General features: G+C 48.5%; 4 protein-coding genes across 17 annotated transcripts; 2 read left to right on the plus strand and 2 right to left on the minus strand.

The window, feature by feature from the left end:
- The first annotated feature begins 301 nt into the window (after positions 1-301).
- TFIP11 (tuftelin interacting protein 11) lies at positions 302-23472 on the plus strand. 2 transcript variants are annotated; one of them, XM_068562295.1, is made up of 13 exons: positions 302-392; positions 2069-2289; positions 14239-14392; positions 14697-14853; positions 16017-16144; positions 16556-16708; positions 18236-18763; positions 18884-18990; positions 19638-19806; positions 20220-20463; positions 20906-21048; positions 21496-21661; positions 23117-23472. In XM_068562295.1, the coding sequence occupies exons 2-13, from the start codon at positions 2078-2080 to the stop codon at positions 23470-23472; spliced, it is 2517 nt and encodes an 838-aa protein (XP_068418396.1). In that variant the 5' UTR covers positions 302-392; positions 2069-2077. The 2 variants fall into 2 exon arrangements, with proteins under 2 accessions (XP_068418396.1, XP_068418397.1); XM_068562296.1 differs by lacking the exon at positions 302-392 and adding an exon at positions 1121-1662.
- SRRD (SRR1 domain containing) lies at positions 15508-45886 on the minus strand. Of its 6 annotated transcripts, none has more exons than XM_068562309.1 (10): positions 45851-45885; positions 45343-45549; positions 28626-28666; positions 26797-27056; positions 26612-26710; positions 24787-24941; positions 24245-24290; positions 23158-23825; positions 17545-17649; positions 15508-16281 (listed from the first exon to the last, which is right to left on the minus strand). In XM_068562309.1, the coding sequence occupies exons 2-8, from the start codon at positions 45507-45509 to the stop codon at positions 23604-23606; spliced, it is 990 nt and encodes a 329-aa protein (XP_068418410.1). In that variant the 5' UTR covers positions 45510-45549; positions 45851-45885; the 3' UTR covers positions 15508-16281; positions 17545-17649; positions 23158-23603. The 6 variants fall into 6 exon arrangements, with proteins under 6 accessions (XP_068418410.1, XP_068418408.1, XP_068418411.1 ...); XM_068562307.1 differs by having other exon boundaries at positions 15508-16350; XM_068562310.1 differs by lacking the exon at positions 17545-17649.
- Positions 45521-72876, plus strand: HPS4 (HPS4 biogenesis of lysosomal organelles complex 3 subunit 2). 8 transcript variants are annotated; one of them, XM_068562300.1, is made up of 16 exons: positions 45574-45606; positions 46297-46357; positions 47085-47220; positions 47344-47605; positions 49718-49808; positions 51644-51787; positions 56361-56468; positions 56925-57041; positions 58552-58646; positions 60093-60165; positions 62077-62113; positions 62787-62883; positions 63487-64399; positions 68863-68995; positions 69450-69558; positions 71570-72876. In XM_068562300.1, the coding sequence occupies exons 4-16, from the start codon at positions 47565-47567 to the stop codon at positions 71739-71741; spliced, it is 2130 nt and encodes a 709-aa protein (XP_068418401.1). In that variant the 5' UTR covers positions 45574-45606; positions 46297-46357; positions 47085-47220; positions 47344-47564; the 3' UTR covers positions 71742-72876. The 8 variants fall into 8 exon arrangements, with proteins under 8 accessions (XP_068418400.1, XP_068418402.1, XP_068418401.1 ...); XM_068562299.1 differs by lacking the exon at positions 46297-46357 and having other exon boundaries at positions 45521-45606; XM_068562301.1 differs by lacking the exons at positions 45574-45606; positions 46297-46357 and adding an exon at positions 45526-45561.
- A 6556-nt stretch (positions 72877-79432) lies between these two features.
- On the minus strand, positions 79433-91955 carry ASPHD2 (aspartate beta-hydroxylase domain containing 2). Its single transcript, XM_068562965.1, has 4 exons — positions 91895-91955; positions 87335-88432; positions 81946-82059; positions 79433-81314 (listed from the first exon to the last, which is right to left on the minus strand). Exons 2-4 carry the CDS (start codon positions 88215-88217, stop codon positions 81205-81207), a joined length of 1107 nt encoding a protein of 368 aa, XP_068419066.1. The 5' UTR covers positions 88218-88432; positions 91895-91955; the 3' UTR covers positions 79433-81204.
- Between the last annotated feature and the right edge of the window lie 10914 nt (positions 91956-102869).

The raw sequence follows: 102869 nt of genomic DNA on the forward strand, positions 1-102869 counted from the left end.
TCTCACACACAGCTATCCCATGAGCTAGTCCTATATCCCCATTTTTCAGATTTAGAATCTCAGGCTGGCAAAGGAGTCTCCCTAGGCTAGGGTGGCTCGACGACGTCCACACCCGTCGTCACAGGCTGGGCGTCGCCACGAACCGGGCGCGACAGGGAAATCAGCCCTCCGCCATTCCGGGCCCTGAAAACCCTCCCTAGTAGCTCAGCCACTCTAGAGCCAAAGCCGCCCTAGCGTTCCCTTGCTGCCATGGCAACCGGCGCGACATTTCCGCTGTCGAGAAATGTCATTTCCGGCGCGCCTGTCCCGGCACATCCGGGTTCCGTCCCCGACTCGGCGCGCTTCTATCCCGGAGCGGGCAGTTGTGTTTGATAACGCTGAGCAGGAGAGAGGTGAGCGGGCCTCGGGTTGGGCGGGGGACTCGGAGGATTCCGTGCCAGTGGGAGTGGGGGCTGCGGTTCGGGGGAGGTGGGCCTCGGCCTCGCCAGTTGCGCTCCCCTTTCGCAGACGGCTCTGCCGAGGCGGGGAGAGGGGCGGGCCGCTCGGGGTCACTGGGCAGTCGGGGCCTGGGCCGAGTTAGGCACCGAGTCTCCGCCGCGGGGCCTGGACAGCATGGCAGGGAGACACCCGAGCCCTGGCTTCAGGCCCACCTGGTTTCGAGCCCCGCCAGCCGTGGAACTTAGGGCAAATTATTTAACTTAGCCTCGTTTTACTTTATCTGAAGCTTGAGGACGCTAGTAGTACCTTTCTCGTAGAAGTGTCTTGATGCCTACATGAGATTATCGGCCTGAAGCGTCCAGCAAGTGCTTAGCACCCCCCGGGGGCTCTATAACTCGTGACAACTATGTGGTTATCCCCATGCTCTGTGCCCAAGGAGGCAGCGGTGTTAGTGACTCCCATGTATCTGGGACTCCCCGCCTCCTCTGAGAATGTTTCCCTGTTTTGCGCTCCTGGATGAGGCTGGGACCGGCAGCACCCAACCAGTGCACCAGTGAGTAGAGTAAGCAGCGAAAAGTTTCAAACAGAGCTGACCAGAGTTTAACACCGCCTGGGGAGGTAGCCAGCCCCCGTCCCTGAAGGCTGTTTGCAGCAACTGCTAGAGGCGAATCACAGTGCTGTCATATATTGAATGTATTGCTGTGTGGTGGCCCATGCGTGGCACTTCATCTGCATTTAATACTCATACACGGAGTACCTGGTAGAGTGGGGATTTGAACTCGGGCTGTGATTTTAGCAGCTGGTTTCACAGTCACTTTGCTTGGCTCATTCCCGAATCCAATAATAGGAAGGGCTCTGAACCTAATCATGGGATTACCGTAACAAGCTCTTCCTTGAGCACTTATTGGGAGCTAAGTGATTTTAAAGCACCATCTCGTTGAATCTGCCTTACAAGCATGCTCTAAGGTTGGTACTGCCGTTAATCCGCTTAAGAGACAGCTGAATCTCATCACCCAGCTACCCTGAGATGATGTCTGTATTCCACTTCACAGCTGTGTACTGTTAAGGCCGTGTTCATAATTACTACTGCCTCCTGGCGCCTCAGAAGAGGTTCATGGTTTGTGAGGAAAACTAAGGCTCATTTGATGAGGTTCTCATCAAATAATGTGTTTCAGAAAGCGTCTTCGAAGAAAACTCACTGTGCTGCGACTGTCAGAGGTCCAGGTGAAACTCTTTACTCGACAATAGAAAAAACTAATAAAATCTGGGGTCCAGGAAGATGTCTGCCTCATTTCTGAGGCAATAATACATAGAACAGCATACTTCCTTAGCTGTTTTTATGTGGTTTGTGTGTATGTGAGTGTGTGTGATGTCTTACGACATTGACAAGGAAATACGTGCTTAAGAATCACATGGACTGTTGGGACTGGTCTTTTGTTCCACCTGTTTTAGTACCTGTTGTTTTCTACAATATGTGTTTAGTGTCTGCTTTATTGAATTGTAACAATGATGTTAGTGAATTTTAGTTTGGAGGACGTTTTGAAGGCAGCAAGGAGTAGGAACTCACAGGGAAGCCTTCTGCTGCTCCCAGGACTTGTCACAGACTACCTTTTTTTATCCCTTCCTTTAGTGACAGGGCATGTCACTGTCCCACTTGTACCGGGACGGGGAAGGCCAAGGCCACATGGATGACGAGGACGAGCGGGAGAACTTTGAGATCACCGACTGGGATCTCCAGAATGAATTCAACCCCAACCGGCAGCGCCACTGGCAGACCAAGGAAGAGGCCACCTACGGAGTGTGGGCAGAGCGAGACTCGGATGAAGAGAGGCCCAGCTTTGGAGGCAAACGGTATGGCTGGCACGGGCTGCTTCCCTAGGAGTTGGGCAGCTACCCCGCTAAGTAAATTTCTCTCCCGGCCTCACTGAGTCCCTTAGCTGCGACAGCAGCTCAGGAGCCCAGTTCCGCTTTAGGTTAGAGCGCTGCTCTCTGACTGGTGGATATTCAGTTGGTGTTAAGTGAGCAGTTATGTGTATTAAGCCTTGTGCTGTAGACCCAGTCCTTGCCTTCCAGGAGCCCAGACTCTAGTGGATGGAGACAGGCTCACACAATGGAAGGGTGTAACTGATGTAGGACCTGAGGGGGAACACATTTTAGGGAGTATGACCTATTCTGGGAGGTCAGGGAAGATTGGCCGGTAGGGCAGGCACAAGTAAGCAAAGGCCCTTGATGGGAGGCAGCAGGGCACCCATGAGGATACGAGAGGTTTTGTGGGCTGAAGCGGGGAGAGAGTGGGGAGTATAGTTTGAGAAGAGGCCGTGGGTTTGTGTAGAGAGGGTATGACCTGGGAAGAAGGGTAGAAGACCCTTTTGCTCATGTGCAAAGTTGGCGGGGAGCCACAGTGGAAGAGGGGGCTCTGTGAGGAGGCCCAGGCAGTGGTCCTGGCAGAGGTGCTGGAGACCTGGGCTAAGATGGCAGCACAGGGATGAGGATTCAGGCTGAAAGCCTCCTCCTTGGTGTGAAGTCGTGTGTGTGTTGGCTGCAACTCACTTGACCAGAGTGTGTAGTAGATTTGGGTTTGTCTCCCTGTCCCCACCTGAGGCTTGGAGGCTCCAGCCCATTGATATTGTACATTTTTCACAAAGGAAACTGGGGAGAAAGAGCAGAGATCAGTTCAACCTTTTTTCATCTGGCAAGAAATCTAACAGCGGACAATGCATAGATCAGGGGTCAAGAATTGCAAGATCATAAGATAATAATAGCAGCCAAAATCTATGGGTTCTTCACAGGCCTCGTCTCATTGACCTTATGAGAATGGTACCATTATTTTATTTTTATTTTTTTAAAATAAATAAATTTATTTAATTAATTAATTTATTTAATTTTTGGCTGCGTTGGGTCTTTGTTGCTGTGTGCGGGCTTTCTCTAGTTGCGGCAAGCAGGGGCTACTCTTCGTTGCGGTGCACGGGCTTCTCATTGTGGTTGCTTCTCGTTGCAGAGCATGGGCTCTAGGTGCGTGGGCTTCAGTAGTTGTGGCACACGGGCTAAGTAGTTGTGGTTCGCGAGGTCCAGAGCGCAGGCTCAGTAGTTGTGGTGCACAGACTTAGTTGCTCCGCAGCATGTGGGATCTTCCCGGACCAGGGCTTGAACCCGTGTCCCCTGCATTTGGCAGGCAGATTCTTAACCACTGCACCACCGGGGAAGTCCGAGAAAGGTACCATTATTATCATCCCATTTTACAGATTAAGAAACAGCAGCCAAAAGTCACGCAGCTAAGCTGTGAGAATCTGGGCCTATCTGACTCTAGAGTTGGGCTCTATATTGCATCTCTTAGGAAAAAATTCTCTGAATTTTATTGCTGCCATGGGGATGTTTATTTACTAGGTTAGTCATTTTGTAAAGCATCGCCTTATTTTGCAATATTCCCGGGGCTTTTCTTTGGAATCTTTTCTCTCCCTTTAACTACACAATAGAAAGCTATCAGCTCCAGTTCATACAAAAGGGAACTGTTGCTAATGACTTATTGTAACTACTGTTCTTGAGGCATTCAGGGTTAAAATCAATACTTTCCATCTCACGGAGTTGATTTCCTAGGTATTTTATTTATTGATTTAATATTTTATTTTTATTTATTTATTTATTTGGCTGCGCCGGGTCTTAGTTGCGGCACGCAGGATCTTTTTAGTTGCGGCATGCGGGGTATTTTAGTTGTGGCATGTGGGATCTTTATTGTGGTGTGTGAACTCTTAGTTGCAGCATGTGGGATCTAGTTCCCTGACCAGGGATCCAACCTGGGCCCCATGCACTGGGAGCACGGAGTCTTAGCCACTGGACCACCAGGGAAGTCCCTCTTAGGTATTTTAGTTTTCATAAACAAATTTAATGGAGATGAGATTTTCTAAGAATCTGATTGATATAATTGCTAATATACTTTACATTCATATAATCTCTCTTAATATATTTTACTTATTTATGATTTTGATTTATGAGAGTGTCTTTCTTGTTTGATTTTTCTACTTGAAATAGTGTCTGAAACAAATGCTTTTTTTTTTCCCAGATTCTTTTCCCATATAGGTCATTACAGAATATTGAGTAGAGTTCTCTGTGCTACACAGTAGGTCCTTATTACTTATCTATTTTATATACAGTAGTGTGTATATGTTAATCCCAATTCCCTAATTTATCCCTTCCCCCCACGTTTCCCCTTTGGTAACCATAAGTTTGATTTCCAGATCTGTGTGTCTGTTTCTATTTTGGAAATAAGTTCATTTGTGTCATTTTTTTAATTAGATTCCACATATAAGTGATATCATATTATATTTGTCTTTCTCTGGTCTGTCTGACTTAGTTCACTTAGTATGATAATCTCTAGGTCCATCCATGTTGCTGCAAATGGCATTATTTCATTATTTTTTACGGCTGAGTAAAAAAATTCCATTGTATATATGTACCACATCTTTTTTTTTTAATCATCTTTATTGGAGTATAATTGCTTTACAATGGTGTGTTAGTTTCTGCTGTATAACAAAGTGAATCAGCTATACATATACATACATACCCATATCTCCTCCCTCTTGCGTCTCCCTCCCACCCCTCTAGGTGGTCACAAAGCATGGAGCTGATCTCCCTGTGCGATGCCACTGCTTCCCACGAGCTATCTGTTTTACGTTTGGTAGTGTATATGTGTCAGTGCTACTCTCTCACTTCGTCCCAGCTCACCCTTCCCCTCCCCACATCCTCAAGTCCATTCTCTACGTCTGCATCTTTATCCTGCCCCTAGGTTCTTCAGAACCTTTTTTTTTTAAGATTCCATATATATGTGTTAGCATGTGGTATTTGTTTTTCTCTTTTTTAGTTTTTTTTTTTTTTTAATTTAATTTTATCTTTGGCTGCGTTGGGTCTCTGTTGCTGCGCGCGGGCTTTCTCTAGTTGTGGCGAGCGGGGGCTACTCTTGGTTGCGGTGCACGGGCTTCTCATTGCAGTGGCTTCTCTTGTTGCGGAGCACGGGCTCTAGGGCGTGCGGGCTCAGTAGTTGTGGCACGCGGGCTCTAGAGCACAGGCTCAGTAGTTGTGGCACGCGGGCTCAGTAGTTATGGCTCGCGGGCTCTAGAGCACAGGCTCAGTAGTTGTGGCGCACAGGCTTAGTTGCTCCACGGCATGTGGGATCTTCCCGGACCAGGACTCGAACCCGTGTCCTCTGCATTGGCAGGCGGGTTCTCAACCACTGCACCACCAGGGAAGTCCTTCATTTCTTTTTATGGCTGAGTAATATTCCATTGTATATATGTGCCACATCTTCTTTATCCATTCATCTGTTGATGGACACTTAGGTTGCTTCCATGTCCTGGCTATTGTAAATAGAGCTGCAGTGAACATTGTGTGTACCACATCTTTATGCATTCATCTGTCAATGGACATTTAGGTTGCTTCCATGTCTTGGCTACTGTAAATAGTGCTGCAGTGAACATTGGGGTACATGTATCTTTTTGAGTTATGGTTTTCCCCAGATACATGCCCAGGAAAGGGATTGCTGGATCTTATGATGGCTCTATTTTTAGTTTTTTAAGGAACCTCCATACTGTGCTCCAAAGTGGCTGTACCAATTTACATTCCCACCAACAGTGTAGGAGGATTCCCTTTTCTCCACACCCTCTCCAGCATTTACTGTTTGTAGATTTTTTGATAAGGGCCATTCTGATTGGTGTGAGGTGATATCTCATTGTAGTTTTGATTTGCATTTCTCTAATAATTAGCGATTGTGGGCACCTTTTCAATTGCCTCTTGGCCATATATATGTCTTCCTTGGAAAAGTGTCTGTTTAGGTCGTCTGCCCATTTTTTGATTTTTTTTTTGTTTGTTTTTTATATTAAGCTGCATGAGCTGTTTGTAGATTTTGGAGATTAATCTCTTGTCGGTCACATCGTTTGCAAATATTTTCTGCCATTCTGTGGGTTGTCTTTTTGTTTTGTTTATGGTTTCCTTTGCTGTGCAAAAGTTTTTGAGTTTAATTGGGTCCCATTTGTTTATTTTATTTTTATTTCCATTACTCAAGGAGACAGATCGAAAAAGATATTGCTGCAATTTATGTCAGAGAGCGTTCTGCCTATGTTTTTCTCTAAGAGTTTTATAGTATCACGTCTTACATTTAGGTCTTTAATCCATTTTGAGTTTATTTTTGTGTATGATGTTAAAGAATGTTCTAATTTCATTCTTTTACATGTAGCTGTCCAGTTTTCTGAGCACCATTTATTGAAGAGACTGTCTTTTTTCCATTGTAGAGTCTTGCCTCCTTTGTTGTAGATTAATTGACCATAGGTGTGTGGGTTTATTTCTGGACTTTCTATCCTGTTCCATTGATATGTATTTCTGGTTTTGTGACAGTACCATACTCTTGATGGCTGTAGCTTTGTAGTATAGTCTGAAGTCAGGGAGCCTGATTCCTCCAGCTCCATTTTTCTTTCTCAAGATTGCTTTGGCTATTTGGGGTCTTTTGTGTCTCCATACAAATTTTAAAATGTTTTGTTCTAGTTCTTTGAAAAATGCCATTGGTAATTTGATAGGGATTGCATTGAATCTGTAGATTGCCTTGGGCAGAATATTCATTTTGACAATACTGATTCTTCCAATGCAGGATCATGGTATATCTTTCCATCTGTTTGTGTCATCTTCAGTTTCTTTCATCAGCATCTTAAAGTTTTCGGAGTACAGGTCTTTTGGTAGGTTTATTCTATTCCTAGGTATTTTATTCTTTTTGATGATGGTAAACGGGGTTGTTTCTTTCTCTTTCTGATCTTCTGTTATTGTATAGGAATGCAACAGATTTCTGTGTATTAATTTTTGTATCCTGTAACTTTACCAGATTCATTGATGAGCTCTAGTAGTTTTCTGGTAGCATCTTTAGGATTTTCTATGTATGGTATCATGTCATCTGCAAACAGTGACAGCTTTACTTCTTTTCCAATTTGTATTCCTTTTATTTCTTTTTCTTCTCTGATTGCCATGGCTAGGACTTCCAAAACTATGTTGAATGAAAGTGGCAAGAGTGGACATCCTTGTTCTTGTTCCTGATCTTAGAGGAAATGCTTTCAGCTTTTCACCGTTGAGTATGATGTTAGCTGTAGGTTTGTCATATATGGCCTTTATTATGTTGAGGTATGTTCCCTCTATGCCCACTTTCTGGAGAGTTCTTTTTTTTTTTTTTTATCATAAATGGGTGTTGAATTTTGTCAAAATCTTTTTCTGCATCTATTGAGATGGTCATATGGTTTTTATTCTTCAACTTGTTGATGTGTTTCACACTGATTGATTTGCGGATATTAAAGAATCCTTGCATCCCTGGGATGAATCCCCCTTGATCATAGTGTTTGATCCTTTTAATGTATTGTTCGATTTGATTTCCTAGTATTTTGTTGAGGATTTTGCGTCTATGTTCATCAGTGAAACTAGTCTGTAATTTTCTTTCTTTTTCTTTTTCTTTTTTTTTTTTTTGGGTGATATCTTTGTCTGGTTTTGATATCAGAGTGATGGTGGCCTCATAGAGTGAGTTTGGGAATGTTACTTCCTCTGCAAGTTTGTGGAATAGTTTCAGAAGGATAGATGTTAACTCTTCTCTAAATGTTTGATAGAGTTTGCCTGTGAAGCCATCTGGTCCTGGATGGCTTTTGTTTGTTGGGAATTTTTTATTCAGTTTCAATTTCAGTACTTGTGATTGGTCTGTTCATATTTTCTATTTCTTCCTGGTTCAGTGTTGGGAGATTGTACCTTTTTAAGAATTTGTCCATTTCTTCTAGGTCGTCCATTTTATTGACATAGTTGCTTGTAGTAGTCTCTTATCCTTTGTATTTATGTGGAGTCCATTGTAACTTCTTCTTTTTCATTTCTAATTTTATTGATTTGAGCCCTCTCCCTTTTTTTCTTGATAGTCTGGCTAAAGGTTTTTCAGTTTTATTTATCTTTTCAAAGAACCAGCTTTTAGTTTCATGGATCTTTTCTGTTGTTTTCTTTGTCTCTATTTAATTTAGTTCTGCTCTGATCTTTATGATTTCTTTCCTTCGGCTAACTTTGGGTTTTGTTTGTTCTTCTTTCTCTAGTTGCTTTAGGTGTAAGGTTAGGTTGTTTATTTGAGATTTTTGTTGTTTCCTGAGGTAAGATTGTATTGCTATAAACTTTCCTCTTAGGACTGCTTTTGCTGTGTCCCATAGGTTTTGGATTGTCGTGTTTTTGTTGTCATTTGTCTCTAGGTATTGTGTGATTTCCTCTATGATTTCTTCAGTGATCCGTTGGTTGTTGAGTAGCATATTGTTCAGCCTCTATGTGTTTGTGTTTTTTACAGTTTGTTTCTTGTAGTTGATTTCTAATCTCATAGCGTTGTGGTCAGAAAAGTTGCTTAATATGATCTCAGTTTTCTTAAATTTACTGAGGCTCGCTTTGTGGCCCAGCATGTGATCAATCCTGGAGAATGTTCCATGTGTACTTGAGAAGAATGTGTATTCTGCTCCTTTTGGATGGGATGCTCTATAAATATCAATTAAGTCCATCTTGTTTAATGTGTCATTTAAGGCCTGTGTTTCCGTATTGATTTTCTGTCTGGAAGATCTGTCCATTGATAAAAGTGGGCTGTAAAGTCGATTTCTCCTTTTATGGCTGTTAGCATTTGCCTTATCTATTGAGGTGCTCCTATGTTGGGTGCATAAATATTTATAATTGTTATATCTTCTTCTTGGATTGATCCCTTGATCGTTATGTAGTGTCCTTCCTTGTCTCTTGTAACAGTGTTTAAAGTCTCTTTTGTCTTACATGAGTATTGCTACCCCAGCTTTCTTTTGATTTCCATTTACATGGAATACCTTTTTCCATCCCCTCACTTTCAGTCTCTATGTGTCCTTAGATTTGAAGTGGGTCTCTTGTAGACAGCCTATTTATGGGTCTTGTTTTTGTATCCATTCAGCCAGTGTTTATCTTTTGGTTGGAGTATTTAATCCATTTACAGTTAAGGTAATTATCAATATGTATGTTCTTACTGCCATTTTCTGAATTGTTTTAGGTTTGTTTTTGTAGGTCTTTTTTCTTTCCTTTTGTTTTCTTTTGTGCTTTGATGACTATTTTTAGTGTTGTGTTTGGATTGCTTTTCCTTTTTTGTGTGTGTATCTATTGTAGTTTTTTGGTTTGCAGTTCCCATGAGGTTTTGATGTGGCAGCCTACACACACACACAAGGTTATTTTAAGCTTCTGGTCTCAATTTCAGATGCATTTCCCATTTCCTGCATTTGTACTATCCTCTTTTCATGGTTGCTGGTTTTGATATCATATTTGTGTGTGGATGATTGCTTTCCTTTACTGTATGTTTTCCTTTACCAGTGAGCTTTCCCATTCATAATTTTCTTGTTTCTGTTTGTGACCTTTTCTGCCTCGAGAAGTTCCTTTAGCATTTGTTGTAAAGCTGGTTTGGTGGTACTGAATTCTCTTAGTTTTTGCTTATCTGTAAAACTTTTGATTTCTCCATCAAATCTGAATGGGAGCCTTGCTGGGTAAAGTATTCTTTTTTTTTCTTAATTAATTAATTTGTTTGTTTATTTGGTGGCGCTGGGTCTTAGTTGTGGCAGGCAGGCTCCTTAGTTGCAGCTTGAGGGCTCCCTAGTTGAGGCTTGCTGGCTCCTTAGTTGTGGCATGCGAAGTCTTAGTTCTGCCTGCATGTGGGATCTAGTTCCCTGACCAGGGATCAAACCCAGGCCCCCTGCATTGGGAGCGCAGAGTCTTAACCACTGCACTACCAGGGAAGTCCTGGGTAGAGTATTCTTGGTTGTAGATTTTTTTCCCTTTTGTCACTTTAAATATATCGTGCCACTCCCTTCTGGCCTGCAGAGTTTCTGCTGAAAAATCAGCTGATAACCTTATGGGGATTCCCTTGTTATTTGTTGCTTTTCCCTTGTTGCTTTTCATATTTTTTCTTTGTATTTAATTTTTGTCAGTTTGATTGATAGGTGTCTCAGTGGGTTCCTCCTTGGATTTATCCTGTATGGGACTCTCTACACTTCCTGGAGTTGACTGTTTCCTTTCTTATGTTAGGGAAGTTTTTGGCTATAATCTCTTCAAATATTTTCTCAGGCCCTTTCTCTCTCGTCTCCTTCTGGGACCCCTATAATGCAAGTGTTTGTGTGTTTAGTGTTATCCCAGAGGTCTCTGAGACTGTCCTCATTTCCTTTCATTCTTTTTCTTTACTCTGTTCTGTGGCAGTGATTTCCACCACTCTGTCTTCCAGCTCACTTATTTGTTCTTCTGCCTCAGTTATTCTGCTATTGATCCCTTCTAGTGTATCTTTTTTATATTTATTTATTTATTTATTTATTTTGGCTGCATTGGGCCTTAGTTGCACGTGGGCTGTTCATTGTGACGTGTGGGCTTCTCTCTGCGCGGGCTTCTCTCTAGTTGTAGTGTGCAGGTTTTCTCTCTCTAGTTGTGGTGTACGGGCTCCAGAGCGCGTGGGCTCCGTAGTTTGCAGCACATGGGCTCTCTTGTTGAGGCACGCAGGTTTAGTTGCCCCATGGCATGAGGGATCTTAGTTCCCTGACCAGGGATCAAACCCGTGTACCCTGCATTGGAAGGCGGATTCTTGACCACTGGACCATCAGGGAAGTCCCCCTTCTAGTGTATTTTTCATTTTAGTTGTTGTATCCTTCATCTGTTTGTTCTTTAAATCTTCTAGCTCTTTGTTAAACATTTCTTGTGTCTTCTCGGTCTGTGCCTCTGTTCTTTTCCTGAGATTTTGGATCATCTTTACTATCATTACTCTGAAGTCTCTTTCAGGTAGATTGCCTATCTCTTCACTTAGTTGTTCTTGTGGGTTTTATCTTGTTCCTTCATCTGAAGCATATTTCTCTGTCATCTCATTTTGTCTTTCTGTGTTTCTGGTCATCTTTCCACAGGCTGCAGGATTGTAGTTCCTCTTTATTCTGGTGTCTGCCCCCTGGTGGGTGAGGTTGGTCCAGGGGCTTGTGCAGGCTTCCTGGTGGGAGGGACTGGTGCCTGCCCTGTGGTGGGTGGAGCTGGGTGTTTTCCCTCTGGTGGGGAGGGCTGTGTCAAGAGGTGGCTTTAAGCTCAGTACGACTTCGGGCAGCCTCTCTGCTGACAGGTGAGGCTGTGTTCCTATCTGGCTGGTTGTTTGGACTGAGGCGTTCCAGCACTGGAGCCTGCAGGTTGTTGAGTGGGGGCAGGTCTTGGTGCCAAAATGGGGACCTCCAGGAGAGCTCACACTGACCAGTGTTCCCTGGGGCCTCTGCAACCAGTGTCCTTGCCCCCCCAGTGAGCCACAGCTGACCCCTGCCTCCCCAGGAGACCCTCCAAGACCTGTAAGTAGGTCTAGCCCAGGTTCCTATGGAGGTACTGCTTTGTGCTGGGTCCCAGTGCACGTGAGACCTTGTGTGCGCCCTTCAAGAGTAGAGTCTCTGTTTCCCCAGCCCTGTGGAACTCCTGCACTCCAGCCCCACTAGCCTTCAAAGCTAAATGCCCTGGGGGTTCCTCCTCCTGGCGCCAGACCCTCAGACTGTCTTGGAAGGCAATTTTTTTTTCCTCAAGATTTATTTATTTATTTCATTTACTATTTATTTTTGGCTGCGTCGGGTCTTAGTTGTGGCACATGTGGGATCTTCGTTGAGGCATGCGGGATCTTTCGTTGTGGTGCATGGGCTCTTTGTTGTGGTGTGTGGGCTTCTCTCTAGTTGTGGCATGTGGGTTTTGTCTCTCTCGTTGTGGTGCACGGGCTCTAGAGTGCTGGGCTCTGTAGTTTGCAGCATGCGGGCCCTGGTTGAGGTGTGTGAGCTCAGTAGTTGTGGTGTGCGGGCTTAGTTGCCCCACGGCATGTGGGATCTTAGTTCCCTGACCAGGGGTCAAACCCACATCCCTGGATTGTGAGGTGGATTCTTTATTACTGGACCACCAGGGAAGTCCCTGGAAGGCTGTTTTTAAGTGGGAATGTCCCTGTGTAGCCTGCGTGGGTTTAATATTTTTTTAGTGCAAGTGCTGCCTTTAGTATGGATGTCTGCCACCTCTTTCCTCAGTGTATGCTGGCCGTTATCCCTTTGATAGGTGGTGTGACTGATGTTGTGGTGACCAGAGCCTACACTGGCTATCAAGTGAGGCCTCCTCTTTGCTCTGTGGTTGTCACTGCCATGTCAGGGGCAGGGTCTGCTCCCTAGCTGTTGGAGTAGAAGCCCCCAGATCTGTTTCTGAGCTGTGTTTCTGATCTGCGGTGCAAGGTAGGTGGGATTGGAGCCCTCCCACTGGGAGAGAAGCCACTGAGTATTCCTCCATTGGAGCTTTCACCTGTGAATGTGCTCTGCTGTGTCACTCTTCCCCCGTTGCGTGGGCTCACAAAGTACGCTGTTGTTGGCACTGGTCCCACCTTAACTGTGGGTGTGCTGGCAGTTGGCCCCGGTGACTCTCAGGCATTGTTTTCACTGGGCCACCCGCGCACATGCACTGAATCCCAGGACCGCAGCGGTGCTGCACCTGGACCTGCTTTGGGGGCAGCTCGGACTCCGGCCTGGCCCAGCCCCGCGTGTACGTGCCCACAGAGCCCTTGCCTGCTGAAGCCAGGCCTTTCAGCTGAGGGGGCGCTCGTCCACTCGGATGTTCAGCAGGAGCTGAATTTATAAAGCCGTCAGTGGAGGTGTAAATCCAGTTCACGCAGCCGCAACGAGAGACTTCAGCTCTTCTTCCGTAGTTTCAGGGCCCCTGGGGCTCAGCTGTGGCTTCAGGCCCTCCTCTGCGTGCGGGCCACCCACGGGCATCTGCTCCCGAGGCTGCTGGAGCACATGAGCCAGGAGCCCCTCCCAGAGCCCGGGGAGGCAGGGGCTGCGCGTCGGCGAAGAGGCCACGGTGGTGGCCCTGCGCTTGGTGTGCCTCTTAAAAAAGGCACTTCACTTCTGTGGCGGCCTGGGCTGCTTCCACCAGCATTCCTGGTTGCAGAGCTCCGCACTCCCACCCCTACGGCCTGTCTCTGCACAGCCATAAGCAGTCCTCTCCCCAGGTCTGTTCTTTAAACCCCACTTTCGGGCACCCAGCCCCTGCCCGTCCCAGCGGACACAGGCCTCAGGCTGGGGTGCGTAGGGCTGTGGCACAGACCGTCCGCCTAGTTCTCACTCTGTCCTGCCTGTCACGGACCGGTTGCTGCGTTCTCCTCTGAGCCTCCGAAGCTCCTTTTCTGTCCCAGCCGATCTCTCTGCCGGTGGCGGGACCTCCCCGGGTGCAGGGACCTCTCCTCTCCTTCAGCTCCCTCCCAGGGGCGCAGGGCCTGTCTTTTTTTTTTTTTTTTTTTGTCTTTCTTTTGTCCTACCTGGTTACGCAGAGCTCTTTCTTGTCCTTTTTGGTGTCCGAGGTCCTCTGCTGGCGTTCAGCAGGTGTTCTCTGAGAACTGTTCCATTTGTACATGTAGTCCTAATGTATTATGGGGAGAGCTGAGCTCCACATCCTCCTACTCTGCCATCTTGACTCAGTGTCACAAATGCTTTTTAAAGTAAGTTAATTTTTCAAAAACGTAAAAGGAAGGTGGACAGTCACATCATGTTTACAATTTTTAGTCAACTCTGTTATTGGTAACTCTTAAGCCACGGAGTTGACTTGAACACTTCAGGCAAAAACGTCAAACGTGATTATTGGGGCCCTTTTGATACGAGTCAATGGGTTGGTCTTTAAAATGGAACCCACGAGGTCCACTCTAAGGAGTTCTCTGGCCAGCAAAGCTGCTACAAGGGATGCCTGCAGAGAGTTCTCATGGACCCCGTGGGGCCTTGTGTTTGCCCGCAGGGCCCGCGACTACTCGGCGCCAGTCAACTTCATCAGCGCGGGGCTCAAGAAAGGGGCGGCAGAAGAGCCGGAGCTGGAAGGCTCCGACGATGAGGAGAAACCTGTGAAGCAGGATGAATTTCCTAAGGATTTCGGACCAAAGAAGTTAAAAACGGTAGCATTTTTATTGAAGGATTGTGACCTTAGTAATATCCCTGGAAGATCTCTTTGGCCCAAGCATCTGCTGGGGGAGGGGTTCAGCTGGAGGCCGGTCTTGTGGGTCTCTCCCTGTGGGGCAGGTTTCCCTGAGGGGTGGTATGTGCAGTGCAGTCTTGTCTCTCTCCTGAGACACATCACAGATATGTTTCGTTTGTACAATAGGATACTTTTCATAATGCTCTGTGACTGCCAGGCCACATTCCCATCAGCCAAGCTTTCTTTCTTAGGTTTTTCCTTCTTTTGATTTTTCTTCTTTTCAGGGTGGCAATTTTAAACCCAGCCAGAAAGGTTTTGCAGGAGGCACCAAGTCTTTCATGGATTTTGGCAGCTGGGAAAGACACACAAAAGGAATTGGACAGAAGCTTCTTCAGAAGATGGGCTATGTCCCCGGAAGAGGCCTCGGGAAGAATGCGCAAGGTGCGGTACCCCCGCTCCACGGTCTCACACGAGGGCGCCCAGGCAGAGGCCGGAGGAGCAGCTGGGGCGTGCTTTGCCTTTTCTCGGCTTTTTCGCTTTTCTGGCAGCACGTGACAGTTGTGCTCCAAGCCGCCGCACTTCATCAGAACTCAAGTTACATAAAATACACTTAACTTCAGCAGGAGGGAGAGGTCAGGGTTCAAATAGGCTGCAGGCTGATAGGCTGAAAACAGGCTTCTTTCTGGCCCGCCCAGTGTTTCTAAAAAATCAAACTGGTTGCCAGTATTTTAAAATCTGAATTCTAGATTTGCTTGGCAGTGATTGGCTTAGCTGAATCTTCCTGCCCCAGGTAGCAGCCACGGCCTTATTCTGGAAGCCTTCTCCACACCCCAGCACACTTTCCTTGTTCCTGTTAATGTTTCTGGGCCCTCAAGGCATATGAGTCTGCGGTCCCTGCTCACAAAGGGGCAGGACAGGTAACTATTAGCTGTATGAAAAATCCATGGACTTGAGTGAAGATGGAAAAGGTGACCTGGAATGAGAGTGAGGGACGTTCTAATGTGGCATTTCCACAGTACTAGCTGGGAGGGGTGTGGTGGGAAGTTTGGGGTGAGGGCAGTTCTTCACTGAAATGTTGTAGTCCTGTTTGTAAACTTTTTTACAGGAAAGACACATTTATTTCCAAGGCTTAAACATGTTATAGAACAAGTTAAGCATGGGAGACATGAAGTACTAAGTAAAATAGGTGGAGTTTCATATTAAATGGCAGCTTCACCTCAGTTTAATCAGAATTAATATATTATCTGAATTACTGCCCTTTCCATATTAATAGGCTTCCAAATTAACAAAGTGTAGACTCTATGCCAGAGTTTCCAGTTATAAATGAATATTCCCATCCACTAAAAAAATGAATCCAAGTGGAAATGGAAATCTGTATTTAGGACATACATAGGGTGAAATCAGCACACTGCTCTGTGGCAGCATAAATGCACAGACACTTGCGGTCACCGGGAGCGGAACAGTGTTGTGAGGGTGGAAGTGCACTCTCCTTCCTGGGTGGTGCGTCGTCGTGAGTAAGGACCCAGGAGTGCGGTCCCCCTGGGTGGCTCACACACATGGCAACTGCCGAGACCTGAAGTCTCTGTCTTGCTGAAATTTGTCAGGTATCATCAACCCAATCGAAGCCAAGCAGAGAAAGGGGAAGGGCGCTGTGGGGGCATACGGCTCGGAGCGCACCACTCAGCCCCTACAAGACTTCCCCATGGCTGACTCCGAAGAAGAAGCTGAGGAGGTGAGTCAGGAGACGGGCCGGGTGCTGTCTGTGCCCCTCTCAGCTGGTGTTTGTTCATCTGCTCGCTCACTCGCTCAGCTACCGTGCGCCATTCACCGTGCTGGAGGCTGGTGTCCCACGCTGAACGGGTGTGGAGCCTGGTGGACAGGGACGCAGTAGACAAGTGACCACAGTGTGGCTGGAAAGAGCAGTAGTGCCAGGAAGTCCTGGGGAGAACATAAGGGTGGGTGTGTGGGGAAGGGGTCTCAGCATTGGTAAGGGCGGGGAGCGGGTGTCAAGCAGCGTCCTTGGCTGGGTTCAGTGTTACACAGCACGGTCCTTGGCACAGAACCTTGTGAAAGTCTCAGTGACCCCACCTGTGGTAAAAAGTGGCCCTTCCTTCTTGTGATGGACTGTATCCCTCTGATTCAGGAATTTCAGAAGGAGCTGAGCCAGTGGAGGAAAGACCCCAGCGGAAGCAAGAAGAAGCCCAAATACTCTTACAAGACAGTGGAAGAGTTGAAAGCCAAGGGCAGGATTAGCAAGAAGCTCACTGCTCCCCAGAAGGAGCTTTCTCAGGTCAAGGTACGGGGCCCGTGGATGCCTGGTCCAGGATGGGGGCTTGGAAGACACGAAGTTACCCACACACCAGAGCAGTCACCGAACATTTGCGCGTAAGGTTCCCGCTGGCCTTGCATCCTGGGTCTGCGCGTGCTGCGTCTGTGGCGTGGCGCAGCCTGTGCCCGCTCCCTGCACGCACGCCCAGGCTCATCGCCGTCCCAGCCCTGTGCCAGGCGCTCCTTGTGGCATGAGAGTGCTAAATCGAACCATGTCCCCAGCTTTCTCGAGCCTGCTGTCAGTGAATTTAATGATGTTCCTGTCATTCTGTTGCTAGACCGTTAACATTTCTGGTTTGGTTTGGGGCAGGTTAGTTTGTGTATAAAGGCTTGTCTTTGTTTTACAGCTGTTAAGGATAGATTCCTAGAAGTGCAGTCACCAGGTTAAAGTCTTTAAGGCTCTTAAATCGTGGGAAGGTTGCACTAACTCACTTCTGGAGCAGGAGTGGGCCCTCAGGGCATCCCAGCATTGCATTTAAGATGATTACCACTGTTCTGTACAGATAGTCTCTGAGGCTTTTCCATTACTGTTCCTAGTGGCCAGAGAACATTGGTGACAGATGTCTGTTGTAGGGGACATAGCATAGGAGATACAGTGTGTGTGTATTACGGAAAGTCGAGTGGGGTTCTCAAAGGTCAGGGTGTTGTGTATCAGGTTACTTGGGGACCTGGTGAGAAGCGCAGATGCCCAGGTCACAGCTGGAGATGTTGAGGCTGTAGATCTAGACGGGGCCTGAGGGCTCATGCTCAGTTATTTTCCCCCAGGTATTTCTAATACGGGTGGTTCAGAGATTACACTCTCACCTCAGGTGATGGCGAAGCTTCTGTGTCAGCACAGCCACGTTCTCGTTTCCTCAGTCGCCTTCAGATGTTGAAGTTAGCTCATTTCCTCGGTTGCCTTTGTGGCTTCTGTATGTTTCATGTTGTTTTTAAATTAAAAAAACAACTATTATTACAGAGCAGTATGCAGTACGTTTTAGACAATTAGGAAATAGAGGCAAAAATATTAGAATTACTTTCCTTTCCCATAAATGACTGGTTCTCACACCTGTGATGTCCATCCTTCCAGGTGTTTTTGTCTAAATATGCATTTTTTTACCAAAATACGATATTTTGATTGTGTATGTTGTCCCATTGCCTGCTTTGATCAGTACAGCCTCTACTTTTCCATGAAAATAGACTTTCATCTCAACTAAATAGTCCACATTCATATTTCATCAGTTTTGCTAAAAAGTCTTCTCCATCCGGTTGGTCCAGAGGGACCGAGTCAAGAACCGGTTGGTTGGTTGTACCTGGTTGTTTTGTCCCTGGAGTCTCTTCCAATCTGGCGCATCCCAGGCCCCACTTTGAGAAACACCGCCCTTCTCCAGCTCTGCTGAACGGTGGGGTTTTGACACGTTCCCACTAGCGTCGTGCCTTCCCCGGGCTCAGGTGTGTGTCTAACAGGGCAGCAGTGGTGAGCATTAACCCGCGCGCCCCCTGCCGCTTCTCCAAGGTCATAGACATGACGGGCCGGGAGCAGAAGGTCTACTACAGCTACAGCCAGATGAGCCACAAGCACAGCGTCCCCGACGACGGGCTCCCGCTGCAGGCACAGCAGCCGCCCCAGCCCGGCAAGGAGGCCAGGGCCCCCGGCTTCGCGCTGCCCGAGCTGGAGCACAACCTGCAGCTGCTCATCGACCTCACGGAGCAGGAGATCATCCAGAACGACCGGCAGCTGCAGTACGAGCGAGACATGGTGGTCAACCTGTCCCACGAGCTGGAGAAGATGTCAGAGGTCCTGGAGCACGAGGAGCGGGTCATCTCCAACCTGAGCAAGGTCCTGGAGCTCGTGGAGGAGTGCGAGCGGCGCCTGCAGCCCGGCTGCGGTGACCCCCTCACCCTGGACGAGTGCGCCCGCATCTTCGAGACGCTGCAGGACAAGTACTACGAGGAGTACAGGATGTCCGACCGCGTGGACCTGGCCGTGGCCATCGTCTACCCGCTCATGAAGGACTACTTCAAGGAGTGGGACCCCCTCAAGGTGAGTGGGCGGGGAGCCCGCCGCGCTGCCTCTCCTCCGGGGCAGGCCTGGGTGCGAGACGGTTCAGGGGGCAAGGGGGCCGTCAGCCGGCTGCCTCTCAGCTGCTGTGTTTCTCCTCAGGACTGTACGTACGGCACCGAGATCATCTCCAAGTGGAAAAGCCTCCTGGAGAACGACCAGCTGTTGTCCCACGGCGGGCAGGACCTCTCGGCAGATGCCTTCCACAGGTGCTCCTCGGGGGGGACGGGGGTACTGCCTGTGTGAGCCCTCGGCCATGTGCCGGTGCTGCTCGGTTCACCCCACACCTGTCAAGTGGCCGTTGAGGATCTGCCTGTGTTGCGTGCTGCCGTACCCTGGGAGTGAAGAGACGGCCTGTCTCCAGTGAGGGGAAAAGGCAGGTGGTAACCAAGGAAGTGGACAGATAAACCCAGGCTGCCACCTGGGTCCAGCAGTAGAGAATGACAAGGGTGCCCACCTGTGTATGCGTACCTGTGGTGGGGGGCACAGGCCTCTCAGGGGAGGTGACGTTGAAGCTGTGATCCAAAGCATGAGGGGCGTCGGCTGTGCAGACAGAGCTTCAGCTGGGGAAGCACACGGCGCTTGGGGGTGGGGGCGGGACCCGGCAGCAGCCCTGCCAGGGAGGCGGGTGCTACTGAGGAGACAGGCCCCGAGGCCGAGTGGGGCGGTCGGGAGAGCAGGGTCGAGGCAGGCGCACGTCTGGCCGACACATGGGCTGGTCCGATGGTTTTCTGTGACTGGATTGCCCCGCTGTTGCCATTTTCATTCTTACCCTAGAGGTGGGTGGTGGTGTACCTTGCACACGTGGAAACCGGTCAGTGCTTTGGGCCAGCCGCCCTCTGCCTTTCTCGCATAGGCTGATATGGGAAGTCTGGATGCCATTTGTTCGAAATATCGTCACTCACTGGCAGCCGAGGAACTGTGACCCGATGGTGGACTTCCTGGATAGCTGGGTGCACATCATTCCCGTGTGGATCTTGGATAACATCCTGGACCAGCTCATCTTCCCCAGGCTGCAGAAGGAGGTGGGGCCGGGCGTGGGAAACGGTTGTCATCAGGAAGCACGGGGATTCGTTTCGCATTTCTCTCCATCCTCTCACTGCTGTTACAATGCCCAGAATTCACCAACACGGCCACTGTTCTGTAATGTTAACTCCAGCCCTTTGCTCAGCACTTTCCCCCAAAACCCCCCCGGTAATAGGGAATCCATTTACTTGGCTTCTTTAATAAAATCAGAACTGTGCCATTTCTGAGATTTAATACAAATTGCATGGGTCTATTGGTGGGTCGGTGTCCCTGTTTGGGGAAAACGTAATGGAGGCTGTGTCGCCCATACACGCGCCAAGGATGGGGACCTCGGCCAGGAGAGCACGGGGGTCATTGTGTGACTGCCCCGCAGGCCGCGTGAACTGCTGCCTTTCCCCCACTCCTCCTGCAGGTGGAAAACTGGAACCCGCTGACAGACACCGTCCCCATCCACTCGTGGATCCACCCGTGGCTGCCTCTCATGCAGGCGCGCCTGGAGCCGCTCTACTCCCCCATCCGCAGCAAGCTGGCCAGCGCCCTGCAGAAGTGGCACCCCAGCGACTCCTCGGCCAAGCTCATCCTCCAGCCCTGGAAAGATGTCTTCACCCCCGGCTCCTGGGAAGCATTCATGGTCAAGAACATAGTGCCCAAACTGGGTAAGGAACCGGGGAGATGCATCCAAGTCGAGCAGCTTCGGTGCCTGGTTTCTGTGTCTGGCGGTCATGATGGTGCTGCTTAAAAACATGGCCTTCAAGCTCTGAGTGCATGATATTTCTCAGTATAAGAGGTGGCATTTTGTGCACTGAGGCCGAATATAAACGTTAACCAGGCCCCTTTCTGCACTAACTGCATCAGACCCTGCCTGCCTCCTGATTGGTCCGGTTCGGGCCTTTGCTGACAGTATAGCCACAGGTATTCTGAAATTTTTGTCATAGTGGATTCTAAAAATAGAGCTATTTCTGGATTAGAGAAGAAAACAATTTTTAAGAATTGCCAAGAGAGCTTCAACTTGACCTTTAAAAGCAGATCGAAGGCCGACATTGTCTGGTGACGCCACTGCTGTGTGGCTTTGCCTTAGAGGCTGGGTTTCTCTTCCAGGGATGTGCCTCGGGGAGTTGGTCATCAACCCCCACCAGCAGCACATGGATGCTTTTTATTGGGTCATCGACTGGGAAGGGATGATCTCTGTCTCCAGCCTGGTGGGGCTTCTTGAAAAGCACTTCTTCCCCAAGTGGCTTCAGGTACGCTTTGTTTCGCTTTGTTGGGGGTGCGTTGGGGACAGGGAGGGAGTCACTGGAGTCACTTGGGTGGCAGTGCTGTGGCCACACAGTGAAGATAAACTACACGGCGAGGTAAGAATGAGGCGGGCAGGAACAGCGAGCGAGCACTTTACCACTTTACTGGATATTTGCCACGCGCCCGATGCTGTTCTAAGCACTTGGTCTGATCGCCCCCCACTCCTCACAACAGCCCTGTAAGGTGGGGGCTGGTATCGCTTGTGTGGGTGGGAGGCCGAGGTGCAGTTTACACGCAGGGCACTTAGCTACCGAGCTGAGCCCCTAAAACCCCTGCAGGTATCATCAGCTTGTAGGAGCAGGACCCAAACAAAACAAGTGGCCCCTTTGGAAGTTTTGCTCCCATTTGTTGCCACTGTGGATGCAGGTTTCTTATTTGTTCCCTTCTGGCAGGTGCTGTGCTCCTGGCTCAGTAACAGCCCAAATTACGAGGAGATCACCAAGTGGTACCTGGGTTGGAAGTCCATGTTCTCAGACCAAGTGCTGGCGCACCCATCCGTCAAGGACAAATTTAACGAGGCACTTGATATCATGAACAGGGCGGTGTCCTCCAATGTCGGTGAGTGAGGGTTCCATTTTGTGGAGGTCCTGGGCCTGAGCTCCACGTTTCGGAGCGTGGAAATGACACAGAGTTTTCAGGTAGCGGTGGGCTCGCCGTCGCCTCCAGGGCACACAGACTCTTGCCCACAAGACCCATCACATAGTTGTTTAGCTAGCAGCCACTCCCCCACCCCCTGGGGCTGGGAGGGGGCGTTCTTCCTGAATGGACGCTCACCCAAGCTGGGTCTGGGCTCTTCGGCACGTCTGCCTGGCCGGCGCTCTGTGGCCACTCCGGTGTAACAGCTCATGGTGTGGAGCAGGGTGACAGTCTAACTAACACTTAGTAGCTGCTTAACCTCTTTAGCCCGTTTTCTTTACCTGTAAAGCAGTAGGAAGGAAGGACCCACTTCCAGGTTTTTGTCAAGAACCGAGGGGGACCAAGTTACTGTTCGTGGATGGTACTCAGTAGGCGGTGTCTTTGGTGTGTCAGAAGTAGGCAGCTGACTGGTCCATTTACTATCTGTTCCCAAACTACTCAGTTCTAGGGAAGTCCCTCTGCCTATATCAGTTTTGGGAGCCTACTCAGCCAGTCCTGTGTTAAGAGTGTGCTCACATCTCAAAGCAAAGGCCAATGGAGCACCTAGTCTAGCCGTGTTGCACAGAGAAGCTCAACAAGGTCAAGAGCTCATTCAAGGTCACAGAACTACAGAGTGGCAGCTGGGATTGTAATTTCCCGAGGCTTTCATTCTACTTAGCCTATTACATGAAAACGGAGTTAGAATTCATAGACACATCCTGCATTTAATGAGGCAAACATGTGTCTATGGTCTCTACTTACCCAGGTCCTTCCAGGGCCATCAGTGGGCCATCTCTGTTCTCATACTCTAGCCATCCTTCCTCAGCCACCCTGACCCCAAGCTCCCGGAACAGTTCCCCATTTGTACCCCCCTGTTACCACTGGGCATTTGTGGTCCTGTATTATCCCTTCATCTGTGAAGCTGAAACATCTGTGTTTCAGCTCCCCAGATATAGTAAAGTTCTTCCAGGGCTGGGGGCCTGTATGGGTAAGTTAAATATGTAACTAGTATAGGCCATATGTCTTCAGGGTTCTAAAAGCTGCTCTGGGGCAAGTGTGGAGTGAAGACTCTAGCAAGAAGGGAACAGAACAGTGGCTAATGACTGTCAAGGTTTCCGGCCCATAAGAACAAATCCCTTGCTGATGCTTTTTTATTATGTGGAATATTTAATAATCTCTGGTTGTTAGGTGTTAACCAGAAATTTTTATGCGACTGCAGTCAGCTGGCCACACTTCCCCCAAGGTGCCTGATCAGCTGGTTTATTTTAAACCAGCGCTCTGAGGCACCAGGAGGCCTTAGGAGACGGCGCCTGTGGCATACCCAGCCCTAGGCCGAGTCGGCGTCTCCATCTCTGTCACGCTGGGACCTGTCCCTCACCCCCTCTCTGTATCTGCCAGGCGCCTACATGCAGCCCGGAGCACGGGAGAACATCGCCTACCTCACCCACACGGAGCGCAGGAAGGATTTCCAGTACGAGGCCATGCAGGAGCGACGGGAGGCTGAGAACATGGCCCAGAGAGGCATCGGCGTGGCTGCCAGCTCCGTGCCCATGAACTTCAAAGACCTCATTGAGACCAAGGCTGAGGAGCACAACATCGTCTTCATGCCCGTCATCGGGAAGCGACACGAAGGAAAGCAGCTGTACACCTTCGGCCGCATCGTCATCTACATCGATCGGGGCGTGGTGTTCGTGCAGGGAGAGAAGACCTGGGTGCCCACCTCCCTGCAGAGCCTGATTGACATGGCCAAGTAGACCGCGGCACCTGCCACGGACGGACTTGGGAATAAACAAACAGTATTTTAAGTCATAGCCGACGTACTTCCTGCTCACTCTGAAAGGGGACTCACTGCAGTCCCTCCATGGCGACCGCCTCTGCCGACACATCACAGCGGGTTCAGGTCAGGGGCTGAAGGATCCTCCGTCTTGTTCCTGATGATCTCGAGATCCTCACAGTCCTGGTAATCTGGTTCTTCCCGAAAGGCCCAAGTGTCCGTGGAGAGTTGTGTTAGCTTTTGTACAGGAAACCAGTGGACGGAGGTGTCATTAAATACGTCTGTGTACTGTGAGGTCTGAGGGAATGCCAGCTCCTCCACTCCTTTCACAATCTGAGCGGGAAAATTCAGAAGTAAAACAAAACCTTGAGAGTCCCAGTAAGGCCCACCCTCCTGGGTTAGATTCCCGTTTTACTGTTCACCGCCACCTCCCACGTTAATTCTTCTTTTTAAAAAAATGAGTAAGGTATTTTAAGTGCTTTGTGCAATGAGTTGGAAGCCCCAAGGGCAGTGCCTACAGCAGACTAGATACTAAGAATAGAGGAAATAATTAAAAAATGAAGCGATGCACTAAAACGTCCTAGCTTTCTGGAACACAGGCCCCTCGCGAGAGCTGACAGTGCTGTAACCTCGCTGTGCCTCGGTTAGCCCCTCGGGAGCTCCCGCCGCTACAGGTGAAGGCAGAATTCTCCGGGGTAATGGAGATGTATGTGTATGATGTCCCACCCCAGCCCCTTCACTCAGGCAGATACCTTTGCAACATACGGATAATGTTTCTGCAGAATCCTTGTCAACAACCTAGAACAAAAATTTTAATTCTGATTAGGCGGTTTGAAAGTGGTTTCATTCAACTTAAGACACAGAAGGGCAAGGGGACTGAAATAGATCAAAAAATCTTTTAAAAATGTGGGATACAGAGTAGGTTAAATATTTAGGAGAAGGTGTGAATGCCCCAGTCACAGTCACTGCCCGTTTCATCAGGGAAAAATGACAGACACCGAGGCATCGTGAAGCAGGAGGATGTTATGTAGCTGTAAGAAGAGAACTCAGATGTTTTCTCCCCATTTTAAAAAGCTGTTTCTGCCTGTCCTAAGGGAAGGGAGGAATTATTGGCAGAAAGACTCCTTAACTTGCTTCCCAGCTTGACTCAGGGCTGACGTCTCCCAGCTCCAACCCTCTGTGCAGGTTCCCACGGAAAAGGCTTTCCATGTGTGAAATGTTTCCTGCTTGCAGGTCAGTCTGAGGAATGGGTTCACCTCAGGGCCTGGTGGCACCTCGGCGTTCCCAGGCTTACCTTTCCTCGAGTCCTCTGAAACTGTTCCCAACGATGACCATCTTGGAAAGGGCATCTATGGACCAGTTCCTCCATAGAAGGTTGTTGTAGAGCGCCGTCCCACAGTGGAGCATGTAAAAGACGGTGGGCTCGCCGTACACACTCCGTTTTCCTTCCTGGGGTACAACGTGCAGAGGTGTAAACACACTTCTTACAACAAGGTGAGGGAGAGGGAAGGGCAGAGTGATAATGAGCTGTGAGTTCTCACCACCAAAAAATGAATGTAATTCTGTGTGGTGCTGAAGGATGTGTTAGCTCGCTTGCAGTCATCTTACAAAAGAAAAATGCATCAAATCAACTAGTGCACCTTCAACTCACACATTACATGTCACCACAGGTCAATGTAGCTGGACAAATAATGAGCTGAGGAGAAGGCAAATTGAAGCATCAAATGGGAAAAAACTCCTACTACGTTCTCTTGCGGAATAGTTACATTAGTAGTGCACGTGAAATCTATAGGATTATAACGGAACTAAAAGTCAAGAAATCATGAAGTCCAGAAAGAACTCGCGTTTACTTAACAAACGCGTGTCCCATGAACGCAGAAGGCTCTGGACTAATGAAGGGGCAGCTTGGGTCCGCGACAGCAGGGCAGGAGGGACAGCAGAGGTCACTGTCTCTCAGGTACTGTGTTTTCCTGAGTCACTTTCTGCAGATCCCTGTCGTAACTCAGTCCTTTTCAAACGTGCCCTGGGGGTCCAGTCACCGCCTCTTGAGAACCTCTGCTCTGCGTACGCCATCTCTGCCACCTCTCCGGCAGGAACAAGCCCCCTGGCCCTTGCTGTCTGGCGCCGGCGACCCTAGGCCTCTCTTCTCTCCCTGCAGCTTCCCTGGCCCATGGCACACTCGCCATGGTTCCTGAGCAGCGGCTCTGCCCAGGCTGCCTGCAGTCCTGGCTCTCAGCAAACTCCCGGGAGACCTTCAAATCCCAGCTCAGACCCAGGAAGCCTTCCTGGACCCCCGGAACAGCACAGGTGTCCTCCGTCTCAGTTCCTAGACGTGGCTCTGCTCGTGTCCACTCATCATGCACCTGTCCACAGCCACATGCCCTCGGGCTCCCCAGAGCTCCCTGCCTCGCACAGAGTGGGCACTCAGAGCTCAGGATGACCTGAGCTGAACGGCAGTGTTTTAGGACCCCGCCAACATCAGAGACTGACTCTCCTCTCAGCTGGGCCTAACTTTCATGTTTCATAATAAGCAATGAGATGGCGGTTCAGAACAGAGAGGAATAAAATGATTCTATGATCCACAAGACAATGCCTGACTAAATGTAGCGGTATCAGCCTAGAGTCGCTCCAGCCCTTGGCTTGTGCAATGACGTTTTTTCCAGAGGTCTCAGAAATCTTGAATCCCAGCCTTTTTAGGGGGCGCAGGGTAGGCCAAGCACTTAGCCATACCTCTCAGCCAGGCGCTATGCGTGTGACTGGGCTACGGCTTCCCTCCCCCAGGGCAGGGCGCGCTCCAACCGGAAGGACCTCATTTGAGGTGTGGAGACTGTGCCCTCTTTATTCTCCTGCAGCAACAGTAAATACCAACTAAGCATAAAATTGGGACACAATTCTTAACGAGAATTTTGCCAACCTAACGTGTTTGTGCCATTGTGTGATTTTTTTTCTTCTGACAGGCACAACGTAGGTCCAAACAGGGTAACAGACCAGCCACATACGGACGCCCTGGGGAGGAGGCACCGCTAGTACACAGAGCCTGGCGCCCAGGGACAGGGCCCGGGGTCAGCTTGGTGAGCAGCTGCCTGGCGCTCCCTGCTCCCCTCTCTTAAGCCACGTACCTCGTTCTCACTGAGAACAACCACACCAAGGGTGCTAAGAACCGCAATTTCCAGCTGGCTAAACAGAGGGTCATACACCCAGCAGTGACTTCTGGGTATCTGCAGAGGGCAAATGAGTGGCTTAGTCAACATCTGTGTGCACAAGGCCAAGGAAGGAGACAATAAGGAAGGATACCAAAATTTACCTGGCACTTTTCCAGAAAGAGGAGCAAAAACGCGAGCTGGTTTCTAGCTATGACGCAGGTGGCGAAGTTCCCAACGCCGTAACACACACACTTCAAACGGCAGGATCCTGTGACTGGGGTCTCTTCTGGGACGGAGCCAGGGGCCACATCTGACTCACCTGGTGATGAGTCGAGATGCAGGCTTCCAATGGCTTCTGAAAGAGGCCCCACAGGGGCCTTCAGCTGTTCCAGATGTTTCCTAAGACACCTGTTGACGGTTTCTGAAAGAGCAGGCCCAGTACAGTCAGAGGGCACGCTCTGACCCTGAGAATGAAATCATCCACAGACCCAGGGAGAAGAGGCGCAGGCTTGAAAAGGCTTCAGCTCCTCAGAGAAAAGGGCTGCTGGCCTCGCTCCCGAACATGCCTGGGACAAGCCGCCACGTCCACCCAGAACTGATGGCTGTCCGGTCCCTGGCTACCCACAGCCTACAGCCGAAGGGAACGTTTCAAGCAAAAATCAGGTTTCATTCATGGGCACAGTGTCCATCTAATGCTCATGTCAACTCATTCTAATTTAATAAGAGGCAACCTGGTAAATGCAAGTTATGGTCTGAAATACCTACTTTTTCTAATAATAAAAAAGGATAGAGGAGCAGAGCTCTCAAAATGACACTATAAATAACGGAATAAGAATATTTAATGTGTAAAAAACTAAAAGAAAAATAGGTAGGCTGGGGCTTCTAGACAGTAATGAAAAATACTCTGTCTAAATCGTTTCACAGAGTGGTGAGTTCTCTTGTCTCTCCTTCTCTCATACTGGTACTGAATTTAGCAGAACAAATCTGTACGTAGAACAAAACAAAAAGCAAACAGCCCTATATTCCCATAATAAGATACCAGTTTTGACTTATCAGCAAAGATACCTTTAAATAAGACCCAGGCTAGGAAAGGTTGCACGAAAAGCTGGCTCTTTTCCATCCATGCTGGTCAAAGAATCAGTAAAAGCTTTTTTTGGAAAACAACTTGACAGTGGATATCAAGTTGATCACTTCCACCTCTGGGAATGTATGCTAAGAAGATTACCCTAAATTTGGTAAAAGCTTTATGCATAAGGGTACTCATTGAAAAATTACGTATATTGGGACTTCCCTGGTGGCCCAGTGGTTGACTCTGCGCTTCCACCGCAGGGGGCAGGGGTTGGATCCCTGGTTGGGGAACTGAGATCCCACATGCTGCATGGTGCAGCTAAAAAAATTTTTTTAATTAAAAAAAATTTTTTAAGTTTTGATTACTGTTTAAAAAAAAAAAAATTATGTACAATAAATTTAAAAAAAAAACAACAACAAAAAAGGAAACAAACTAAGTGTCCCTCAATAAAAATTACAACTATGGTATATTCACGTTGTGTATTAATATTTATGTTGCCACACATTATGCTTAGGAAGAGATTATAACAGCTTGGGGTGGGGTCTACAATGTAACGTCAAGGGGAAGAGCAGGATAAATATAAATTTCAACGACACTGATAATGACAGCTAACATTTACTGCCTCCTGTGCAGCAGGCAAGCACTGTTGTAAGCACTTTACTGAATGCCTCATTTGATATTCAAAATTACACTACAGGATATGCACATTTTCATGTCCATTCCACAGATAAAGAAACCGAGGACCAGAGTTAAGTGCCAAAAGACACACAGTTTTAAGGGGGAAGTCAGAATTAGAACCCAGCATGCACACCACTCTGTGAAGCAAAACATCATCCAGTGAGAGGTGGATTCCGTGCTTTGCCCACATCCAGGCCCTCCTCCCACCGTGACTGCCTCCAGCCTGAGCCAGATGGTACCCACCTAGTGCTGAACTCCAGAAATCAGAGATAAGCAGGTCCTCCCTGTTGAGAAGAAATGGCGTGGTCATCTCTCATCCCTTTCAGGGCTGCCCTAACAGGGACCTTCCTCCTGGCCGGGATGTGGGGATGGTGGAGCACCCTCAGACGCAGAGTCCACCTGTGAGACTGGAGGAGGGTACCAGGTGAATATGGCCAGAGCCAGAGCCGAGCTGCTGGGGCTCAGAGAGGGCAGGAGAGGGGGCTTCCTGGAGGAGGCACCCGACCCCTGGGGACAGGTCTGGGTCTTGGCACACAGGTGCAGCTCCACAATTGGTGGTTAGATGCAGAGATTTAGCCTCTCTGAACTTTAGTTTCCTCATCTCTAAAATAGGGATAAGAACCGCACCCATCACAGAGGGTTACGGGAGGAGTGAAATGGGTTAACACTCAACACAGTGCCTCATACAGAGCAGGTACTCAATAAATGGCCTTTGTTATTACAAATAATTCCAAGGTGAAAGTAAAAGAAGGGACAAAACCAAGTGTCTAGGCTTTCTTTAAGGTCAACTGTTTTCCACAAACCAGAGCAAAACACAGTCAACAGTTAATTTAAATGAAATGAATGAATTCTCCAATCAAAAGACATAGAGTTGCTAAATGGATTAAAAAACAGGACCCATCTATATGCTACCTACAAGAGAATCATTTCTGATGTATGGACACACAGACTGAAAATGAAGGGCTAGGAAAAAATATTCCATGCAAATATAAACCAAAAGAAAGCAGAAGAGCTATACTTCTATTAGACAAGATAGACTTTAAAACAGACTTTAAATTTATGGGATGCAGCAAAAGCTATTCTAAGAGGGATGTTCATAGTGATAAGTGGCTTCCTCAAGAAACAAGAAAAGTCTTGGGACTTCCCTGGTGGCGCAGCGGTTAAGAATCCGCTTGCCAATGCAGGGGACACGGGTTCAAGCCCTGGTCCGGGAAGATCCCACATGCCGCGGAGCAACTAAGCCTGTGTGCCACAACTACTGAGCCTGTGCCCTAGAGCCCAAGAGCCACAACTACTGAGCCCATGCGCCACAACTACAATAGAGAAGATCAATAAAACTAAGAGCTGGTTCTTTGAAAAGATAAAAATTGACAAACCGTTAGCTAGACTCACCGAGAAAAAAAAACAGGGCTGGTCCGGGAAGATCATGAAAGAGGAGACATAACAACTGATACCATAGAAATGAAAGAGGAGACATATAACGACTGATACCATAGAAATATAAAGGATCATAAAGACCACTCGGAACAATTACATGCCAACAAACTGGACGACCCAGAAGAAATGGATAAATTCCTAGAAATATATAACCTTCCAAGACTGAATCATGAAGAAATACAAAACCTGAACAGACTGATTACTAGTAAGGAGGTTGAATCAGTAATCAAAAAACTCCCAACAAACAAAAGTCCAGGACCAAATAGCTTCACTGGTGAATTCTACCAAATATTCAAAGAAAAATTAATACTGATCTTTCTCAAACTCTTCCAAAAATAGAGGAGGAGGGAACACTTCCAAACTCATTTTATGAGGCCAGCATAACCCTAGCAAAACCAGACAAGGATGCCATAAGGAAAGGAAATTACAGGCCAATACCCCTGATGAACACAGATACAAAAATGCTCATCAAAAATATTAGCAAACCGGGGACTTCCCTGGTGGTCCAGTGGTAGAGAATCCACCTTACAATGCAGGGGACACATTCCCTGGTCAGGGAACTAAGATCCCACATGCCGCGGTGCAACTGGGCCCATGCGCCACAACTACTGAACTGGCGCACCTCAACTAGAGCCTGCGTGTTGCAAACTACAGAGCCCATGCGCTTTGGAGCCCGTGAGTCACAACTAGAGAGACAAAACCCACACACAACGAAGGGCCTGCACGCCACAACGAAAGGTCCTGCGTGCCTCAGCGAAGATCCTGTGTGCCGCAACTAAGACCCGACGCAGGCAAAAATAAATTAAATAAATAAATCTTTTAAAAAAATTAGCAAACCGAATTCAAAAATACATTAAAAGGATCATACACCACGATTAAGTGGGATTTAATATTCCAGGGATGCAAGGTTGGCTCAACATCTGCATATCAGTCAACGTAATACATCACATTAACAAAATGAAGGATAAAAATCACATGATCATCTCAATAGATGCAGAAAAAGCATTTGACAAAATTCATTCTCCATTTATGATAAAAACTCTGAACAGAGCAGGTATAGAGGGAACATAACATAATAAAGGCTATATACATACGGCTTTTTCACTGGAGAGTAAGCCTTTATTATGAAGAATGCTCTGGATGTATTTTAAATTGTTAGTTTTCCCCTCCCTCTGCCAGAGGCACCAGGTGATTTTTCTTGGCTCTTTACCGTAAGGCCCTGGTTGGGTTCCTGGAGGTAAAGCCCAGGAAAGTTTGGGGGTGCCCCTAGGACTGCAGCCCCCAGAAGTCTCTCAGAGACTCTCACACTAGTCCTCGCTCAGCTTCCAGGAATTCATCAAAATGATCATTTAAGTGTTCTCACCAGTTTATGGCTCTAGTGGCTTCTGCTTCAGAAGTATGACACAGTGGGATAGCTTTCCCATCAACAGGAGAACACTGAGAGCTGTTCAGAATGTGTGAAGTCTGATGCTTGCTCAATGGCAGCTTTGCTGCCTCTGAATCCTAAAAATGGCCTTGCCCTTCAAGACAAACTAAGTCTTTCAAAGCTGCATTGATTGCCCTTTATCTCCTTATGTTTGCAGTTCTTGTACCTATCATCAGAATAGTGGCAGGAGATGAGTAAATTAAAGGAGCATGTGTACAATGCATCAGCAGAAATTATGTCTCTGGGGGAAAAAAAACGTGCATTTGGAATAGGAAATAAAAGGAGAAGTGAAACTACTGAATAACATCACTAATGATTTCAGGCTAAAAGATTGGGAACATTCTCAGACATTGAAAAATATCACTTTAATTCAAGGTCCGCCTGGACCCTCAGGTGAAAAAGGAGAGAGAGGTCCCACTAGAGGCGTGGTCCACGAGGCATTCCAGGTCCAATAGGTCCACCAGGTCCTAAAGGTGACTGGAGACCAACTGGCTTTCCTGGAAGTTGAGGATTCCCAGGACCAATGGGGAAGACAGGGAAGCCAGGGCCCTTTTAAGATCAGGTGGGTTGGCAACTATTGAAGCCTGCGTGCCTAGAGCCCGTGCTCCGCAACCAGAGAAGCCACTGCAATGAGAAGCCCGCGCACCATAACGAAGAGTAGCCCCCGCTCGCCTTAACTACAGAAAGCCCACGTACAGCAACAAAGACCAAACACAGCCAAAAAAAAAAAAAAGATCAGGTGGGTTGGGCGGGACACCCTGTGCTACCATCTCGTTAAAAGGCCCTTCACCTCTGCACAACTCATCAGCACAACTGACTCCAAGATCCCTTTGTGTCTCCTCCAAACAACCCTTGGTTCCCGTTTGGTACCCAGCTTCCACATGGCTTCCTCTCCTGGGTGTTGGTGCTGTTTGGGCCTCTGCTCCCACACTCACATCTCTCCCCACTCCAATACCCCACCATCACCACCACCCCCAGCACCCTGAGCTGGGATGCTGCCCATGCCCTGCCTGGTGGACCGCTCCTCCCAGTCCCCAGGAGTCCTCTGCCACCCACGCACCTGCTGTCTTACTGAACCTGATGAAACCCATTGGGTTCTAGGAGAAATCCCATGGGTACTGACTATATGTGGATTCTTTACATCGAAAACACTAGTCTCAACCAGAGACAGGGAGGCCAGAAAAGAAAATCCATTCATTTGTTCACTCATTCATTTGTTCATTCAGCATATGTTCATTGGTGTCCCTTCTGGGGCTGGACTTAACAGCTAATAAGATAGTTATTGTCTCTGGCCTTACAGAGCTAACTGTCTCTGAAAGACACAGACATGTAAACAGGCAATTATACAACACAGCAGAGCTATATGGGGGGAAGAACAGGGCTCTATAGGTGTTCAGAGGCAATCAAGATTTTTAAATTCCTTAGAATTTTAACAAAGTAATATTTGGTTAATATACCTTCTTGTCTTATTCTCCAAATTACAGCTTATCTTTTTCAAGTTTTATAGTGAAATAAAGTAAAGCTGGGGCAGTTCATTCAACACATTTGAACCAAACACCAAAACTTGTTTCCTTAAATTAACTGTCCATTTCAAGCAATAATATTTTGATCATAAAAAACAAAAATGCTGACGTTTATTATTCTAAAAAGCTCTTTGCATTTTATGCCTTAAATATCCAGTATAGATCGTGGAGAAAAAGAAATATTTCAGTAGAGCTGGAGACATTTTGTGTAGATGAAGAAAGGGCTAAAAATGACAAACGAGAAAAAGAAAAGGCAAACCAAAAAAAAAAAAAAAAGGAAAAATGTGGGATTCCATATTATTTTTGAATCTCTCTCTATTAATTAACAGATCACATTTTCACAACCATCCTTTTCTTCAAGGATAACACTCAGTCCCAGGATTCACAGCATTAAGGTTCTAGTAGAATTCTAAGTAGCGTGCCTGTGTGTATCTCACCACTTCCATTCCATCCCCTGTAAAATTGGCATTGTAACCCCTACCTCCAGGGTTATTGTTAGGATCACATAAGATACTGCGTGTATGAAGATGCTCTGTAAAATCATAAAGTACTTTAAACACAAACACAAAAAAATAAAGTCCATATATGACAACCCCACAGCTAACATTATTCTCAACTATGTAAAGCTGAAAGCCTTTCCTCTACAATCAGAAACAAGACAAGAATGCCCACTATCAACACTTTTATTCAACAAGGTACTGGAAGTCTTAGCCAAAGCAGTTAGGCAAGAAAAAGAAATAAAAAGAATCCAATTTGGAAAGGAAAAAGTAAAATTGTCACTATTTGCAGATGACATGATACTACAGATAGAAAACCCTAAAGACTCTACCAAAAAACTGTCAGAATGAATAAACAAATTCAGTAATGTTGCAGCAGACAATCAGTACACAAAAATCTGTTGCATTTCTAAAGACTAATAATGAACTATCAAAAAAAGAAATTAGGAAAACAATCTCAGGGAGGATCAAGATGGTGGAGTAGTAGGATGTGAAGCTCACCTTCTCCCACAAGTACATCAAAAATACATCTACATGAGGAATGATTCTCACAGAATATCTACTGAACGCTGGCAGAAGACCTCAGACTGCTAAAAGAGCAAGAAAATCTCCATGTAACCAGGTAGGACGAAAGGAAAAAAAAAAAAAAAAAAAAAAGAAAGTGAGAAAGGAATCGGGACAGAAGCTGTGCCCCTGGGAGGGAGCTGTGAATGAGGAAAGGTTTCTACACCCTGGGAAGCCCCGTCACCGGTTGGGAGATTGGCCGGGACAGACAGAGAGCTTCAGAGCTTTGGGGAGAACACAGCAGCCGGTTTGCGGCAGACAGCGGACTTCACAGACGGTCAGTGCTGCTGCCCTGCACTCCCCAGCCTGAGACGTGCGTCTGCCGGCACAGGCAGGGGCTGGGTGCTGGAACTTGGGCTTCAGAGATCAGACCCTGAGAGAGGGCTGGGGGCAGCTGTGTGGAAAAAAGCTCAGGGCGGGGGGTGAGGGGCTGGAATCTGTGTGACCACAACTGAGGGTGTATGCAGAGGAAGCCCAGACCACCTTAGAGGCCAGGTGACATTGTTTGGGGGGTGTGACAGGGGAGGGGCAGGACCCACCACTGTAGCCTTTTTCCCTGTGTGCGTGCTCGCAGAGGGCAGGACACTGCATGGGTTCCAGGGGCAGTTGTGACCTGCCGCTGCCACCCACCCAGATGCCAGGAGCAGTTGAGGGCCGCCTCCGCTCCCACTGTGTGCTCGGGGGGTGCACCTAAGCCAACACTGCCACCAAGAACCCCAGGACTGGGCATCAGCCACCACATCTGCACACCCCTATCAAGGGGACAATGCCTAGCACACGCTGAAGAAAGAGACGACAGGCATCCATACTAAAAACAACCCTGGCACCAAATATATTAACCCTCCACATATAAATAGCCCTCCGGAACCACAGTAAACAACTGTTTCTCCTAAACTCACAGAGTAAGAGAAATGTAAGTAAAATGAAGAAGCAGAGGAACAACTCCCAGTTAAAAGACCAAGAGAATTCCCCTGAAAGAACAATGAAACAGACCTCTTCAGTCTAATAGATACCGAATTCAAAAATGAGATAACGAAAATACTGAAGGAATTAAGAAAGGCTATCGACAGGAATGCAGAGTACTGTAAAACTATAAAGAGGAACCAAGAAAAATTATAAAACTCATTTACAGATACGAAAGCTGACCGAAAGGCAATGAATAGCAGAATGAATAATGCAGAAGAACGAATAAGTGACCTTGAAGATAGAATAATGGAAATCACCCAATCAGGACAACAGACAGAAAGCCAAATGAAAAAAAAAATGAAAGCAACATAAGAGACCTACAGGATAATATAAAGCATGCATAATAGGGATTCCAGAAGGGGAAGAAAGAGACAAGGGGATCGAAAATGAATTTGAAGAAATTATGGCTGAAAACTTCCCAAACCTAAAGAAGGAAACAGGGGCTTCCCTGGTGGCGCAGTGGTTAAGAATCCGCCTGCCAATGCAGGGGACACAGGTTTGAGCCCTGGTCCAGGAAGATCCCACATGCTGCGGAGCAGCTAAGCCCATGCACCACAACTACCGAGCCTGCACTCTAGAGCCTGCAAGCCACAGCTGCTGAGCCCACGTGCCACAACTACTGAAGCCTGTGCCTAGAGCCCGTGCTCTGCAACAAGAGAAGCCACGACAATGAGAAGCCCGCGCACCGCAACTAGAGAAAGCCCACACGCAGCAACGAAGACCCAACACAGCCAAAAATAAATAAATTAAATAAATAAATTAAAAAAAACAAAGAAGGAAACAGATATCCAGGTACAGGAAGCACAGAGGGTCCCAAACAAGATAAATCCAAACAGACCTACGCCAAGACATATAATAAAAATGGCAAAAAGTTAAAGAGAAAGAGAGGATTCTAAAGGCAGCAAGAGAAAAACAAGGAGTTAATTACAAGGGAACACCACCATAAGGCTATCAGTCAATTTCTCTACATAAATGTTGCAGGCCAGAAGGAAGTGGCAAGATATATTCAAGGTCCTGAAAGGGAAAAATCTGCAACCTAGGATACTCCACCCAGCAAGATTATCATTTAGAACAGAAGGAGAGATACAGAATTTCTCAGACAAGCAAAAACTAAAAGAATACAGCAATACTAAACCTATCCTAAAGGAAATATTGAAAGGTCTTCCCTAAATAGAAAAGAAGTAAGAATATATAGGAAAGAAAAAATCACAATGGTAAAGTAAATCACTTAAATAAGCCAGTACACAGATTAAAAAAAATATCAAAAAATTTCTGTGACAGCGATGATAACCACAGTGAAGAGCAAAAGGGTGAACGTGAAGATGTAACAGAGGACGTCAAGATCATAAACTGTGGGGAGGGGCTTCCCTGGTGGCGCAGTGGTTGAGAATCTGCCTGCTAATGCAGGGGACACGGGTTCGAGCCCTGGTCTGGGAAGATCCCACATGCCACGGAGCAACTGGGCCCGTGAGCCACAACTACTGAGCCTGCGCATCTGGAGCCTGTGCTCTGCAACAAGAGAGGCCGTGATAGTGAAGAGGCCTGCGCACTGCGATGAAGAGTGGCCCCCGCTTGCCGCAACTAGAGGAAGCCCTCGCACAGAAACGAAGACCCAACAGAGCCAAAAATAAATATAAAAATAAATAAATAAATAAAAGAGCCTTCCCTAAATTAAAAAAAAAGAAAGAAAGAAAAGCAGCTTCATTATTAAAAAAAAAAAAAAGTAAAACACATTCTTTAAATAAACAAACAAACAAACAAACAAACAAACTGTGGGGAGGAGAGTAAGGAAATGCAGATTGTTTTTCCTTAGAAAGTGTTTGAGCCTATATGAGTACCGGTCTAAGACAAGTAGATATAGGAAGGGGGTAACATACATGAAAAACAGGGTAACCACAAATCAAAAACATACAATAGATTCACAAAAACCAAAACGAGAACATAAACATAATACAAAAGAAAATCATCAAGCCACAAAAGGAAAAATGAAAAGGACAAAGAAGAAACATAAAATCAATGGGAAAACAAGGTTTAAAATGGCAATAAATACATATCTATCAATAATTACCTTAAATGTCAATGGACTAAATGCTCCAATCAAAAGACAGAGTGGCAGACTGGATTTTTTTAAAAAAAAAGAGCCTACAATATGCTGCCTACAAGAGAGACCCACTTCAGGGCAAAGGACACACACAGATTGAAAAGCAGAGGTTGCAATACTCATATCAGACAAAATAGACTTTAAAACAAAGGCCATAAAGAAAGATAAAGAAAGACACTATATAATGATAAAAGGATCAATACAAGAAGAGGATTGTAAACCCATCAACATATATGCACCTAATATAGGAGCACCCAAATACACAAAACAAATACTAACAGACAGAAAGGGAGAAACTGACAGTAATACAATAATAGTAGGAGACTTTAACACCTCACTCATATCAATGGACAGATCTTCTATACAGAAAATCAATAAGGCAACAGAGATCCTAAACGATTCAATAGAAAATGTTAGACTTAATTGATATTTTTAGGACATTACATCCAAAAAAAACTCAGAATACACATTCTTTTCAATTGCACATGGAACATTCTCTAGGATTGACCACATACTAGGGCACAAAACAAGCCTCAACAAATTTAAGAGTACAGAAATTATGTCAAGCATCTTTTCTGACCGCAAAAGCATGAAACTGGAAATTAACCACAGAAAAAGAAATGAGAAAAAAATGATTACATGGAGACTAAACAACGTGCTACTAAAAAACCAATGGGTCAACAATGAAATCAAAGAAGAAATTTTAAAATACCTTGAGACAAATGAAAATGAAAACACAACCATACAAAATCTATGTGATGCAGCAAAAGCAGTTCTTAGAGGGAAGTTCATAGAGATACAGGCCTTCCTCAAAAAACAAGAAAAATCTCAAATAAACAACCTAACCTACCACCTAAAAGAATTATAAAAAGAACAAACCCTAAAATCAGCAGAAGGAAGGAAATAATAAAGATCAGAGAGGAAATAAATAAAATAGAGATTAGAAAAACTCAGTAAAACCAAGAGCTGGTTCTTTGAAAGGATAAACAAGACTGACAAACCTCTGGCCAGGCTCAACAAGAAGAAAAGAAAGAGAACCCAAATCAACAAAATAAGAAATGAAAAACAAGACATAACAACCGATATGGCAGAAATACAAAAAACCATAAGGGGATACTATGAACAATTATATGCCGACAAATTCGACAACCTAGAAGAAATGGATAAGTTTCTAGAAACATAGAGCCCACCAGAACTGAATCAAGAAGAAATAGATAATTTGAACAGACTGATGACTAGATGTGAAATAGAATCTGTAATTTTAAAACTCTCTACAAACAAAATCCAGGACCACATGGCTTCACAGGTGAATTCTACCAAACATACAAAGAAGAACTTATACCAATCCTTCTCAAACTCTTCCAAAAAAATGAAGAGGAGGGAAAACTCCCAAAGACATTTGATGAAGCCACCATCACTCTGATACCAAAACCAGACAAAGACACCACCAAAAAAAGAAAATGACAGGCCAATATCTTTGATGAATATAGATGCAAAAATTCTCAACAAAATATTAGCAAACTGAATCCAACAACACATAAAAAAGATGGGCTTCACTGGTGGCACAGTGGTTAAGAATCCGCCTGCCAAGGCAGGGGACACGGGTTCAAGCTCTGGTCCGGGAAGATCTCACATGCCGCAGAGCAACTAAGCCCGTGCGCCACAACTACTGAGCCTGTGCTTTAGAGCCCACAAGCCACAACTACTGAGCCCACGAGCCACAATTACTGAAGCCCGTGCGCCGAGAGCCCGTGCTCCACAACAAGAGAAGCCACCGCAATGAGAAGCCCACACACTGCAACGAAGAGTAGCTCCTGCTCACCTCAACTAGAGAAAGCCCGCGCACAGCAACGAAGACCCAATGCAGCCAATAAATAAATAATAAATAAATAAAATTAATTAATTAAAAAAAAAGATCATACACCACAACCAAGTGAGATTCATCCCAAGTTCACGAGGATGGTTCAACATATGCAAATCAATCAATGTGATACACCACATAAAGATAAAAACCACATGATCATCTCAATAGATACAGAAAAAGCATTTGACAAAATTCAATATCCATTCATGAAAAAAACTCTTACTAAAGTGGGTATAGAGGGAACACATCTCAATATAATAAAAGCTATTTATGACAAACCCACAGCCAATATAGTACTAAATGGAGAAAAGCTGAAAGCCTTCCAGCTAAAATCTGGAAGAAGACAAGGATGCCCACTCTCACCTTTTCTATTTAACACAGTATTGGAAGTCCTGGCCACAGGAATCAGACATGAAAAAGAAATAAAAGGTATCCAAATTGGAAAGGAAGAGGTAAAATTGTCATTATATGCAGATGATATGACACTATATATAGAAAACCCTAAAGACTCCACAGAAAAACTACGAGACCTGATAAATGAATTCAGCAAGTTAGCAGGATACGCGATCAACATACAAAAATGGGCTGCATCTCTTTACACCAACAAAGAAATTCAGAAAGGGAATGAAAAAAACAATACCTTTTAAAGTCGCACCCCCAAAAATAAAATACTTAGGGATAAACCTGACCAAGGAGGTAAAAGACTTATATGCTAAGAACAATAAAACATTAATAAAGGAAACTGAAGATGACTCAAAGAAATGGAAAGATATCCCATGCTCTTGGATTGGAAGAATACTGCTAAAATGGCCATACTACCCAAAGCAATCTACAGATTTAATGCATCCCTATCAAATTACCCATGACATTTTTTCACAGAACTAGAACAAATAATCCTGAAATTCATATGGAACCATAAAAGACCCAGAATTGCCACAGCAATCCTGAAGAAAAAGAACGAAGCAGAAGGCATAACCTTCCCAGACTTCAGACAATACTGCAAAGTTACAGTAATCAAAACAGACCTATGGATCAATGAACCAGAATAGAGCACCCAGAAATAAACCCACATACCTACGGGCAACTAATATTTGACAAAGGAGGCAACAATATACAATGGGAAAAGGCAGTCTCTTCAGCAAGTGGTGTTGGGAAAGTTGGACAGCCACATGTAAATCAATGTAGTTAGAACACACCCTCTCACCATAAACAAAAATAAACTCAAAATGGCTTAAAGACTTAAATATAAGACATGACACCATAAAACTCCTAGAAAAGATCACAGGCAAAACATTCTCTGACATAAATTGTACCAATGTTTTCTTAGGTCAGTCTGCCAAGACAACAGAAACAAAAGCAAAAATAAACAAATGAGACCTAATCAAACTTATAAGCTTTTGCACAGCAAAGGAAACGATTAACAAAATGAAAAGACAACCTACAGAATGGGAGAAAATATTTGCAAATGATGAAACCAATAAGGTCTTAATTTCCAAAATATATAAGCAGCTCATACAACTCAACAACAAAAAAAAACAAACAACCCAATCAAAAAATGGGCAGAAGACCTAAATAGACATTTCTCCAAAGAAGAAATACAGATGGCCAATAGGCACATGAAAAGATGCTCATCATTGTTAATTATTAGAGAAATGCAAATCAAAACTACAATGAGGTACCACCTCACAGCGGTCAGAATGGCCATCATTAAAAAGTCTACAAATAATAAATGTTGGAGAGGATGTGGAGAAAAGGCAACCCTCCTACACTGTGGGTGTGTTGGTGGTAAGTTAGTTGGTGCAGCCACTGTGGAAAACAGTATGGAGGTTCCTCAGAAAACTTAAAATATAATTACCATATGATCCAGCAATCCCGCTCCTGGGCATATATCCAGACAAAACTCTAATTCAAAAAGATACATGTGGGGGCTTCCCTGGTGGCACAGTGGTTAAGAATCTGCCTGCCAATGCAGGGGACACGGGTTTGAGCCCTGGTCCGGGAAGATCCCACATGCTGTGGAGCAACTAAGCCCATGCGCCACAACTACTGAGCCTGTGCTCTAGAGCCTGCGAGCCACAACTACTGAAGCCTGCGTGCCTAGAGCCTGTGCTCCGCAACAAGAGAAGCCACCACAATGAGAAGCCCGTGAACCACAACGAAGAGTGGCCCCTGCTCTCCACAACCAGAGAAAAGCCCATGTGCAGCAACAAAGACCCAACACAGCCAAAAATAAAATAAATAAATTTATAAAAAGCAAAACCAAAAAGATACATGCACCCCTATGTTCATAGCAGCACTATGTACAATAGCCAAGACATGGAAACAACCTAAATGTCCATCGACAGATGAATGGATAAAGAAGATGTGGTGTGTATATACAATAGAATACTCCTCAGCCATAAAAAAGAATGAAATAATGCCATTTGCAGCAACGTGGATGGAACTAGAGATTATCATACTAAGTGAAGCAAGTCAGAAAGAGAAAGACAAATACCATATGATATCACTTATATGTGGAATCTAAAATATGACACAAATGAACCTACCTATAAAACAGAAACAGACTCATGGACATAGAGAACAGACTGGTGGTTGCCAAGGGGAAGAGGGTTGGGAGAGGGCTGGAGTGGGAGGTTGGGGTTAGCAGATGTAAGCTTTTATATATAGAATGGATAAACACCAAGGTCCTGCTGTACAGCACAGAGAACTATATTCAATATCTTATGATAAACCATAATGGAAAAGAATATTAAAAAAAAGAATGTATATACATGTATAACTGAATCACTTTGCTGTACAGCAGAAACTAATAATACAACATTGTAAATCAACTATACTTCAATAAAAAATATTGATCAGAAAAAAAAAGAAAACAATCTCATGTACAATTGCATCAAAAAGAATAAAATACCTAAGAATAAATTTAGCTAAGGAGGTGAAAGACCTGTATACTGAAAATTGCAAGACATTAAGAAACTGAAGAAGACACGAATAAATGGAAAGCTATCCCTGCTCAGGGATTGGAATTAATATTGTTAAAATGTCCATACTACCCAAAGCAATTTACAGATTCAATGCAATCCCTATCAAAATTCCAATGGCATTTTTAATGAAATAGGACAAACAATCCTAAAACTTGTATGGAACCACAAAAAACCTCAAATAGCCAAAGTAATCCTGAGAAAGAAGAACAAACCTAGAGGCATCATATTCTCTGATTTCAAACTCTATTACAAAGCTATATTAATTAAAACAGTATGGTTCTGGCTTAAAAACAGACACACAGATCAATGGAACAGAATGGAGAGCAGAGATAAACCCATGCATCTATGGTCAATTAATTTATGACAAAGGAGCCAAGAATATACAATGGAAAAGACAGTCTCTTTAATAAATAGCGTTTGGAAAAATCAACGGCCACATACAAAAAATGAGTAAAATTAGACCACTATCTTACACCATACACAAAACCTAACTCAAAATGGACTTAAGACTTAAATATAAGACCTGAAACCATAAAACTCTTAGAAGAAAACACAGGCAGTAAACTCCTTGACATAAGTATTGGCGATGATTTTTTGTTTTTAATTTTAATTTAATTTTATTTTTTTGGCGATGATTTTTAAAAATCTGACACCAAAAGTAAAAGCAACAAAAGCAAAAATAAACAAGTGGAACCACATCAAACTAAAAAGCTTCTGCACGGCAAATGTAATCATTGACAAAATGAAAAGGCAACGTACTGAATGGGAGAAAATATTTGCAAATCATATATCTGATAAGGGGTTAATATCCAAAACATAAAGAATTCACACAACTCAATACCAAAAAACCCCAAACAATCCAATTAAAATATGGGCGGAAGATATGAATACACATTTTTCTAAAGAAGACATATAGATTGCCAACAGGTTCATGAAAAGATGCTCAACATAATTAATCAGTAGGGAAGTGCAAATCAAAACCACCATGAGTTACCACCTAATACCTGTTAGAATGGCTATATCAAAAAGACAAGAAATAGTAAGTGTTGGTGAGGATGTGGAGAAAGGGGAACCCTGGTGTACCACTGGTGGAAATGTCAATTGGTGCAGCTACTATGGAAAACAGTATGAAGTTCCTCACAAAGTTAAAAACAGAACTACCATTTGAGCCAGCAATTCCACTTCTGGGTATTTATCCAAAGAAAATGAAAACACTGACTTGAAAATATACATGCACCCCCATGTTCATTGCAGCACTATTTATAATACCCAAGATGTGGAAACGACCTTTGTGTTCATCATGGATGAATGGATAAAGAAACCGTGATATATATATATATATATATGTATCACACACATACTATATGTGTATATATGTAGTGGAATATTATTCATCCATAAAAGAATGAAATCTTACCATTTGTGACAACATGGATGGACCTTGAGGGCATTATGCTAAGTGAAATAAGTCAGAGAAAGGCAAATACTGTATCCCACTTATATGAGGAATATAACAAACACACATGAAGCTCACAAATACAGAGAATAGATTGGTGGTTGCGAAGGGTGGGGGTGGGGAGGGGGGTGGCGCTGTGAAACAGGTGAAGGGGGTCCCAAAGGTACGAACTTCTAGTTATAAAATAAATCAGTCATGGGGATGTAATGTACAGCACGGTGACTACAGTTAAAAATACTGTATGGTGTACTTGAAAGTTGCTAAGACAGATCTTAAGCTCTCATCACAAAAAAAAAAAAAAAAAAAAAAAATTGAAAGAAAAAAACAACTGAACTTGTTGGATTTGAACTGACAAGCCAGAAGCCAGTGTTCACGGGACTCAGAGAGGAGACAGAATTGAAGAGGCTGCCCTCAGGTTCTGCCCAGAGGGTAAAGGAGGGCTGTAATGTACAGGGAGTGCTTTGTAAACTGGTGAGTGTGTGCACAGGAGAACAGCGTGTAAAGTGCTGGGCTCTTCTCTACTCAGGGCAATGGGGACTGCACCACACCTGGGGCTACAGGGAGAAGCAGGGAACTCCAGGGGATACTGAAGAAGCTGAGGAGGAATAACAGTGTCAGGACACCTCTTAAGAGATCTCCAAGCCCCGAGGCACACTCATTCTCACTGGCATCACCTGAGATCCTAGAAAAAGTCACTGATGCTTTTTTTTTTTCAGGCTCAGTCACCATTGACTCTAGGCCCTAATTCTGGGGGAGGGGAATACATAAAATTAGTCTCATTTCTCTCAGTTGTGAAGGTCCTTCAGCTGTTGATCCGAAGAAGCACTAACAAAAGCTGTTATTTATTGAGCCCTTAAAGGACTGAAAATAAAGGCACAATGCTGAATAACAAAAGTAGGTAACATTTATTGAGTGCTTCCTGGGTGTCAGGCACTGTTCTAAGTGCTATTGATGGGGTTCAGGGCAGGCTGCCCCTCAATATGCCACTGTGGCGTATTGATTATTTGGAATTATAGTTACTTGAGAAACATTCACTGCAAGAACACTTTGACCCTCCTTTGTTCCCCTGAAGGCAGGAAACAAATCTCCCATATGAAAGGATCCTCGTATACCAGGAGAAGAGAAGGCATCTTTATCGCCAGAGATAGATGAGTCAAGGCTAAGAAAGGTTTATAAACACACTTTGTTACTTCATGAACTTGCTACCCTAAGTCCAAGCCCCTTTGTCTTCTAACAAATAATTGTTTCCTTGTCTGAAAGATATAAAAGCTGCCTGATTTGGCCACTTTTTTGGGTGCCATGTTATTATGGGACTCCTGCACATTCCTGATTAAATTTGTTTTTCCCTCCTGTTAACCTGTCTTGTGTCAATTTTCTTATTAGACCAGCCAAAAGAACCTAGAAGGGTAGAGGAAAAACTTTTCCTCCCCAACACTATGTAAGGTACACAGCAAGGCACGGAGCGATGATGGGGGGAGGGGTGGGATAAACCAGAATAACGGAGAGCTTTTAAGCACAGGTTTTGAAGTTACCGAAGACATGGGTTTGAAACCTGGTTCCACACATTACCTATGTTTCTTTGAGACTGGGCGCCCTGCCAGGATCCTAGCGTGGCTGAGATGTTCATTCTGACAAAGTGTGTTGAGAGCTCAAGCCAGCGCCAGGCACGTAGCAGCTCCTCAATTAACGCGTGATGACAATCACGTGTGCAGGCTGCGGCCATGGTGTGAGCAAAACCGCTAATAACCAACATTAACATAATATTAATACCAAACACTGGTACTGCGCTTACCACACGCCAGACACTATTGGGGATGGTAAACCATTGACTAATTCACTGAATCCTCAAAACAAGCCTATATAGGTACTAGTTCCACGTCCATCTCACAGATGAGAAAACTGAGGCACAAAGATTACATACCTTGCCCAAGGTCACGCAGCTACAACTGCAATAAGAGGAATGACAAACTTTATTGAGCGCTTACTATGCTCCAGTCTGTAATGAGCTCTTTTCCTCCGTTAAATCCTACCATAACCCTTAAAGGGTTTGCAGTTATTCCCACTTTACAGATGGCGAGACTGGGGCTTGGGGAGGTTCCTACGGGCGTGACGATTCGGACCCAGGACCGAGCCCGTACTCACCTGGCTTCCTGGATGCGACGAAGCACGACTCCGCCGTCCACCTCGGGCTGGGCTCCCGGGGCCCGGGCCGCCGCCGCCGCCTCCCTACGCCGCGGACGCATCGCCGCCGAGGGCCTTCTCCGACGAGACGCCGCCTGCCAGGCTTCCAGCGCCGCCGCCGCCGCCATTAGTCTCTGACGTCATCGGCGCGCGCCAGCTCTGCGGGAACTTTAGGGGGCGGTAAGCGCAGGTGGCGCGTGACCCTGGGGCCTCTCCGCCGCGCGCGTAGGTATCGGGCGGGAGTCGCTGGGACCTCCGGGTCCCGAGTCCCGAACCTTGATCCCGGATCCCCGGGCTGCCTGGCTACTCCGGCGGGTGGGCGGCGCCCGGCGGCGCGGGGACACCAAAGGGCGGGACCCCGGCCGAGAGCCCCTTTTGGCGGCCCCTCCGCGCTGTGACCCGGCTCCGATTGATCCCCGCACCTTTGCCCACCAGTCCCAGCCCCCTGGAGCTGAGGCCAGACACTTACCACTGCTGCCGGCGGTTACCGATCGCTTCCTGGCCCATCGCAATCATTAGCGCCCCTTTTCCTGCTCTGCTGACACACTGAGGCCACTTCCTACACCATCACCACCACCACCAGGCCTTTGCCGGCCACGTCTCGACTCCCCCGATCGTTACTGCCACTTCCCAGGCCACAGCCTTCTCTGGCCACATCCCAACACCTGCCCTGTCCCCGCCGGACCTTCTGGACCTTTCAGAGATAAGGGAGTGGTCCTTGGCAGTGTAGGGCCCAGTCCTATGGGAACAAGGAATGGGGGTTTCAGATTGCAGTCCTTGGTTCCACGGGATAGATGCCGCCTCCACAGGCATCCGAATATGAGTATGACCCTAGGGAGGCCCACCCCAAGATACCCAGAGCTGAGAAAAGACAGGTTTTACAGGCCATCAAAGATTCGGTGGTGTCCTCTCTAGGGACTTCCCTCTACCAGAGGAGCTTAAAAAAACTCTCGTGTTCCCAGGAGGACGGCAGATGGTGAGCAAGCTTTTGAAACCATGTCGCTGGGACATTAAGCTTGGAGAAAGTGACAGTGGGGATACAGTTTTGAAGTGACCAAAGGGTTGACTTGTGGAAGGATGAGACCTTGTTTTGTTTTCCTGGAGAGTGTGTGGAGGTTACTGCGAGGCCAGTTTCAGCTTGGTGGAAGGATAAACTGAACACTGAGAACTGCCTATCTCTGGAGGGAGTAAGCAAGAGCCAGTCAAGGTAGTTTTTGAAGGAGAGTAAGGATTAGAGTGTGTGATGCCAGCGTCCCTTCTGAGCCTGAAATTTCTTGATACTCTGAGTTCTCTTTCCTCTTGTGGGAGTTTGAAAGCCACTTGTTAAATAAATTCTTTTTGTCTCTTGGAAACTTGCCCAGCTCTGGGATTCTACATGTTAAGATTAATTTTGGGCTGTCAAGGTGACAGTTCCTTAATTTGAGTTCCATTATTACTACACCAACCGCCTTATTTGTATAGCTGTCCTTGACACCCAGAGCTTTTTCACACCGATTATTTAATTCTATCTTCTGTGTGACATATCTCTTCACGTTAACTATGGGACTTACTCTGAAGTTTTGCTCCCCTCTCTTTTGGATTTTGAAACACACTTTTCAGCTTTCTGGAAAACTCTTTTGAAGCATACTATTTGCTTAACCCCTGCTGGGTCACATGCTCACTCATGGGATTCTGAAATAATCTATTCCTTGTGTTTATTTTAGGGTCAAGGGACTGATGTTTGAACGGAAAGCTTTAAAACTTTTTAAAGAAACCTTCAGAATGGCTTTGAACCAGACAAGCTAGACATCACTTCAGAGCACCACCTTCAGCATGCATCTGCCCTGTCAGGCTTCCCTGGTAAAGGGGTCGTTCTTTGAAGGGGTCGTTCTGCAGAGGGCCAGGGAGCCGATGCTTACGGAACCAGATTGGTGGATTTGACTTTCTGGTAGAATTCTCTTGCTTTATTGATTTTTTTCCCAGAGCTCTGAGAGGCTGGAGGTATTGATGGGACCGAAGGGCCTGGAAGGAAGGGAAGCAGCACTTTCATGCTGAATGAAAACTAGACAAGTGACTGTTGGAGACTGAAAACACCTAAACGTCCCACATCCGGATTCAGCGGAGGAACTGTCACTGCTGGGGAGAAAGAAGCCAGACTGGAAAAGAAAACCCAAATAAAGAGAATGAGGGCCACCGAAGAGTAAATGGCCACCTCCACCTCGACAGAGACCAAGTCAGCCTCCTGGTGAGTAGCAGGGCCTGCAGGGGTTTAGTTCCTGCCAGGCTGCTGCACGGATGTTTTGGGTGAACTGAGAATCCCCAGCCAGATTGTCTTGATTTTATTAAGAAAAAAAAAAATACCATTTTCCTCAGAGCAGCGAATCAAGGGCCATTTCTCTCCAAAGCTGATGTGCTGTAACCACACGAGCCTCTTGCAGGGTTTGACGAGTCCAGCATGGCTGGTAGAAGGTAGAAAAGAGAGCCGTGGCTGGATCCCGCAGCCGGCCTTGATAATACCATGGGCACCGAAGTCTTCACTTGTGAGAGACAAGAAGCTGTGGCGGTGCAGAATTACACCACGAGAAGAGGTCTGGCCAGACTGGCTCTTCAAGGGTATTACACAATGTCTGCCTGAAACTCAGTTCCCTTCTCAACCGCAAATGGGTTAAGCCTGTCTTAATTTGGTTCAGCAAACATTAATCGAGGAGAGGAAAGTGAGAGGCATGGTTTCAATAGAATGAGCAGGATTTATGACTGATTATATGTGTGCACTTCAAAACGACACTCAGGGTTTCTTCTGTGTGCCCGTAAGAGTGGGGTCGCTTTCACCCAGGGAACATAAGGAAACGGTAGAATGGGGCCCCGCAGTGGGGTTTCATTCATTCATTCAACTATTCATCTATCTATCTAGCTTCCAGTTTTAGTGACATATAGTTGACATACGGCACTGTTACACATAATCATGAAAAGATCACCACAAGTTTAGTGAACATCTATCATCTCATATAGATAAAAAATAAAAGGAGAAAAATTTTTTCCTTGTAATGAGAACTCAGGATTTACTCTTAAAAACTTTCATATATAACATACAGCGGTGTTAATTACATTTATCACGTTGTACATTACATCCCTAGTACTTATTTATTTTATAACTGGAAGATTGTACCTTCTGACTACCTTTATCCAACCCCCCTTCCCCCACCTCCTGCCTCTGATGACTGCAAATCTGAACTCTTTTTCTATGAGTTTGTTTCAAGTATAATTGACCTATAACACTGTGCCCAACATAGTGATTCGCTATTTCTATACATTACAATATGCTCACCACCTGGCAGTGGGGTTTCCGAGCTGGGCTTGAAACATTTTTGAGGCTCTTTGATCTGTCCGTGCCCTGCAGCCAGCTGCACGTCGGGACCTAGAACTCGGGAAAGCGGATTGTGCTAGAAACAGAGTTAGTGCTTGTCATCAGGAAGATAAGGTGGGAGCCAGGGAGGGCGTAGATCAGGGGAGAAGAGTGCAGGTGACAGAGGAGTCACTGCTCTGGCCTGATGGGTGGTGTGCTTTCGGAGACTGAGAGATTAAAACCCAGGTCCAGCCTGGGTAGTTTGCTTTGTGGTCTTAAAGAAGTAATTGTAGTTACACCAGAGAGGAGACCCCGAGTCTTTAGGGAGGAGCGGAGGGTTACGGGTATTGAGGAGAGAGCTTCCTCTGCAGGGAGGGAATCAGAACTTTGATGAGGGATCGTGTTAAAGGAGGGGTGTGGTGCCTCTCTGAGCTCTCAGATGCCCCCGCTTTTCCCGTTATAGACTCGCTGCCCTGTGGGCAAACTGCATGTTTCCTGTTTCCCTTTCCTCGCGATGGCCCCCGGGGCTGGCAAACGCAGCGCACACCACAGGCCCTCAGCAAATGTGTGTTAAATGAATTCCTGGTAGAAGGGCGATTTCCAGAGACCTCGTGCCCAGCAGTTATGAGGGCAACTAAGACATCCCTAACTTACTTCATTATCAGAGCCTTAAAAGACACTTGATCAAACCACATGGTTATAGAGTTAAGGTTCAGTGTCTCAAGTAAGAGGCATCATTGCGGGTGCCCCGTCTTGCCTTAGCTGCTCTTCTGTCTTTTGGGGCAGATGGTCTGACGGCTGGACAGAGGCGTATTTTTAGTTTGACTTGGCTGCACTTATGAGATGGTTTTATCTCTTTGTAGCTCTTGGCTTCCTTCTCCTCTGGGGCCACCAGAAGGCTTTTCAAATGCCGAATCATGAGCCCCTCTCCGGCTGGGCAAAAGGAAGCTGTGTTTTACAAGGCCCTGCTCACCGGATGGAAGGAAACACGGCTCCCTTCTGTTCTCTTGACAGGTGGAATTATTTTTTCCTTTATGATGGTTCCAAGGTGAAGGGAGAAGGAGATCCAACCAGAGCTGGCATCTGTTACTTTTTTCCCCCTCAGGTAAGCCACGCAGCATTTTCTTGTTTGGTGGGGATCCCACTGCCTCAAAGTGGTGACTTTTCAAAGGTCTAGGGAGGGTTACATATGGACAGTTTTCTTTGCGTAGTCCAGGCATTCGCCACTTCTACTCTCTTATTCTTAGTTGTATTATTTGTTGTTGTTCTGGTGTTGAAGTGCCCAGGCAGCCCAGTACTTCCGCCTTCTCTAGCTCTCTGTTACCGTCATGATTTTCTGTCTGCACCGCTGGATTAAAAACTTTTCTCCAAACATATACCAAAGTAAAGAGGAGAGAATCATCGGCCCTCACGTGCCCATCACCAGCTTCAACAATAATCAACACTTGACTAATGTGGTATGAGCTATCCTAACTCCTCCCCACTCTTTTTTTCCCGGAGTATTTTTTTTTAAATAAATGTATTTATTTATTTTTGGCTGCGTTGGGTCTTCGTTGCTACGCGTGGGCTTTCTCTAGTTGCGGCGAGTGGGTGCTACTCATCTTTGCAGTGCACGGGCTGCTCATTGCAGTGGCTTCTCTTGTTGCGGAGCACGGGCTCTAGGCGCGGGGGCTTCAGTAGCTGTGGCACGCTGGCTCAGTGGTTGTGGCTCACAGGCTTTAGAGCACAGGCTCAGTAGTTGTGGCACACGGGCTTAGTTGCTCCGCGGCGTGTGAGATCTTCCTAGACCAGGGCTCAAACCCGTGTCCCCTGCACTGGCAGGCGGATTCTTTACCACTGCGCCACCAGGGAAGCCTGTTCCTGAAGTATTTTGAAGCAAATCCTAGACATGGTGTCATCTCACCAGTATCAGGTAACATCTCTAACTGAAAAGGGTGTATTTTGTTAACATCCCACTCAGCAAAAGTTACAATAATTAGTAACAATAATATCATCTGATACAGTCTATATTCAAATTTTGCCTTTATTATCTTAGATGTTACTTAGTCCTTCCTTCCTTCCCCCTCCTCTCTCTCCCTCCCTCCCTCCCTCTCCTAATCAGCATCCAAGCAAGGTCCACATACCCCATTTGGTTATTTTGTGTTTCAAGTCCCTTTTATCATATAACACTCCTCACCCCTCCTCCCATCCTTATTTCCCCCTGTGCCACTGAATTATTGAAGAAACCAGGTCTCTTATGCAGTAGAATGTCAGCACGTCCCCCACTCTGGATTGGGCTGATTACTTCCTCACGGTGGTATCATTTAATGCTTTCTACCCAGTGCATTTCCTTTAAACTAGTAGTAAGATCTAGAGCCTTGATTAGGTTCAAGGTCAGCTCTTTTAGTCAAGAGTTCTCCGTTTTCTGTTGCATCACATGACGTCTGTCTGCCCCATGGTTTAGTTAACGCGAAGATCGATTAGGAGGCCTGTGTATTCACTCATGTGATCACACTTGACTTGGAGAGTGGGGATTAGTCTAGGCTGCTCTGGCCATTCTGCAGGGGATTTGAATGGGGATAAAGGCTCACTCTTCTACCCATGCACAGGCCTATAATCCTAGGAACAAAAACGTAGTTCTGGGCAATCATCCTATGCATTCACTGTAGGTGTTTTGTGACAATTCAGGCAGGGTTCGGCAAACTTTGTCTCAAAAGGGCCAATGCGGGAATGTTTTGGTCTCTGCAAGCCGTGTAAGGTCTCTATCACGTATTCTTCTTTGTTGTTATTTTGACAACCCTTAAAAAAATGTAAAAACCATCATTAGCTCCCGGACTATATAAAAACAGGCAGCAGAGTCCATCTGGCCTCCAGGCTATAGTTTGCCAACCCCTGCTCTAAGGAATGACACGGGAGTTGGGGAACTTGAACTTCATGTCTGGAATTGGCTCTTTTCCCTAGACCCTACTTGACCAACAGGAGCTGCTCTGTGGACAGATCGCCGGGGTTGTCCACTGCATTTCTGACATTTCCGGCTCTCCTCCCACCGTCGTCCGTCTGCGGAAACTTAAGTTCGCCATAAAGGTTGACGGCGATTACCTTTGGGTAAGTTTACCAGGCTGAACCAGTGCCTGTAGGACAGCCTCTACCAGGAGTCTTCTGTGTTGGTGAGAAGTACTGCGATGCTAGGGTTTAGAAATAATGCTTGCCGCGGCTCTCGAGCCTAGAACCTCCTTCTACCCCGCGTGTGCTGCGCCCCGTCATCCGCGCTTCCAGCGTCACTCTCTGCAGGTGCCCATCAGAACGGAGTGCTCTCTCCAAAACACTGCTGACACATCATGCAAGGCACACGCCTGCTCTCTCCTCTCTTTTGAAAGACTTAGGTCATCCTCTGGAAATTCTCTTTGCTCTGTGATGCAAATTGAGTTTTTAATCTCCATCTTTTCTTGTTTCTACTCCCTATACTTCCCTATACTCTCCACGCTTACTGGGGAAGGGAGCCAGAAACTCGAAGACACTGGTGCATATATGTTAGGTTTCAAAGAACCATTAAGGAAAAAAAGAACAATTTACAGCTAGTAGTACCATAGGCTCTGAAGTACTGTTGTCTCATGCCTCCTCTCATTTTAAATTTATTCCTGAGGGGATGGGATGCTTAAGTGTGAGGAAGTATCTTCACCTTCGTAGGTATTATTTCCAACATTTTGTTATGAAAATTTTCTAACATACTGAACAGTTGAGAGAATTTTACAGTGAATACTCACATACCTCCTAGATTCTACAGAACACTTCATTATAGTTGCTTTATCACACATTTATATATTCATCCCTTTATCCTCTATTTTAACATTTGTGGGATTCATCCACATTGTTGCACGTACCGGCGGTTCATTCCTATTTATTGCTGGGCAGTATTCCATAGTCTGAATGTATCACAGTCTACTTATTCATTCTCCTTTTTGTGGACACATGAACTGTGTCCAGTTTGGGGCACTTAAGAATAAGGCTCTAGAGGGACTTCCCTTTTTGTCCAGCAGTTAAGACTCCGTGCTCCCAATGCAGGGGGTCCGGGTTCAATCCCTGGTCAGGGAACTAGATCCCGCACACCGCAACTAAGACCTGGTGCAGCCAAATAAATAAATAAATATATATATATTAAAAAAAAAAAAAAAAGAATAAGGCTCTAGAGAAATACAAATCAAAACTACAATGAGGTACCACCTCACACCAGTGAGAATGGCCATCATCAAAAAGTCTACCAATAATGGGACTTTCTTGGTGGCACAGTGGTTAAGAATCCGCCTGCCAATGCAGGGGACACAGGTCCGAGCCCTGGTTGGGGAAGATCCCACATGCCGCGGAGCAACTAAGCCTGTGCATCACAACTACTGAGCCTGTGCTCTAGAGCCCTTGAGCCACAGCTACTGAGCCCGTGTGCCACAACTACTGAAGCCTGTGCGCCTAGAGCCCAAGCTCTGCAACAAGAGAAGCCACCGCAATGAGAAGCCCGCGCACCGCAACGAAGAGTAACCCCCGCTCGCCACAACTAGTGAAAGCCCACGCACAGCAACGAAGACCCAACGCAGCCAAAAAATAAATTAATTAATTAAATTTTAAAAAAACGTCTACCAATAATAAGTGCTGGAGAGGGTGTGGAGAAAAGGGAACCCTCCTACATTGTTGGTGGGAATGTAGGTTGGTGCAGCCACTATGGAGAACAGTATGGAGGTTCCTTAAAAAACTAAAAATAGAACTACCATATGACCCAGCAATCCCACTCCTGGGCATATATCTGGACAAAACTCTAATTCAAAAAGATACACGCACCCCTGTGTTCATAGCAGCACTATTTACAATAACCAAGACGTGGAAACAACCTATATGCCCATCGACAGATGAATGGATAAAGAAGGTGTGGTACATATGTGCAATGGAATACTACTCAGCCATAATGGAATGAAATAATGCCATCTGCGGCAACATGGATTGAACTAGAGATTATCATACTAAGTTAAGTAAGTCAGAAAGTGAAGTAAGTCAGAAAGAGAAAGACAAATACCATATGATATCACTTATATGTGGAATCGAAAATATGACACAAATGAACATCTACGAAACAGAAACAGACTCACAGACATAGAGAACGGACTTGTGGATGCCAAGGGGGAGGGGGATAGAGGAAGGGAAGGATTGAGAGTTTGGGATTAACAGATGCAAACTATTATACAGAGAATGGATAAACAACAAGGTCCTACCGTATAGCACAGGGAACTATATTCAATATCCTATGACAAACCATAATGGTAAAGAATCTGAAAAAGAATGTATATATATGTATAACTGAATCACTTTGCTGTAGAGCAGAATACAACATTGTAAATCAACAGTACTTCAAGAAAATAAAATTAAAAAAAGGAATAAGGCTCTAGAAACGTTCCTATACAAGTCTTTTTGTGGACATATGTTTTCATTTCTCATAGGTAAATATCTAGGCATGGAATTGCTGGGTCATAGGGTAGGTGTGTGTGGATTTTACAAGAAACTGCCAGACTTTTGCCCAGAGCGGTTGTACCATTTTACATTCCCACCAACAGTGTATGAGAATTCCAGATACTGCCACATCTTCATCAGCAGTAATGTGGTCAGTTCGTTTAATTTTAGCCATTTTGCTGGATGTGAAGTGGTATCTCATTGTGGTTTCAATTTGCATTTCCCCAATGACTAGTGATATTAAGGCTTTTTCGTGTGCTTCATGGCCGTTTGTATATCTTCCTTCCCAAAGTATTTGTCCAAAGCTCTTGCCCATTTTTTAAACTGGGTTTCCTTTTTTTCTTGAGTTGTAGGTTTCTTCATACATCCTGGATACCAGTTCTTTGTCAGATATACATTTTAAAAATATTTTCTCCCAGTTTGTGGTGTGCCTACTTTCTTAATAATGTCTTTTGATGAGAAGTTTCTAGTTTAGTTTTTTTTTTTTTGTTTTTTTTTTGTAAATTTATTTTATTTATTTTTGGCTGCGTTGGGTCTTCATTGCTGCGTGCGGGCTTTCTCTAGTTGCAGCGAGTGGGGGCTACTCTTCGTTGCGGTGCGCGGGCTTCTCACTGCGGTGGCTTCTCTTGTTGCGGAGCATGGGCTCTAGGCACGCGGGCTTCAGTAGTTGTGGCGTGGGCTCAGTAGTTGTGGCTCGTGGGCTCTAGAGCTCAGGCTCAGTAGTTGTGGCGCATGGGCTTAGTTGCTCTGCGGCATGTGGGATCTTCCCGGACCAGGGCTCAAACCCATGTCCCCTGCATTGGCTCGCGGACTCTTAACCACTGCACCGCTAGGGAAGCCCTAGTTTTAAGGAAGTCTAATTTATCAGTGTTATCTTTTATGGTTATTGCTTTCTGTATTCTGTCTAAAACCATTGCCTAACCCATTGGAGAAGACATTCTCCAATTTTTTTTTTTGTTAAGTTTCACAGTTTTAGCTTTTAAATTTAGGTCTGTAATCCACCTTGGATATATCTTTGTGTATGGTGTGAAGCAGAGGTCAAGGGTCCTTTTTTCCATATGGATGTCCAGTTAATGCAGCACCATTGTTGAAAACTTTCCTTTTCCTATTAGATTCCTGTGGCTCCTTTGTTGAAGATCAAATGACCATTTAAGTGTGGCTCTACTTCTGGGCTCACTATTCTTTCCCATTGATCTTTCTGAAGATTCTATACAAGTACTACTCTGTCTTGATGTCTGTAGCTTTATAATAAGTCTTAAAATCAGATGGTGGAAGTCCTCCAAACTTATTCTTCTCCAAGACAGCTTTGGATATTTTAGGTCCTTTGTATTTCTGTTGTAGAGTCAGTTTGTCAGTTTCTAAAGAAAAGCTGGTGGGATTATTAGGATTTCATTCCCTCTATAGATTAATTAGGGGAGACATAAGCACCTACTGGGTGCCAGACTGTTGTCAGCACTTGGATTACATCAGTGAACAAAATGCAGATCCTTGCCTCAGTGGAGCTTACATTCAGAGAGCATTTTTGTTTGTTTGTTTATTTGTTTTCTTTCAGGGTTGGTTTGTTTAAGTTTCTGATGAGTCCCTTAGGAAGGATTCCTACAGGTAGAATTACTGAGTCAAAGAATACGAAGTTTTTTCAGGCTCTTTAAACATAGGCCCAGATTATTTCCTCACTGAGCAAGCGTTTATCTTTTGTGGCTGGCGCGATGATGCAGTCGGTCCCCGTTCTGGAAGCACTCCATCCAGCTGGAGAGACGGGATGGCCATTCATGAAACGGTCTGGGTCCAGTGTTTGCTGTGAAACCCAAATGAAACATCCAGTGTCCAAATAACAGTGCTAACAATACAAGGGATCAGGAAACAGGTCGGCATTGTCTGGAGTGATGAAAACAGGCATCCTGCGGGGGCTGGCATCTGTGGGGGGCACGGGGGTGGGGGGGAAGGCAGGGGGGGAGTCCCAGGCAAATGAACAAGAATGGGAGGCGGGGCGATTTCAGCTTGGGCAACATGAGTAGGTACAAAAAGTATTTGTTTCCTGTGGAGACCAGCGTGGCTGGTGGAGGGTGTGGGGTCACACAGCAGAAGATGGAGTTTGATGGGCCAGTGGAGTCCAGCTTTAGTGAGCCCTGGACGCCAGGATTCTGAGCTTGGCCTCAGAGAAAAGGAAGATTCCTGTCCTCCTTTACAGGTGCTGGGCTGTGCTGTTGAGCTCCCTGATGTCAGCTGCAAGCAGCTTCTGGATCAGCTCATCGGCTTCTTTAATTTTTACAACGGGCCTGTTTCTCTGGCCTACAAGGTATGGTGTTGAGGAGTCTTACGTGGAACCTCCGTAGCAAAATCGGTATCGGCAGAACACAGCGTTCGCCCAGGGGTCTGGTACACTTGACATAAACACGTCGTGTCAGCGACAGGGTCATGTGCCCTTGGAGCCCCTCTCAGATGCCTTTCTTCCCTGGTGGCCTGAGTCCCATTCACCCAAATGTTTATGCCCGTTCTCTCCTTCCTAGGATGGTTGGGGAGAGCAGGGCCTGGTCACGCCCTCCCCCCACTCCCCGCCCCGAGGAGCCCTGGTCTGTGGGGGGCAGGTTATCAGGGGCAGGAGGTGGGGCCTCGCCTGGATGGAAAGTTCAGAACAGGCCCTCCCTTCTGGCCAGTTTTTCGCGTAGGAGCAATTTTGTTGGTGGTCGGAGTCCCTGCCGAACAGCGTGTCTCTCGGAATCTTGCGTGCTGACCCCCAGCTGTTCTGTTTCAGAGCTGCTCTCGGGAAGAGCTGAGCGGCGAGTGGGACACCTTCATCGACCAGATCCTGAGAAACACCGGTGACCTGCATAGGATATTCAACTCCCTCTGGAACCTGGACCGAACGAAAGTAACAGGCTAGGTTCAGCCCCCTGCTCGGTGCATGGATAGGAAGAGGGCTTCTGGACACATGTTTCCTCCTTGAATGAGCTGCATCTCAGTGCACACAGTTGTTAAGACCTGTACTCAGATTCCACGCAGCCCTCACGAGCCGTGTGGGCTTGGACAAGTCAGGTCACCTCCCAGAGCCTCACTCTCCTTACCCGTAAAATGGCCACAGCATAAGACTTGCCTCCCAGAGCTGTTCTGATGATGAAATGGGACAGTACGTAAATGACAGAAAGCAGATACTCAGTAAAGTGTGTTACTGTGTTGCTAATGCCCAGGAATGTTGAACTCAGTAATCTGAAGGTCCCCTTCTCGATAGTACCATTATGTGATTTAATTATTCTCGACATCCAAAAAGGCCCAGGGCTGACATTTTAAAACCAGGGTTGCCATATCTGGGGCTGCGGGGCTGGGAGGTGTTTTGTCCCTGAGCCGTCGCTTTTGCCATTGGCACACGGTGACAGGAGGCCACCTGCGTGGCTGGCCCGGCCGCCTGCACTGCCTCTTGCTCAGTGGCCTTGATCTTGGTGAGCATCACATCCTCACAGTCAGGTAGCCGAAGGGAGACGCGCGGCACTGCCCCTTGAGAACTGCCCGCCCGTGCCCTGAGCGTCTCGGGGGACGGGAGCCTTCCACTGTGTGTGGGCTGGGTCTCACTGCTGTCGTTGACTGTGTCCCTTTAACAGGGATGTGGCACTGGGATGCTGCTAGAAACAGGGGCGGGTTTCCCGCTCCTGTCTGGAGGGCTTCTTGGGGTTGGCCCAGAGCTTTCCAGACTGGCTGGCTGGGCCTGGGCGCGTCTTGAGGCCGTGAAAAGAATTAACTCAACTGCATGCTTGGCTCCTTGGCACTCGGTTCTAACCGCTGCCCAGCAGGAAGCAGGAAGAGGCTTTTGGTTATTGCTGGCCGTTCTTGACCAGGGTCAGATCCTTTTCTGGTCTTTTTCGGGACTTTTTACAAGGACCGTGGACTGAGGCATATACCCCTGAGTGAAAGGCCATGATGTTATCATTTTCTGTTACGCAACAGAGTTACGGGACCTGGTCAGACATCAAGCCAGCTATGTCACAGGGGTGCCCGGGCTTCAGGGGGACGGTGGAGGATGGGTGGGTGGGTTCACCGGCACCATGACCTGAATTTGAGAGGTAGGTTCTCCTCTCCTGCTGCCTTCTGGTCTCAGCGTTGATCGTCAGGGTCTCCTTGGCCATCTGCACTGTCGCCTGTGAAGAGCCATATGCCATATCTGCTGTACCTTCCAGCTTCCAGAGAGGCCTCCTTGTCCCCGGCATTTGGCACTTGTGGCGGCAGCCGCTCTGGGTGTCAGAGGCGTGACGTAGCTGTCACTGTGCGGCACACGCTCCCTCCAGGCTTGGGCTCTGAGCTGTCCACCTGCTCTCCAGAGCCCCCTTCCTGTTCCTCCTTCGCTGACGGTACGCGTGTTGACCTTGTGGCATGCTTCTTGCCCGGCACAGGTGGAGCCCCTGTTGTTGCTGAAGGCGGCCCTCATTCTGCAGACCTGCCAGCGCTCGCCCCACGTGCTAGCCGGCTGCATCCTCTACAAGGGACTGTGAGTAATCCGGATGCCGCCCCTCCAGCCCTCCCCCTGCTGCAGGGCTGACCACCCCGATCGCGGTGTGTGGCCACTTCCAGGTGGTCTCGTTTGGCAACTAGCGGGTAGTTTAGATTTGATATAGGGTCCCTGCCTGTCTTTGGGCAGAGCTGGGAAATTGCGAACTGTTGTGTCCAGAAAAGAGTTGGGAATATAAAAGGCAGCTTTGAAGAGATCCGTGAAATTCTCAGATGGGGCGTGGAGGCCCACAGCACCTTCCCCTGCTGCCCAGGGCCCTGGTGTGCTGGCCGTAGCTTCAGCTCAGGCTCCTGCAGCCTCTTGGCTGGGTCCATCTCCAGTTGGCCTCTGAGGTCTCACTGCGGCTCTTCACACAGCTGGAGGGCCTCTTAGCGAGCCTGCGCACCCAAGAGCTCTCCACGCCTCTTCCAGGCTCCGCGGAGGCTCGGCTCTCACAGCCTGAGGCAGGAGAGCTGGTGCTCTGTGCCCAGAGCTCTCTGATCCCAGACGGGTGGGCCCTGGAGAAGATCTCCAGGCACTCAGCGGGCTCTGGCTGCACTTCTTCCCAGCCCCGGTGATCTTGCCTCATCTCCGCTCTCTCCTCTGGCAAGTAGACATACTCGGTGGAGAAGGAAATGAGATGACCGATGGGGTGCAGTCCCTGTTCCCAGTGGCCCTCAACACATGACCTCCCCTTTCTTTTCACAATGACAGCTCTGAATCAGCTTGTGGTGCTGCCAGGCTCACCAGCAACATGGTGTCAAAGATAATATTTTTTTTCTTATTTTGCATTTCTCAGTTATTTTTAAATCCTACACCTAATGCGTGAACACATTCTCATGGTAAAAAAAAAATGAACCAAGAGAGAAACATGCAGCGCACAAAGGTTCCCCGCCCCTCCCCCTCCCTCTCAGCCATCCCCACCATCAGCGGTTTGCTGAGCATCCTTTTTGTTCTGTGTGTTTTCACACACCTGCACATAAACGCGTGTATTGATTTTGCTTATTTCTGCTGTCTTTGTAAATGGGATCATGTGGTCCCTCACCTTAATGTGTATAGTAGGGATTTCTTTATCAGTCCCTATTGGTCCACCTCACTCTTGTAACAGCTACACGTTTTTTGGTGTCATACAACAGAAAATGATGAATTTACTCTCTTTTTGATGGACATGTAAATCGTTTACCCATTAAAAAATGATTTTACCATTTTCCCCGTCGAGAATATTCTTAAGCACACACCTTGGTACAAGTCGAGTCCAAGGGTTTGGACATTTTAAACTTTGAGGGAACAGACAGGGTGCCCTCCACGAGGGCTTTCCCAGTTGAAACTCCCACCAGCTGTGTCCCCGAGAGCCTCGCCACCACAGGGTGTCAGGAATGTGTCCAATTCAGAGTCCTGAGTGTGTTTCTTCTCACGGTGTCCTTGTTCCTGTGTCTCACCCCCCAGGATCGTTAGCACCCAGCTGCCACCCTCTGTCACAGCCAAGGTCCTGCTTCATCGAGCTGCACGTCGGGACCAGGTATCGCAAAGCCCGCCCCGCTGGCTGGGATGCTTCATCCGGCGAGTCTGTCTTTACATCGGGCAAGGCTGATCCCCAGTGCTAGATGGATGGGGGCGGCTGCTGCTGCCTTGTCCTTCTCAGGACCCCAGGTCCATCCATGTGGTTTTCTTCGAGTGAGGTCACTGGCAAAGCTGAAAGAAAATGTTGTCTTCTGCGTGGTAGACTTGGTTGGTTTTTCTTCGATCCAAGTGGAGCTATGAGAATTTGACTTCCCTCAAGGATGGGCTTTATGTCAAAGAGATGTTGGATTTTTCAGAGAGGGAGAGACTGTAAAAGATGGCTTAGGACAATAGAAACTTTAAAAATACTTCCGTCTTATATTTACTGAACTGTTTTTATAATGAAGGAAAAGTCATATGTGCTCATGGGAAATAAAATTGCCCACAACTGGACTGCACAGAGATAATCACTGCTAGCCTCTGGCATATTTCCTTTGAGTTCTTTTTTCTTTTGTTTTACTAGTTGATTCTTACTGTGCGAGACTCTGGTTTTAAATGTGTCATCAGGCCGGCTTTTTATACTTGTTAAATCAGTAGACATTTAAAACACGTGTGTGGCTCTAGCCGGCTCCTTCCCACCGTGATGCAGGGGTCATTAGAACAGCCTTCCTGGTAAACTATTTGATAATGAGAGGCTTGAGGATGCCCTTTCCTTTTTCCTCATAGTTCAGCACTGCGAATCAATACTAAGGAAATCATCTGACTGCTGAAGAAGGTTTATACTCAAAACTTATCGCAACAGGATTTACGAAAGTGAAAAATCAGATATAACTTAAATGTCTATGGTAGGAGCTGGCAGACCGTGGGCTGTGGGCCAGTCGCCTACAGACAGAATTTTCTTGGCCTGCTTCTGAGCCACACCTGCAGGTTGAGTAGCTGCACAGAGACTGTATGGCCGCAAAGCTGAAAATATGCACTAGCTCGCCATTTACAGACTGGTTGCCAGTTACTGGTCTCAAGTAGGGAAACGATGAATTCTCCTCCACCACTGTAAACTTCATAAAATTTTAGTCAGCCATTGAAAATGGCCAAAGATGCTTTAATGACAGAAATTGTGTGTCAGACTTTCAAGCAGAAAAAGTTTTACGTAATGTGGCCTCAGAGTATAAAAAAAATGCATAGACTTAAAGGAAAATGTGCCCAATGTTAACAGGATTAGCTTGCGGGTGAGGGAATTATATGATTTTTTTGGAAAAGAATTTTTGTCTAGAGTTAGTTTATGTAAAGAAAAAAAGAAAGCCACAACACTTCTTAGGAGTGAAAGTCATTTTGGTGAGAAGAGCAGTTTTTGTTTTGTTTCGGTGGGTCCTTTTGGAACCTTTAGGTGGAGATGGCTGGAAAGCTCTTTTGAGGAGATTCCTGGGTTTCTCACCTTGATTGTAAATCAGAACAAGAGATCTGACCTCACATCTGGTTTAGGTTGAATCCTTCCCTTGTGAGGGTCACAGGCCCTTCACACTTTTGTTATAATGGGATCTGTGTGAGCTCTAGGCCAGGGCTGTGGCAGATGTGGCTTTATTCCAGGAGATGACTTCCCTGGAGGTCTGAGAGGTAACATGAATGAATGCTTGCTGTTATTCCCAGAGAGGAGAAACTGAGAAATCAGAACGGGAAGAAGCCTGGTGTGAGCCTGGGTGGTGTGGCCGCCCCAGCCAGTGTGGGCCTGGCTCTTGGCTGACCCCAGCCACGGCGGGGGGCAGGCAGCTTGGGGGAGCTTCTGTTCCATCTGCTTTGCTGTTGGCGTGCGGCTGGGACCAGCATCCTGGGCCTGGCTGCATTTCACGAACAGATGGCACTGCGCGGTCCTGATGGTTAGGTCGGGGGGAGAACGCGGTGCCCAGCACCAACTTCTCTGTGTGTTTATTTTCAGAGAAAACCTATAGGAGGGGATGCCCTGCAGGAACATGGTAAGTGATCAGGTGCCTTGTTACATCTTGGGAATGGTCTTTAAGCTGCCTGGCCCTATCCAAGTCACGTGAAAGGCCGAGTAGTCCTATATGGTTATTCCATCGGCTCGTGAGATTAGGAAAATATATAGAGCTTCAAGGACAAAGTTACCCATCAAAATCGCAGTTGTAAAGCTCCTGATTTAGGCACACCTCTTAAATCCCCGCTTTCAGATCCTCCTTAACTCCCCATTACGAGACTACTCAGACGAGTTCCAGAAGGTCACAGTTAGGAGAGGGTGCCATCGGCGGCCACTGCCAGGAAGACCTTTTGCAGCAGTGCAGGTGCCCCCAAGAGGGGGATTTGTTTTATTTTGAATCATAAGTCGGGGCAGACCCGTTTGGTCAGGTGGAAGTGCTTTTTTCCAGCTTCTGTCTTTTTTTTAAGTGCCACTAAATTTTCTTCCACCAAACGTCACCCTGGGTGCAGAGTTGCCTACACGGGCTTTTCCTTGCTGATGGCTGAAGTTGTAGCTGCAGTTTTGTGGCTTTTGTTCTGGGTTGAGGAACGTAGCCCAGAGCTGCTCTCTGAGCTGGCCTGTGGGTTGGATGCGTCACCCCAAGAACAGTCCCTGCCCCCTCTGTCTTCTCTGGCCCAGGGGAGGGCCCTGGCCACATTGCTTTGCAATTCTAGGAGCAGCACTCCCTCCAGACGTCCAGATTGTGCCTGTTTTCCTGACCAAAGAGGAAGCCGTCAGTCTCCGTGAGTTCCCCCAGGAGCCCACGACCAGGTAAGGGAGCTCACAGGGGTTCCTCTTAACCCATGCATTGGGCACTCCCTCCCACGGATTTATCCAGGTGAGCCCCTGGTATTTGATAACTGATTCCATCTTCTCCGCGCTCTGCCTTGGCAGGGGCATCTGGAGCTTCAGCATAGAGATCAGAGGCATCTGGCAGAGTGAGATGAGCGTAGGTTTCAAATCCCAGATCTGCTGCTTATCAGCTCTGTGACCTTGGGCAAGTCCACTCCCTTCCTGAGCCTCAGTTTTTTCATCTGTAAAATGGACCCAGAAAAGTTGGGGATATTATGTGTGTAGCACCCAGTATAGGGCCTGACTCACAGTCGGCCTCCAAACGTGGGTGTCCCTGATTCAGTGGGCTCTGCCGTTTCCTGTAGGTGATCCCGGTGTCACTGTGTGAAGCCCCGAGGCCCAGGCATTGCCCTAGGTTTCCTCCTGTGCTTTGACCATGACTTCTTAGGCTGTGTGGCCTCAGCACCCACTTGTCACCAATGCCCGTGCTTTTTAGGGAAGCACTGCTTTAGTCTCCCCCAGGGCAGGGCCCTTGCCCACGCTCAGTCGCCTGCCCTTCCTCACGCCCGTCTTGTTCGCCAGCACTCTGGCATCTCCAGCCAGACTCCCGGAGCCCCCAGCCCAGCGCCCTCCAAAGAGTTTGAACACATCTGCCCCGAAAGAAAACACCCCCAGACATGCGGGATCCACGGCTCGGATCTCAGCGACCACCCCTGAGCCCAGGCCTCCTGACGTCACCTGGCCAAATGGCAGCGGGGAGAACGGACGCTGGTCTGGCTGTGATCTGAAGAGCATCAAGCCCCCAACACCGCACCACACCGCCAGGGGCCAGGGGTCTGGGCTCGGCCTCTCCCTGGTGAAGGAAACCGGTTTGTCCAGGGGGGAAGAGGAACTGGACTTGTCTGAAATCCACGTTCCAGAAGCTCAGGACACGGGAGCATTCTTGGGTTATTCTGCCTCCGATGGCGGGCCTCCTGGCTGCAGGGCATCTGTCAGTGACTCTGGCAACCCCGGAAGCAAGCCACCCGAGGCCCTGCCTGTAGGCACAGCCGTGGGCGGCCCCCTCCCTCCCTCCACTCCTGGGATGCTCACCCGGAACGGAGCCCTAGAACGGCCCAGAGACCTTCCCGGCAACAGCAGCCAAGCCCCCGTCCCCAGGGACCACCTCCTCGGCCCGGCGAGCGGGCCGTTGCCGTCACCTTGCTTGGATTCGAGGCAGATGGGGACTGAGCTGCCCGTGGGGGAACAAGGCGAGGGGCAGCGTGGCGATGGGGTTCCTGAGGGCCGCTCGGCCTCCGGCCCGGAACGCACCTCGGGCTCAGCAGACCCTCCAGGCGACGGCCCCTCCGCAGACAGAACCGGGTCCAGGGCAACCCCCGCGTCCCGCACGCGGCTCGTGCGGATGAACCTCTACACTCACAGCGTCAGAGGCCTGGTGCTGTTGCTGCTGGCCGAGGAGCCGCTGCTGGGAGATGGCGCGGCCGTCGAGGACGTGGTGAGTGTGCAGACCCCCTGGCCCCTGGCGGCCCGCCCCCGCCTCCTCGGAGCGGGGATAGGCAGGGGGGCTCGGCCAGCAGCTCTGTGACCTCGTGCCAAACATCCTTGTTCACACAGTGGGGTGCCGGTGGTGCCCAACTCCTCGGCTGTTTGTGGGGGGTGAGTGAGCATCCAGTGCTGAGCACAGAGTCAAGTGCAAAGGCATCCACAAGTCTTGCCCTTTCCAGCTTCTTCCATTTTCTCAGCGCGTCTGGTTCGTCATCAGCAGTGTGGGGTGCAGTGCAGCCACGCAGGCCATGACCACACACGGCCTCGCTCCCTAGCCCGGCAGCTCTAGGCTCTGTGTGGCCGGAGTCTGTGCGTGTCACCGCCTGGATTGGGAGTTTTCCGCCAGCCCTGACTTTCCCTCCGTCTGGAGCTCCTTCCTAGAAGGCCCAGGACGTCTGAAATGCTAACTGGATCCAGAAGGCTCCTCTCAAACCCTTGCAGCCCCTTCCCCACTTCGAGTGGTAAGCTGACCTTCTCTGGGGCCTGGGCCCACGCTGGATCCAGTTGCCATAGTAACAGCCTTGCTTTAGTTGGCCGGGCAATGGCAGCGATAAAAACAGCAGGTTGAAATTGCTGCAGGGTGAATGGTGTCCTGGGGCTTGCCTTGTTTCTGTTCTTAAATCTATATTATTCTAAGCCCGTCGTATTAGCAGGCAGGGCCCGTGGCCCTCCGTAAATGAGCGGGTCCCCTGGAACGCACTGGAGGAGGGCGGCGGGTCCTCCGTGCGGAGCCTGGAGACGGGGCCTGCGCCTTTCGCACCTACCTGGCTCCTCTCCCCTTTCCACAGGCCCCGCAGCACCCTCTCCAAGTGGGGCTTCCCGCCACTTCCTTCCCCAAGGCTCCTCCTCCTTACAACAGCTCAGGGGTCCAGGGCTGCAGTTCTGTGCATCCATCTCCCAGCCGATGCCTTGGTTTCATGGTCTGTCCTGCTTAGCGCCGAGCTTAGACGCGGCATTTTGCAGGCCCAGTGTTGGCATGCAGTAAAGTGGATACCACCCCTCTATTTTTACTTTCCCCCCAAAAAGAAAAAGAAAAACTAGTGCAGGCCGCTCTGGGAGAAGAAGGTAAATTAAGATGTATTCTGCATTCGCTGTATGTAAATACTTTGCATCTGCTACTTCAGCCAAGCCTTGGAACAGCTAGCTCTGGGGGCAGGCACGGTAACTCCCATTTTGCCCTTAAGAAAACCGCCTCTTTGAGATCAAGACCTAACGCACATGGTGGGGTCCAGGATTCCTGCCTGTTTCTTGTCTCCCACCCTCAACCCTCTGTCCCTCGTGGATCTGACCTTGGCATGGTAGGTGGGAAGGTGAAGGAGTAAAGGCCCTGCCTTCTGTGGCCCTTGATACTCGGACATGGGACTTGGCCTGTCACAGCCCATCCTTGTTGTCAGGGCAACGACCTCCCTGGGCTTTCATGGAAAGTAGGGTTTGGTGTTGGGCAGGAAAGAGAACGCAATTTTATGGAAAAAGAAAACTAGTCTTTTCTAAGAAGAGTAGGGTGTTAATGAACTTTGATCAGCTTGCTGGTTTGCGAGTGGAGTCGGTTGATCAAACCCAAAGGCCGTCTATTTTATAATCAGCAGAGAGCTTTCATTGCCTTTTTGTCCCGGTTCTGCACACAAAACAGTCGACCTGATTTCCCTCCAGACCCTCTGCTGCTGTCTAGAAAAAGCCAACCCCTGCAGCATGGTAAACGACAGCTCAGAAGTGACCGTGAGCACAGCCCCCCTTGGGAAAGACACATCACCACGGCTCCCTGGGTCATTTTGCCATCACGTCTTTCAGTGGCTCAACTGCCACCTTTTCTGTTTGCTGAGGGTGCGGGCGGGAGCTGGGTGGAGTGGGTGATGGAGGGAGCAGCCAGGAGAGGGTGGCACTAACTCAGAGGAGCAGAGTAGGCTCACGCCAGGGGGCAGCAGAGAGCCGCTGATAGTTCCTGCTCAAAACCCAAGATAATCCTCTCACTGACCTTCAGTTATTCATCACTACAGTAGGACACAGAGCTGTGTGTACAGTAGACAAAGCCTGGGTTTAGTGTGTTAGCATAAAATACAAAAAAGCACCCCTCTCCCGTGAAACTGGTGCTTCTGAGTAAACGTGTGTTCCTGCATCGTTTCTTCTGCGTGTTTGGGGCACACTGACACTGAGCCACGTGCTTTGCTGTGGGCTAGAAGGCGGAGGACGCAGGAACAGCCCCGGATCCGTGTCTCCTAGGGCTGCTGTGAGGATCTCGTATGTGGTAGTGTGTCTTGGGTTGGCAAACTTTAACGTAAGGGAACACATAGCAGGTGTTTTCTGCTTTGTACAACTCTTCGAATCTGCTGTTGTAGTACAAAAACAACCATAAACAATATGTAAATAAACGGCGTGGCTGTGCTCCAGTACATTGTGTATGGACACAAAAATTGAAGCTTGATATAATTTTCACATAACAATATTATTCTTTTGACTTTTTCCCCCCTAACCATACAAAAATATAAAAACCATTCTCAGTTCTCAGGCTATCAAAAACAGTCAGTAGGCTGGATTTGGTCCACGGGCCATGGTTTGCTGACCCCTCGTATATATGAAAGCACTTGGTTACCGGTAGAAAATTGCCCACGTGTCATCTGGTATAGCGTCTTATGATTAACTGCGTCGATGGTTAAGTGATTTTATCCTGAGTACAAGATAGGCAGAAGATTCCGGAAGTGGCTCGGTGCCTACAGAGAAAGCTCAGGGTTTGGCGTGGCTCATTCAGTCCCCGTTTTCCCTTCCCCTGGGCACCCGCTGGGGATGGAGGGATGACTGTTGCAGATTCCTGAGGTCCAGAAGCTTTCAGCGAGGCTGTGGTTTGACTCCGTGGTAAATCCCGTACGCACACGCACACACGCGCGCGGCCTCATCTGCCTCTGTTAATCGCGCTGGTGTCTGAGCAGGGGACAGCGTGCCTGTCCTCCTGTCCCGTTACTGTGGACCCTCGACTCAGCCCGCGCAGCTGGTGGTGGACGGTGCCTCGTGTCGGTCACACTCGCTGTCCGGTCACCCAGTGGCTGTTGCCCGGCACCTCCTGGGAGCCAGGCTCGCTGCTGGGCCCTGGGGACGCAGAGATGAGGGTGTCACGTAAACCCTGGTGCCAAACCTAATGCCCTTAAGTACCATTTCTATGACATGGGATAGAAATGCTAATTTAAGTCCAGGACACTCCCCAAAATAACACTTGAGTTTCAGGACATTCACCTCAGGACATTTCTCTTTGCATCTCTGGTCCTTTTATGCAAGCTTATTTTTCTACACAGCTGTTGTGAAATACGTCAACCCACAGACACGTCATATTAGTCCAGGGACGCGAGCTCATGGAAGAGGTCCCACTTCTTTAATAATGACAGTTTTCATATTCTTGACTTTAAGAAAATGCGTTCGCTCCCGGCACTTCAGAGCGGACAGAATGGATAGATGCTATTTGACCTCAGCCACTCAGCAGCCCTGTAGTATCCCTATTTCGCAGATGAAAACAAACGAGGCGCAGAAAAGCCAGTAACTTGCCCCTGGTCATCTGGCCGGGAAGAGACTGAGCCAGGAGGTCCTTCACCTGGGCGCCAGCTGCGGCCCGGGGCCCGCGGCCTCCTTGTGGCTTTAGCAGCCCGGGGCAGCCCCAGGAGGCCCTGTTTCAGCCTGAGTCCATCTGGACGTGACGGACGTACTTGGCGGGGCCCAAGAGGGAGTTCAGCCGTTCGAAAATGACATTGCAGGAAAATAGTTCAAGGATGAAGGACAAAGTTCATGCTATATCGTTAGGTCACAGAACTAGTATCAGTCGTTATTTATGGTCTGACTCCATCTTTAGTTTATAAACAACAAATCGTACAAAATGGGACAGTCCAGTGTTCCCAACTGCACCTGCAGGTGACATCCCCTGGGAGGTGTTTTAAAATACAGGTGTTTGGGCCTCACCTCCCGGACAGCCTTCCTCAGCTGGGTTCCTCCTCTGAGCCAGAGAGCACAGAAAACCATTTCACCCACACTTCTCAGTCCTTCGAGAACAGTGGCTGGTACCATTCTAGGTACAGGGAGGGAGGTGGCCTTGCTGCAGACAGTCAAGAAGCACGGGGTGGGGGAGGAGGAGGGGGGCACAAACGCCAGCCGTGGTTAGGAGATGCACCAGGGCGCCACCAGCGGCTTTGCCTGGATGGTGAGATTCTGGGCCATTTTTCCTTGCTCTTTTTTTTTTTTCTTTTATTTTTCTGCTCCCCCCTATTTTCTGATTTTTCTACAAGTTTGAAATGCATTAGGAGATAAGGGCAGAAGTCAGGACTTCTCTAACAACAGGTCAAAGCACTGGTCAGAGTCCTTCTTGCTAAGTCAGGCAGCCACGCAGATATCCCTTGGGTGGCTTGCTCAGCGGCGGCCTGTCCCCTCCCTGCCCCGCAGTACCACGGCAGCCTGGCGTCCCTCAACGGGCTGGAGGTGCACCTGAACGAGACGCTGCCCCGGGACCAGGCGGCCCCCGCGGCCAGAGCCTATGGCTTCGCGCACTACGACCGCGTCCAGAACGTGCTGGCGGGTAAGGGGCGCCTCCGGTGGGTGGGAGTGGGAACCGGGGCCCAGCGCACGGGGTGAGTGCCCTGCAGTCAGGACGCTGCTTTCTCACTTGGAGCCCAGCTCCCACGGGGTTTAAATTCTCCTGGCAAACGTTTCTTTTCTCGTTTATCTTATTTTGGCCGTTTCTCCAACATTTTGAGAGAAGCACACACACGTTCAAATATCTGTGACGAGGTTGCCTCCCGATTCGGACATTCGTGTGCAGAGACCGGTGTTGCCCACCATCGGCGGCGGCGTGTGCTCCATGGCGGGGCGCAGCCGGAGGGCCCAGCACCCCGGCCTCTGTCCCACTGCCCCTGGGCACCCGTACCCCAGGCCGGGGCCTCACCCTGTCCCAGTTTATGGTTCTGGGTTTGGGGGATGTTGGTGGAGGGGGGCAGTCTGCCACTCATGACTTCTGTGTCCTCTTCTGGAAGCCAACCTGCCGCAGGTGGCCACAGCCCAGGACCGCCGCTTCCTCCAGGCCGTCAGCCTGATGCATTCCGACTTCGCCCGGTTGCCCGCGCTGTACGAAGTGACCGTCAGGTGAGCGTCCCTGGCTCACTGACAGCCCTGCGCCAGGAGCCGCCTTCCCGGGGTCCTGGGCAGAGAGCCTCATTCATAACCGAATGAAGGACAGTCCAGGAACCAGTCAGGGCTTTCTTTGATCTGCTCCGGTGGCTGCTGTCATCTGCCCCTGTGCTTCCCATGTCATGTATTTGCTGGGTCCCATCCTGGGGTTCGGACTGCTTTATACACTGGGGTACAGCAGGGAGGAGACCTAAGGCCCTCACCACCTCAGTGCTTCCATCCATCACTGGGGAGGGAGGAGGGGCCTCGGTCTCTGCCATAAACGATGCTGAAGTGCTGTCTTCCATCTTCTAACTTAACAAGTCCCGCGTGCTCACGACCAAGTCTCCCAAGTCAAATGTTGTCATCCCATCGCCGGCAATGTGGCCCAAAGATACCCACAGTTAATAGTTTGGTGTATGTTACTCCAGGTTTCGTTGGTTTTTGTTTTTATTTTTTGCATATAAAAGATAGACGATTAGAATTTTTGATTATTTAATGGTCTTTCTTCTAGAAAACTGGAGCATACTAATGTGCTGTTTCACAGGTTTCTTTTTTTCACCTTGTTGCATGTCCTGAACACCGCTGTGCCAGGAGATCTAGATCTATTATTACTATTGTCATTTACAATCTTTAACCAACCGAATTTCTACTTTTTCTCTCTACACGCTTCTCTTATGAAACCGGTAGCAGAAAAGAAGGCAAGTTAGAGGGTCAGAAGGGGGGTGCCTGCTCTGTGTATATCACTCAGTTAAGTCCTTGGAATGATTTGGTCGAGCGCATTCTTTTTTTTTTTTTTTTTTTTTAATTTTTACTCTCTCCCTTCCCTTTTTTTTTTTTTTTTTAATTAATTTATTTATTTATGTTTAGCTGTGTTGGGTCTTCATTTCTGTGCGAGGGCTTTCTCTAGTTGTGGCGAGCGGGGGCCACTCTTCACCGCGGTGCGCGGGCCTCTCACTATCGCGGCCTCTCTTGCTGCGGAGCACAGGCTCCAGACGCGCAGGCTCAGTAGTTGTGGCTCACGGGCCCAGTTGCTCCGCGGCATGTGGGATCTTCCCAGACCAGGGCTCGAACCCGCGTCCCCTGCATTGGCAGGCAGACTCTCAACCACTGCGCTACCAGGGAAGCCCGAGCGCATTCTTTTGAACCTCATTTTATGGACAAGGAAATTGAAGCACAAACAGAATGAACGACTCGCCCCAGGGTCGCATTCTTACTCAGAGGCTGAGTCAGGATTTGAGCCCAGGTGTCTCAGCTCTAAGCACGTGCCCCCCGCCACACACGTTTCCAGTTCCGGGGACAGTGTGGCTGAGAAGGAGGCGTGTGGGCTCTGGGCTCGGCTCTGGTGCTGACCGGGTTCTAATGCCTGTCACCTGCCACACAGGAATGCGGGCACTTCTGCTGCCCAGCGCCATCTCCAGCCACTATTTCTGTATATCTTTCCGTAATAAATGTGTCTTCTCTGGCTTTAAGTCACAGCTGCCCCACGCTGGCAACCTAGATCCATCACCCACCTTGTGGCCCTGTAGTACTTCATCTTCCTTGGAGCTGAGAGGGTTTTAGCGTTGGGATATGTAGCTCATTTGAATAATAGAAACAGAAAAAACAGGCTCCATTTCTTAACCACTCACCGTGGGCTAAGCAATTTGTATATATTCCTACACATTTACTCTCTTTATAAAATCTCAGTGAGGGAATTTACTGTTGTCATATTCATTTTACTGATGAGAAAGCTAAGACTCGGAAAGCTGGAGCAACTTAGTCAAGGGCACACAGCCAGGAAGTCGCAGGGGTGGGATGAGCACCCAGGTCTGTGTGACTCCAGATCCGTGCTCGTTACCCGCAGGCCGAGGTGCCCCCTCTCCATGGCCGTAGTGACTGGTCCATGACTCGTCCTGCCGGGTCACTGACAGCGCCTCTGGGGGTCTCCGGGCTCTGAGGGCTCACAGGCAGCGTCGGACTGTGGTCTCCTTTCTTCCTCTAACAGGAATGCCTCCACGGCTGTGTATGCCTGCTGCAGCCCCGTCCAAGAAACCTATTTCCAGCAGCTGGCGTCGGCGGGGCGGAGCTCCGGCTTCCCGAGTCCGCAGGACAGCGCCTTCAGCCTCCCGGGCAAAGCCAAGCAGAAGCTGCTGAAGCATGGGGTGAACTTACTTTGAACCGTGGGTTCATGACCCCAGCAGATGACTCTCACATCGAATCCCAGCAAAGGAAGCTCTGCCTTGTTAAATGGAAAAGTCCCTCTATTTTGTTTTCCTTGGAATAGTCCCTTGTTTTTAGGAATGTAATGATATTTGAGTGTTTGTTGCCCCTTCTGCAGATCGGGGTTGGAGGGGGTAGCTCTCCGGGTCAGCAGACCTAGAGCACGTGGTAAAGAACTTGATGATGTGGGCAGCACTGCGGCCAGATTGGGCGCCTTGGCTCCTTACACCCAAGGGGCACAGGGCCAGTGAGTCCCCCTGTCACACGGAGCCCCGGGCACCTGACATTTCTTGCTGCTGTTCCACCCCAGCCTTAACTAGGACCACAAAAACCCAGGTTGGCGTTTCTTCTAGAACCTGGTTGGCCCTGTCTAGAGTATTTGTCCAGCCCTGTGTCCAGGGGGCCGGTCTGAGGTGTGACTGCCCAGCCAGGAGACGGATTTGTCAGCGAGCAGACCGGAGCTCCCACTTCTCAGGTTATCTTCAGAGCAGTCCTTCTGGGAGGTCGGGACGCCTAGTGCAGCGAAGCAGCAGGGATGCTGAAACCACCTTGTTTGGATCTTCTGGAACTATATTCAAAACAAGGAGCCTGTTCTTTGGCTTACCCGCAGTGGGGGTACATCTCAATGACGTGGGAGGGAGTTTGGGGTGCCGGGACCGAGAGCTGCGTGACGACAGGCCAGACTGGGCCCCTTGGTTGGAAGTGGGCTGTGCTGCTGCTTCCTCCCGAGTGAGTGTCCCAAACGGGAGTTTCTAAAAGGTTTTGGTGCAAAAGCAGAACTGTGCTTTTCAGCGGTGGCTGCGTGAAAGGGAACAGCATTCGTTTGTATGTTTCTGGGCTGGAGTAGTACTAGAACGTCAGTTCTGTTACGTTTATAGTCTGACATTTTATGATGATGTGATGCAGGTCACAGGATGAAAATATTTTGCAAAATCCTAACCAGATGTTTACTGGAAGTACCTGAGATTCCATTTGAAAATCGTGATGTTAATAACTTCATGTCATTGAACCATAATCTCATGTTTCTGACATGGTGTCTTTCTCTCGAAACAAGTTTCTAAGGGCTAAAAATAAAATAGCCAAAAACACTAATGAGTTCTGAGTAACAGTAACATCTCTAGTGACAAAGTAAGGATGAAGGTATGTATGTATATATGTACATATGTGTATATTTCGCGTGGTCACCTTTCTCTTTGCCCTGCCTGATCCAGCCTGGCCAGGCGAGGAAGAGGGCATGTCAGAACGGTCTGGGCGAGGGTGGCGGGCTGTTCCAGGGACCACCAGCTGCAGCGTGGCTGGACCGCACAACAGGCCCATGTCACCCTTTCTGTCACCTCTCTGGGGTCCCTCCTGCCACTGGCTGGCCTAAGAGGTGAGCTTCCCAGATGGAGGAGGACCACACCTCAGGCTAGGAGAAATGTACAATGTCCTACTTCTCTGCCTGATTCTCCAAGGAAAAGTCCCTTACAAATCCCGGGGCCAAGCTCTCAAGGAACATTCCCAAGACTGACTGAACACAGAACATGTTCCCTTTCTGTCCTGGGGTATTTTCAAGCATCCACACTTTTTTCCTCTTGCCAGAATTGTAAGATCTCCAAGTCCTGAGTTTGGTGAAATTCTGACCTGTTACGTGTTGACACAAGGACAGAACTTGGAGCCCCCGAGCCCATTTTCATCTGCCCCCCTGTACCTCAGCTAACTACCTGGGCTCAAGGACTCTTCCAAACAAGATCTGCTTCACAAGGAAATCTCCTGCCTGTCTGTGAGCCCTTTCCTGGCTGTCAGGCCATTGGCAGAGCTTAATCTCCTCTGTTTTGCTTTCAGAAACCCATCTTCCCATCTAATTTCCCAGGACTGCTGTTGAGCCTAATATGTGTGTAATACAAAATGCTTGTTTCTGAGAATCAGTGCTCGAGGCAGCCCGGTGCTTCCCTCTGAGCTGAGTCTCAGCGATCACAGGTATGAGGTCCTGTGACCTCAGGTCCGCACAGCAGAATGTGAGACCTGCGTGCGACGGCCATTTTAAAATAAGTCCACAATTTCTTTGCTACAAATTAGGGACCTGATTCTCCCCCTTGAGTGTGGGCTGTACTTAGTGATTCGTTTTTAATGACTAGAATGTGGCAAAAATGACAGTGTGACTTCTGAGAGTAGGTTATGAAACATCACAGCTGCCACCTCTCTCTCAGTTCACCTATTCTGGGGAGAAGCTGACATCCAGGCAGCCCTATGGAGAAGCCCTCGTGGTGAGGGTCTCCTGCCCACGGCCACGTGAGTGAGCCTTCTTGGAAGCAGGTCTCCCAGCCCGGTTGCCTTCAGAGGACTGCAGCCCCTGCCGACATGTGACTCAACCTCGTAAGAAACAACCAGAACCATCAAGCCGAACCACTTCTGAACTCCTAGCCCTCAGGAAGTGTGGGAGATAATAAATGTGTTGTTTTAAGCCACTCTTGGGGTGATCTGTCACAGAAATAGACAGTACACTCGCAAGCCCATATCTTACCCCCCGACCAGGTTCCCTACAGCTTTGGCCCGGGGACCCTTCAGCCAAATGCGGGACGAAGCCTCGGTCTGTATCCCAGCCACCAGCTCGCCCAGCGGGCCGCACCACTAAGGAAGAAACTGAGCGCTCCCTCCCCTTTCTTCCTGCCAGTTCCAGAGTCCGATCCTTCCCGCGGGGGCGAGCCCCACTCCCGCACACCAGTGCCCCCCAGGGACGGCAGTGTCTGCAGGACGCCCTGGTTTACGGCAGACCCCAGAGTGCCCCCATCATCCAGGACAACTGCCTCCCGCCAGTGAGCGGCGAACACGGGAGGAGGGAGAGAAGTGAGAGGCTCTGTTTGGGCTCAGTCCCTGCGGCTGCCCTGCGGCTGCCCAGCGGCTGCCACCTGCGAACCTCAGGGAAAAAGGTCCCATGGCGTGATTAACAGTGGCAATCAATCCGACTCCTGCCGGGAAAGGCTCTCTGGTCCCCGGAGGGATGTTGAGCCTAATCAAACCGCCTCCCGCTGGAGGGAAGCATCTAGGCTTCTGGTTCTTGTCACCTTGACGGTACAGCCAGTGGAGACTGGCTCTTGGTTGCAGTCACCCTCTCTCGAGCGCTGAAGCCCCACGGCGGGCCTTTCTCATGTGGCCGAGACGCTCTTCACACTCCCCCAGTTCCTGCGTTCCTCACACCCCTCCTGCAGGAAGTGGGGCGCAGCTGCTCCCCGCTGAGTGCGCATCCTCACACCAGGCCACGGGCCCTGTGTCGTGGGCCCAGCGGTGGCCCCCAAAGATACCAACCGGGTCCTGTGAGCGTTACGTCGTGTGATCAGGGTCGCGCAGGTGTGATTAAGGATCCTGAGATGCAGGTCATCCGAGTGCCCTCACAAGTGTGCTTGTCAGAGAGGCAGAAGGTGACTCACGGAAGAGAAGGAGAAGTGAGGACAGAGGCAGAGGGTGAGTGATGCGGCCACAAGATGCAGAAGGGGCCAAGGATGGACTCTACCCTGGAGAGCAGGACTCTGGCAACGCACTGACTTAGGCCCAGCGAAACCAATTCTGGACTTCGGCCTCCAGAAGCACGAGCGAACGAGTTCAGTTGTTTTAAGCCACCAGGTTCGTAGAAGTTTGTTAGAGCAGCCATGGGAAACTAACGCGCCCACCCTGCAAACTTGATGTGTCTGTCCTTCTGGCCATTCCAAGCCTCTGTCTTTCAACAGTGCGGTGCCACGGAGTGCGGGCGGGGAGCGAGGGCTCGCACCGTGAAGGCCCTTGCAAGGTGGCCGAGACACTGGGCGAAGGGGAGCCTTTAAGCAGAGCAGTGACTCAATTGGTTCTCATTGGAAGCGTCACTGGCTCTCAGATGGGTGAGAAGCGGGGCAGGAGTGGAACCACCAGGAGGCTGTGGCTGTCCAGGTGGGAAGGGTTAGTGGCGCGGAGCAGGGAGGTGACGTGACTGAGAGAAATGGGCAGATTTGAGGGCTACTTGGGAGACTGGAAGCGCCTCACTTGGGGCAGATAGAGGGATGTGCCTGCTTTATGATGGGCACTGTCTCCAGGCGGAGGAAGCCACGAGGCAGAGAGGGAGACCCCTGCTAATAAGGGGTCCACGGGGGCGAGCAGGGAACCAACGGCTGACGCTCTCGAACTGCGTGCAACGCTAGCATCTGTTCACCACCCCCTCCCCCCCCCGCCTTACACACACACCCCCCCTTCACTGTGGATTGTCCTGGGAAAAGAGCAGCGGGAGGGGAAGTACCCTGTCCCCTGCCCCTGGGGAGGGCGGGGTGTAAGATCCACACTCGTCATCCTAGCTCAGGAAAAAGAGACACTCTGGATCTTTTCTCAGTACATTCATTGAATTTGGGAAGCTTAAGGTGAAGATTCTAAGGGCTTCAAGGCTGAAAAAGGACACTTCCTCTCTGTTTATTTTCAATGTCTGAAATTGAAACCAGCTGTGTTTTTCTGGGGAACAAAACCCAGAGTGCCTTTTGAATCCTGTCAAGCGCCAAGAAGAGGCCATTTCATGATAGCCTGAGTGTGCTCGGGTCCAAGCTGAGTGCTAGCCCTTCTCTGCCCTGCCCTCCTACTCAGCGAGGCTGAGTGATCCCTGGGAAGGGCGTGGGGCACGGGGAGGGTGAGACGAGCCCTCTCCCCGCTCCATCTCTCCCGTGTGCTCAGAGGGTGTGTCCTTGCTCTCCAACCAGCCCCAGCTGGTTCCTGGGGCAGTAGGAGCACGCGGCTTTGGTGTGAGACCAGGGTTCAGATCGCAGCTCTACCACTTAGTGCTTTGGAAACTCTCAGTATCTTCTTTAAAATGGAGAGGAAAGGCGATGTACGTAAAAGTATGGCATGTCGTGGACCCCCAGCAAGTGGGGCTCGGTGTGTGTGTCCTGAGAAGGCAAATGGCCTCCCCAGGGGGGGGGGGGTCCCTCTGCCCGCCGTGGAGAGAGAGGCCTGAACACACGACCGGAGTTCAGAAGCCTGGGGATGCTGAGCCGGGAGCTGGGACAGCTGGCTTGTTTCCGGCTCGCCCTCCAGCCAGCACCACAGCCTTGTGCTCGCCCGCTGCCCCCTGAGCCTACGTTTTCTCGTGTTAACTGTGCGTAGCTGTCCCGGCACCCACCCCCGCGGGGCCACAAGTATTATGGGATAGTAATGTACATGACAGAATCTTCCAGAGGGAACAGTGCTGTCTGTGCTCGAGGACGAAACACACTCACCTTGAATCCGGGGTGGCTAACACGGCGGAAGTGGGAGATATGGGGAAGGGTAGGTAGGTGATCCGAAGTTAGGACCAACGTGTGTGCCTGGGAAGGAGGCGGAAAGTCAATCAATCTCTGTGTGTGTTGCCTCCTGCCACCCAATGCTACAATCTGCTTGAGTATTTTCACTGCCATCTGTCAGCAGCTTTAAAATATATAGCCTTATTCTGTCCTGTTCCCTGTGTTTACATCTGGTTAGCAAGATTCAGCCGGGGACATACATGTCTTGGGAGGCGGCTGCCAGCAGGGCATGATGGTCCTTCAAGACAGCATTTTGTACTTAGCCTCCGCTTCTCATATTTACATTTTAAAAACATGTAAGAAGCACTTCCCACCCACCCACAACTTGCCATAATCTTATCTTATTCAGACCTCACTTTAAGCCTATGAGAGGAAGCATTAGGCACATTTTAGAGATGAAGTTCACAGAGTGGATTTGGACATTTGGTAGCAACAGACAGAAACCCCAACTCAGACTTAAGAGTTAAAAGGGAGTTTATTGGCTCATGTAACGGAAAAGTCCAGAGGTAGGGCTGGTTCCAGGCAAAGCTATATTAGGATTCAGATGATCTCCACAAGATGAGAGACCTGCTCTCCTCTGTGGGTTTCACTCTCAGATTTTCTTTACACTGGATCCCCACTCCCATCCCTCGAAAAGTAGCCTCTCTTTCTCAATGGTCCCAGGAAAGAACCTGGATCATGTGCCCAGCCCTGACCCAACCTCTTAGTACCCAGGAGTTGGGAAGGCTCTGATTGGTCAGGTGTGGGTCATGTGCCCAGCTCTGACCCAATCCCTAAGTACCCAGGAGTTTGGAAGGCTCTGATTGGTCAGGTGTGGGTCATGTGCCCAGCCCTGACCCAATCCCTAAGTACCCAGGAGTTTGGAAGGCTCTGATTGGTCAGGTGTGGGTCATGTGCCTAGCCCTGCAGCTGGGGTTGGGTCAGGTCCTGGAAATCCAAGGACTGAGAGAGGGGAATGTTACGGTCTTGCAAGAGGCTCGTCAAAGTACTGCTGGAGGAGAGTGTTAAAACAGTGACCGTCCCCTAGAGGCCAAGGTTAGGTGGCCTATCCCAGCATCACACAGGGGCACAGCTGAGCCTTGAACCTCCAGCTGGCTGATTTCAAAGGCCTTGCCATTTTTGCTACTCAGGGCATCGACCCTCAGCTCCAGCTACACATTAGAGTCAGCCCAGGAAATGAGCTGAAACAAATACCGAGACCTGGCCAAAGAACTGAGATGCCTTGGGGGCAGGGCGTGGGCACCAGTATTTCTCAAAAGCTCCCTGGGTGATTGTACTGTGCAGCCAAAGTCCAGAACCAGTGGGTGAGGACTACCCTTCTCCTCCTCCACCACACGGTGCAGGGCACTACTCAATGCTAGAAGTATGGCTGCTGTCAGCAAAGGAGGGCTCAGAACCCAGACAATCTAGGCGACTTTGGGGTATGATGAGCAGGTGCCTGGGAGACCTGGGAGGTGACCTTGTCAAACTGAGTCACCGATCCGGCCTTGCAGCTGAGGCAGGCTGTCTCCGGGTTGGAAGGCAGGGCTTCCCATTCGAAGCTGGGCAGGCATGCTGCCTCCCTTCTCTCACCTTGGGCATCCCCGGCTGCAACATGTAAATTACTTTAGCAGTTGCCTAGTTGGCAACGCACACTTCAGGAGAGTGAGAAATATCGTGGCCCAGAGCACACGGTGCTCTTCCCGCCCACTTGCTGTGGCAGCCTGGCCAGCTTTGCTATGAAAACACCTGGCATCCAGGCATCTCCTGGGGCTCCAGGCCACCAGAGCCGCCTGTCCTTCTTCTAAGACAAGGGGAAAAATTCAAAACAGAGCCACCAAGGGCCCTGCTTCTCCCTGAGGTTAGACACAGACAACAGAAAGAAGCCGCAGCTCCCCTGGCCACCTCTACCACTGATCCAGTGGGTTCGTCCATCTCTTCCTCACCCATCCTTCCTCCTCACCTGTTTCTCTATAACTGCTTAGAACCACTGCTATGTCAGGAAGGGAACCAACCTCGCTGCTTCATGTGCCAGGCACTGTCTCTACAGTGAAGGAAACTGAGGCTCCCAGAGGCTCCGTGACTTGCCCAAGGTGACATGGGAGCAAGTTCCTGGCACCGAGTCCCGAATTCTCAGCTTTCCTGAAGCACGGTTCTTTGTTCTTTGTCCAGAGTGACATCTGCAGTTCCTGAATAGTCCATGGATCTGCTCCTTTCCCCCACTCCACGCCCATTACTTAGAACTACATCTTGCTTCATTCCCTGTACACGATCACCATTAAGGGCCCGCCTGTCTCTGTGACACGATCCAGAAACCAAGAGCCTCCAACGAGTGGCCCTCTCGGAGCCTCTGTCCAAGTCACACGTCACCTTTCCAACAGACCACTTTACCACTTCACTCTGGTTTTCAGCAAGATCTTTTATTTACCCCCCTGCTCCCCAACCGCGTCACGTGAGCACAGGCAGCCAGCGACCTGTGTGGGCTGCTGGCTTTGTAAACGTAGAGCAGTCAGTACGTATAGAAATCATGCACCTCAGTGATTCTTTAACAAGAAACTTAACGAGTAAAAAGACTTCAGGTGTGTTTGACATTTCTGCCCTTTCCTGCATTCTAATCGCTGAAAAATATCTGTGTAGAAATTGTACTCAAACGTAGACACGGTTTCTTTGCACACTTGCTAGTAACTGCCTAGTGCGTTTCAGACCGCGTTTACTTCTTTTTTTTTTTTTTTTTTTTTCCTAGACCGCGTTTACTTCTGACGGTTGTTCCTCCCAGAAGCTGCTGGTTTCCGTTCGGATAGAAACATTGGACCCAGACATGGGACAAGCAGTGTGTTCCGTACCGCTCCAAGGCTTTATAAACCTGACTCTGCCGTAATACATTATTCAAAAAAGGCATCTCTACTGTGGCTGGAGGAGACTCCTTCACACATTGGCTAACGGGGGGCCGTTTCTAGACTTAGTGCCTCAAACTGGCCACGTCCTTCACAGGAGACCCAGCGCCGCGACCGTGGGTCCTTTGGGTCTGTAGGTCCCCCCAGTGTCCTCACGTGCACACACTGGCTTAGGTGGCCCTCACCGCACCCTTGTGCACTGACAGAGACACAGGGTCGACTCTGCCATGATCTCTGAGCCCAGCGTTTGAACACTTATGTACAGACAAATAAATGGAAAATCATAGGCAACAGAACTCCAAAGCAAAACAGACACTTTGGGCGGATCTACGATTCCAGTTTTGCCAGAGAAAGGCTTTTCCAGAACGTCACTGGATGAGTGAGGTCTTATCCCACCTCGGCACCCATCAGCCAGCCTGGTGGTCTGAACGCTTAATCACCGCGGACTCCAAACAGCTCAAATGGGCAATTCTCCAGGCCCGGTTTGGCAGTAGGGTTTCTGTAGGCAGTGAGGTAATCAAATCACAGGTTCAGCTGCTGATCCGAGGGAGCCCCAGCTTGGCTCTCGAAGACAGCAGCCTCAGCTTTGTCGGAAAGCAACGTCTACAGAAAAGCCTCCAGTGCCACCAGCCCGATGCTCTTGCCATCAGGGACCTGACTGGGTTCAGGGTGAGGTGAGCAATGGTGAGTCTGCCCCGCCCTGACCGGACCACCCTGCCGAGGAAGCCAGCCGGGGACAGCTGGGGATGCCGACCACGGGCTCCCCCTGCCCGGGCGGCTGAGGGCCCAGGGTGACCGTGACAGCAGCAGAGCCCACGTCCTCCAGCTCTCTGATCTGCAGTGTTTTGTTTTGTTTTTGTTTTTTTCTTTTAAGATGACAAGAAGATTTATGTTATTACATTCAGACAAGTAACCATTTGGCGACCCTATTTCAGAGCACTGACGAAACCAAGTAGCAGCGTGACACAGACGACAGGGACACCAAGCCTCTGGTCACAGAGCAAAGTAATGCGCTTTTAGGCAGAAAGGAATCGCAGAAGCAAATGATTGGAAGGGAAAAGAAATCTAAGGAAATACAAGCTGAAAATTTCCCATTTTCAATAACCGAAGGAAAGAGGGACCCAACGTGATCTAAAAAACAAATCCCAAATGAGAGCATTCTGTAGAGGCAGGTTTCTGAGCATGGAATTGGAACAGGGGCAGGGGCCGGGCCGCGCCCCTGTCTGCCCAGGCGCGGACCGCGGCCACTCTCGGCGACTCCAGCACGACCAATGTTCTCATCGTCCCGGGGCAAAGATGAAATCCAGGGCCTGCCGTTCGGCCGCTGCGACGTTGGGATGCCACAGATCCACCATGAAAACCACCCGTGGGCCGTCCTCCGCCGAACCTGGGGGAGGGCGGCGAGAGAGGAGAGGTTCAAACCGCCCGGAGCCAGGACCTGGGCAGAGCCAGACCCACGCGGTCAGCTTTCAGGCAGGGACCCCTCCTGACCCCGGCACAGATCGCAAGCTCTCCTCCTCTCTGATCAACAACGTTATCAGAAGGCCCCAGAAGGTTCTCAGCAGAGTGCACGAAAGGAAACGGACAGAGGGAGGGAGGGGTGAAGACGTGGTAGGTGGAACGCGGAGGATTTTTAGGGCAGGGAGGTTATTCCGTGCGATCCTGTCATGCTGGACACGTGACACCACACGTTTGTCCAGACCCACAGACTGTACAACAGCAAGAGTGAACCTTCATGTAAACTACGGACCTGAGTTGATGATGATGTGTCAAAATTGGCGCGTCCATTGTAACAAACGTACCACACTATTACAAGACACTAACAGAAGGGGAAATTTATGGGGGGGGTGGTCATGTCAAGGAGCACACTCTGTACTTCTTGCTCAATTTTTCTGGAAACCAGAAACTGCTCTAAAAAGAAAGTTTAAATATACATGTAAATATATATATATATATATATATATATATATATTTTTTTTTTTTTTTTAAAGGCGGCCACGGGGCACACAGACACTCACCTTCATGGAACGCGGCGTGCAGGAAAGAATCATCGAAGAGGAGGCAGCGGCCTTCTGCCCAACACTGGGGCTCCCCGCCCACCACCAGCTCACAGCCACTCGGAGTTTTCAGACCTGGGGGCAAAGCAGAGAAAAGACAATGAAGGCAGGCAGGGCCAGGAACGCCGGAAGTCGGGAGTGGCAAGCTCTGGAGGGAGCTCTCAACCTGCGAAGCCCCGACCCTGCACCTCACCCCTTGGGAGCCCCGCCTGGTGGGGGGGTGGAGGCAGTCCATTAGCACAGATGCAGGCCGTGTACCTGCATCCTCACTGTGCTCCCTGGAAAAACTCATTCCTCTGGTGGCTTAATCTGTTCTGGGCCAGGGACTCCTCTGATTAAAGCACGGACCAAGGTTTGCGCTACATGTGGGAGACTCCTGAAGCCCAGTCGTGGGACCCCGGAAATCGAGGGAGGCCAGGTTCAGAACTCTGCCTGCCCAATAGGCAAAGGCTGCTTCAGTCGAGATTAAAGACTCGAAGACTCACACAGTGCCCTCCTCTTTAGCGTCCAACGTTTAAATCCACTGTGAGGCCTGAGGATGGCACGTTCACAGTCCAAGTTTCCCCAGCCTCGTTCTGGGAAAATGGTGACACCCCTAAAGAAACGCCTGAGCTTTGAGAGGAAACAGACTGCCAGACTCGTAGGGAGCCATATGTTCAAAATGCAAGTCGGGGACCCGAGCTCGGGTATATCACTCCGGAAAGGGGGGGTCTTCTTCAAACGCTGCCGTGCATGCACTTTCACACCCCTATTTACAACTCAAGGGTCTGAAGGAACGCTTGGCCCCTGGCACTACCTGGTCATCTGTGAATGAAGGCACCGGCACAGCCACCTAACTGACTCAGAGGAGGCTGGGTAGGCCCTGACCCGGGAGGAAGTGGGCCCTGCAACAGGGCCTGGGATCATGGTGTTCTGTCTGTCTTCAGTGACCCACCCTGACAATCACGACCCCGGGCCAGTCAGCATCCCCGCTCTGATTTAACGTCCCTACGACACACACGAAACAGCACACTCTCTAACAGCCTAAGGATTTAACACACCCTCTGAACCAGAAATGGATGGCTCCAGGAAGCACATATGGAGTAAGAATTCAAACAAAGAGGCCACGTGGAGTAATGGGCAGGAGAGAGGACTTAGGTCAGATGACCACCCTTATGTGCTGGGTGACTCTGAGCAAGTCACTCAACCTCTCTGAGCTATAGCCTCCTCATCTGTAAAGAGAGGCCATGAGCACACTTGCCTTCCAAGCTGTGTGACCACTGTCCTTGCTACCAATCACTGAAGACTTACTGTGAGCAGGTTTGTGTTAAATAAACACTTTACGGACATCACTTCACACACTTTCCAGATGGAGCAACTGAGCTTTAGAGAAGTTAAGTGACCTGCTGGAAGTCGCTATTTAGTCCTGTGGGAACTGAGATTTGAGCCCAAATCTGTCTGGCTCCATGGAACAGGCTCTTACAACACTGGACAGTACGATATAAATGCTAGTTGTTACACTGGTAGCAGTGAGGCTCAGTGGTTGTCAACTTCCCTGTAGTTAATATGTTTCAACTATCAAGAGTACATTTCACTGAATCAGCTGACACTGTCAGTTCTGCCTCTGGAACCAGGATCTCCCACTACCATTAACAACTGCTGGGGGACGTTAGGGCCGTAAGGGAGCTCCGCCTGCCGCTCACTGGCCTGGATGGAGAGAGCCCCACACGCCACATCTTTCCATGCATGCCCTCACCGCTTGGTTCAGTGGAGAAGGCCTTTAGGGATAGGTGGTTCTCGGCAGGGACAGAACACCCCAGGATTCCAAAAAGAAGCTCCCCTTTTTCTGGGCCACGAAATGATTCATCACCACCCGCCATGGTACAACAGAAAAACGGCCTGGCTTGCCGGCTTCCCAGCCCCTGCTCACTCGCCTCCGCCTCCCTTCACTGCGCCCCAGCCTTCCAGCGGCCCACCATCCCCGCCTACTGCCATAAACCAGCCTGGCTGGCAGATATGATCAACACTCGCCCAAACAGAGCATTCGGGCGGCTCCTGGGGAAAGAGACAGGCCCCATGCGTGGCCTCGGCCAGTCCCAGATCCCCAGGCCCCCTCTGGCTTAGGGCTCACTGCTTTGTCCCCAATGCCCATGGACAGAGGCTCAAGATGGGTGGAGAAAGGGCTCTGTCCACCGCTTCAGGAGGCTGCCAGCTGGCACTCAGGGTGGGCAAGGCAGACAGGGGCTGACCCGCTTGTATCACCCAGCCGGACGGCAGAGAAATCCAACAATATACTCACGAAAGGAAAACGAGAGCCTAACGGGCTTCTGTAGCGAGAATATGGATACACTCCCACGTTTTCATCTACCCTTCCCTGAGGGTCTGCCACTGGACCGGTATCTGCCTCCTGGCTAACAGCCGCCTGATTAGTTTCAGAGGTTGTTCCCTGGAGGTTTGTGACAGCGCGTGGGGACCTCGCAGCCCCGTACACGATGCTGGGTGACGGCTGGGCCGCGTGGACGGGGTGCTGAGCGATGCCACCTCTGGCGGACGCTTGGAGCAGCCTCGGCAAACGTGTGCCATCCGGAGGCGCTGACGGCTGAAGAGCGGTGGCTGGGACGACGCCCCCAGCCCCCACGCAAGACGGAAGGCGGAAAGGGAGGCTGCGGGGCACTTCAACGACACAGTTCTGGAACCGCAGGTGCCTCCCCACGTCCGCCAGGTAACTGGCGGAGGTGTGGCCGCTGGCACGCGCCAGGCCCTTCCTGCCTCTGACCTCATTCTCCGGACACCCCCTATGTCAACACACGAGGTCACGTGAGTCTCACACCCCTCTCTTTCCCTCCTGGGTGGAAGGACAGAGGAGAGGAGGAAACGGAGCAAACCCAACCCTGGCGCTCACGCTTGCCATGGGGACAGCCCACGCTAGTGGGACGCCCTCCAACACCGCCTGCCGTCCAGGGTGACACGGATGACCCAGTTTTTCTGGTGGCAAGTGACTCTCTGGGCCGGGAGGGGAATGACGGGTCATAAAGAGGCCCACAGTGGGCACATGTTACAAACACACACACACACACACACACACACGTACACTGCACAGATACACAACAGGCATGAACACCCAGGAGGCAGATCCTAGGTGTTGCTGCCACCAGCCCTTTCTACTCCACACAGCTGCCCGGAATTCTACCACATCAACCTCAAATGCCCTTCCCTACACGTCGTTCTGAAGCTTTTAAAAAACTTACAAGGAAAACCTTTAAAAAGAACAGCATTGCTCCTGACGCCCACAGCCTGGCAGGGAGGCCCCCTGCGGTTTGCTCCCACTGAGCTGGTCAAGCTCAGCCCCGCCAGCGGGCTCCCCGGCTAGCCCAGATACGGCGCCCCAGCCCCAGGGCAAGGCTCCTCCTTTGCTCCACCCCGGCGGTCCCAGCAGTCCTACAGGGTCAGACCCCCTCCCCGGAGCAGCCCACAGGCAGCCCCTGTGTCCCCTGAGCTCAGAGTGCGCCCTGGTGCCTCACACAGAGATTTTATTGCAATAATCATCACTAAGACAGACGATCATCTCACTTCTTAGATCAACCAGAGCCCCCTTTAACTGACTGCCCTCTACCTGCCAAGCACTTCACACACAGGACATACTTCTAATCTTCCAAACAGCCCTCCAGGTAGGTGTTACGCCCATTTCAGAGAGGAGAAATTGGAGGCTCAGTTTCAGAGCCTGCCCAGGGTCACCCGGAAAATGGGGCTAAGCTGGGATCTGAGTCCAGGTATGTTTGCTTCCAGAGACTGTGCATTTTCCACTGTTTCCTGGGGGCAGGGACCATGTCTTATGGGTCATTTTTCACACTGCCCAACACAGTGGTTGATCATAAAAGCTACTAGCTACCATTTATCGAATGCCGTCGCACGCCAGGCGCTGTGTCAAGTAGCCATGGCAGATATTACTTTATTGAAACCTCTCAACATTCCTGTGAGTAAGTACTATCTCATTTTACAGATGTGGAAACTGAGGCCCAGAGAGACGTGGTTATTTCCCAAAGTCTCACAGCCAGCCACGAAGCCAGGCCACTCCCTCCAGAGCCCCTACCCTGTCCTGCTTTTACTCTTAAAATACTCAAAACGGTGTCAATTGCTCGAATCTAGTTCCTTTTGTTTTTTTAAAGCAGTGAAGCCCTCTGTCCAGTCCCCACAGAGAGAGCGGGAGAAGCAGAGGGCTCTGGGTGAAGAGGGGCTGGAGGGGCTGGAGGGCCCGGGGCATCGGGCTCAGGTCCCCCAGGCAGCCCCGAGGCTCCTCTGTGGACCACAGTTATGAACCCCCTTCTCCAGCCTATACTGGGGCGCCTCCGTGTGTTTCTCCTCCCTCCAACACAAAGCTGGGGCGGGCACACTGCGAACTTGCAAAGCGGGACCTTGCTCAGGCTCTCGGCAGCTCCCCTAGTCTGGGATGCTAACCAGTGGTGCCAGTGCCCCGGTAACCAGTATGTTATCGTGACTCACTAGGAAGGAGGCATTCTGGAGAACTAACATCCCTCTTCACCGAGTAGTTTCTGAGCCTGCTTTTATCAAGTACTCACTATCAGGCTCTGCTTGAACAAATGCTTCACGACGCGCGTTATCATACCAGAGCCTCAACATAACTCTGTAAAAGATGATCTTTTTATAATACCTCCACTTCCCAAATGAGGAAACTGAGGCCCAGAGAGGTGGACTGATTCGCCCAAAGTAACACAGCCAGCTCATGGTGGGGCGAGGACGCAAACACAGGCAATCTGACTCCAGACCCTGTTCTCAAAACCACTGCTACGCACACTATGCATATTACCAACCTCCCTAGAAGCCGAATAAAATCAATTTCACACAAAGCATCACTTCGTCCTTGGTGATTCAGAAAGCACTTGGGTATCTTTCAGCCTCCTGAATCACCCCAATAGCCTTTGGCTCTAGAGCTACTCTGTCCAATACAGTAGCCAACTGTCATATTTTAAATTTTGGATTCAAGTAAAACTTGAGCTCCTTAGTTGCACTGGCCACATTTCAGGCACTCAAGTTACATGCAGCTGGTGGTTCCTGCACTGGACAGCGTAGATGGAGACCATTCCCATCTCGGCAGACAGTGCCTTTGGACGGAGTTTCTGTCACAAAATAGGTTTATACTGACCACACATTTCTTTTTTGACTCAATTCTCTGCTGCCAACACTGTTTACATGTGACCCATCAATCTTTGATCAGAGTACAGTGAAGCATGCGAAAAAGCACAATCCTGGCTACTGACTACAATTCGTGGTGTCTGGACTCCCGTCCGGCAGACGGGCTGGGCTGTATTTATTAGAACAGCACGTGCCAGGAGGCCCTGTCCCCGCCACATACCTAAATGGCATCGGATGCGGATGTTGGTGGGTCCGTAGTGCTCCGTTATCACGGTGCCGGGGCTCAGCACGGAGATGCACGCGTTCCCAAAAACATTGTTCCCAATACAGGTCCGAAGGCTTCCAAGCAAGCGGTACGTCCGTGGGCACTTCCTGCAGTTCCGGGGGACGCAGACCCCCTGATTGACCAAGTAAAAGGTGACCCACTCCCCACTGGGGGTGCTGTTCATTTTCCAGCCCTGCGGGAGGCTGCAGTTTGGAAAGGCTTTGTACAGGGCCTCAAACTCGCACAGGATGGTCTGGAAGTTGCGCTCCAGCAGCTCCACGTCATGCTTCTGCGCGTCCCGGGCGAAGTAGGGCGAGGTGGGGAGGTCGGGCAGGAAGAAGACCTCGGGCTTCTGGATGGAGGGCCGGCTGCTGAGGTAGCGGCCCTGCTCGCGGATGCCCTTGTGGATGCGGCCCATGCCGGACCAGGAGTAGCGCTTGGCGTACTCCTGCAGGTTGTGGTAGAGCTTCTGGTTGAGACCCTCACTGCGGCTGCAGCGCACACACTCGGGGGACTGGCAGTACACGAACCCGTTCTGCAGCCCCGTGGCCTCGGGGCCCTGCATCAGGGCGTTGACCGAGACGTAAGGCCGGGGCTGCTCCCTGCCCACGTGGTAACAGTACCACACGAACAGGACCAGCAGGCAGGCCACGGTGACCGCGGCCGTGGTGTCGCAGTCCCGCACGGACTGGATGCCGGTGGCGATGCAGTCCCTCAGGCCGTCCAGCGACCAGCTCCAGGCTACCAGCCACTCGAGCGACATTTTGGGGGAGCTGTTGGGGATCCGAAGCGAGGTCAGCTGGTCAGTCCTCGGGGATCCCGAGGGCACGCATACCATGCAGGTCAGCGTAGGGGGTGAGGGGCGGCTGGGGCAGGCGGGGGCATGGCTGCCACGGTTCCTCGGGTCCTGCCAAGGGCGGCATGGACAGACGTCTGTGCCCAGCCCCCCGCTCCCGGCAAAAGTCACTGCGGATGGGGGCAAAGGAGTGGCTTTAGGTCACGTCGGCAAGTGGGGCTGGTCACTGTGAAATGACTTTTTTAGGCAGTCCAAACCTGAGATGAAAAAAAAAGAAATAATAAACCGGCATAAATTTTTACACCTGGAAAAGTCCTCAAGTGAAACGCAAAGCCCCAGCTCATTTTGTCAGGTCTGTGTTGGAAGGGGACACGCTTCTCCATCCTGTACCTTCTCCCTCCATTTTACCACCACCCCCCTTCCCAAAAGGCCAGTAGTGTTTAATCTGCGTCAAGTACTGCTTGATAATTACAGTAGTCCCATCTGTTTTGTGTCATCCTTAGGAGGTGCTGTGATCCCCATTTTATGGATGAGGAACTGAGGCTCAGAGAGGTCCTGTAATTCACCCCAGTTCACGCAGCCGGGGCAGGGACACAGAGCCCATCTCACTTCAAAGCAATATCTATCCATTTTGCTATGCTCTTGCATAGTAGGTATGTAATAAATGCTTATTCTCTTTAAATCTCTGTACCTTTTATTAAAGAGAAATCTGGATTCAAAAGCATCTTACAAATGGTAAAGGAATTTGGAACTGCATATTCTCCATTTTACTTTCTCTTTTCACAGCACTTCATCATTCTTATTTAATCTCTCTTGCCCTTCTGACATAGGTTGCGCTTAAATCAAGCTGGAAAAGGAAGTGGGCTCCCCGGGGTCACATCTGTGGCAGGCATTTTCTGTCTACTCGCTTGGGAGGCTATCTACTGGCCTCACCCATGGGATTATGAAAGTGAAATGATGGATAGAATGAAAATAGAAGCCCTTTCCGGTCTGTCTCCAAAACACACAGAAGTGCTGTGCTTTGCCACGTATCCTGCCGATGGTTTGGGCCAGTGTCTAGCATGCTGATTATCCTAACAACCTAAAAGATGATCGAAGCCCAGCTGTCTCATTGCCTGGCCATGTTTCCCAGGTGAAACTCTCTGTCCATCCTGCTCTAATTGGATGAAAACAGCCAGGTCTATGTTCCACCACATGTGTAATACATTCCCTCACCTCGAGGAGCAGAATAATGCAGAAATTTCGCTTGCTACCACGCTCTCCCTTGTCTTACAGGAATGTGAGAAGGCAACTAACAAAAACAGGAAAGCTGTACCCTCCCCCTTCTCTGGGGACTAAATTTGGCCCGAACATTCTTGCAATGTAGCAGAGAGGTTAAGAACCCAAACTGGGCAGGTCACTCCCCTCTCTAAGTCTCAGTTTGCTCATCTGTAAGACGGGGTAATGCTCCTCTCATTGGATCAAGGGGAATGATGGGTTGAAAGCACTGATGATCACATCATGATGACAGTTCAGAATGTGCTAGTGACCGCTGTGACATGTGGATTCCCATCTCTATTAGCCAGCAAACCACAGGTGGGCCATCAGGGAAAGGTATCTCAGGTCTGAGAATTCCAACAGCCAAAGATGTGTGTTGCCACACATCTCAAGGAATTTTTTGGGGGGGGGTCCCCAGACATGCAAAGCTATTAAAATTAAAGGGAAACCTTAGATTGTCCTTAACTCCCTACTTATATCTTCCCAGCTTAGGCTGAATAAAGATCGCTTGACTATAATATTCAGTCAGAAACGCATATGCTGAATATTCATGGACATTTTTATGTTTCTAGGAAAAATACAAGAGTCGGGAGGTTAGAAGCTAAATTTTTTCCTCATACGTTCTCCATTTCTTCACAGATTTGGGAGAAGAGAGAAAGGCTGGGCCCCCTGGATGGAAACAGACCCCCTCCCCCACTCACCCCGGGGCCCTGGTTCTTGACTAGTCCCCCCATAACTAGCAGCTGTTTCCTCTTGAGGAAAAGGGAAGGAAAATCATGATGAAAGGTATTTTGTTTGCAAGCCATCTCCCAAACAGAACCCCAGGATTCTTAAAAAAAAAAACAAAAACAAACCCAGTCTCTCAGGAAGAGAGGTTTTTCTTAAATGTTCTAAGAGTGACATGATGATCATTTAACAAACACCTGTTAAGTGTCAGTTCCCATCAGCCCTGCTTGAAGTTTAAGTCAATCAAAATGAAGATGCGGAGTACCGGGTAGATGACTAGGGAATCTCTCCATTGGACAGTCACACCACTTACCCTCTCCCCAGGGAAGACTCATTCTGTACAACACCAGCCATGAACGCTCCCTAGGCTGAGCTATAAACAAAACGCAGAAGATCCTCATGCCCTGGACCCCAGCTTCAGACCCTGCTCACAAGATCACAAACAGCACTGAGAGCTCAAGTAAGGACTTTTCACATCTGTCACTTACTTTTACCCAAACTACACTGGCAGGACCCTGAGCCCAGAGGTGGATTAACAAGCTCACAGCTGAAACGTGACACTAAATTAAACCTTTACCTTTGCAGGGTGATTGGCAGTTTATCAAGTACTGGTTCAAACATCTGACCCTCATAGACCCCGGCCCTGCAGCTGGGAGGGCATGAATTCCACCCCCCCACTCCCACCCCCCAGCTCTTGTCTCTGTGACCACAGCAACTTCCAGCTTCCTTTACATATCTGTTCCCATTTCTTGTCCTCATCAGGGATGGGGACACCTCATTGCAGGTCTGCACTTTAATAATACGCAACTCCAGATCTTCAAAGTCAGCCAGCTCTGGGGAATAGGGTCCAAATTCATGGCCACTTTTTGGTGAGCAAGTCCAATCAAATATAACTTCTGACACAATGAACACCCAGGGAGAGAGACACTCGGCTCAAACCTCGTTAATCCAGTTCACATTACCAGTCCAAGAGGCTGCCCAGTGCCAGAGAGCTTCTGCTCACTCTCAGGGTACCCTAGACGCCCCCCAAGGAGCAGGGCAAGGAGTGTGGCATGCACCCAGGAGCTTGAGAGCTGCCCTGGGGCCAGCCCTCTGCTGCGGGGAACCGGAGACCTCTCCTCCTCACTTTCTTGGCCAGCTTTTTCAGTATCCACTCAGGAGAGTGGGGGAAAAGGGGAGTGCACAGGATAGGTTAATACAGATGACCACCAGGAGGTCGGGGCGGGAAGGGGGGTGGGGTGGGGGGAATGGGACGATGGAAAGGTACTGACAGGAAAAGTGGGCGATTAGGGAAGGAGGCTTACGGTGATAACTCATGGGACAGGGGAGGAGGGTCACCACGGGAAATAAGGGAAATGGGTGATGCACAGGGATGGGGGGAGGGGGAGAGCAGCAAGAGAAGGGACCAGGGAGGGTGGTGACCGAGAAGGTGATGGTGATGGGGCATGTTAACACGGTGGACAGAGTCGCGAGGGGGCAAGGGGACAAGGAGGGTGATGCCCGGCCGGGGCCGCGAACACTGCCGAGGCGGCGGCGCTCAGCACGTAGCGAGCGCTGGGCGGCAGGGGCCCCTCGGCCGGGCCGAGATGCGGGGCGCTGAGCGCCCTCAGCGGCCGCGCCGCCGGGCGTGGGGACCGCGGGCCTGCAGCCGCCCGGCCCCCGCCTCCTCCCCATCTCGCAGGGTCGGTCCCGTTGCGCCGCCGTCCTGCCCCGCAGCCCCCGGAGAAGCCGCTTACCTGCGCCCGAGCGCGCGGGCGGCGGGGGCGGCCGCTGGGGCCGGGGCGACGCCGCCGCCCGAGGGCGCGGACGCCCGGACGCCCCCTGCCCACCCCGCGGAGCCACTACCCCGCTGCTGCCCGGCCCACGCCACCGGAGCCCGAGCCGAGCCGGTCCCCAGCCGATGCCGACGCGGCGCTGCGCTCCGCGGTGTCGCGGGGACCACAACTCCCACAATGCAGCGCGCGGCCGGGCGGCTCAAGGAGGGGGTGCAGGCGCGGGCGGGGCAGGGCGGGGCGGGGCGGGGCGAGCGCCGGGCTGCCTGAGGGGCGGGGCCGAGACCCCCAGCGGCCGGCGGCGCTAGTCGCACGCGGTGTGACCCGGGGCCGGGATCGCGCCGCCCGCTCGCGTGGCTTTTGCGGCGCGGCCGTGGGCCCGAGCGGGGAGACGCACTGCCCGCCCAGTCCCAGGGCGCGCGCAGGCGGGCGGGCGTTGGGTAATTCGTGAAGTCCGGCGGGCGTTAATTCACCCGCTCCTGGTTCTCCCTCTGTGCCTCTGTCTGTTCTCCCTCCCTTGGTCTCTCTCCTCTCTCTGGTTCCCCCTCCTACATTTTCTCCTTTCCTTCTCTTTCACCTTCCCTCCCTCTTCTTTCCTCCCTCACTTCCTCTTGCCCTGACACCCTGTTTCTTTATTGATTCATTCATATACTTAAGAGGCCTCGCAGGCACTTGGAATGAAACCGCATATCAAACAGGATCCTTAAGTTTCATGGAAGAAAAACTCATTCGCTTGATACAAATGATTATTGGGCAACCTCTCGGGCTGGCCCTGAGCTCTCTGGTGAGCAGTCCAGACGCGGCCCCTGCCCGCAGGGAGTCACCGGCTAGCCAGGAGTAGGCTGTGCCCAAGTAATCACAGGTACACATCTACAGTCATCTACCAGGCAGAGTGGTTACCAAGAGAAAGGACAGGACAGGATGAGAATGTGTAACAGAGGGGCCTAATGCGGGGTTGGAGTCCCCAGGGAGGCCTCTCTGAGCAAGTGATGTTCGAGCGAAGGCTGTGGGAGACAAATAACAGGGGCCATGGGTCGTGTTGTGGGCTCCAGGGGAACTATGCATGAGTGGGTTCTGGGAACACGGAGTGGGAGGGCCAGCCCACAGTCCATCCGTTCTGTCCCAGAATCCACCTTGCCCCTTCGCAGACCCCACCTCCCACCACCCCCACACCCAGAACCCACCTCTACCGTGTCCCAGAACCCACCTTGCCCCTTCTCAGAATCCACCTCTCACCCCGCAACCCAGAATCCACCTCTCCCTGACCCAGAATCCACCGTGCCCCTTCCCAGAACCCACCTGGTCCCTGTCCCAGAACTCACCTCTTCCATGCCCCAGAATCCACCTCACCTTTGTCCCAGAACCTACCTCTAGGATGTCCCAGAATCCACCTTGTCTCTCTCAGAAACCACCTCTACCATCTTTATTATTGCTCAGAATCCACATCTACTGTGGCCCAGAATCTACCTTTACCATGTCTTAAAATCCACTTCATCCCTGTCATCTCCCCCCTTTTCTTAAGTCCAAAGGAGGAAGAACTTTTTTTTTCTCTTTTATTCCGGATGCATACATTGGGAAACCATAAAATGCATCCGGATTTGCTCCAAGTGTGGGTAATCGACACAGGCATCAGATTTAGAAACATTAAACATGTTGTATCTTTTCACTGCCAGCCTCGGAATGGTTGAGCCTGGGCAGGGTGGAGAAGATGGGAGGGTATTTGGTGCATGTCAGATTCAGAAAGTTGCTCAAATTTAGACTTCTCCAAAGACACATATGTTCAGTCACTACATCACACTGACAGGGATGAAAAAGAAAAATATTCTTCATACAGTTGTAAATGTGTGTTCCATTGCTGGACCACACCATCTGTAGTACATTATGAATTAATATTGTCTATAAATCTTGTAATTATCTTTGACCAGTGCAATTATATCGCTCTGTATTTGTTAAGAGCATTTATTTGTTCAACGGCAAAATTACCATACACACGTTTTGCTAACCCTGCTTGCCATTCTTTCCTTTGGGAGACCCTGGGAGGTGAATTCCCCCCAGAAAAGGGTATCCGGGCCTTCCAGAGGGGGCTTTTGGGTGAAAGCTCATGATAAATTTTCACTGTGCTAATGGAGGAGTTGAGATAAGGGCCAAGTGCTTATAAATTGCCTGGCTTCAGCTTGGCTGTTACCCGTGTCCTCCTCCTCTCCCTGTTGTCTCTAGGGCAGTCATTCCCGACCCACTCTGAGGCTGCACAGCCTATCATTATGCTATCTCGTACACTTGTGGGGTCCACCCAACTCCCTCCTCCTACAGATGCAGTCACTAGGGGTCCAGAGAGAAAACATGCCTTGCTCAATCAAGGTCACAGCAAGTCAGTAAGGGAATGTGTAGACCCTCGACAAAATGCTTGTTTGGTGGGTGAAAGAAACTGGTATAGTCACTTTATAGAGCAATTTGGTAGTATTTGCTAAAACAACAACAACAACAAATATGTTTCCCCTAAGAACCAATAATTTCACTACTCTATATCTACCCTAGAGAAATTCTAGGGTAGATAAAGTAATAGTAACTTCTTCATGTTATATAATACTGGGCAGCTATTAAAAAGGAAGAGCTAGATGTATGTATAACAATATAAAGCTCCTGAACAAATGATAAAGCAAAAAAAAAAAAAGCAGAATTCTACGTGCAGTATAATTTCATTTACATAATATGCACATATACAACACAAAATGTTACTCTATGGTTTCTGTGGATGTATACACATATTTATGTAAAAGCAGGAGAAAAGCACTGGAAGAATACCCTAGTATGTTCTCCTTTTTAAAACTTAAAATAATACAATGTTTGTAAATATAAAGACTATTCCTCAGAGAAAGCAACTTCAAGGGACGTCAAGAAGGAATGAGAATTAGACACAGTGGATAAAAGGAATTCCAGCATTTTCTGTAATGTTTTAACTTCATTTAATATTTTCAAAAGGATTTAAATGCTCCTGGAACAAAAAGCAAAAAGGACAAATGACTTATTAGGACTACCCTTCTTCCCTATCTCTCAACCACCCGGTTCCCTTTCCTTGAGAAAATCATTATAACCAATTTCTTACCCATTTTTCCAGGAAAATGCTGTGCATTTGCAAATATACAGAAGTATTTTAACTTTTAAAAAAGGAAAAGACACGGATGGTCACTCTCACCACACCTACCCAACATTGTACTGGGCCTTCTCACCAGTGCAATAAGGCAAGAAAAAGAAATAGGAGGCATTTGGAAGAGTAATTGAAAAAAAAAAAAAAAAACATTCATAGTAGCAACAAAACAAAACTGTAAAGAACTCAGGAATGAATTTAACTAAGATGGGGGGAAAAAAATGAAATAAAAATATTGAACCAGACGTGAGCCTGCTGCTGTGAAGACCGGGATAGCTTGCCTTAGACATTGGAGTAAGTGAATTAATTAAAATTTCTTCCCAAATAAATTGTGAATAATGACAATGTATGCAAAAACTCCCAAAGAGACAACATCATAAAAATGTCAGTTTCCCCAACTGATCTATAAAATTTAAATCAATTTTTATGACAATCCCAATGTTTTCAGGCAATGAGATAAATCTTAAAATTTATAGAGAAAAGCAAAGGGCCAAGAAAGCTAAAGACAAAATGAAATTATCTAATAAAAAATGAGCCAAGGATAAGAGCAGGCAAGTCACACAAGAGGAAACACAAATGGCCAGTAAACAACTAGGAAGGTGCTGTGCCCATTGTTCATCATGGAAAGGCAAATTAAAACCACAGTGAGATGCTGTTTTGCTTTCATCCTGTTGGCAAAAATTGAAAGGCCAGTTGACGCCAAGTATTGGTAAGGCTGTGGAGCAACAGGTGCTCTTGTACACTGCTGGTGGAGTGTAAATTTGCACAACTACTTTGGCCCTCTTTTGTAAAGTTTGAAGGTGTGCGCACCCCCCAATCCTGCCATGCTACTTCCTGGTATATGCTCCAGGGCACTGATTTTCAAACTGGGGGTTCCACTGATGGTTGTAGAATTGACAGAGTGAGTCATGACCACGATTTGAAATAACAAAATAGACAACAGACAATCAAAAATTACGAGAGTGTTTCTGAAAGTGTCCTAAGAGTACTGTGTGTTTGTGTGCATGGGGGTGTTGCACTGGGTCCCAGTGTGAAATGCATTTCTGATAGCGGGTGGCAGTCAGGTCAATTTGAAAGCCTTTGCCCTAGAGAAGTTTGCAGAGTGGGACGCGTACAAGAATGTACATTGCAACATTTCGTGAAAAATTGGAGGCAACAAACATTATCAAGAGGAAAATGCACATATAAATTCATACAAAGGAATATGATATAGCAGGTAAAGTGCTTGAGGCAGAGCTACATGTTTCAACATGGATAAATCTCCAAAATATAATGTTGAGCTGGAAAAGGAAACAACAGATTGGTATTATAGCATAATATTGATATTAAGTGTGAACTCGTGCAAAGAATACAATATGCTGTTTAGGGAATATGTATATAATATTATATGTTACATATGTGTACATATACACATATATACATTCAGGAAAAATGCATATATTAATATATGTATTAATAGTAAAAATCTTGCATGGGGACAATTAATGAAAATTCAGGATAGTGGTTATTTCTAGGGAGGGAGTATAGAGGAGAGGGAGTAGGATTGGGGAAGAGTACGTGGTAGGGGGGCTTCAACAATATTTTAAATATTTTATTCCTTTCAAAAACCAAAGCAACAAAGCAAAATGTTAAGATTTGCAAAGGAAAGTGGTAGGTACATGAATGTTTGTCCTGTTATTCCTATGAATGTTTGAACTATTACACAATTATAAATTATAAGGAGGCAATTTGATTAGGTAAAACGAACTTTGTTTTTAAAGGTCTGGGTTGCAGGTTTCCAATATGACTTGAGCTACTTGGAGATCTTCCAGAACAGCTGCTTCAACTGTGTTCCAACTTTGAGGTTCCTAGTAGCCCTGGTAGGGGCAACAAGAGAAAGGGGATGAAGGGAGTGGGGTGACAGGCACACGCCCAGGGTCTCTTAGTTGCTTGCCTCTGAGCAGCTGGCTTTTCATTGGCTTCTGTACTTGTATTTTAGTTCCTAAAACTAAAATAAGTTTGAATACCATTGCCCTAGGCTACCCCAAATAAAAACTAGGAAGCTTTGGGGGATGTGGGGGAGGGAAGGATTGGGAATTTGGGATTAGCAGATGCAAACTAGTATATATAGGATGGATAAACAACAAGGTCCTGCTGTATAGCACAGGGAACTATATTCAATATCCTGTGATAAACCATAATGGAAAAGAATATGAAAAAGAATATATATATGTGTAACTGAATCACTTTGCTGTACAGCAGAAATTAATACAACATTGTGAATCAACTATACTTCAATAAAATTAAAAAAAAAAAAAAAAAAAGCTAGGAAGCTTTGCTCTGAGCAACATCAGGATAAGCCTGAGTCAGAAATCCTAGGGAATGAGTTTGCATATCTCTCCACATAGCTTTATCACATTGGATGATACACTTTGGTCGGTTAGCATATACAGAGGAGTAATTCTATCTCTCCAGAAAGCAGAGCCACACTTCCGCGTTATCAAATGCTTAATGGATTCCAAGAACAAATCTAAATCACCTTGAGCTGATCCAATAAAGTGCTGCTAACATCTCTTTTGCGTTTGAACAGACGGTGAACTTCCGGCTTACAGTGCAAATAGGTAGAACCAGACGTGAGCCTGCTGCTGTGAAGACCGGGATAGCTTGCCTTAGACATTGGAGTAAGTGAATTAATTAAAATTTCTTCCCAAAGCCATCACCTGTTTCTGCCACTGTCTTCCACTCGGTCACCACCCAGCCCCCCCTTGACCTGGCTCACTGCCTTCATCTGGACTACACCAGTCATTCCTCAATCTCCAGAAGCTTCGGAATAGCTTTGGCTGGGCAGGGAAGGTAGGTGTGAGAACCTATCAGCCTCTGTGATGGAAAAACAGCCATTAGAAGCATGAGCAGGTTTATAAGATCTTTAAGAGAATCAGCCCTCTACCAAACCAGGAATAGACTTCAACCTCTAAATGAACTAGAGTGTGTTTTGCTTCCTTTCCCACCTCTAAGAGCCTTTGTTGGTGGTCACAAACTGTGACCAATATAGCCTTCCATTTGTGCACCCAGTGGGGGTTGATACTAAAATTGTTTAACAACCAGTACATCATGGCACCAACCATCAGAATGGATGCAGACTATTAAAAAACAGGCACGGCCATATCAATGCCACATCAGCCTCAGACCAAGTGGTAGAGAAGTCTCATATTCATGGAATTCATCCAGGCTGCCTCTGAGCTCAGGAGCAGACATATCTTGAAACTCCCAGCTAGAATGGAGAAGCGTCCTCTCATTCTGAACCCACTTTTTCTACATTCCCAACAGAGGGAAGCTGAGAAGTCACCTGGGAAGACTATTTATTCAACACAGAATTGTTGAACATATACTCTGTGCTGTGCCCACTGAATATACGGCAGTGATTGAGTACTGGTGGCCTCTGTGTTAAATCCAGCATGAATATACATTCAGTGTGGCCCACAAGGGGCTTTTAAAAATTGTCAAAATGAAGGCAGAAGACCTAAATAGACATTTCTCCAAAGAAGACCTACAGATGGCCAACAGGCACATGAAAAGACGCTCATCATCGCTAATAATCAGAGAAATGCACATCAAAACTACAGTGAGGTAGCATCTCACACCAGTCTGAATGGCCACCATCAAAAAGTCTGCCAAGAATAAATGCTGGAGAAGGTGTGGAGAAAAGGGAACCCTCTTACATTGTTGGTGGAAATGTAAATTGGTGCAGGCACTATGGAGAATAGTACGGCAGTTCCTTAAAAAACTGAAAAAGAGTTGCCATATGATCCAGCAATCCCATTCCTGGGCATACACCCAGACAAAACTCTAATTCGAAAAGATATGTGCACCCCTACGTTCATAGCCGCACTATTCACAATAGCCAAGACATGGAAGCAACCTAAATGTCTATCAACAGATGAATGGATAAAGAAGATGTGGGGTGTATATATATATATATATATATATATATATATATATATATATATATATATATATGAATATTACTCAGCCATAAAAAGAATGAAATAATGCCATTTGCAACTACACCGATGGACCCAGAGATTATCATACTAAGTGAAGTCAGTCAGACAATGACAAATATCATATGATATCACTTATATGTGGAATCTAAAATATGATACAAATGAACTTATTTACAAAACAGAAACAGACTTACAGACATAGAAAGCAAACTTATAGTTATCAAAGGAGGGATAAATTAGGAGTTTGGGATTAACAGATACATACTACTATATATAAAATAGATAAACAACAAGGACCTACTATATAACACAGGGAACTATATTCAATATCCTGTAATAACCTACAGTGGAAAAGAATCTGAAAAAGAATATATGTACGGTATACATAGATATATATACACACACATATATGAAACCAAATCACTTTGCTGTACACCAGAAACTCACACAACATTGTAAATCAACTACACTTAAATTTTAAAAAATTGTCAACCCTAAAAAATTAGGAGACACCACATACAAACCAGGATTTCCAGCTTCTCTTGAAAAATGGCAGTTTCTGGCCATACTGGGACTGATTTCTGCAAAACAGCAAACTGGCTGGTAGGAGGTTTGCTGCAGTCACCACCCACTGTCTACTGCTCCCCAACACCAAGGATGACTGTCACTTGCCCCCATCACTGACTCTGCACTGTGTGTGTTTTTATAGTAAGAACTATTTCTCTGCTTTCATGTCTCTGTCAAAAGTGGGAAAACAAAAGCCAGACCAAGAGAGCTGAATGATTTTTATTAGTCTTGGCCACTTCCCCTGTTTATGTTACCTGACATGTTCCACAGGCACTTGAGTTTGTAGCTCCCGGAATGAAACGATGCCAAAAAAACTTTAAAAAATGAATTTCTGCCTCTGGGAACTTGCAGGAGTGAGGATTAAACCTGACAACCTTGGGACCTGGTAGCAGGCAGAGGGGAGGAAGGAACAGTGAGCGCAAAAGGCTTATAAGTGTGAACAATCTTGGCATGTTTAGGAAATGGCAGAAAGCCCATGTGGCTGGGGGAGGGGAGAGGGAGTGTGCAGGGAGAGGGGTTTGGAGAGCAGGCTCAGGCTTCTTAAGCCCTGGGAAGGAGCTTGGGTTTTATTCCAAGTGGTTTGACATGTATTCTGCTCGACAGCCACAAAGGCTCCAAAGGCTCCCAAGGCTCTTGAACGACACTTGGTTATTAGTCCTTGTAGACGGAGGTAGGTTAGAGTAGCAGTAACAGCAGGGGAGAAGAGGTGTGGGTCAAGCTGGCTTTTACCTAAATGATTGGTATCACTCAGGTGCCCAAAAGTGGGGAGATGGCACACTCCCACTGGGTCATTAGAGGTGGGTTTAATACCCACAAGAACAACTAAGTGAAGTGGAGCTAGGCAATCTACCCGAAAAAGAATTCAGAGTAATGATAGTAAAGATGATCCAAGATCTTGGAAAAAGAGTGGAGGCACAGACCAAGAAGATACAAGAAATGTTTAACAAACAGCTAGAAGATTTAAAGAACAAAGAGAGATGAACAATAATTGAAATGAAAAATACACTAGAAGGAATCAATAGCAGAATAAATGAGGCAGAAGAACAAATAAGTGAGCTGGAAGACAGAGTGGTGGATATCACTGTCGTGGAACAGAATAAAGAGGTGGGTTTGATAAAGGGAGAGGGCAGAGTTTAAGGAAACCTCAAGGATGGTGCAGTACCCAGAGCTAGTAACAAGGGGAGCTGTTACCCCCTTAGGCTGGAAAGGACAGGGAGAGTGGTTACCAGAATCTAGAGATAGAGATATTGTTTAGAGAGGGCTGTAGTCTTCCCATAAGGGACCCTGTCAGCCTGTGGGACCCCACATAGAGGAAGCTGGGAAGAATGACCTCACTCTCTGCCTGCCTTCTCATCTCCTGCTGGGGCTCTACCAACTGGACACCACAAGAGAGGGAGCCCATTGACGGAGACCACACAGGTCAGCCTCCCCAGGGGTGAGAACAGGGAGAAGGCCAGGGAGTGGATCTGGAGGGGCAAAAGAAAAATACCCAGTTCACCCTCCAGGACACGGGAAATGGAAATCGCATCCCTATGTGGATGAGGGGACAGACTCAGGTACAGTGTTTGCTGACAATGGCTATCACCCAACATCTCCAACTTCAGGGCAGAAAAACCTCCTGGTTTCAGGAAGCCCAGGGACCCATGCAAGGAAAAACTTCAGGATCTGCTTTTGAAGATAAGCTATTTGGATGCGGACTCAGAACTGCCAAGATGGAGCAAGAGGCACTTTCAATCGGTTGGAAGTCCCTCGAGAGATGTCCCTGATCTGCTGTTACAGGAATTTGCAACTCCTGTAAAAAGCTGCCCCGGGCATGACTCACCGAGTTGATGTCCAAACCACTGCCTCCAGGGCTCTCCAACCCGTCCCCCTAGTCCCCTCCCTCTTTCTGCAGCTGCAACCTGAGAGGCAAACTTTGCTCCCTCCAGGGAGGGGCCCCCAGGACCTGGCGCCAGCTTCCTTGCCTGGCCAGCTGCCTTTGCACACTGCAGGTAGCCAGGATTTCCTGGATTCCAGGGAAAAAGAAGCATGTTGGAAGAGTCCAGACAGCAGAAGTCTCCTTGTCGCAGGTCACATTCCCAGAGGGAGGAGGTGAGTGCAGTGGAGCCACAACTGGAAATCACCTGATCACTGTTACAAGCTCCGGCTCAGTAAATGAACTTAGGACAGCTCCATGGAGCTAAGTCTTTTTCACATTTTTTTTTTTTTTTTTGGCTGCGGCCATGTGGCTTGTGGGATTTTAGTTCCCTGACCAGGGATTGAACCCAGGCTCTCAGCATTGGGAGTGTAGAGTCCTAACCACTGGACTGCCAGGGAATTCCCCTTTTTTGTATTTCTTATTAACGAATTTGGTTTTCATGCATCTGGGAATTTGCAACAGCTTGAACCAGATGCTTTAGGGTGTAGTTTAGGTTTGTTTTGTTTTGTTGCAAGCTTCTTTTTTGCTGCCTTTTGGTCTGCATTTTCCCCTTGCTTCTACCTGGCTAAGGTAGAAATTTATCAGCCCTGCCAGATTCTATCTAGCTGGTCTGGCAGTGGCATGGGAGCGTGGTCAGGTCACGACGTGATTGTTATCAACTCAACCTGCTGGTTGACACATATGACCTACCTAGAATTGAAGGGCTGTATTCCAAGTTCCTCTGAGTCTTCAGCTGGCAAAGTTGTCATGATTTCCCTTAACCTAAGATGCACTGTTGAGAATTTTTTCCTTTACAAACTCACACTTCACTTGATGGAAGAAAGCAAGAAGCTTTAGACTCAGATCCAGGTTTGAATCCCACCTCCATCCATCACTGGCTGTGTGGCCTTAGACACAGGTTACCTAAGCTCACTGAGCCTCAATTGTCCACCTGTCAAAATGGGCTTAATACCAACCTCATAGTATTGCTATAAGGATTCAATGGGATGACATGAATCCTTTATACAGTCTTCGTTTAGCGGGTATCCGGTGTCCTCCTGTTCCCAGCCTCCTTATTCACACATTTTAACCCTTTTCATCCAGGCTGCTGCCTTCAGGATCTTGCTTAACCACAAGAGGAGCTGGCGTGATTACGCAGTTTACTGCTGTTCACAGACTTCCCTACTCCTTGGAGCTCCAGCCATCATCTAGCCCCTGCCAAGCCTTCTGCAGGTTGTGTCCTACAGAGTGTGATGTTTGGAGCACCATGTTGATTTGGGAAGATGGAAATTCAGAGCAATGGATTGGAAGTACAGTGGGTGGGGAGGGTGTGGGAGAGACTTGGGG

This window comes from Eschrichtius robustus, chromosome 14 (genome assembly GCF_028021215.1).
Source record: "Eschrichtius robustus isolate mEscRob2 chromosome 14, mEscRob2.pri, whole genome shotgun sequence".
NCBI lineage: Eukaryota > Metazoa > Chordata > Mammalia > Artiodactyla > Eschrichtiidae > Eschrichtius > Eschrichtius robustus.

Excerpts from the sequence above, each read along its gene's own strand:
- HPS4 (XM_068562299.1), top strand. The coding sequence starts at position 47,565 with ATGGCCACCTCCACCTCGACAGAGACCAAGTCAGCCTCCTG. Across the intron at positions 57,042-58,551 it reads GGAACCTGGACCGAACGAAA|GTGGAGCCCCTGTTGTTGCT; the intron begins GTAACAGGCTAG and ends TGCCCGGCACAG. Across the intron at positions 60,166-62,076 it reads GAGCTGCACGTCGGGACCAG|AGAAAACCTATAGGAGGGGA; the intron begins GTATCGCAAAGC and ends GTTTATTTTCAG.
- SRRD (XM_068562310.1), bottom strand. The coding sequence starts at position 45,509 with ATGGCGGCGGCGGCGGCGCTGGAAGCCTGGCAGGCGGCGTCTCGTCGG. Across the intron at positions 28,667-45,342 it reads CGTCGCATCCAGGAAGCCAG|GGAGGACCTGCTTATCTCTG; the intron begins GTGAGTACGGGC and ends TCTTCTCAACAG. Across the intron at positions 26,711-26,796 it reads TCTTTCTGGAAAAGTGCCAG|ATACCCAGAAGTCACTGCTG; the intron begins GTAAATTTTGGT and ends TGCCCTCTGCAG.
- TFIP11 (XM_068562295.1), top strand. The coding sequence starts at position 2,078 with ATGTCACTGTCCCACTTGTACCGGGACGGGGAAGGCCAAGGCCACATG. Across the intron at positions 14,393-14,696 it reads GACCAAAGAAGTTAAAAACG|GGTGGCAATTTTAAACCCAG; the intron begins GTAGCATTTTTA and ends TCTTCTTTTCAG. Across the intron at positions 18,764-18,883 it reads AGGAGTGGGACCCCCTCAAG|GACTGTACGTACGGCACCGA; the intron begins GTGAGTGGGCGG and ends GTTTCTCCTCAG.
- ASPHD2 (XM_068562965.1), bottom strand. The coding sequence starts at position 88,217 with ATGGTATGCGTGCCCTCGGGATCCCCGAGGACTGACCAGCTGACCTCG. Across the intron at positions 82,060-87,334 it reads CCGCATCCGATGCCATTTAG|GTCTGAAAACTCCGAGTGGC; the intron begins GTATGTGGCGGG and ends CTTTGCCCCCAG. Across the intron at positions 81,315-81,945 it reads GCACGCCGCGTTCCATGAAG|GTTCGGCGGAGGACGGCCCA; the intron begins GTGAGTGTCTGT and ends GCCCTCCCCCAG.